General features: G+C 36.7%; 2 protein-coding genes across 2 annotated transcripts; both read left to right on the top strand.

Moving 5' to 3' along the window:
- Positions 1–5,937: 5,937 nt before the first annotated feature.
- On the top strand, positions 5,938–98,053 carry rngtt (RNA guanylyltransferase and 5'-phosphatase). The gene is made up of 16 exons (XM_042777344.1): positions 5,938–6,310; positions 7,201–7,310; positions 7,680–7,783; positions 9,444–9,532; positions 18,852–18,927; positions 27,376–27,628; positions 27,829–27,938; positions 29,079–29,180; positions 40,991–41,126; positions 42,877–42,948; positions 56,145–56,309; positions 63,438–63,506; positions 76,754–76,854; positions 86,485–86,551; positions 95,837–95,960; positions 97,239–98,053. The coding sequence occupies exons 1-16, from the start codon at positions 6,247–6,249 to the stop codon at positions 97,391–97,393; spliced, it is 1,797 nt and encodes a 598-aa protein (XP_042633278.1). The 5' UTR covers positions 5,938–6,246; the 3' UTR covers positions 97,394–98,053.
- Positions 98,054–106,234: 8,181 nt separating this feature from the next.
- LOC109100364 (cannabinoid receptor type 1A-like) lies at positions 106,235–109,954 on the top strand. The gene is made up of 2 exons (XM_042777345.1): positions 106,235–106,368; positions 107,178–109,954. Exon 2 carries the CDS (start codon positions 107,202–107,204, stop codon positions 108,633–108,635), a length of 1,434 nt encoding a protein of 477 aa, XP_042633279.1. The 5' UTR covers positions 106,235–106,368; positions 107,178–107,201; the 3' UTR covers positions 108,636–109,954.
- The last annotated feature ends 4,772 nt before the right edge of the window (positions 109,955–114,726 follow it).

Raw genomic sequence — 114,726 nt, forward strand, 5'->3', positions numbered from 1 at the left:
TGTGAATGTAGACATTTGAGAAAGGCTTTGAAGGGGTCATATGATGCAATTTCAAGTTTTCCTTTTTTTTTTGTGTGTTTAGACATTTGAGACATTTTCTCTTTGGAGTGTTATGAGTTCTTGGTGCATAAAGATCTGTAGAGTTGCAATGTATAAGGTGTGTAATCCAAGGAGTTATAAAACGGCTCGTTCTAACACACCCCCACATGTCTACGTCACTATGTGGGAAGATTTGCATAACGCCACCCAAATATTCACACAAAGACAGAAGGCGTAACCTTTGATTCTTGCTGTTGCCGCCGGCTCCATGTCATGGAGATGCTGTGTGTTTCGTGGTGAATGCAAAAATACTTTGTTTGGTCTTCCAAAAGAGGACACTACTAGAAATCAGTGGTTAAGTTGTATTTCAACACTGTTCCAGAACAGTTCAACCCAAATATTCAGATGTATGCAGCGCATTCTATGGAGGACTGTTTCCTGATCCTGAGAGAGGACTACAATGCTGGCTGTTCTGACTCACAGTCTGTAAGTATGTTTACATATGTAAAGGATTTGCCACTGATGATTCAAACACGATGATTCCAGTCCTTGTGCCCCCTGCTCTGCACATTTTGTATATCTCTCTTATTGCTTCAGACGTTTGTTCTATTCGAACATAAGTGCCCGGCGAAGTGGAAATCACAGGATATTCTGCCATGATTCCAGTTTGAAACAAATGTATAGACCCCTTAAAAGTTTGTAAACATTGCAATGTCTCCGGGTGGGCGGGGCTTAGCTCCGGAGGCAAAAAAGAGGCGCGGACGCATTGTTGACAAGCGTAAACTAGCACGTTTTAGGAGGGATTTATTAAACATGGATGCAGAAGAAGGTTCGGAACTGTCCCGAATATGTACAGTCACTGACTCTGCGGGACCGTGACAAAAAAAAAAAAATAATAAAAAAAAAAGTGGGAGTTAGCATACATTTATCAATTAATTCAGTTGATCACTCAGTTCACTGACCTAAACTGGTTATCTGACCAAAATATAATGACGATTGGATAACATTACAGTAGCCTAACTTATTTATTTATTTATTTTAGCTAAGCCTGGTGTAGTTCTTGTATCTTGTTCTCATTGGAAACATTTTACCAGGTTTTGGATATTTCCTAGAGCAACATATGAATTACTTTCGGGTGGTTTGGGGAATTTTGTCAAGGCTTATTGTCTAATGTAACCTATCGCTGTGGGCTAACTATGATTAGCAATGTGGATTATTTCAAGAGACCATTCAAAGGATGGCACACACATCTATCGCTGTATGTTTGTTTAACATTTAAGCTAGCTAGTGCGCTGAAGGTTGGTGACTTTTCACCTATAAAACATAAACTTGCTGATTTGTACTAGATAAAACCCAACACACCAGTACATATGCATAGATATTTTACCTAATATGAAGTGTGCACTGCAAACACGAGCATTATTTATGATCGTCTCTGTATAGTCTGCACGCCGTATTGCATTCAACCACCAAATTGTCTTCTTGATTTCTTTGAAGAAATGTCGGCTGGGATCCGGTGAAACTTTAGTTTTGAACCAAAAAGTGCTGCTCCTTCTATTCTGGCAGCCAAAAACACAACAAGACGACATTTTAAAGTCAAAACCTCAAACTTTCAGCGCGCCTGCTATGAGTTCTTCCTTATGTTTTGCCTCCAGCTAGAGCGGTGACGTCACAGTGACGTAGGCGATTAAGGGGTCTATACGTTCCATTCAAAGTGCATTGAAGTGTGTGAGACATTAATTTAAATTGTATTTATTTACAGAGGTATATGATGTCACACTTGTCCGTGTGTGAAGACGTTGTGCAGCGCAAATCTGTGAATGAATGTTCCGAAGTGAGGTAAACTTCAACAGATTTCCCCTGCTCAGGGAGTAGGGAGTAATGAACACTGTGTAGGGATCATGTCAATGGGAACACAGTTCATGCACAGAGCTCACTTCTAACGAGCTGATTATCTGAATCAGGTGTGTTAACAGAGAGACATGCAGAATATGCAGAACTGGGGGGCACGAGGACTGGAATTGATAACCGCTGGTGTAGAGTAGCGCTTGTTGTTTGTCATTTCTCAGATCACAAATGCAGACATGGTTTTAATGTTTACGCAGCATGATGCAACGCAACGTGTAAAAAAATAGTATAAGTCATTATAATCCGTAATTATGTCCCCACTGGATGCAACAAATGGCTCATTTGTAATGGTTTTTACTGTTTTTGTCTTGTAGCGCTGTTGCTCTGACAGGGACACTCATCACAGTATGGTGAGGGGCATAACATTTCCGTCACATGCTTGAGGCATTCGACCAATCACAATGCACTGGATAGCTGGCCAATCAGAGCACACCTCGCTTTTCAGACCGATGAGCTTTGTTCAAGTAGACGCGTTTCAGAAGGTGGGGCATAGATGAGAAACAATAATGTACAGTATGTTGAAAATAATGTGTTTTTTGAACCTTTACCGCATAAAAATTTAATTACACCAAATACACAAAATAACATTCTTTTAGCAGCATCATATGACCCCTTTAAGAGCAGGCGAAATCCTCTTCCGGTTGCTCCCGCTTCATACGCTATATTATTGCAATAAAATGTGATAAATAAAATGTAAATAAAATTTCGCGTCATTTGTATGCATGTCATTTCACAGTATTTTTGTCTCCTAAATTACTACAGTACTTGTGCTGTCACAATTCTATAATGGTAGTCTACAATTTACTCGGGCCAATTACATTTTTGGTATGACATTATTTTTTTTATTTATTGTACATAAATAGGTTAAATAAAACAAATTATTATTTCTGAGAACTTTTTAACTGCAGGCAGACATACATTATGGTACAAATTGCTCTAGAAAAATCCAATGATGATTCCAAGACTGTGGAGAACAGTGCACTATTGCACTTATATACTGAGGTTTTAATTACATTATTGTAATATAGTCAGTAGTGAACTACAGGTGCTGGTCATATAATTAGAATATCATCAAAAAGTTGATTTCACTAATTCCATTCAAAAAGTGAAACGTGTATATTATATTCATTCATTACACACAGACGGATATATTTCAAATCTTTATTTCTTTTAATTTTGATGATTATAACTGACAACTAAGGAAAATTCCCAAATTCAGTATCTCAGAAAATAAGAATATTGTGAAAAGGTTCAATATTGAAGACACCTGGTGCCACACTCTAATCAGCTAATTAACGCAAAACACCTGCAAAGGCCTTTAAATGGTCTCTTAGTCTAGTTTTGTAGGCTACACAATCATGGAGAAGACTGCTGACTTGACAGTTGTCCAAAAGACGATCATTGACACCTTGCACAAGGAGGGCAAGACACAAAAGGTCATTGCAAAAGAGGCTGGCTGTTCAAGGAGCTCTGTGTCCAAGCACATTAATAGAGAGGCGAAGGGAAGGAAAAGATGTGGTAGAAAAAAAGTGTACATGCAATAGGGATAACCACACCCTGGAGAGGATTGTGAAACAAAACCCATTCAAAAATGTGGGGGGAGATTCACAAAGAGTGGACTGCAGCTAGAGTCAGTTCTTCAAGAACCACTACACAAAGACGTATGCAAGACATGGGTTTCAGCTGTCGCATTCCTTGTGTCAAGCCACTCTTGAACAACAGACGGCGTCAGAAGCGTCTCACTTCAAAAAGTACTGGACTGCTGCTGAGTGGTCCAAAGTTATGTTCTCTGATGAAAGTAAATTTTGCATTTCCTTTGGAAATCAGGGTCCCAGCGTCTGGAGGAAGAGAGGAGAGACACACAATCCACATTTCTTGAGGTCCAGTGTAAAGTTTCCACAGTCAGTGATGGTTTGGGGTGCCATGTTATCTGCTGGTGTTGGTCCACTGTGTTTTCTGAGGTCCAAGGTCAACACAGCCGTATACCAGGAAGTTTTAGAGCACTTCATGCTTCCTGCTACTGACCAACTTTATGGAGATGCAGATTTCAATTTCCAACAGGACTTGGCACCTGCACGCAGTGCCAAAGCTTCCAGTACCTGGTTTAAGGACCATGGTATCCCTGTTCTTAATTGGCCAGCAAACTCGCCTGACCTTAACCACATAGAAAATCTGTGGGTATTGTGAAGAGGAAGATGCGATACGCCAGACCCAAGAATGCAGAAGAGCTGAAGGCCACTATCAGAGCAACCTGGGCTCTCATAACACCTGAGCAGTGCCACAGACTGATCGACTCCATGCCACGCCGCATTGCTGCAGTAATTCAGGCAAAAGGAGCCCAAACTAAGTATTGAGTGCTGTACATGCTCATACTTTCATACTTTTCAGTTGGCCAAGATTTCTAAAAATCCTTTCTTTGTATTGGTCTTTAAGTAATATTCTAATTTTCTGAGATACAGAATTTGGGATTTTCCTTAGTTGTCAGTTATAATCATCAAAATTAAAAGAAATAAAGATTTGAAATATATCCGTCTGTGTGTAATGAATGAATATAATATACAAGTTTCACTTTTTGAATGTAATTAGTGAAATAAATAAACTTTTTGATGATATTCTATTTATATGACCAGCACCTGTAAAGTGGGCAATCTGTCTATCTTTCTATATAGTGGCAAAAACATGCAAAAACGGGGCCTCTAAATGCAAAAGGTTAATCTGGGCTCCAATGCTCCTTACTGTTGTCTTTTCTGAGATAAATCACATAACATGAATTCACAACCTGTTTTATTGACGGTATGAATGCCTGGAAATATTATTTAACGTTTTCAAGTGTATTTATTATTTGTATCGCAATAAACATTTTGTTATTTTAATAGGCGATAACACAAATAGTAGCCTTTAAATTCTTTATCACAAAATAAAAACAATAAATGTATTTATCTGCTCTTTAACGTGGCGTGAGATCACTGTATTCACCTCAGTTCAAGAGGCATGTGAATCAATCTTCCTCTTACAGCACGAAATAAACATGAATGAATATCAGATGTGTTGAAAAAAATCAGAACAACTTAATAAAACGAATGTAATCGATCAATCAGTGTTTCTAAAATTGTCAATAAAACAGCTTGTAAATAGTTATAACAGTCATAACCTCAGAAACGCCAACAATATAACTTTCCCAACATTGTTTTATTATTTTCATAAATCAGTCAGTTAACCGCACAGCCGGCAACATTTTTGGAATACATGGAATTTTCACATTAATTAACATTATTCATGCAATATAACAACTTTAACGTCGTAATTTTGACTTTATTCTAAAAATATTATGACAAACGCTGCCATATTTACTAAATTACTTAATGCAAACACACTCTTGGCACAATGGTACAAAATGCAAAAAGACAGAAAGAAAGAAAAAAAAATCACATTTTAGTTGTAATTTACTTTAATTCTCTGGACTTCCTTTTTGCAAATTCATCCACAATGTCCTTGATGTTTAATTTAAGGCTTTGTGTATTCTCAATAGAAAGAATGGTTTTTCGATATACGCTATATACACCCCTCTATCTATCTATCTATGTTTTTAGTTTCCTTGATGTTTTAGCTGCTGTCTATCTATCTATCTATCCATATAGCTGTCTATCTATCTATCTATCCATATAGCTGTCTATCTATCTATCTAGCTGTCTATCTATCTGTCTATCTATCCATATAGCTGTCTATCTATCTATCTAGCTGTCTATCTATCTATCTATATAGCTGTCTATCTATCTATCTATCTATCTATCTATCTATCCATATAGCTGTCTGTCTATCTATCTATCTATCTATCTATCTATCTATCTGTCTATCTGTCTGTCGATCTATCTATCTATCTATCTATCTATCTATCTATCTATCTATCTATCTATCTGTCTGTCTGTCTGTCTGTCTATCTAGCTGTCTATCTATCTATCTATCTATCTATCTGTTTGGGTGTTTAGCGCCCCCTGCTGGCCGCCTGTAGTGACTGCTATCGGTTTCGGTGGGTAACGCACAGAGCTGCGGGATAACGTGGAGAATTTCTGTTCACTTGTGAGCCGGGTTTGAGAAGCGGACGCCTCATGGAGCTCATCTCATGACTGCTGACCCGAGGAAGGCCCTCTGTACAGCGAGGCTGTTGGTAAAGTTACAGTGAAACGCTGCTAGAGCCGGGGTTTGTGTGCAGGGCCCTTCAGCCGATCCCCGGAGATCCTCAGCCCGCGACAGACAGGCTCGAGCTCCGGAGCAGCGCTCGTGTCGTGCAGCAGCGGGAGCATGTCTCAGACCGGAGCGCCTCCGCGGTGGAAGAACTGTCCCAGAAGAGGACAACCTGTGGCTGGTGAGCATCTGTCAGATACTTGTAAACAAAGCTGCTGTACTAATCCACACTCACTCTCCATGAGAAGACTATTTAGCCTCTTAGGGTTAGGCTATTATGGGTTGGGCTAGTGTAGTGAGAGCAAGTGTATTTGTGAACAGAGCTGTGTTAAAACAGGTTTAGTACTCTGTGCTCTCAGTCTAACAGATAGCTACCATTAGCCTCTGCTTGAGCATAGCACTGATTTACAGCGCTACTGCGTCAAAATAAACGCACAAATGTGCCAAAATAAACCAATGGTAACTTAATCACGTGTGTTTTTAATTAGGAACATGTACGACGTCAAAATAGATATAAGGGCCTCTCTAAACTGTTTTGTTTTGACTGGTTTCAAACTGAGTGGCTAGCCAGATTAGCTCGCTGCACGCAGCACAACACAAGTACGTCACTGGATACGAGGCGGGAGGCGTGTGTTCATGAATATTAATCGCGTAATGCTACGTCCGGCCTGCTGATTTGCTGAGAGGCAGACGTCCGTGAGGAGCTGACGAATCCTACTGTGACGAAGGCGTAGTTTAGGAATATTAATTAGAAGAGTCGTTACGTAATTAATATTCATGAGATTAGACTTCGCCTTAGTACTACTCATAGACAGTAACTAGGGTACTAGTACTGCTATTCTGTCAGCTGAAAACCTCAAAAATATTTAAATGAGTGTATTCCCTTATATTTCAAGCATTTCATATAAATATAGTACATTTAACAACTAAGATCAGAGTAAAATATTAAAATGAATATCATTAATTGAATACCTTGGTATTTCCATATTGTACTGTGGTAGTCTTTGTAAGGGTTTGCTGTACTAATCCATCGTTGTGAGTTTTTATTAAAGGTATGATTTCTCTCCGCAGGTAAATTTCTGCCCATGAAAACCATGCTTGGACCACGCTATGATGATAAAGTCCCGGAGGAGAACAGGTTTCATCCGAGCATGCTGTCCAACTATCTCAGAAGCTTAAAGGTATACGGACGTTCCTCTTAAAGGGACAGTTCACCCACAAAAAAAAAAAAAAAAAAATTCTGTCATCATTTACTCACCCTCAAGTTGTTGCAAACCTCTGTTTCTTTCTTCTGTTGAGCACAAAGGATATTTTAAAGAATGTTGGTAATCAAACAGTTGGTGGTAGCCATTGATTTTCATAGCATTGGGACTGTTTGATTATTAACATTCTTTAAAATATCTTCTTTAGTTTTTAATAAAAGAAAGACATGTTGGAACAACTGTAGGGTGAGAAAATGATGATAGAATTAATTTTTGTGTGTAAACGATCTCTTTAAACGGATGTGTCGGCTGATGAGCTGTGTTAACGTGATGCTGACCGGTCCGCAGGTGAAGATGGGTCTGCTGCTGGACCTGACGAACACCAGCCGCTTCTATGATCGAGCAGAGATAGAAAAAGAGGGAATCAAATACGTCAAACTTTCCTGCAAAGGGTATGTGAGCTATAGAATCTAAATGCTGTGCTGTTTTTCTTGCGTTTGAAATGTAATCCACCGCTGTTTCTGAGTCCAAGCCTCGACTCGTTTCAATCATGAATACTGCCTCAAAAGGTGTTACAGGCGATTTTGGATAAATGTTGGTTTTGGGACTAGTTTTTGGGTAGTGTTTTTAGTACTTTTGCTATGACTTTTGCCTCAACAAACTCTTAATATGCTGTTTATTAATAGTTAATCAGGTAGTTGTATGGGGGAGGATTGAGGAATCATTTTGAAAATATTGTGAAAATAAATAAATAAATAGATATATATACAGTACAGGTCAAAAGTTTGGAAACATTACTATTTTTAATGTTTTTGAAAGAAGTCTCTTCTGCTTCATCAAGCCTGCATTTATTTGATCAAAAATACAGGAAAAAAACAGTAATATTGTGAAATATTATTACAACTTAAAATAATAGTTTTCTAATTTGAATATACTTTAAAAAATAATTTATTCCTGTGATGCGAAGCTGAATTTTCAGCACATCATTACTCCAGCCTTCAGTGTCACATGTAACATCCAGTCTATCACATGACATTCTTTAGAAATCATTCTAATTATTCTGATTTATTATGAGTGTTGGAAACAGTTCTGCTGTCTAATATATTTGATGAATAAAAGGTTTAAAAAGAACTGCATTTTATTCAAATAAAAAACAAAATTTCTAATAATATATAGTCTAATAATATATTTTCTTTACTATCACTTTTTATCAATTTAACACATCCTTGCTGAATAAAAGTATTGATTTTATTTAAAAAAAAGAAAGAAAAAAAATTACTGACCCCAAATTACTGACCAGTAGTGTATATTATTACAAAATATCTTTTTTTTATTGTTTATTTTTTATTTTTTTTACTTTTTATTCATCAAAGTATCCTAAAAAAGTATCACATGTTCTGAAAAAATATTAAGCAGCAGAACTGTTCCCAACTTTGATAATGAATCATCATATTAGAATGATTTTCTAAAGGCATCATGTGATAATGATCCTAAAAAATTCAGCTTGTGCATCACAGAAATAAATGATAATTTAAAGTAATAATAAATTTAAAAAAAAAATTATTTTAAAATTGCAATAATATATCAATATATTACTTTTTTTTCTGTATTTTTGATCAAATAAATGCAGGCTTGATGAGCAGAAGAAACTTCTTTCAAAAACATTAAAAATAGTAATGTTTCCAAACTTTTGACCTGTACTGTATATATATATGAGATTAAAATACAAATCCTATATTTTACAAACAAAAACAACATTAGAGACTTTTGTGCCAACAGCAGGTAATTTCCCACGACAGCCAAACATTTTACTTACACAAATTCTGTTTCGTTTCGTTGTCTTTCTTCAGTGTAGCTGCGGTAATAATGCTCACTGATAATTTAAAGATGTTGCAGGTCCAGTGTGAATAAAGGACACAAATATAATGATGCAACATATAATTAATCAGACAATACAGATGTTTTTTCACTTGCTTAAACAATAAACACAACCGATCTGATAGCGTGCTCTGAAAAAAATGAATTGGGTCAGTGCTGTATGAATTTAGGTCCCCGATATGCTTCCAGTGAATTGTAGTGATGATATTTATTTTGTGTTTGTGTCTCGTTCAGTCACGGTGAATGCCCCACAGTAGAGACGACAGAGATGTTCATCCGGCTGTGCGAGCACTTCATCGAGAAGACACCCACAGAGCTCATCGGTAAGACCAGCCAGCTCACTTCTGACAGTTTTGCTGGATTTTGTTGTTGTGTAGCACCCTTAAACCCTGATTCCAACATCAGGCCTGATGCACACATCATTTGTCAGGCTGAAAGCACCGTAAAAGTCATCCATATGACCGGTGTGCTGTGTTCCACAAGCAGCAGACTGCAGGTTTAAGTGTTACACGCTGGAAACATTCCCCTCAAATATAAAAATATAGTTGTGCATGTCCATATATTTTGAGGAATGGTTTGACGCCAAACACCTCTGTGTTGTTTTTAAGCCAATTAGATTTTGTTTTGTTTGTAATGAATTTTTTTGTGTTTCTCATGGTGATGAGATTTTAGAGCTTCTCACAGTGAAAAGCAACATGACTACAGTCAGCTGGAAAATATTTCATATTTAAATGTAGTACAATACAAAAAAAAAGATAGAAGTGGATTTACTTCTTAGTTATTGTAAATAAATTAAAATCATCAGCATATAAATAAAACCATCTTCTTCCCAAGTTAAGTGAATACAGTTTTAATAAAAGGCCTGATATGTATCTGGATATCACAGCATTGAAATACACTCAGATGCTCAGTTAGATGTTGATATCACAGCATTGAAATACACTCAGATGCTCAGTTAGATGTTTAATCAAGATAAGAGTGGATGTAAGAGAACGAACGTAGATTATATTTCATGCAATGTCATATTAAATATGAACAGGAATGTGGCTAAACCATCCAGTCCTGACGATCACTCATCATGTCCTGATAAATGAGGCATCATGGGAGCTAAGTGACAGACTTTATCGAGTGATTGACATGCAGCAGTGAACTCTATGAATAATTCTTATCGTTTCTAATTTGCAGTATTATACTGTATAGATGTATGACACACAGAGGCAGCGGAGTATGACATCTGCAGACATTCATGTTTGACTCAAATCAAAGTGACTGCCAATAACAAGTGCAAGTCAACAACTTCGTTGCGTAAATGAGATGAAGTTACTCAGATGCTTTATATCACAGCACTGAAATACACTCAGATGCTCAGGTAGATGTTTAATGCTTTTGACATCTCATCTGCTCACCGAGGCTGCATTTAATTGGTCGGAAATACAGTAAAACAGTGATATTGTGAAATATTATTACAATATAATATAACTATAATATTAAGTTAAAATGTGATCAAAGCTGAATTTTCAGTCTTCAGTGTCACATGATCCTTCAGAAATCAGTATAATATGCTGTTTGAGAAACATTTCTGATTATTATCAGTGTTGAAAACAGATGTGCTGTTTTCTGGAAACAGATACGTTTTTTAAGATTATTTTAATGAATTGAAATTGTAACATCATGAATGTCTTTCCTGTCACCTTCTGCATCAATTGAATGTGTCCTTATGGAATAACAGTATTAATTTCTTTAAAAAAAAAAAATTATTCTCTATTTTGTAAGTTAAACTTTGGCTTTTGTTTTGTGCTGAGGTTCTGATCACCTTATGTAGATTATTTTAGACACATTGTTCCAGCGCGTGTGAGTTTGTCCTGTTGGAGGCGCTCTCGAGTCACACTAATGCACAGAACCTGCTAAATGAGATGAGCATGTGAATGTCATTGTTATCACCACGGCAACGGTGTGATTGACACCGCAGGGAACTTGAGCACCAGGGACATCTGGAAAGGCAAGACACACGGAGAGAGCTGGAGCTCGGGGCACTGAGAGGAATTACTGTTATTACTGTCATACTCTCCTTTACACAAAATAGATCTCAGATAGAGTTAGAGAATGGGACCAGGATGCATTTTAGAAATTAAAAGAAATTAATTAGCGTTTGCAGGCACTATGATTACTCGTTGAGGGAAATTATACGTAATAAAACGAAAGATTTTCACTTGGCAGACAAAACAAAACAGGCTAAAAAAACTTGAAGGATGAACCCAAACTATTTAGAGAACAGCCTATTTAATTAATTTTTTTTTATTAATAACTCTATTTAGCAAGGATACATTAAATTGACCAAAAGTCACATTTAAAATGTTACAAAAAAAATTCTGTTTCAAATAAATGTTGTTCTTTTGAACTTTCTCTTCAGCAGAGAATCCGGCGTAAAAACAATATGTTTTCTGCACTGATGATAAGAAATCTGGATATTAGACTGATTTCTGAAGATCATGTGACACTGAAGACTGAAGCAATGATGCTGAAAATACAGCTGCGCATCACAGAAATACATTACAGTTTAAAATATATTCACTTAGAAAACTGTTCTTTTAAGTTGTAATACTATCTCACAGTATTTAACAGAATTTTTGATCAAATAAATGCTGCTTTTTGTAGCTTTGGTGAGTTGTTTAGAATTCTTTAGAAAACATTAGAGAATCTTAAATTCAGTGAAGTTTAGATCTGTTTTTATCTATTTTTCCTTACATATTTACGACAAACATCATATGGTAGTGAGTCTCTGCATGTGTCATAAAAACACATTGCAATTTCTTTCTCATATTTTTATTTTATTTTTATTTTTATGTGGGTCGCCACATGGAAAAAACTCACTTTTGGGATCCTAAATTCAGCTTCTGATGGATATTGTAGTTTTATTGTTGTTAATTTGCAGCTTTTGTTAGTTTATTTTCACCAATGTTTTTGTTTTCCAAATAGTAGAATAATAGTGAAGTCTTCAAAACAATGAAAAAAAAAAAAACCCAAATGGAATTATGAGATTTCTGGAGTGACCAAGAAATATGAAGCAGTGTCTTATACATGGGCTTCTGCTACGCTTTGTCTAGATTCCAGCTTCATGAGGTGCATCCTCGGTCTTTTCTTCCCTGTTGTGCATCAGGCATCAGTTGTGTCATAGTTTGATGTGTGTAGGTGCAGTTACACAAGCAAAATTTTGTATGCAAAAACTACTGTGTTTTGTATGCAAAAAAAGTCAATAGTGATAGTGTATGTATGAAACAGAAGTCACTGTCAAACCAAGCAGGTTTCTTCTGGTAAAAGAGCCGAAAATACACCACCAACTTAAACCAATGCAAAATATGAGAATGGAAATTAGGCGAAATTCACAGATGTGCAGATTTCTATTAGATAGCTTGATTTCGACTGAAAATTCACTGGAAATGTTTTTGATTTATTATTATTTTTAATGATGTGCAAAAATAAGCCTTTTAAAATATACACTTCAGTATTCAGTGAAAAATAAGAATTGTAAATTTAGATTTTGCAGTGATTTAAAACCGTAATGGAAGGATTCCACTTCACCTTTTTTACATTCAAATTTTCATTTAGTAAAGAAATGAACACATGAATGAAATGTATCTTCGTCTGCAAAACTAATTGAAGGCATGTAAGCAAAAAACGTTATATCTGAAGGTTTTTAGGATCGACATGTGTTGAGTTGTGTTTGTAGAGTTGAGTGAGTGACACCCAGGATCTTACGCCTGTAATGAATGAATTTCAGGATTTCTTTATTCTCAGGAAACTGAATGGTTGTTATTGTTTTATTTTTATGTTCGGTATGGTTTCATCAGTTGTAGGACAGTGTAGGTATTTAAAATTGTCACGAGACTTGTGAAGCGCTGTGGGAGTGTGAAAGAGTAGAGTACGCTTTAATTAGCCAAAAAACTATTTACAACACTAAACAGCTGCCATGACAACTGTTGCTAGGGTTGCTGTTAGATAACCAATATATGTGATAAAAATACTAATTGACTAATATGATACTTCTGTTCAAAGAGCCTTCTGACCCACTTATACACTCTTGTGCATTAATCCATGTGTAGGATATTGTAATGTGTCTGACACTAATGTTAACATTTCATGTTTATATATATTTTTAAACAAATCAGTGGAAGCATCTTATTTCATGAAACATTGTCACGATGAACACTTTACAAAGACTAATAATTGATGCTCCAGTGGCTGTAATCTCATGCTTGAGAGAGTATGGATTATTCAGATGAGCTGAGGTGAGTGTGTGTGGATTTGTCGGCACTACAATTAAAAAAATGAAGAAAAAAAGACAAGATGAAAAAAAAAACACCTTGAATTTCAGTACGACTATTAAATTTCTGTGTCAGATTTTAGAAGGTTTTTTTGTATTATTTGGCTGAATTAATCTTCACATATATCACAGTTGATGAAAAAAACTTAATAATTTGGTTCACTTACTTAACCATATACGGTAATTGCAAATGATGTAACATTTCATTATATGTAGTTTTATAGTATAATATTGTCATATTTATGGTTTTTGGATGTAAAAACTCCCAGAAGTGCATGACACATCACAGTTTAGTTTGCTTTCTTCATATTTTTTTAAAGAGTGCTTGTTACATTTTTCATTCATTTTTTAATTAATGTATAATTTATTATTTTAGCATCTTGTGTGTTCACCTGCTAGTTGCTCTTGTGCGAGAGCATTTACCATTTTTTATGGTCACGCCACTTAAGCTGAGCTATGAATTATCATGTGGCTTTCCATCGCCTGTATCATTATAATGGTTATTAGTACATTACAAGGTTTGATCGTTTAAGTAGACTGTATTACTAAATGAAATGTACAGTTAGAAGTTGTAAAATATACAAACACCAAAAAATATGCCACCCAGTAATACTCAAAACAGTGTTTTTGGTAACTACAGCTGCCTGTTTTTAATCTTAAAATGATGTACAGTACAGGTCAAGAGTTTGGAAACATTACTATTTTTAATGTTTTTGAAAGAAGTCTCTTCTGCTCATCAAGCCTGCATTTATTTGATCAAAAATACAGAAAAAAACAGCAATATTGTGAAATATTATTACAACTTAAAATAATAGTTTTCTATATAATATACTTTAAAAAATAATTTATTCCTGTGATGCAAAGCTGAATTTTCAGCATCATTACTCCAGCCTTCAGTGTCACATGTGACATCCAGTCTATCACATGATTATTTAGAAATCATTTTAATATTCTGATTTATTATGAGTGTTGGAAACAGTTCTGCTGTCTAATATATTTGATGAATAAAAGGTTTTAAAAAGAACTGCATTTATTCAAAATAAAAAATAAAAATCTAATAATATATATTCTAATAATATATTTTCTTTTCTTTACTTTTTTTTTTTTTTAATTTATCATTTCTTTGTTGAATTATTGTTTTTATTTAAAAAAAGAAAGAAAAAATAAATTACTGTACTGAAATTAATTTACAGTAGTGTATATTGTTATTACTAAATATTTATATTTTTTAAACAAAAAAACATAGCTTTTTTTTTTTTTTTTTTTTTTTATTCATCAAAAGTATCCTAAAAAAAAAGTATCACCATGTTCTGAAAAAAATATTAAGCAGCAGAACTGTTTCCAACTTTTTGATAATGAATCATCATATTAGAATGATTTCTAAAGGATCATGTGATAATGATCCTAAAAATTCAGCTTTGCAATCACAGACAATAAATGATAATTTTAAAGTATAATAAATTTAAAAACAATTATTTTAAATTGTAATAATATATCACAATATTACATTTGTTTCTGTGTTTTTGATCAAATAAATGCAGGCTTGATGAGCAGAAGAAACTCCTTTCAAAAACATTAAAAATACTAATGTTTCCAAACTTTTGACCTCTACTGTATATTTGTACAGTGCAGGTTCTGTGGTGCTGAATATGACGGTTTCCAGATCACAACCCATAATCCTCAGGTAGTTTTATCATGCCACACCATGATGCTGCAAGCCGAGCCCCCTCAGAGGTGCTTAGGTAGATCTTCCGATGTATAAATAACACTTCAAAACTGAAAAAGGCCCTCAGAGCTCAGACATCAATGGAGTCGAGCGTCTGTGGAGTGGCTGTTTGCAGCAGTGCGGTATGAAAGTTTTTGTTCAGTCACTATCCAGCGACTAGGACAGCTGTGGGCTGTGATATAAGATCACTCTGATGAATGTGTGTGGCATTTGCCATGATTGCCTCTGATGAAATTTTATTTTTGTATTGCCGGAAGCCACAATACAGCTGCATCCATGTGAGGACACTTTGATAAGAAAGCTCATTTGCTGATACTTTTGCCGCGTCATTGCGAGTGTAAATATGATGTTTATGTGAAGGCAGGCTGATCAAGAACTGACAGACTTTTCGCTCGGTTGAGTTTTGCCATCGTTTGAGATTTGGCTTATGTCCACTTTTGAAAAAAAAAATAACTCCTGTTGGCTATGATTCACTAATAAAGACACTTTATCAGGGTATGAAGAAAATGTATGGAATTCATTTCTTCTAGATGAAAGAACTGTTTCACTCCTGGGGAAATGTATAGAGAAAATATATTGAATATATGATGTATGTTTCTGGAACATTTCATCAGTGCACGTTATTGCAATGACAGAATTGTTTGTCTGTCATAATTTTTCATCAACCTCCGAAATGACTGTCCTTTTAATCTAACCTTTCCTAGACTGTGTTGGCTATTGGTTAATGTCAACCAATAGATACTTACAGTTGCAGGAAATTATGTAAGAATGATGTAAACCCTTTCTGTGGATTTCGCTGCTGATGGGTCAGATCACTGCTGTTACAAATCAAGAGCAGCTTACTGTCTGCATTCATTTCCTCAATCAGGTATATTGGCTGCTCTTATGTGGATGAAGTGAAGATTGTTCATTAGGATGAAAACAACAGGACTGCATACATGAGAAACTCTGTTCTGTGAATCAGTCTAACAGCGGCCGATGCTGCCTTTCTATTTTTCCTGTTATTGGAGTTTGTTTCACATCCGGAGCAGATAGCATCACTGATCGGAACGGCTTCTGTTTGTTTTTGGCGTGACGCCGGTGTAGACGGGGTAAAAGTCTTTTCCATTGGCTTTCTTTGTAAACATGCGCTAGACAGAAGTAACTGACCGTTGCTCGCTCTCGTCTCACATCTTTTGCGGCGACTCGTGTTGTGAAAACATTGTTCAACTTTTAAAACATGCAGTTTTTAAAAATTCCACTGCTCAGGTTTTACATACAAAAACATGTTTTGTGTGAATGGACCATTACAGTGTAACTTTCAGTCAATGTAGTGAAATAACTGCAACTGGTCATAAAATGTTACAGCCAATGCTGTGTCAGATTGTTTCATAACTCAACTCATTTGGCTGCCAAGCCTGTAAATCCACAGACTGGCAACTTAAACATCTTACTTTAGGAATAAAGACGGGGTCTGTTTCGAGAGTAACCACTGAAAACCCCAGAGGAAGAAATATCTGTCTGTGTACTAGGACTGTCAAAATATACAATTTTCACTGCACAGTTATCATTGGCAAAACAATTTACAGTACAGTTTTGAAAAAGAAAAAAAAAATGTTTTAGTCAAATTTATCTTTAACTTTATTTTGTGCTTTCTTTTTTTTTTGGCCAAAGAATCAAAAGGAAAAATACGAGCATAAGGAGGTGGAATGAGAGTTCGTAAGCATAACTGTACAGTAGCATGCGAACATTTTTACTATTGATTGGCACTTCCTGTATACTGGGCTATTTTAAAGAATCTAAAAACTTCACGTGCAGATTTTGTGTAGCTGCACACTGCTGCGTCGTCTTGTGATGAGTGGCATTGCTTTGTTGGACTGTGAACTGGCCCTGGGTTATTTACAATATTAGTGTATGTATAGTAGGGCTGGGCGATATGATGATATTATCGAAGTATCTCAATGTCGATGTCAACAGTAAGGTAACAGATGATTATCAACATTATCGGGGAAAAAAAGACAAATGATAAACCTAGTAAGTTGCACAAAAATATTTTACATAGCACCACGGTCACCATACAGGTCTTTTTGCATGCAAGAATGAAATAATTTACGGTAGTAGGAGGGTTGGGAATCGAAAAGCTTTTCCAATTTCGGAAATCAGATCAGATGCATAAGGAATCAAATTACAGTACTTGTTATAAAATAAAATTTTGATTCTTCTTCTCGATTGCTGTATGCAAATTTGTTGTGATTTCAAAAGATGTAAATAAACTCGAAATAGAACTCAATTCTGCACTCACGCGCTGTTTTCTCATTCAGAGCAGATACAAAATTACGCAAAAGGGTGGATTGCTTTATGGAAGCAACAAATACATGTGTGAGCGTTCCAGTGGTCAGGTCAGCCTTCAGTGATACTTTGGCCGATATTTGGCATTTCTTATATATTGGCATCGGCTGATAGGTTTTTCTGTTTGGCCGATGTGTCAGAAGCAGGACTATAGAAACCCGTTTCCACCAAGGCAATTGTGACGTTTATCTACATTTACGAAAGAGTATTATAGTGCTTTCTTTTGTATTATTAGTTATAGAAAGGCAAGTGGCATAATATTTGATACATTCTATGTCTAATGTGAAAGTTTACTTTTCTCAATCAGTATTCAGCAAATTCGCATTTATATAACATATTAGATGTCTTTGAACATCTAATAAACATTTAATTTTACTAACCTTGCAAACTTTCAATTACTTCCTTTTTATCAATTTCTTTATTTGTGAAAAATATTATAATAGTATTACAGAATGAAAGAATTAGTTTTTTTTTTCAGATTATTTTTTTTTAATCAAGTTCAAATTGTTTAACACTTATTCATTTTCAAATTATTATATGAATATATAAATATTATGTAACAGATATAAAATGTACGCATGTGTTTTTATTATCTTTAAATTAAATAGTGGTACCATATATATTGGTTTTACATTGACTGTTGTCCACCCTGCTCTCTCTGAGTTATTGGCATCGGTCATCAGAAAATCAATATCGGTCGACCACTAAATATATATTGAACAGTGAAATCCACTCACTTAACTGTAGGAGGCTCACAGAAATACACCAAACTATATTGAGTTGCTTTAATTTTTTAAACATCACATTTATCATCAGTTCTAGTATACTGCAACTGTTTTTCATTACTCTTTGATTATTACCCTGATGCAAAAGTGGCAAACTCAAAACAAAAGGCCAGCTCTATGAAAGAAACGCTCCCAAAGCACATCTCACTGCACTTCCTTCTGATGACTGTAATTATCTTAATAAGTTCACACAGCTATGTGCAAGCTGCGGCTGGCTTGAGCAGAGTTCAGCACTCAGCGCTGCACATTTAATATGTGTATCAGTGAGCGGGAGAGTTCCCACTGCATCACTCCAAAGGCCAGCCGTCTGGTCCTGCTGATACACACAGACTGCATAAATAACCAAAAATGATGATATTGATTTCAGTGAAGGATGAAGATCGTTCATGTGTCCAGAATGATTGGTTTGGTGGGTGGGTGGGCTGTGAATAATGTGTGATTCAGTTGTGTTGAAGTCACTGTTGTTGTTTTGTCTCCCGCAGGCGTTCACTGCACGCATGGCTTCAACCGCACCGGCTTTTTAATATGTGCCTACCTGGTGGAGAAAATGGACTGGAGGTTAGATAACACACATGAGCACTCACCCAATCAGCACATGTAGACGGGTACAGAATCAACTTTCTTTTTTTTTTTTGCCCACCAGCCATGGAAAATGGCAAATCAAGGAACCAGATAAGGCCCCCTTTGCACAGACAAATATCACTTAAAAAATAACTAAAGTATCCAACAGGCTAATTTATACTGGTAACGTTATTAAAAAAACAGGTTCATGAGTCATTTGTTTGTGATGTTTTTCTGTGCATTCCACAAAGACTACATGATAGAAGGGTGCTTTCTTGGCATTGTTATTTATAGGTGCTAAGCACCTATTGTATCTGTTAGTTTTAGTCTACTTCTTCCACTCGGGAAGCCCATAGAACCATTGTGGGAAAGTTATATAATTTGGCACACAGATAGAGGACATTCTCAATGTTAACCATAGCAAACTTGGAGTCTCTATCGCAAACTCTGGCATGTTAACAAATTTGATGAAATTCGCTCAAAAATGGACATGAGGCTATCTCTTCGCAACGCTTTAGCAGATTCTGACCAAACTTGGTTCACGTTATACAAAGCATGACCTGATGGCACAAGAGGAGCTTCACCACTGCAGCACCTTCTGGTCAAAAGATGTAGTCATACCTGTCAACATTTGGGTCCCAAAATAAGGGAGACGGGGGTGGGGCAAAAGTATCAATTATTATATTATATTATTATTATTATATTAATTTATTGTATTAATTTAAACAATTATTATCAAACAATTATTTAAACTGCGTGTTTTCTGCTTATAAATAAGGGTCGTTTTTGTCTTTGGACTAAAATAAAAAATAGAAGGGCTTATTGAAAAATGCTAATTCATTCTCTCTTCATTCTTTCGCTTTTCTTCAGGAATATAGCCATTTCCTCCATAACCGCAGTAAACAAAGCAGCAGCACCTGATTTAGCAACTTGCAGCGTTTATATTTAATCAATTAAACCATAGCCTTTTGATGTGTAAGCTATATCTCAATTTTCTTGTATATTTGTTTTTTGTTTTTTCACTGGAGCACCACTCCTGTGAGTCTTCTCCTCCTGTCCCGTTTCTATCCTTTCCTTCCCGCGGTACTCGTCACTGTTGTAGGTTGCCAAGTTGAGGAAACAAATGGTTTGAAACTTTTATGTGTCAATTGTGTGAGAAGGATGCGTTTCATACAAGATCTGGCAACTGGGATTTGTTGTCGTGATTATTCATGTAGCCTAATGAGGTTTGGGGCATACAAATTATGGGAGTTTTACCGGATGCGAATATAGCAAACATATAAAATACGCCCAGTAGTATTTTTTTATAGAAATATTAAAAATACGGGAGAAATACGGGAAAATATTTAAACGGGATGATAGCGGGATACAATGGTAAAATACGGGAGAATCCCGGGAAAAAAGGGAGGGTTGACAAGTATGTATTAAGTGAAGATCATGTTCCATGAAGATATTTTGTAAATTTCCTACTTAAATATATCAAAACTTATTTTTGATTACTAATATGCATTGCTAAGAATTCATATGGACAACTTTAAAGATGATTTTCTCAGTATTTTGAATTTTTCACTCTCAGATTCCAGATTTTCAAATAGTTGATCTTGGCCAAATATTGTCCGATCCTAACAAACTATACATAAATGGAAAGATTATTTATTCAGCTTTCAGAAGATGTATAAATCTCAATTTGTGACCAGGGCCACAAATATCTTTAATATTAATATTTAACTAAGACCTAGTCCTGACTAAAGCTAAGCCTGTTTGTGAAACCGGGCCATAATGTCCTTGTGTTTAAGCAACTAAATGTAAGGGAAGATGAGCAAAATAATCTGTCACTGCTTAAAAATACCCACATTTAACATGCATTAAATTGATCAAAATGACAGTAAAGATCTCTATAATCTTACAAAATATTTCTGTTTTAAGTAAAGGCTGTTCTTTTGACGTTTTCTTTTTTATTTATCAAAGAATCCTAAAAACAATGTGTCATGTTTTCTGCATTGATAATAATCAGAAATGTTTCTTGAGCAGTAAATCAGCATATTAGACTGATTTTCTGAAGGATCATGTGACACTGAAGACTGGAGTAATGATGCAGAAAATTCAGCTTTACATCACAGCAATAATTTACTATATTAATTTAACCTATATTCACATAGAAAACAGTTAATATAAATTGTAATAATATTTCACAATGTTACAATTTTTAATCAAATAAATGCAACCTTAGTAAGCAGAAGAGTCTTCTTTCAAAAACATATAAAAATCAATAATCATTTAAAATTCACAAATTAAAGGGGCTTCATCTCATTAGATTTTCTGTTTTTGTTTGGAATCTGATGGACACAAATTGAAAATTATTCTTAACAAATGATTGCATCTGACATCAGTGCAACAACAGCTCCACTCTTTTGTTTCCTAAATACCTGGGGTTATGTCTGTTTTCTTCTAAAAGAGACGAAAAGTAATCAGATCTAGCAGTTTTTAATGCTTTTCTGTAGGACAGGGTACTTTCCCGCCAAGCAATACGAAATACCTCTAGTTTTGTTTTCCTCCAGCTGCGCTCCATTTTCTGCTCGGAAAAGTTGTTCTGAACTATTGGATATGCTGAGGAACTGAGATAAATCAGGAAGATTACTTACAAAGCAGTCTTTTGTGGTAGAAGTGATGGTAGAATGCACAAGACTAGATAATGATCTGAGATATTATCACTTGGCTGCATAATTTCATCAACATCAATTTCATGTGACAGTATTAAATCTAGAGTATGATTTCGACAATTAGTAGGTCCTGAGACGTGTTGTGTCTATGAATGCTGATCCCAATGCATCTTTTTCATTATCAACATGTATATTATAATCATCAACAATTAAAATTTTATCTGTAGCCAGCACTAACTCAGATAGAAAATAAGCAAATTATTTAATAAAGTCTGTATGGTGCCCTGGTGGCCTGTATACTAGTCAACATTTGAAGTGGATCAAAACATTTAATCAAAGTTGTCCTAAAACCTAAAACCAAAATGCTTTCTTGTCTTAGATTATAAGTTAACAGCTTACAATTTTATGTTAACAGTTATATGAAGCACCATTACTTCAAACGAGTTATACCTGAAGCCTGCCCTCTGGGAAATACTGAAAATATTGTTATAAACTGTAGCAACACCTCCCCATTTACATTTTGGACGTGGCTCATGTTTATAAAAGTAATCTTGGGGGGTAAACTCAATTAAAATTATGCAATAAAACGTGTCAAAACAATAAAACTAATATTATAAAACAGATTGTTCCCACTTTGAATTTGAATTAGATGAGCCAGTGGAAGCTGCTGCTGCTCATATCAGTAACTACTCATCAGCTGAATTACTTTAATGCAGCAAGTTGTGATATCACTGTCAACCATAAACAACCTACATATCTACACTGATTATGGTTCATTGCAACATGAAAAAAAAAACCCTCCAAAGAATCCAATCAATGAAGCTGTCTGCACTGAAAGCACCTGTCTGTGGCACAGGAGACAGAGTAGGCTGTATTTTTCAGCTGTTATAATACCAAAGGTTCGTTATTGGCATCTTAACACTCATGAAACATTTCCACTGTTCTTTATAGTGGAAAAAAGGTCCTTTAGATTATTGAAATGTTCATCACCTTTTAATATTTTTTGCTGAAAGTTTCTTTGAGGAGCCCAAATCGGTTCTTCTATAGCATTGCTATGATATCCCCCTTTTGGAACTATTTTTAAGAGTGATTCTGTGGAACAGCAGAATCCCTACTCACATATTTCTACTGTTGAACAGTACACTCACACGCTAATAACAACAGTGAGCTTTTACCCAAACCCACACCTACAGTGTCAAAAGAAAAAAAAGTGCAGTTTTCTTTTGTTACACACTCTTGACTACAGATGAAATTGTATGGAAATGTCATATGATGATTATAGTGATACATGATCACAGTTATCACTTTTATTACACTATTATAAAAATGTGCTGGAAACGTTCAAAAAGTACTGAAGTCACTTCACAAAGTTTTATGTCAAAAACCAACAAACAAACGATAAAAGCACTGTTTACTAAAATGTACTACGTGTTCAAATAAAGTTTTGACTAACATAAAATGATACATCACACATTTCAGCCTTTAAGTCATTTTTAAGAAAAGAATGAGTCAAAATGAAAAATTAAAGGCATTTTATCTGCTCCATAAACAATTCTACATAGGCTACCTTATTAGTGTTGTGATTTTAGATCTAATGGATAGATCATCTACCGTTTAAGATTTACAACAAATGTTTGGTCCTGTTTTCACATTGGTCTGAACAAAAATGGCAGACAGGCTGAATGAAAATGTAACATTGCACAGAGGCAAGATCAAAAGCAAATGTCATTTCAGCTTTTCTGAAGATAGTCGGTTCCCTCTTATGCATTCATAGAATTCATTTATTCATAGATTTGTTTCATATGATTTATCTCTCAGCAATCATGTTGTCACACAAAACAAAACATTCGCCTGTGTGAGATGTTTACTAACTTTGCTTAATGCTGAGCATTAGTTTTTCAAATCGTGATAGTCAAATATGATTTTAATGATCATTTAAACATGAAATGGTTAAACTAACCGTCTGGATGTTTAATGTCAAACCGGTAACCATTTGCTATGACGCTTTTTTGTCGTAATTACAGCGGGAAGCTTGTCATTTAAAGAATCATGGTGGAAGATATGAAAATATACTTCTCTTTTAGTCAGGTTATATGTGACAAACTTACCCATCATTCTCTGTAGCAACACGATAATGACAGAAAGCACTAATAAAAACGTAAAACATCATGTTGTTCTGGTGATCAGACGTCTTCTGTCTTTGTCTATAACTGAAGAAAGAAATGTGACAATCAGAGTCACTCTTACAGCATAAAAAGTGTTCCTTTTTTCAGAAGAGATTAGAAGAACCCTGCTGACGTCTTTCACTTTGGAAGAAGTTAAAAGTCATTTCTGAGTCTCTGAGTCTCCAGCAAACTTCACGTTGTAATCTATAAATGGAAAAGCTTGGAACAGTAGTAGGTCTTCCTCTGAGCCATCTGCTGAAATTTCAATGAGAGCGCATTAAAAAAACATGCTTAGAAGTGAAGGCTTTACGTCTATCACCTACGGTCAGTGTTCATGATTGTACAGTCAGAGGGACATGGGGAACATCCTGAGAGGACCGCAAAGCAGAATACAAAACAGTGCTAGCCAATACAGACTTAACCACTGTAATATTTTCAACTGACCGAAATCCAAATTGGACTCTTGTTTTTTTTCTTCTAATTTTAACTGGAGAAGTCAATGAAACTGAAAAAAAAGATGAGATGGCATCGTTAGTATAGAATGGGTTCGGTATGTGGGTGTGAGTTCATGAACGGCTTGGCTCATGAATATTAATTAGGTTACACTGTCTTTGCTCTGTAGGCCTGATTAGCTGACAGGCAGGATTTGGAAAGAAGGATTGCCCCATGAATATTAATTTCTTGTGACTGGACTGGATGCTCTGGGAAGCTTGCTAACTGATCAACATGACCTAATTAATATTCATGAACTAGGAAGCAGTCTGCCAGTCAAATAGCAAAGTACTTGAAGACTTCATGCCTTCATTTAAAGTTATATAAATTAGGAATATTTACATTTAACTAACATAAAAGGCGAATTAATGTAAATTGTGTAGCTTTTTTATCATAATACAAAATAATAAAGCCAAGGCATTTAATGCAGTACTCTTACTTTTAGTGAGTCATATTGTTGCTAGCCAAAGAATAAAGTCAGAATTAGGTCATTCTGTACACTGTACACAAAGTATTTGTGAATGGTCATTAATATAGTCTGCCCCAGTAGTTGTGTGCTTGTAAAATGATTAAATATACAAGATATGAACTAACTAGGTCACTCACAGTAGTCCAGTGAATAATGTCATGTATGACAAACTGCCTTTGCTTGCAAAAATATTTGTGGAAAAATCTACATTGCATTATTACCATAGTGTTTAATCCTGACAATCTCTGGCATTTGTATCTGTCATTAGATGCTGTTGGACAAATATACATTCAAGCTTGCTTAGAGGGAACAACAAAAGCTCACAAATCTCACTGTTCCAGTTTCACTATATTTCAATTCCAAATACACTACCGTTCAAACGATTAGGGTCAGTAAGTTTTTTCTTTCTTTCTAGGAAACGAATAACTTTATTCAGCAAGGATTCATTAAATTGATCAAAAGTGACAGTTTATATATGTGCAAAAAAATATATCTGAAATTGAAATAGAAGTATAAAGCATGTTTCTGTTTCAAATAAATGCTGTTCTTTTGAACCTTCTATTTATCAAAGAATTGTGGCAAAAAAAACCCCCCAAAAAATCACAGTTTCCAGAAAAATATGAAGCGACACAACTGTTTTCAACATTGATAATAATCAGAAATGTTTCTTGAGCAGCAAATCAGCATATTAGAATGATTTCTGAAGATCATGTGACACTGAAGACTGGAGTAATGATGCTGAAAATACAGCTGCGCATCACAGGAATAATTTTCAGTTTCTTTTTTTTTTTTTTTTAGTTGTTTTTTAACATATTACAAGAGACTTTTAAAAAAATATATACGGTTTTTTTAAATTGTGTATTTATTGTATGGAATAGTGCACAACATTACAGTATTATCATAAATGTTATGAGTCTGAATTATTTCACAGATATAAGTTCCTTTTTTTTTTTTTTTTGTACTGATTAGTCTGAGTTTTATACTGTATCTTTGATCAAAATAAATGAGGCTGCCTTGGCAAACAGAAGCTTGGAAGTAAACGACTTTTGGATACAGTTTAGTTTTGCACAAAAAATCTTATGACAACCCAAAACTAACAGGTAGTGTACACGAAGCAGCATTATATAATCCATCCTGTGTTACATATTGCTTATTTTTGCATTTATGTGCTTTTAATTGAAGTAAAACAACAAGTTTCATCATGTGTGTGAAGGCCAGTATGTTGAGATCAGTCTGAAGACTGATTTAGAGGAGTTCCTCTAGAGTTTGTAAATCTAACCTCTTCCACACCTGCTTTGGCTAATCCATACTTCATTACTTTCAGCCAAGCATGTCAGAAAAGGCTGGGTTGTATTGAGGAGAGGTTTTAATTGTTTTATTGTAAATCTTTCACTATACTTTAGTTTTTATTTTAAGTTCATTCAGCAATTGATCTGTCATTTTTAGGGTGACTTGTCTAGGACATATCGTATCATAAGATCGAGGCATAGTTGTTGAGTTTTTTTTTTTGATTTTGTCATGTGTTTCCATGAATTTATATATGGTTTCTGGGTTGTATGTTTATTTTTTTTTTATCATAATCACATTATTAATGTTTATTCAGTAGACTTTGAGCTATATTATAAGGGGTGATTCTATACTAACTTGAGGTCCTATTGAGATTTGAGCGCAATTCAGTGGTACTTTTTTATTTTGCTATTGTTCTTCAATACATTTCAGAGCTCAGTGATATTTATCACTGTTAAAAAAAATGCATATTTTTTTTAAATGGTCTTTTTAAAATTGTTTAAATATTTGAATCTTTGTGCAAAATGTAAATACATGTTGTAATTTATATTTAATTATGTATAATTCCCAATATACACTACACAACAAAATTTAAGATGTTTAAATATGTTATTCAAATAATTTATTTAATCAAAACTAAAAAAATAGTAATATTGAGAAATATATTACAATTTAAAATAAGCTAAAAACGGTAAACTGTAATTTATTTCTGTGATGCGCAGCTGTATTTTCAGCATCATTACTCCAGTCTTCAGTGTCACATGATCTTCAGAAATCATTCTTATATGCTGTTCAAGAAACATTTCTGATTATTATCAATGTTGAAAACAGTTGTGCTGCTTAATATTTCCATGAAAACCACGATACATTTTTTTTAGGATTCTTAAACCAAATTGGAAATCTTTTGTAACATTATTAAAGTCTTTGTAACTTGATCGATTTAATGCATGCTTACTGAATAAAAGTATTAATTTATTTAAAAAATGTACTGAGCCCAAAATGAGTCATTACAAAACAGGTACACATGAAACATAAAATAAAATGACAAAATAGTTTTACAAATAAACACAAATGTTTAAATTATTTTAAAATATTTGTAAATATCAGACATTAAAAAAGATAATAGTTTTAATTTCTTTAAAATTTAATAAATATTTTTTTTCTTTTTATTGAATTAATAAAAAAAAATAGGTACACTGAATTTTAATAATTTTATATTTAAATTTTTCCTTTTTTCATCTTTAATATTGCACTCATTCTGGTCAGTAAACCCAGTGTTGGAGTTGTATTAACAAATAGCTCTTTCTGACAGCTGAAGAGTGCATGTGTCCTGAATCCACAGCATGAGTGATTGTGTGTTTTGTGTTGTCAGTATCGAGGCCGCTGTGGCAGCGTTCGCTCAGGCTCGGCCCCCGGGAATCTATAAAGCTGACTATCTGAAGGAGCTCTTCCGCCGCTTCGGGGATGTGGAGGACGCACCACCCGCCCCTGCTCTCCCCGAATGGTGCTTCGATGATGAGGAGGATGAAGATGTGGATGATGATGGGAATGCCATCGCTCAGGGCTCCGAGCCCAGCTCTTCTCACTCCAGTCAGGGAAAGAAGAAGAAAGAACGACTAAAACCGGTGATTAGAACTCATTTCAGTACATTCTTTCATAGTCTGGTTTAATACAGCACAGCTCGTGAAGAAGGCTCATAACTGACTGTGTATCAGCTCGATGTAACCTGGACTGTTCTGTTTAGTGTTCTGAATATCAACTTCCTTTCCATTTGAAATGTTAGTGTGCAGATGTGATGGGTGTTGTTTGCTTGTTTGTGTCTCAGAACGCTATGTTCCTGGAGGGAGTGTCTGTCAGAGGAGTCACTCAAGTCATGGTACAGCCCAAGCTCAGCATGATCCAGAGGAAATGTCAGGAGTTCTCTGAGTGGGACAAGTGAGTCTCTCTCTGTGTGTGTGTGTGTGTGTGTGTGTGTGTGTGTGTGTGTGTTTTACCACCCACAGACTCTTTCCAGCTCTGAGCCCATGTGACTGAATGTCAAGTAATCGAAAATGTTGAGATTGTGAGGACTGTAAATGTGTGTGTAATAACAAATAAGACTTACCTTCTGGTGTATTTATTTATTTATTTAAAAAATGGCATAGTGTGATATCATGCTTAACTTTCAGGCAGGAAATGCCGCTTGTCAGCCTCAGGATGTAAAACGAAATATTATATGAGCTATTTTATAAGAGGTTTGTAGTTTTTGCAACCCTGTTACCAAATTGGAATATTTTCTAGGAATAAGCATTAAATCAACATATACTCTAAATAAAATAACATTCAGAAGTTAAAAAGAATAAAGTAAATATGAATACAAATAAATATAGTAAACAAATAAGTAAATAGAAATCCTATGAAAATACTACGTAATGGGTAACAGGGTTGCATATTTTAGCCTAAAGTAAGATTTTGCAAGTTTTTGTAATTACTGATTATTTTCCATAAATTAGTTTGATTATATTCAATTACTTTGGCAACAGAGTTGAATGATTGAGCTTAAATCACAGACAAAGATTTATGTATGCTACCTTCAATGCATTAATACAGTGTAAAACTAATTAATAATAATAAAAACATTAGTTTGGGGCTTTGTTCTCTCCTGTGAGCTTGCAGTTGGTTGTAAGAAACTGACAGGTTGAAGTGGACTAAATGATCATCAGACAGAAAAAAATTGGGTTTTTTTTCGATGAGTGATATTTTTTTAATTAAAGAAAAAAGAAAAGAAACACATGCATGGATGAATTGTAAATCAATAATATGCTTTTAGAAAATAGATGTCTTTTCATTTCATGCTGAATGAACATGATCCAAAGAACATGGTATTTGTGCCCTGAAGTGCCTAGTAAGTAAAGGAAAACATTTTGTGCTCTATTAATGGAAAGTGCTGAATTCTGTCGTGAGTTATTATCCTGATGAAACAGCAGCCGTGATTACTTTCATCGATGAGTGGAGAGCAATTAAAAAAAACACAGCAATGTGTCCAGTAATCACGTTTGTTTTTTTTAATGTGCTTGTCTTGACGTGTCTCGTCAGATCGGGGTTTCCTGGTGCTCAGCCCGTATCGATGGACCGCAGGAACATTCGTCTGTTGGAGCAGAACGTTTATAAAGTCAGCTGGAAAGCAGACGGCACGCGGTGAGTCCAGCGACTGAAGCTCAGGGAACTGAAGTAGTGTGCCGTTCACATGCTACGTTAACACACCAATACAAAGGCTTAAAGCTAGTAGCTAGCTAAACATGCTTGATTTCATTGTTGTGTTCTAAAATGTGTCAAACCAACTCACTATAAAACAAAGATAGCTTAAAAAGGGATAATAAATTATAACTTTTTTCTAAATATTTTTATATTCATATTGTAGTGATTTATTTCCAGAGGCCTGGAGTATTTTTCTAAAGTAAAATGTACTATTTTACTATAGTTTAATATTTTTGACTCTTCTAATTAAACAGACTACTTTTGCTGTTGTACTTTTCTACATGCAAATGAAGTGCATGAATAGATGGTATGTAAATGTGAGAGGTCATATGTTAATGAGATCATGGTGGTGTTGTCAAGTCTCAATTTAAACTTTAAATTGTTTTTGCAGCTTGGATTTCATCTGGAGATTAAGTTTTAAGTTACGATATTTACAAAGTTTGAGATCAAGATTTTTTTCAAGAGAAATTAATACTTTTATTCAACAAGGAAGTATTAAATTGATCAAAAGTAATAATGAAGTTTAGAATGTTGCGAAAGATTCTTATTTCAAATAAATGCTGTTCTTTTGAACTTTTTATACATCCTGGAAAAATGTATCACGGTTGCCACTAAACTATTCTATTTTTAAAGAAATTAATACTTTTATTCAGTAACCATGCATTAAATCGATCAAGTAACAAAGACGTTAATAAAAATTTCCAATTTAGTTTTAGAATCCTAAAAAATTTTTATCAATGTTTTCACAGAAATATGAAGCAGTCAAACTGTTTTCAACATTGATAATAATCTGAAATGTTTCTTGAGCAGCAAATCAGCATATTACAATGATTTCTGAAGATCATGTGACACTGAAGACTGAAGAAATGATGCAGAAAATTCAGCTGAGCATTACAGAAATAAATTACATTTTACTATATATTCACTTAGAAAAGTTATTTATTGTAAACATTTCACAATATTTCAGTTTTTACTGTATTTTTGATCAAATAAATGCAGCCTTGGTAAACATAAGACTTAAGACTTGTTCAAAAACAAAAAAATCTTACCCACTCCAAACTTTGGACCTAGTGTTTTTATTATTAATATCTATTATTATTTTAAGGTTTTTGTTTGGACCAACTAAAGAACGGTTCATGTAGATGGCTGCACTTTTATATGCTGTAAGCCTGGAGAGCTACCATCCTGCAGAGTTCAGCTTCAACCCCAGTCAAACACACCTGGAGCAGCTAATCAAGGTGTTTAAGGTTACTCGATAATTACAGGCAGGTGTGTTGCAACAGGGTTGGAACTGAAGTTTGCAGGATGGTAGCTCTCCAGGAGCAGGGTTGGAGATCCCTGCTTTAAAAACTTTACATGCATTTCATTTACATGCCTTAATGGCACATACAAACACGTCTGAATGTGCCGTACAAGTTGCTTACAGTGCCTTTTTAGGAAGTCCAAACCCAGATGTGTAGATCATAGTGAATGGTGATAGGTTATTGTGTTTTTTCTCCTGTCTAATGCGCTGAAAGCAGAAGTCAGGCTTAGACGAGATGACTTAAATCTGACTGTCTAGAACTGATTTAGGTTCTTTTTGGCTCCTTTTTTTATCTTTTAATTAACAAGAGTTTAGTTTTAGTTGACACTATTAACATTAATGCTTGCATAATATATCAAAGTTTTTTTTTTTTTTGATGATCTTCAAATGATCTTCAGTGTAATTTTGTACTGTTTCTATAATGTTGGAGTCTAGTGCTCATAGAGGGCCATTTAATGATGGTCCAGGTAATTTTAGGGCAGCTCTGCATGAGTTTGTCTGCTGTAATGATCTCTCTGGCTCATGTACTCAAACCAGAATCAAACGTCTGTATGAAAAGCATTAGACACTCATCCATAAGACAGATCTGTTCAGAAGCACCACAGTTGGCACGTTGCAGGATGTTTTAGGCCTTGGCAGAAGCAAATGAGCTGGTTTGGTGTGTCATAGTGATCCAAACTTAGTTGAAAGTCGAGCAGAACAGCCATGGCGCTCTGACAGAAGAATGCTCAGCTCCATCACTGAGACGTTTAAAAACACGTCGCTGATCTCTTTAACTGGAGATCTATTCTAACAAGCCCATTATCCTGTGCTTTGGCCACTCAGGGCTTACAGAGAATCACTGTGTGATGCGTTTGCTCGGGGGACGTCCAGCAGAGCGCTCTGTAGTAATGACCAAACGGGAGGGAATTAAAGTCAAGTCAAGTCACCTTTATTTATATAGCGTTTTATTCAATACAGATTGTGTCAAAGCAGATTTACAGTGGCATACAGGAAAATAGTTTGTCAAAAATGCAAGAGGACAATAATAAAACAGTCCATTTTTCAGGTAAAGTCAGTTAATTGATGATTCAGTGATGTCATCATCCAGTTCAGCTCTCTTCCAATAGTGTCTGTGCAATCAACGGACAATACTGCCAGAAATTAAGCATCCCCAACTAAGCAAGCCAAAGGCGACATTAGCAAGGAACCAAAACTCCATCTGTAACAGAAATGGAGAAAAAAACTTCTCTGGCCAGACGAAATAAGCATGGCATGGTTTAATTCTAGGCTGCAACACAGGTCAGAATGTGCAGAGGACTTGTCCGGTTCCTGTGGTTTTGTCCTGATGGTCGTCGAGGTGACGAGGTATTCGCAAGAGATCTGTCTCTGTCTCCGTTGACATTCAGGGCTGTAGAGGTCGTCTCTAGGTGCTGATCCACCATCTGGGCTGGATACGGACTGGATCTGGTGGCTACGGTAACCTCGGAATAAGAGAGAAACAGACTAATTTTAGCATAGATGCCATTCTTCTTACGATGTAACAAGAACATAGTGTGTTATTGGAAGTGTTCCCAGTTCTGGTTGACCTAATAAATGCAGCCTAACTATTCTTTGACGGATCTGAGTGACAGAAATGTGTAAGTGTGTTATGTGTAAGCCAGGTTAAAGAGATGGGTCTTTAATCTAGATTTAAACTGACAGAGTGTGTCTGCCTCCCGAACAACACTAGGTAGATTGTTCCAGGGTTTGGCGCTAAATAGGGAAGTGATCTGCTGCCGCAGTTGATTTTGAAATTCTTGGTTTTATCAAATGGCTAGAGTTTTGAGATAGCAGTGGATGTAAAGCACTGTAATGCAATATGAACTTGCTCAAGTACTGAGGAGCTAAATCGTTCAGGGCTTTACAAGCAATTAGCAAGATTTTAAAATGTATTCTTTGTTCAATAGGGAGCCAGTGCTGTGTTGACAGAACCGGGCTAATATGGTCATACTTCTTGGTTCTAGTGAGAACTATAGCTGCTGCATTTTGGACTAACTGCAGTTTGTTTATTAAGCGTGCAGAACAAGCACCCAATAAAGCATTACAATAATGAATACATGAATGCATGAATTAACATTTCTGCATTTGACATTGAGAGCATAGGTCGTAATTTATATAATTTAATTTATATTTTTTTAATATGGAAAAATGTGGTTTTACAAATGCTAAAAACATGATTTTTTAGAAAATTTGCTATCAAATAGCACACGTTCCTAACTGATGAGGAAGAATTGACAAAGCAGCCATCAAGTGTAAGACAATGTTGTGGTCATGAATGCATGAATCTAACATTTAGGTTATTTATGAATTCTTTTTATTGTTAATTTAGCAGTAGGAAATTATCCAGTTTTTTATATCAGCTATACATTTCATTAGTTTTACGAATTGGTATATATCGTAACATCAGCATAACAGTGAAAGCTAACACCATGTTTCTTGATGATATCTCCCAATGGTAACATGTAAAGTGTGAAAAGCTTCGGTCCTAGTACTGAGCCTTGTGGTGCTCCATACCGTACTTGTTATCAATTCGATATCTCTTTGACTCGATGACGGTCAGATAAGTAAGATTTGAACCATGACAATTCCACTAATGCCAACATCATTTTGTAGTCTACTCAAAAGAATGTTGTGGCCGATAGTGTCAAACACAGCACTAAGATCCATTAGCACTAATAGAGAAATACAACCATGATCGGATGATAGGAGCAAGTAATTTGTAACTCTGATGAGAGCAGTCTCAGTAATATGATATGCTGACTGGAAATCCTCACAGATACCATTTCTCTCTAAGAAGGAATATAGCTGAATGGATACTGCCTTTTCTAGTATAGTAAAGAAGTTCATCAAGTCATTACAGCTGTACTGTTGAGGAATGTCTGCACCTGTTTATGCTTTATTTTTTGTTAATTTAGCCACTGTATTGAATAAATGCCTGGGGTTGTGTTTGTTTTCTTCTAAAAGAGACAAAAAGTAAGTAGATCTAGCGGTTTTTAGAGCATTTCTGTAACTAGAAGTAAAAGTTTCTATAAGGCACAAGTGAGCTCGTAATACCATGACCATGATGTTTTCTTTTTTAAGCGTAATGCAATCATATCTAGTGTTAGAAAAGAGAGAGCCCATAGTTTCTGTTACAAAAGAAGAGGAGAGCTGGACAATTGTGGGTTTTTCAAGGTCTAATATGATACCAGTTTTCAATATGTAGTGAATTGTGAAAATGTAATAACCGTAAACAGACCATGAAACTGCATTTTATTTATTTATTTAAAGGAATAGTTTACCCAAAAATTATAATTCTGTCATCATTTGCTCACCCTCATGTCATTCCAAATCCATAAGACTTGCTTTCATCTTCAGACCAGAAATGAAGATATTTTTAATTAAATCTGAGATATTTCTCTCCCTCCATTGATTTGAGTTGTTTGTCCAAATTTTCTGAAGACACTTGATCGCTTTATATGATGAACAGATTTAATTTAAGCCTTTATTCAGATGTAAACATTAATGTAAATGTGTCACAAGAAATTCTTGAGAGGGAAGAAACCTTCTGATAATTTTCCAAATAACTGTGAGTCATGACAAATATGTGATTTAGTATCTGTGTCATCGAAATGAATTATTCGTGATATTTACGTCAGTGGGCGACAGACTGGCCTTCTTTCAGTTTGATTTAAACCATGTAATGTTAAAGGTTCATATAAAGTTAACAGCCAGATGATGATGTTTTTTCCTTGACAGCAACCTTACTCTGATTTAACACTCACAGTGGGTTTATTTTGCAGCCTGGCTAATGAGTAACAATTTAACTTTCATCGCAAATCAATATTTAATTTTACCATAATTAATTATGTGGTTAAAAACCTTATGTTAAAGCTTTGCCTTTCTGTTGTTAATGGTTGTTCGTTCATCTTGCTCAAAACAGCTTGCTAGGAACCACCTGCTTTCTCTGCGTTTAGTGAGCTAATAGAATATTTCAACTCAAATCAATATTTTGTATCAGATTGTTTACTTTTGTGGCAAGCATCCATGCAATAAGCGATATAGTGTACATCTAGTTGTTTCTATCACAAAATTACAAAGAGTGGTCTGCACACTAAAATCTTTTAATTCAGTTCAAGCAGGTGACACAAGCAGACACTAAAAGGCAGATAGCTAAAACGTCTGTTTTTATCCCCTGCTTTAAATCAAATAAAAGATTTTAGAGTGTGGAGCAATCTTTGTAATCACAAAAGAACCCCCCTTCACTTCACATTGGGGTCCTGATCATCCTGTCGTGTTTATTTCACGATAATAACCGGCCTGATGTACATTATTCCTTTACTTCTGTAACAGATTAGTAGTTCATTTACATCTGAATCCAGTCAAAGCATGTGCTGGCTTTGTGTAAGGAGCAGTAAGAAAATCTTCCTCTCAGCTGGAGCTCTCAGATCTCATTGGCACATATTCACATTTGGTGCGTGAAAACACATTGCACTTTGATGTCAATGACACAGAATGTCACCTGTCTTCATTTGTCCCATGTTTGTTTCATTCATTTGAATTAGAAGTGTTTCGTTATGTTTAGTAATCAAGTTTTTATTTTTTAGTATAATGCTCTAGCTGTTTGGTGTACTTGATACAGTGAAAAAGTGTAATGAGCTCTAAAGCTTCTCCATCTCATTCTGGATTTACTTTAGAAAATTATACTTTATTATAATTAGGGGGGACCCCGAATAGTCAACACTTCGTTAGGAGGAGCCTTATTCGACTACCAATCTCACAGTCAAATAATCACAAAGGTGTTATGATCATGCCGTTTTGGCTGTATGGGGGAGCTCAAATGTCTGATTTCACATAGAACTACCGGTTTTCTCCCAGAGTTAATATATAGCCTATTAAGATAATGCTGTAAATAAGAATCTGAAAAGAAAGAAGCTTTAAATAAATATTTTAACGTGTGTAAATAAATCCAACCAGCCCTATAGATAGAGCGCGAGCAGAACAAACAACAGTGTGTAATATTAATAACTATGACTGGGACTGTCATATACATAACATTATAATGAGAACACTATTACAATAACAGCTTTTTGAATTTTTAGAGTTTAGTTGCCGAGATTCTGCACGTTGTTGCGTGAAGAACACGTCCACAAAAGGAGTTCATTCAGAGCCACGCAGACACGTTCATGCATTAAGGGCATTTTGTGCAGATAGCCTATAACTCGTAATATTAACGTTATGTTGTATAAATAACAAAGCGTATTCTATAGGAGATAAATGATGAGTTAAATCCCATTGATTAAAAACCTACTATCAAATACTTCATTCTACTGGTCATCTTCAGCCCGCGCAGCTCAAAACAAAAATGCAAAACATTAATAACTACTGTCATATACATAATGTTAAAGAGAGCACTATTATAAAAAATGTTGTGAATTCTTAGGGTTTCGCTGATGTTTAATGTTAACTACCTTTTAATCAAAACATTATTTTTGTATCTGTGAGGCGTCCGTTACACATTTTCCCTGTGTGTCAGTACTTATGGCTGTCGAATGTCTGACTTGACTCTTGTTAATGTATTTTGCCCCCCGCCCCCAAACACATGATTCGAGAAATAAAATAGATAAGAAAATTCCAATTCGACTATGAAAATCCTTATTCGGGGACACCCCTAACAAATGTATGACTTGAATTGAGCATTGCAATCCATCATGTTTAGTTGAAGGTTTAATCCAATGTTTAATTATTATTAAATGAATTTGAAATATTTCCAAAATGATTGCAGAATTAGTCCAAAACCACATCTTAAGAGTTTTTTTTTTTTTTTTTTTTTTTTTTTCATTTTGGCATGTGGGCAGACACTGTCAGCGTTTGAGCCAAGCAGTGTTGTTTATTGAAGTCAAATGTGTTCTCATTCAGTCGGTTCAATACGTGACTGGGATATGTCATATTTCACACTCTTGCATTATTCCCTGAAGACACCTTCATTCACATCTAAAAGGCCAATAGCATATAATGACATGGACGACGTGCTGAATATAAATGTGATGGCATGAGATCTTCAGCTCCTCACTGCACTCTGAGAACATCCTGCGCTGTTAATGCTACAGTTAAACAGTTAATGCTAGTTATTGCTAGTAAGTCAAAAACAAGACATTTCTTAGCTTTGTCAAGTCAAGACACCTTTATTTATATAGCGTTATTAACAATACAGATTGTGTTAAAGCATCTGTACAGCATTAAATAGGAAAATAGTGTGTCAATGCAAAATGACAATAATAAACACTCAATTTTCAGTTAAAGGCAGTTCATCATTGAATTCAATGATGTCATCGTCCAGCTCAGTTCAGTTTAAATAGTATCAACAATATCACTGGATATTAAGTGTCCCCAACTAAGCAAGCCAGAGGAACCAAAACTCCATCGGTGACAGAATGGAGAAAAAACCTTGGGAGAAACTAGGCTCAGTTGGGGGTCCAGTTCTCCTCTGACCAGACAAAACCAGCAGTTCAATTCCAGGCTGCAGCAAAGTCAGATTGTGCAGAGGACTCATCTGGTTCCTGTGGTCTTGTCCCGGTGTCTAGATAGTTACTTTTGTGACTGTGATTGCATAGTTGTGCAGAGTTAGAGTAATTTTCTTTTGCTTGTGCTTGTGTTGGTCTGAGCTGCAGAAACAGGGAATCGAGCTGATCATATTGAAATTAAGTTGTAATGATGAACACATTTCTGTAACTGCACAGACTTTGATATGTATGATGACTCTGTCTTTCTGAATGCTGGCGATGACTTCCCAACAATGATTGGGAGAGCCTAACCAGTGCTATTGAGCTTGCAGTGAAGTGAGGGGCTCAGTTGCTTTTTAGACTGCAATATATACAGTAGACCCAAATTTAGGATCTGTGTACTTGAATTGCATAAAAAATTTCCATCCATTTGGATTACGCAGTTTTAACATAAACTAATAAACTTATGCAAATGTTATGTGATGCATATTTGCCACTCATGCATACATGAAACAAGTTGGATTTCTGTAATAATACTAATAAACTGAATGTCTTGTAAATGCACAAAAATGGGTTTATATATTTATCATCAATAGATGCAGTTTGTTTAAACCTCATGCATTTTAACTAGCTTGTCCCACAACTAGCCATAATTTATGTTCATACATTTAACGGAATAAATCACAATTATGCTGATTGTTAAATAATTTAAATAAATTTTAATAAATGAATTTTGAACATATTGTTTAAATGCAAATAGATAATAATAAACTATGCTACGGTTATTTTTATTAATATAGAAATCTAAATCTAGAACCCTATTTCTTACCTTTTTCATTTATGAATGACTGGCAAATTTGCATCACATTAAGTTTATTAGTTTATGTTAAAATTGTGTAAACCAAATTAGTTAACCAAAAATTTTTACATGCAATTCAAATAAATCTTAAATGTTTAATTTTAGTCCTAAGTATTGTATTTGAGTGTAGCTTCTCAACACCGCTGATGTTCACACCCTGTCATCCGTCATGCATTTAGTTTGCTCTGGAAAGTTATTTTACATCCTGATACAGCATATATCCCTTTCTCTTTTCAGCTGCGTGCTTTCTCTGAGCCTCCTTTTACTTATGTCCTTTTTGCATCTTGTTTTAGAGTTGATAGTCTTCAATTTATCATCTATGCTAGAAACATGACCTCTGAAGTGGCTGCTAAATTTCACTTGATTAAACCTCACATGATTTATTTTTTCTTTGTTTAATTATGTCCATTATGAAAAGTATTTATCTTAATTTTTCTGATGGAAGTGAACCACATGAAATGAGGCTTTGCAGCTCATCAGTTCCTGCAGTGTCGATGCCACCGGGATGCATGTTCTTAATCAGTGCTTTTCTTTTCAGCTGCTAATTTCTGCTCATAAACATCCAAGAGCTACTGATTCTGACTAGACTTCTTTCCTTCTTGTTCTTTCTTGTTTTGTAGCCGCAACATTTTCCAGTCACCTCTATTTGACCTTCCATCGTTTACTTGTAACATTGTGTTTCTTATTAGTAAATTCTTCTTTGTATTTGTTGGTCATTATTAGGGTCCTCAAAGGGTCCCCAATGTATTTGGGGCTGTACGTTAACTTTTTTTTCACATAGCACTGGTGCTACAGAGGTTGAAAGTTTTGTAGCACAGGCCAAAAAGTTGTAGCACAAGTATAAAACATCTGTTATCACGTCTGAAAACAAATACAAGTAATGGAGTTCATCACTGAAACAGGCACTGATGTTCCATACAGAGCGCAAAAATACAAACCATCACAAATATTGTTTTAGACAAAGTGTTTTCTTAATTTGCTAAAAATGGAAGAGTGCAGAAACATAACACCTCTTACACCTTAACAAAATATAAAATAAAAAAGAATGGCAGACATTTAGGCCAAAGTGAGCACAGATAAAAATCTCTGTCATTAATCTTTGTTATTAGAGAAAAAAAAAAGAGATATACATAACAAATACACATAATATACAAATAAAACAAACAGTGCTTTATTTTTCAGGTACAATATTTAGCAGTAACATTCAAGAAAATGAATGAACAAATGTTACACTATTTACACTATATACATCAATTACACTTTTTTTTAAGCAACTGACTGATGATAAGTTCATCAGTTGAGAGCAATGATTGATTTTTCTCTGTGTTTTGTTGTTTTATTAACATCATTTACTCAAGTTGTTTTAAACCTGAATTAGTTTATTTTGTTTGTTTAACATAAAAGTTATTTTTGAAGAATGTGGGTAACCAATCAGTTGCTGGTCCCCAGTGACTTCCATATTATTTTTTAAGTCAATGTGGACCAGCTACTGTTTGGTTACCAACATACTTCAAAATATCTTCTTTTGTGTTCAGCACAAGAAAGAAATTAATATAGGTTTGGGACAAAATGTGAGTAAATAATGACGTAAATGTATTTTTTTGGCTGAACTATCCCTTTAATGACAGTCGGCAGCATGTTTAGTAGCTACTGTCCCTTTAAGAGCTGCAAGCGTTTCTCTCTCAACTGTTTACTTTCATTTCATCAAACATAACCAACTCTGTTTATCTGTAAACCTTGTGTGTTTTGACAGTATTAGACGCAAAATCGATAAGACGCGAAAGACAACTTAGTGTGAGCGTGCTTCATGAGTACGCATTTAGAAAAAGTGCATGCAGAACAGCACGTGAATGAAATGTTTAACCGGTATGGCTTTAATAAAGCAGATGCAAATAATGTAGTTTTGTGATTGCACATACTGTAAGTGTAGTGCAGTGCAGTGAGAGTAAAACTACCACTGAGCTAACACTGATGTGAATGTATGTGGCGTTGTGGATTATATTGAGATGGAGGGAGGCACCAGAACTGCAGCTGATACAATGTGCACTGCATATGTATATGCGCCATATATGTCACACTGTAGCCCTGTTTGGTGTTCTTTATACCAACCCTTTTGCGTAATCATCAATCCAAAGTTTGAATCTAACATAGTTCTCTTTGAAACATCACTCAACAGTTTGACCGCCATGTTAAGATGTTGAAATGTTTCTTTTAACCATGCTTCTTGCAAATATTTTTATCAATATCAACTGCTGTGCGGTTGCTAGGGTACCTAGGGTGGTTGCTAAGGTACTCGGGGAGTTGCTAGGGTGTTGCAATGCGGTTGCTAGCGTACCCACGATGGTTGCTAGGGTGTTGCTATGCGGTTGCTAGGGTACCCGGGGTGGTTGCTAAGGTTTTGCCATGCAGTTGCTAGGGTAGCCAGGGGGGTAGTTGCCAGGGTGTTACTTTGCAGTTGCTTGGGTACCCGGGGGGTTGCTAATGTGTTGCTATGCGGTTGCTAGGGTACTGGGGTGGTTGCTAAGGTGTTGCTATGTGTTGCTAAGGTACTTGGGGAGTTGCTAGGTTGTTGCAATGCAGTTGCTGGGGTACATATCAGTTATCATATCAGTTTTATCAAAATTAGTAATAGAAAGTCATGCAGAAGTACTGTGCATACAGAAAGTACTGTGCAAACTTTAGATTTTTTTCACCGTTCCAAATAGACAATTACGCAACCCTAACAAGGAAAACTCTCAGAGTCACTTTGGTCTGTCATAGTGAAACTTGGGCTGGGTTCTGCTTTGTTTTTTATGCCTTGCCCTCCGTCACATTGATATACGTCATTGATTACGTTGGAACCCTTGCAATAGGCTGAACTGGAATGCCTTAAACCCTTGAACACTTGAAATCCACTGTGGAGTTGATTTATTATCTACATTTTTTACCTACTTTTATGAATTTGTTTGATGCAGCATTTTATATGTATATAGATAATGGACTGTTTTAAATATTTTTTTAAACAATTATTTACATATCATAGAGTTGTTTGGGGTAGGGGTAAATGAAACTCGATCTCATCACTCTGTCTCTTGTGTTTTTACAGGTACATGATGTTGATAGATGCAAAAGACGAAGTCCATATGATTGACAGAGACAATTCGGTCTTTCACATAGCCAACCTGGAGTTTCCTTTCCGGAAGGATCTTCGCACCCATCTTTCCAACACGCTTCTGGATGGGGTGAGTTATTGGATGGTTTGAAAGCCTGTTAATCAGGTTAGGCAGAGAGGATGTGCTCTAGTCCTACACTTAGTGGAGGCTCACAGGTTTGGTTTACATGAGATGGTCAAAAATAAGTCAGTATTGTGAGCTAATGTATCTTTCTTTAAATGTTAAAGAGGATCTTGCTCTCAGACAAAGAGCAAACACAGAATTAGGTTCTGTTTCACGCCTTCTTTAGCTTGAATGAACAAATGCACACAGAATTATGTCAAAATGCCCATCTTGGTGAGTATGTCTTCAGTGAAGGTAAACAGTCGAGAAAGCAATCTGTGTATCATATTGCATCCATGTATTGTCTCTTAGGGCCCTATTTTAACGATCTAAGCGCATGGTCTAAAGCGCACGGCACAATTGCACTTGTGGCATGTCCGAATCCACTCTTGCTTGTTTAAGGATGGGAAAAATGGTCAGTGCGCCCGCCACATGGTCTAAAAGGGTTTTCCCTATTCTCTTAATGTAATAGTATTGGGTGTGTTTTAGGCATAACATGCCATAAACCAATCAGAGTCTCATCTCCCATTCACTTTAAAAGCCAGCTGAAAAACGGAACGCTTCTCTAGCAAGGAAACGGATCTGCTTGTGCGCGTAATTCTGATATTTGCAATGACTATCCATTATGATATGTAGGCATTTTTATATTTATGTACACAATAATAATCTTTTACATTTGAATCCTTTAATTTTTAAAAATGGTTGTGTGTTGCTGCGCGTCCCTGTGTGTGTAATAAGCAGAGTGTACTGTACACGCGTTGTTCAGCCGCCTTTTGGCGCATATAACTAACACACACTTTAAATAACAAAAAATATATATTGCGGAAGACTTTAGACCAGGTTTCAGTTGGTCAGTGGCACAGTCTATGTCAGTTGCCTCAATATAGCAACACGCCAGCAATGCGCCTGAACACACCTCATGTTCAGACCAGTAATGGCGCAAATGCATTTGCTATTTAAACAACGTGGTGCAGGACATGAAAATTATAACTGCGTCGGGCTGAAACTAGCAAAAAACACTTGCATCGCACTAGGGGTGCACAATAAATATCAGCCGATAATTAATGCGCATCTCGTCAGTAAAGCTGGTTCTCTAATCAGCGGTAAATTCCATCAGGTGCTTGATTTCACACAGAGCAGGTGTTACTACACAGAGCCGTTGTTAACTGACAAGCTGCGCAAATCCACGTTCATTATCATTAATCGTGCACCCCTACATCGCGCCTAGCGCCGCATTGTGCTGGGTCTATGATAGAGCCCTTAAAGTGTTCTAAAAATAAATGGTCTCTTTTGCTGTGGTATCGAAATTGGAATCAAGAATTGTAAAAATGTAACTGGCATCTAAAATATTGGTGTCGTACAAGCTTATTTATTAGAATACTATATAACGTGTTTTTTTGCCCACTTGGCAGGGCTAGTGAAAATGTTGGCGGGGCAAGTAAAAATTTGAACCACTGTCCCGACCAGGCCAGTCAAAAAAAATCCTTTTATTGTTTTTGTTTTTGAAAGAAGACGTTTTTGATCTTGGACATCTGGACCCCATGTATTAACTTAACATTACTATTCTTTAATTTGTGTCTGTGCTTGAGTTTTAACGCTAAATATCTTATATTGATTTTTTAAACTTTTATTACATTGTTACATCGTATTGATCTTAATAGGCTTGATTTATGGGCAGTATATCTGCATTTCTTATAGTCATCGTCTTTTTTTGCAGGAGATGATTGTCGACAAAGTGAACGGCCAGCCTGTCCCGCGGTATCTCATCTACGACATCATTAAATTTAACGTAAGTGCCTTTCAGTAACAATAACAAAAATACACTCCTGTTTGTTCTTTATTTAATTAAGAATTGCTTTTGGCATTAGCACATGCTGAATTTACTACGAGGTGTTTCAGCCGACATTTAAAATCATGCCATCATTTATTATCTATCATATCTTTCCAAACCTCTGACTATCATTTGTGAATCACAAAAGGAAAGGTTTAGTGTCAGATACTGTCAGCTCTGGAAAGAACAAATGCAGCTCTCAGATTTAAATCAGGAATCTTACATTAAAAAATGTCACCTTTAGACACAGCAGGCTTGAATTCAATAATAATCTTCTACTGTATAATCTTCGTATCAGCTGAATAATAATAATTTTTCTTCAGAATATGTGGACTATAGCACAAAAGTCAGGTGCATATTTTGTCCTTTCTAAAGCTTGTCTATAGAAGTCACCACCCAAGTGCTGCATAAATATTTTACAAAATTTCTATTTGTGTTGCTTAGAAGAAAGTAAGTCACATAGGTCCCGTTTTACGTCTGTAATTTAGCCTATTTCCAATTGAAATGGGATATACATATATATAAACATATACATATATAAACTGCTTGGTGTCATCAGCCAAAATAAAAATGAGGTCTAGTAAATTAGTTTTGTATAGGGCTTTTTGCAATACATTCAAGTAGCTTTAAGTTAAGTTTGATTTATTGAACATGCAGTATTGAATCATAAAGAATGTGTATCAGGACAAAATATGGCCAGCTTTGATTTCATATCGACTGGATGCTAATAAATTATGTTGTTCAGTTTATTTGTTAAGGTTTGGGAGGAAATAAATGTATCGTTGAATTTTCTTGCATCATTTTCTGTTTCTTGAAGTGCAGTATACGTCAAATAAATCCAGGCAATCACATGGTGCACAGTCTGCATTTGAGACGGGACGCTTGGATATGTCTTGCTTGCTTACCATACTGAAAGGAACACTCTGATCCATCATTTTTTTACGATTGATGGCACAGGCATTAATTGAGCCTGTCCAATGATGATTCTGAAGACTAATATTCACTTGAGTTATAGTGTTCGCATAAGCACTATGTACATATCACCAGCTGAATTTATTACATTTTTATTTAAAATGAGTGTATTAGAGACTAATGCAGATATGTTTTGTGGAGCCCAGCTGGAGTTCTCATTGACAAGCAGCATGTGGGAGATTCTTGAGTTTGCTTTGTTTAGCTGCTCTCAGTGTTAGTAATGCGGCCCGTCCTCGTTCTGAGTGTGTTGTGAATCGATTAGTAAACTAGAAGAGGCCCTTTTAAACAGAACTCTTCAGTGACATTATAAATGTCACTTTTGTTCAAGTGAATGCATCCTTGATAAATGTTTATACATTTCACATTTTGGTGTGTTCAATTTTGACACATAATTTTGCTAAACTAGAATTATTATTATAAAACAGATAGTTCCGGTCCTTGATTCTGATTGGTTGAGCCGCGTTTGAAGCTGTTGTAAATTACTCTACAAACATACACCTTTCTTTACTTTTGTGTGTTGCTCGGCAACCACTTTATTGCAAACACAACTGATTGTGAGGAACTACATTGTTTGGTTGAAGAATAGCTACTGTTTTTATTAATATCATTACACTTTATTTGCTCTGTTTGTTCTGTGAAACCTTTACTATGGAATAACCATTTTACATTACACTTTATTTGCTCTGTTTTATTTGCTCTGTTTACAGTCCTACCTAACAACGCCCCTTAGCTGTTATAAATTCACTGTAAACCACAGTTTCTTGGGGCTTACTGCTTTATTAAAATACAACAAAACATTATATTCTGTTTTAGTCGGAGTAAAATCAGCTAAACTGATTGAATATGATGAGATTCATTAAATGTATAGGACATTTTTGTCAAAACACCGAAAACCCTTACTAAAACCAGAAAGTGCAAAGTCTTCACCATAGCGAGTACATAGTGATGTTTTTTAGCCATTCTGAACACTGTAGCATTGTGGCGGCGGGATTGTCACCTCTTAAGTATTCTTGTAAATGTACAGATTTTGTTGGATAACAGAGCTTTTAAAAAGAACTGTTCCTGTAATGTGAAGAAATTCTGAAGAAGCGTGTGTTCTTGGACCTGTGTGGCATATGGTATGAAAAAAAGGATTGTCACTTTACTCTTCCCTTGGCCAAGACTTCCTGGAGGTCCCGTGAAGCCCCCTGCTGTTTTCTGGCCTGTTGAAGGTCTGTCCTGTTGGGCTTGGCAGGCAATACCTCACCACTGCTTTCTCATGAATCAGTGTTTTCAAAAATTATAGTTGTATCTCTCTTTGCTTCTTCTTTATGGATATTGCATTTGTTCTCACTCATCTTCGTGATAGTCTTGTAATGTGGTCACATTGACAGAACTGGCATTCATATGCAGATTTGACTTCTTTTAAATGTCTCTATGACTCTTTTCTGAAACTTAGTGAGCTGCTTCCCTTGACAGCATTTCAAGGCTTCACGATCATGCGACACAAAGCCCGTTCTGAAAGTTAAGCAACCTAATTATGCTGCTTCTGAGTAGGAGTGTTTCTCCAAAGAAGCAGTGGTGCCCCAGGAAAATTCAAATGAGAAAATAATTGACGGATATAAAAAATAAGAGATCAAATAATGTGTGAGGAAGTCATTTTTCAACAGCAGATAAAGTTTCAGTGGGAGGCAGCATCTCATTGCATTCTCACTGAGCTCCTATAACTGACGTGAATGTGATGGCTGTTACTAGAGAGGAAGTGATGCCTACACTCTGCTGGGATTGGCTGATGGCTCATTCTGTCAGTGGAGTAATAGCTGTCAAGATCTTGTTTGCTAATGGTCCGTAAATCAACCTGAATGGGTCAAACCGAACAGATCTGTGGAAATAAATGGAAAACTATTAAAATGTCCTTGTTTTTAAGCCACCCTCCCGTGCCTGTGGCCCTCATGACTCCTGTGTTTCTGAGGGTTTCATGACTAATGCTCCAACAAGAAGTTGACCATTAATAATAACACTCATACAGCCTTAAAGGGATAGCTGACCCAAAATATTAAAATTCTGTTATCATTTACTTGCCTTTAAGTTGTTCTAAATCTATATGAGTTTCATTCTTCTCTTAAGGATTAAATAAGATATTTTGTAGAAATGTTGGTAATCAAACAGTTTCTGGTCCTCATTGACTTCCATGGTGTGGTTACTAAGCATCATGTGTAGCAGCCGTTACTATAGTCTCTTAAGAAAACTCTGTATCGTCTCACCCTTAAAGAATCATTAAAATATGCTAATTTGATACTGCGGTGCTTAATATTAGCACAGTTGAGATTGGTTGTGCAGCACAAGAGGATTTTTATTATAGAACAGAATTTATTTGAAATAGTCACTTATAATCAGTCGCTGATCAGTTTAATGTAGCCTTGAAGAGTTGGGTTCTTTCAAAGATAACTTCATTGTGATTCTAAACATGAACAGTAGAGTAAATAGGAAACATTGGAATAGAGAAAACAGTTTACATGGATAAACAAATGCTGTTTACATGGATAGCAGGCTACATTTTAGAGCTTTTGGAAGCCATTTATTAATCTTGGCGCAAGTAACAATTTGTGCACTTGCTGATGAATTTGATGGATTTTCTGGCTTGGTACAAGCAATTACGGTTGCACTGGGTCACTGCTGGAGATGGTAAAATTCCAGATGAATTAAGCTACTAAAATATCTCTGATTGCTGATTGATGGTGTGTCCCTATCACACAGAGTGTTCCAGATCCCAACATAGTATACAACATTATCACTCTCTGCTGGTACTGCTAATTGTGGAAAAAACACATACTGGACATACACACTTATACACACGGTGTCATGCTGGTTAATTTTATTTATCTGTTAAACTTTGGTGTTACCCTTGAGAGCACATGCATTACACATGCTAGACTGTGTTTAATACAGTCTAGAATAAGCTTTTTGCTTCTTTAATTACTGATATTGGGGTAAGGCAAATAGGAATTTACCAAATTCCTTCAAAACTGGTAATTGGGGAATATTAATCATACTACAACACTGACCATAAAAAGTGAAAACCAGTTACTGCTCTTTAACTCTAAATAGCTGCCTGAAAGCGAAGATTAACACAAGGTTAGGTCTAAAAAAACACGTCCTTTTAATGAAATACCTGAGCTGTCAAATTTAATTTCTAATATTTTTCTTTATACCTGTACATATTGTCATTGCTGTGAGCTACTCACATATACTGTAGAAAAACGAATTGATTCAGATGAAAAGCAAGTATTTGTGCACATGTATGAGTGATTAATGACTATATCTACAATTTAATTATTTTTTCACAAATCACGCTGCAGGCTGAATTCGACTGCTTTAGCAGCCTTGAATACTTGAGACCAGACTCAGCCCTCTTCTGATCTCGGCCTAGACTTTCTTCTGGTCTCTGTCTTGACTTGGACTAGACCCTCTTCTGGTTTTAGTTTTGACTCTGACTCAACCTTCTTGATTTGAACTAGACTCTCTTCTTGTCTCAGACTAGACCCTATATTCTGGACTTTATCTTGAATCGGACTTGACCCTCTTCTGGTCTCGATTAAGACAACCTTCTTATGTTCTCAGTCTTGATTCAGACTCATTTCTCTTCTGGTCTCAGTCTTGATTCAGACTCGTCCCTCTTCTGGTCTCGGTCTTGATTCAGACTCGTCCCTCTTCTGGTCTCAGTCTTGAGTCACACTTGCCCCTCTTCTTGTCTCAGTCTTAATTCAGACCTGTTCCTCTTCTGGTCTCAGTCTTGAGTCACACTTGCCCCTCTTCTTGTCTCAGTCTTAATTCAGACCTGTTCCTCTTCTGGTCTCTGTTTTTTTTGAGTCTTGTTTCTTCTGGTCTCAGTCTTGATTCAGACTCGTCCCTCTTCTGGTCAAACTAGCTCTTCTGTCAATCTTAATTGATTCAGACTCGTTCCTCTTCTGGTCTCAGTCTTGATTCAGACTCGACCCTCTTCTGGTCTCAGTCTTGATTCAGACTCGACACTCTTCTGGTCTCAGTCTTGATTCAGACTCGACCCTCTTCTGGTCTCAGTCTTAATTCAGAGTCGTCCGTCTTCTGGTCTCAGTCTTGATTCAAACTAGTCAGTCTTCTTGTCTCAGTCTTAATTCAGAGTTGTTCGTCTTCTGGTCTCAGTCTTGATTCAGACTCGTTCCTCTTCTGGTCTCAGTCTTGATTCAGACTCGTCCCTCTTCTGGTCTCGGTCTTGATTCAGACTCGTCCCTCTTCTGGTCTCAGTCTTGATTCAGACTCGTTCCTCTTCTGGTCTCAGTCTTAATTCAGAGTCGTCCGTCTTCTGGTCTCAGTCTTGATTCAAACTAGTCACTCTTCTGGTCTCAGTCTTAATTCAGAGTCGTTCCTCTTCTGGTCTCAGTCTTAATTCAGAGTAGTCCGTCTTCTGGTCTCAGTCTTGATTCAAACTAGTCAGTCTTCTGGTCTCAGTCTTAATTCAGAGTCGTCCTTCTTCTGGTCTCAGTCTTGATTCAGAGTCATCCGTCTTCTGGTCTCAGTCTTGATTCAGAGTCATCCGTCTTCTGGTCTCAGTCTTGATTCAGACTCGTCCCTCTTCTGGTGTCAGTCTTGACTCTTCTGGGGCCAGTTCCATAAACACAGCCACTCTGTTGTTAAGACTGTGTCTTCAGAGCTAGTTTGACCAAACTACCTTTTGTAACTGACTTAACCTGTTAACCTGCACCTAGACGACTGTGTTGTTAAGAGAGTGTCTTCATTGTTTGTTTGTGTAAATTTTTTTTTGTAGATAATGAAACGAGACAAATTTAATCTTGCACGATACACCAAAAAAAAAAAGCGGAAGATTGTTTATTTGAATTCTGGCACTCTCTCGTGACAGCTGGTGACGCGCGCTCTGACGCACCTGTCATCTGATGGAGGCGAAACTTAGCGATCGCCTTTTCTTTATTTTTTTTTATTGTTCTACATTTTTTATATATGTGTGAGTGTGTTTTATGTTGAATGTGCCTGTATCTGCATGATTACCATCTGTTTGAGTGCAAATCAGCTCGCTATTACTGTGTAATCACAGCTATCGACGTGAATGCCGTCTATATGAATAGAGTGCGATTTATTGACTTTATGGCACATTTGTATGATTACCATCTCTATAACTGGCCTTCAGCACGTATTTTCATTGTAATTTATTGTAAATGCTGCATTTCTAGCAATCTCAGGATGTTCTGTAATTTGGCATGATTTTTTATGTCTTTTTTATTTTTCTTATTTTTCTTACTCAAATTATTCTTATTGTATCTTTCTAGTGCTCAAATAAATCACTTATATGATGTCTAAGTTTCTGTCTAGTGTTTAATAGTTGAAAAAAAATATGCAGTGGTGGGTTTAATGACTAAAGTAGTTTGTAGAACCCTTCAATACAAGATATTATTAGTACTAGAGATAGTCTCAGAAAAATGGTTGCAGGAATCTAATTTTTCATGGTATCTCCTTCAGATTTGAAATATAAACTCATGAGACATTTGACTTTCAACCCATTACTTTTCTAGATTGCTCCAGGACTGATTTCATGTATTTTTATATCAAATAAAAAAAAAATTCAGTGTGGTAAAAAAATTTCAAGGCACTTCAGTGTCTATAACTTTTAATATTTTTGAGCATTACCAACTCTGGTTGATAAAAAGTACAGCCCAAAGGGTCTTCTTTCCAAAGACACCAAAATTATGTGTGTAACACACTGAAGTAAGGAACTGTTACAATTTTAAGTTAGATAGGGCACTTTCAGCTGTGAGTCCCATAATGGGGGGTGCTGGCTAACAGGTTAAAAAATGTTTGACCAGTCTTGAAGAAAAAAAAAAAGATGATGAGAAGTTTTTAAGACTAGTCTAAGCAGGTCTTCTGGGCTTTGTCTGTCTCGGACTGTCTCTGACTCAGACTGATGAACTGGTCTCAACTACAACAATATGCTTAAGCCAGACCCTTGATTTACAGCATACAATCTATTTTGTAGCTTATTCTGCAGAGAACTGCCTGTGTAGGATGACATTATCTCAGTGAAATATAACACCACCAACCACAGTTTGCTTTTTGACTTAAAGGGGTGATTAAGCTGACATTGATAAAAATGCAATAACACACTGAAGTACGCTGTATACATGTTAATGTCATAAAAACAGATTATTTTACTGACACACCAAACAAACTCTAATGCATAGTTATACAGTGCTTATGGTGCGCTCATTGCATAGGAAGTCAGCATGTGCAAAATGCTCCAAGGCTCCCGTGGGCCCCAAGCGGTCTGTGGGGGCACTTGTGTTCTGCTTCATTTGGCAGTCTTGGGCCATGCAACATGAGGCTTTGGAGGCCCCCAGCAGTACTGAACGAAAAGCACTTATTTTAAAATACTCAAGCACTTTGTGTTGTCTTTGTGATGTAGGCTCAAGGTTTCCTACCAGTTCTTACATTCTCCTCCTGTAGTGATTTGTGGCCTCTGCGATGAAGAAGAAAAGAAAGTTGGTAGTCCTGTCTTTTATTTTTCATGTAACTCTACAGGATGGATTGAGCCTGCTGTTAGCGTTATTTTCACGCACTGTTGGAGTTGTTTTAGCTCCTGGTTCATTGAATGAAATATGCAAATGAAGCACAATTCCTCATCTAGGTTTTGGAGGATGCAGCAGATAACTTGTAAGACAGTTTGATGTTTCTGTGAGGCTTTCAGTTCTGCTATACCTCAGATAGGATGGACTGAAGAAGGTCAGTCAGATCATGTGTGGACAGTCAGTCAGATACTCAGTCAGTGAAATGCTATTAGATGCCCTCTGCGGTGTCAGAACTGTAGTTGTTCATGACAGATGTGTTTGCTGGGTTCTGCAGAGCTATCAACAGATAATGTGACGTCTGAAACCTGCTGTTGTACTGCTGTTTACAACCAGCACTTTCAGTTTATTGATTATTTAACTTTATTGCTCATTTAAATGTTCTTTTATGCATCAAGCATTGCTATAACTATTACTCCAGATTTAGTGACTAGAACAAACCACTAACCATATGTATTAAACACAGGTAACTCACTCTACGTAATTCATCAAAAATAGTACAAGTGTATCAATGTGAAGTAGGAAGATGTTGAATTTTTAATATATAAATTACTTCAGTGTATGAAGTCATAAACAAGGCCGAAGCTAATCAATTGAACATATTATACAGGATTTGACTTTCCTTAAAATACTTTGGGTTTGGGTTTACTGTTTTTTTGGGGTCATTTTTTACGTATATATAAAAGTGACCTTCATTTTTGTCAACATTTTGTCATGTCATATTCTTTCATTTTTGACAATTCAACTCAAAATGCCACAATTTCAGTTCAAGACAATAGTCTTAGTCCATGACAGTGTAATAGATTTCTAACAAAACATTTTCAAAAATGAATGAAGATTTACATATCTTTCATTGTTCGTCAGTAATCTTGTTAAAATTAACCCTGAGAAAGAGCAGTTCAGTGGATTTGTTTTCTTTTCTTCTTTTTTTCTTTAAATGTGGTTATTATAAACTGCCATTCAAAGTTTGGGGTTGGTAAGATTTTCTTTTTAAAGAAATCAAGTATTTTATTCAGCAAGGACACATTAAATTGATCAAAAGGGACTGTAAATACTTTTATAATGTTGCAAAAAAAAAAAAAATTATGCTTTTATTTTGAACTTTCTTTCCGTCAAAGAATCCTTCATCTATCATGGTTTCCACAAAAATATTTTCAACATTGATAATAATCAGAAATGTTTCTTGAGCAGTAAATCAGCATATTAGAATGATTTCTGAAGATCATGTGACACTGAAGACTGGAGTAATGATGCTGAAAATTCAGCTGCACATCACAGATATAAATTACATTTTAACAGATATTCACATAGAAAACAGCTATTTTCAATTGTAATAATATTTTACAATATTGCTGTTTTTACTGTATTTTTGTTCAAAAGAATGCAGCCTTGGTGAGCAGATAAGACTTCATGCAAACACATTAAAATAAATCTTAAGGACCCCAAACTTTTTAATGGTAATGTATGTCAAAGTAATTGTATTCTTTTAAAGAAATGGTTTACCGTTAGCTTCTCAGTGCTGTTTTAGCTCTGCATTATGCTGCTTTATTTATTGCCTCAATCACCCCTGTAGAACTGGCTCAGTGGATCTGAATCACACTTTCAACCGTGCATTTGTAGAGAGATTTGTGCTATTATTTTCCCAAGCAATTTGAAATTTTGGAACATGGGTGAAACACCCTAGATTTCAGACACTGAAGAGCTGGGCCATATCCAGAGACCTGAACACCACTGAGCCAGTAAGTATCCACCCAGAACCGAACCTTAAGGCTGATTTATACTTCTGTGTCGGACCTACGCATAGACGCACACCCTATGCCGTAGTCCGATGTGCACCTCTCCAAAAATCTAATAGCGCGTCAATTCTACGCGGACCGCAGGCGCTGTGATTGTCCTGCTAGAACCCCTTCCTCCATATGTACTTGAGTTTGGTGTGTGTTTATTAGGTGCACTTTAATATATTTTAATGTTGCACCTTCTTATTTAAAATTAAACAAAGCAAAGAACAAGTGTCTTATCGTTTAACATACTAGCATTATACATAAGTAGTTGTCCGGACAAACAATGTAGATCTGCCGTGGTACAAGTCCTTGTGGAGATGGAAAGAATGCCATATCTTCTCCTGTTCTGTTGTTGTCTCCTTTTTGTAGTTTTAAATAATGACTTAATGATTTGATATTTATTTGATGCCGTCACAGCTATAACAACGCTTCTCAGACAAGCCACAGTACTGCGGGTTACACCAGCAACATGCCCGTGGACACTGCAGACTAGTGGTTTGCATGTGTACTGCACATTGACGCGGACAACGATGCCGAAGTATAAATGAAAACTGACGCATAGCCTACGGCGTAAAGGATACGGCGTAAAGGATACGGCGTAGGTCAGACGCAGAAGTATAAATCAGCCTTTAGTAATCGCACAGCAATGCTTTTGTCATGTCATGCACAAGCACCACTGTTTCCTTTACAATATTGTGGAATATTGTTGTAATATAAAATAGCTGTTTTCTATTTGAACATATTTCAAAATGAAATTTATTCCTGTGATGGCAAAGCTGGACCAGGGCTCTGGATAATATTTTAACCGTGTAGTTTTCAAATCATCGAAAATAACCCAGTCAGCAAAAACTGATGTAGAATAAAACAGGATTGCTTAATCCCTTACAACATGCAAATGACAAACCCCTGTTTCTATTTGTCATTCTGCGGAGCTGTTCCTTTCCTCATCTGTATAAAATCAGATCTTTTTTTGCAAATACCACATATTAAGTGATTATTACAATTACATTTTATTCTATGTAGTAATAAAATCCGTTACATTGTGATTGGAGACAGAGCAGACGGGAGTGGAAGTGCAGTCTTTAATGCTGACCCTTTCTGCTTATCTAAAATGATTCACCTTTGAATCTCATTATGTTAAATAATTTTTTCACATTATGTTTCCATTATTCTGCCAGGCCCTGGATTTATAGAAGCTTTCATTACTTTTTGATATGGAGTGTGTAAGTCTGGAGAGTCTCTTAAATATAGATGAGCGGTTTATTCCTCAATTTGCGTTTGGAAGTTGCCCGCAGAGAGTTGGGCTGCCGGTGTGTCTGCTCGTGCGATAGGAAATTGGAAAATTGCAAATAAGATGTCAAATTTATAGAGGTCGGTTTTGGAAGATGTCTGCTGTTAAATTGTATCTCTTTCTTACTCTCATCTCTCCCCAAATAACTCACCTCTGAAAACTCTTTGAACACTTTATGCTTATATTTTTGGATGTTACATACATGTTTTAGCCCTTGTTCTTTAAACCATGGATTTTAAGCGTCAATGACTTCTTAAATATCTTAGAAGTTTCTAAATTATAATAGATATAAAAAGTTTCTAATTTTCACAGGGCGAAATCCAGTCCCTTCAATAGAAATCCTCACATGCACATACATGCATATGAACACATCAGTTGCAGGACTTCATTTGTTTATATGCAGAAATACAGACTGTGTTGCATCAAATACGGTCAAATGAGTCAGAGTCACCCGAGAGGAGCTTTCTAAAGAGATACGAGTGTCTTCTGTCTACACGAGGATACATCGTTTCAGGAACAGGCCCCTTCAGATCGTTAAGGGCCCGTTTTGTCTGTGGAGAGCTGCAGTGGATCCCCCTGGAGATGTTCAGCGAGTCACTGCCTTTCTTGAGGCATTAAGTGAGGAGGTGAAGCATTGATTCAGTCGTAGTGAGGTGGTTCAGCGGTCCCATTGGAGCGCTGCCATACATCCGAGACCAGAGAGCGTGATGTGGAGATGTTACCATGGAGACGCGGCTGTGGTCGTGATGGAGAGAGAGTGAGGTGCACGTATACATACCGCGTCTGTTCCTTCAACACAATCCCTCAGCACACTTAATGGGATCAAATCAAGATGAATCAAATTTTGCCAAACAAATCTTTTCGAATATGTGTTTATTTGTGCAATGTAGACATACTCTAACATTTAAACTCCCCAGTCCACCCAGAGACCCACACAATAGAGACAGCTTGACCTGAGCTTTAATGGAAAGAAATGGGGAAAAATCTGTTATGAAGGTGTGGAAAAATTTAGGCCAATTTAAATCAAGTGGTAATCCTAATTTGGGAAGTTGTCAGCAGATGAGTCGCCTGATGGAACATCACATTGCATTGTATCTCGATTGAAGTCTGTGAATTCATGTCATAAACTCCAGCTTGTAGGTCTTTGTATGCTCCTCCTGACAATGAAAATGCTTTGCAAAATGACACAGTCTCAGCCAATCATTTTGAAAATATGAAAGTAATACAAACGTGTCAGATTTTCATTGCATTGGTAACACAACTGAGCTCAAGTGGAAACATAACTGGAACCGTTCGACCCAACGGTGGAAATGTGGCTTTAGTGAACATCTTTGTGCTGCGACAATTACAAAATTTTAAAAGAAATTACGATTTGACACACTTTTTCTAGAGCTGTTAAAAATATATGTAGCTAGTGTTGTGTTGGGATGATTATTTTCTGAAGCCTATATAAATTCATCAAACATCTTAACATTGGGGATTTTATACAAGTTAGAGGTATCCTAGCGCAAACTCTCTTTTGGCATTAAAATAACTACTGCAGGGTTTACTAAAGGCATGCAATGAAACATTAGCAATGAAAAGGCATGGATGCATGACCTTACTGTATATTGGGTTACACTTTATTTTAAGGTGTCCTTGTTACAGCGTAATTATACATATACTTACTGGGTAATATTAATTCACTACATGTACTTACTATATGGTTAGTGTTAGGATTTTGGCTTGGTTAAGGGCGACTTGCATGTAATTATGCATAATTAATTGTTATTATAATAGTAAGTACATGTAATGTGTAACAAGGAGACCTTAAAATAGAGTGTAGGTAGATTGTGTTGGTCATTATGGAAGTGAGTTGTTGCGTCTGGTTTCTTTAATTTGTGCATTGTCAGTAGATGAGCCGCAGAACTTTCCACTCCCATCGCCCCGTTTATGGGATTGCGCCCTCAAGTTAATTTGCCCCTGTTTAGTAAATCTGGACCCAAGAATTTAAAATGTTTTATCTTAAGAGCAATCGTAAGAAACAAGTCACTTGTTACTTGCCTTACTCGTGGCTGATTAAAACCTCATGCCTGTTTAGAACAAAAAAAAAAAAAAACATTCTGAAATTTTTCATCACAACCACATTTTCACATGAGGACTTAGTATGAAGCAACATGAGAAATAACACACACACAGAGCTTAGCCAGTTATAACAGAGGTCATTTACATGTAGACATTTTAAAAGTGTACTGTAGATATGAAGGGTCATTTGAATTTAGACATTTTAAGAGCTTAGCCAGTTTTTGTATATTTATGGCACAAAAGAGATAAAAGAGAAGTTCAAACATGAAGTCTGAATGACTGACATGCTAATATAAAATCACAAGCAGTTTCCATAGCAGAGTTACAGTACATCTTGTTATCTTCCACTGGAAAAGACAAACTGGAGTGATTATTTTATTGATTTCTTTGAAGTGTGGAACTAGTCGTGTAGAATTGAGTTGTGTGTGAATTGTGGCTGTGTGGTTTGTTTTGCAGGGTCAGCCTGTGGGTCAGTGTGACTTTAATAGACGTCTGCTGTGTATCGAGAAGGAGATCATCTCCCCACGATTTGAGAAAATGAAGCTGGGCCAAATTGATAAATCCAAGGAGCCCTTCAGCGTCAGGAACAAGCCTTTCTTCGACATCCACGCTGCACGCAAGGTATTTATCCATAAACTTCTGTGGCCATGTGTGAAAGAACAGGTAAATGTTGCTGTGTTAGTAACCTCTTTAATCTAGCAACCACTGTAATCCCATCTACACGTCTCCTGCGGTTCTCCACTGCTACAGTCACTTTGTAAAACTGTAATCCGTTTGTGAGGTAAAACGCAGTGTAGAAGTGCAAGTGCAAAGGTGTTGTTCTCTCTGAGGCTCTTTCAAAAGTTATCTGAAACTTTGAAGGTTGCAGCTCACAGAACACAAAAGAAACAAATGAATAGAGCATCTGTAAACGTTGCTTATTCACAGACTCAATGGTTAGGTGCAAGATTCTTCTGATGTTTGTGTTCAGCCTGGGGACAAACAAATAAACATTTCCAACATGCTGAAGATGATAATTAGTCTGGCTGGTGTTTTTACCGCACAGACGTTTTGCAAGCTGCAAATATATTCTGTATATTGACAATTTATTCTACATTGTGCCCATTTCTTGTTCTTGGAGCAACAGCTCTTGGTCTAGTTCTGGATGTAGGCCTTAAAGGGTTAGTTCACCATAAATTACTCACCCTCAAGTCATCCTAGGTGTATATGACTTTCTTCTTTCAGACGAATCCAGACGGAGTTATAATAAAAATTGTCTTTGATCTTTCAGGCTGTTTAATGCCACTCAGCGGGTGCTTCAGTCCAAAAGAAGTGAAATAAAAAGCACCCATCCTTAATAAAAAGCGTCTCACACGGCTCCAGGGGGTGAACAAAGTCCTTCTGTAGCGAATCGATGCATTTTTGTAAGAAAAATATCCATATTCAATAATAATCACTTTAATCTAGCTTGCAGCAACAGTAGACGAATGAGGTCAGTGTTGCACATGCGCCGCTCAGAAGTGACACACGCGGAAACGCAGCGGAGAGATCATAACAAAACAACAGTCAAGAATTAGAAGTACAAAATGAGGATTTGTAAAGAAGAATGTCGGAGGATTTCGATAGAAGCCAAGAGGAGACTGGTCTTCCTTTGCTAAAGTAAGGAAACTTAGCTTCCTTTGATCCTGTAAACAAACGTTGGTTTTCACGACTCACGACTCATGCGCAACGCTGTCCTCGTACGTCATTAGCCCGGAGCTGCTTCCATGTACAACAGTGAGCGCAAGCTAGATTAAAGTGATTATTACGTTTTGAATATGGATATTTTTCTTACAAAAATGCATCGATTCACTACAGGGGGCCTTTGTTCACCCCCCGGAGCCGTGTAAGATACTTTTTTTTAATGGATGGGCGCTTTTTATTTGACTTCTTTTGGACTGAAGCACTGCAACACCCGCTGACTGACATTAAACAGCTTGAAAGATCAAAGAAAATTTGTAATATAACTCCGACTGGATTCGTCTGAAAGTCATATACACCTCGGATGACTTGAGGGTGAGTAATTTATGGCCTAATTTTAATTTTTGTGTGAACTAACTCTTTAAGGAGTCTGGTTCTGTTGATGGTCTTAGGGAGTCTGATATTGATCTGGGGCTGCTCTTGACTTCAGCTCTAATTGGCGTAGCTGTGGCTTCAAAAACTATTGAACATTTCCAGCCTTATTTCCCAGGAGAAAAGACTCAGCTCATTTAACACACACATCTGTACTCTACTCTAGGGCACGTGGCTAATGGGCGATAAATAGTTTTTGATATTTGTTGCAAAAATCAATTTGAAACATCAATAATAAAGCTTTCTGTAATTTTCTGTATTTACATCTAGACGCCCAGGTGTGTGTGGGTGACACAGATTCCTTTACTACACACATTAAAGCACACATGGGGCTCGCGGTGCTCTCTAACTATATGAGGACATGAACACATCAAACTGCTCAGAGAGTCACCATTCAACATTCATTTGAGAAAAACTATCATGGTGTAATATACAAACAGAAACACAAAGCTCCTCACTACAGACCGCCAAAATAAAAGGTTGACATTATGGCAGAAATATAGATTACTAGTGGGGTGATTTTTGATGTAATTTGATTACATTTTAAAATATATATTGCATTGTTAGTTTAATAAACTCATTTCATTAGACTTAATTTTTTATGATGCATTTGTATTAAATTATAAAAAAAACAAAATAATAATAAAATGGAGCTTATTCTGTGGAATTCAGTCATGTTTAAAAACACATTATCATCAAAATGTCATGCATGTCAGGGCCATTTCTGTGAGTGGTTTAATTAGACGTGTAATGCGCAGATATTGTATGAACCCTACAAAAAGACCTTTATCCTGCTCTCATACAAAGACCCTTACAGTTCAATATCAGGAACACCAGCCAATGAGCTGTGCTCTTCTGTTCCGACTCTATGAGTGATAAGTGGGATCATTTTCTGTGAAATTAACACAAATTTCCAGCATGAAGAGGTTCACCCCATGTCTGCAGTAGCCGTTTCCTAACCACATTTCATTCTCTGTTCATTGTTCGCCATGAATAAGTCCGTTTTCCTCTGGTCTGGTGTGTTTGCGTGTGACTCGGCTTTGTCTTGTTCGGGGTCTGATCCGAGGACGAAGTCTTTCAGGATGAAGTCATAATGACAGGCTGTTGAGAACTGAGAGGGTGTCATTGTTGAGGTCTCCAGCCATCTGATGTGCAGACAGGAAGAGGAAAATAGAGGAGTGGAAAAAGATTCCCATCAGTAATCGGTGGAGAGTGACATCTCCGCTGCAGACTACAGTCAGGATCATTCACTCGCTCATGATTCCATCAGATATAAAGCCTTCAGCGGCCTCCTCCGCATCAGGACTGACTCTCAAAACATGAACTGGCCAGTAATATGCAGGACATGTTACATTTACGCTGGTATGTCCTAAATGGCAATAATCCGCTGTGGTCTGTGGTGATATAAATATATGATGAGTGTATGAAATGCACACTGTTTTGAAAGCTCGAGAGGCAAAGCTTGAGCAGAGTTTGGATGCAAATGGCTCTACATTTAGAGAGAACAAAATGAAAAAGAAGGAACTAATGAAAGAAAACAAAATAGGAAATAAAGATCAAAAACGAGGAGGAGTGAAAGATAACAAATAACCAAAAGAAGGAACCAAGTGATTGAAAGTACAAGTAAAAATTGAGCTATAAATGCAAACGACTCTGCGTTTATTTGTGCATTCAGTTACAGATACAAAGTGGCGTATATATTTGTGCATTAGTGAACTGATTTGTGGTATTTGTCATATATTCATGCATCTGACGAGTACAAATGCGTGCCTTTGTGTGGTTTTGACATTTTTCCACCATTGTATATGTGGCATTAAAGCCCAGCAAGCACATTAAAATGCCATTTATCACAACAAAACTCATATATCCAGTCACTAACTGAGTATTGCGTAATTATATGCATCATGGGACCATAAACTGGCCTGTCAATCATCCTGTGAACATTAACATTCTGATACTTCTCAGTTCACTTTCTCTATCCTTCATCAGTTATTATTATTCAGATACTACACCGTTCTTCCTTCTGACGTTATCCACATTAAAAATGAAGTGGTTTTATTCTCAACCTTTGAACTTGTGTGACATTTAAAAACAATTAAAAACTGATGAAGCACTATACACCAGTCTTCCAGCTCTGAAGCACATTATGACTCGAGCACCCGGCTATCTCCGGTTTATTGTTTTCATGCTTCACTGATTTGAGATAGGATGCTTTGAATACAAATTGTGATGCAGGGTATGTTTGTGTCCGAGTGCAGCTCATGAAGAAAGATGGGTTTCAGGCAAAACATTAATACATTTTGATCTGCACATTGTTAAAACATTCATATACATTAAATGTCACAGTAATTATTATTGTTTAATTAGCTCAGATAATATCTTTTAGCATTCTGCTTTGTTGCATATTTGTTATATTGCATACTTGCTATAAAGTGTTACCAAAAATACATTTTTTATCTTATTACATCGCAATAAAAAGTGTAAAATGTGTAACAATGATGTTAATAACATCATGACATATATTTTAGATTGTAGTATAAATATTCTGATTCACTGGCCTTTAAAGCAGTCTCATTAGTTTTTTTTTTTTTTTTTTTTAAATAACATCAGCTTAATGTTGCTTTGAAAAAATAATTTAATACCGAATTGTAATCATCCAATTTTGTGAAAAGCTGAGCTGTTTGTATACCTGCTCAAATCCTTTAGTGGTTTTAAAGGCTTACGGTAACCTGTAGAGTTTTTGTTTTTTAAGGTAGGAAGGAAAATGAAAGCACAACTGAATCTGGTTTATGAAAAAAGACAATGAACAAGAAAAAAAAAATAAAATGAAAAAAGGACAAGAGAACAAAATGAATAAAAGTGATAATACTAATGAAAAAGAAAGAACTAATGAAAGAAATCAAAATGCACAAAAGAGAAAGAACAAAAAAATTAGCAAGAAGTAATAATAAAAGATGGCAAATGACTTAAAGAAAGTCTTAAATTAAATGAAAGGAAGGTAATGAAAAAGAAGAAACGAATGAAAGAACAAAACAGAATAGATCGGATTCAGGAATGAATGAAAAAAGAAATCAAAGAAAACAAGTGAACAAAAACTGAAACAAAATGACAGAATGAAAGAGAATGACGAACGTTGAGTGGATGAAAGAAAAAATCAGAAAAGAAAAAGAAAAAGAAACGAGAGGAAGAGAATGGGCAAGCGGAACAAAGAACGAAAGAGATAACACAATAAAAAGATCAATCTAAGATAAAGAGTGAGTGAACAAACAAACAAAGAAGAACAAAAGAAAGACTGAATTTCAAAGGATTGGATGACATGAACAACCTGTCCCTCAGTTCCACACGTCTCAGTCACCACTCTGAAAGAGTTTGACGGGAGTTAATGATCTCATTAAGCTGTAATGTCCTCGTTAAACGGGGTGGGATATGGAAACCATCCACTTCTCTGAACAGACCGTGAATGGTGCAGGTAGAGGCTCACATGGAGAGCTTTGAGGGTGAGCTGCATTAGGCTTGAAAGATGTTGTTTGCTGCAGACTGCATGACTGACTGGAATTTTAATACACCATCCACGGCTCTTTCAGCAGCAGCACAGACGTGTTTCTGAGAGATTAAAGGAGAAAATAAAGCAGCTAATGTGGAGTGGAGGGTCGTGCTTCATTAGAAGTCATGGAAAGAAAATCTCTGTTAAGACTCTGCTGCTGTAGCCCCGTGTGCTGCACTAATATAACAGAGTCCCTGTGGATTGTGTGCCACGTTCAGCGGAGGACAGATTATCGCTAATGAAAGAAGTCGGGAGTTTTTCTATTGAAAAGTGTTCGGTTCGGCAGGATATCAGGGTGGGAGAGCTTGTCTGAGCCGTGTTGCGAACATTGACGGCAGAGATCCGTTTAAACGCAAACAGGCTCAAGGCCTTGAAACATTTATTAGAAAGGAATTCATTTACAGCAGCTGCTCTATAATGAAAACACAAGAGCCCCGCCGGGGCTTTTTTGTACTTTCTGTTGTTTGAGATATGCATTTTTGATTTCTGTACACTTCACTATTATAATCTGTTGTTTACATATGATATTGGTCGCAATTTCTCAAGGATGTTCCTCATAGTCAACGTGACATAAAAACAGACCCTGTTTACTTTCTTAAGTGTGTTTCTAGTGTCATTGTTGATTCATCAGTACACATTATTTCAAAGATGAAATGATGTGTTTGTCTTTGTGTCTGTAATTAAATGTATAATTACTTGCCCCACCTCTGAAACCACTCACCAGACCCTTTTAATCTACTTGATTCATAGTGGAGCATACATTTTTTGGAAACACTATTTACTATTAACTAGCTGCTTATTAGCATGTTTATTACAAGAATATTGGCTGTTTATTAGTTCTTATAAAGCACATATTAATGTCTTATTCTGCATGACCATATTTTAGAGCCCTAAAATATGCCTACCTTACTAACTATTAATAAGCAGCAAATTGGGAAATTATTGCGTTAAAACTCTTATTTAGTGAATATGTTCCCTAAGATAAAGTGTTACTCCTTTTTCTCATTGAATATCCAGTAAGACTCGGAAGTACATCATTTTGTAGAAGCTAAATGTGTTGCAAATGTTTCATGTAAACATAAATTATTCATGAGCATTTAAAGGGCCATTTCACCCGAAAATTAAAATCGATTACTCACCTTCAAGTTGTTCCAAACACATAAGACTTCTGTTCATCTTCAACGCGTTTTTGATGAAACCTGAAAGTTTTCTGTCTATTTTCTCATTGAGATCATAAATGAACCAATTTAGTTTAGGCTTTTGTGCCCCATATAAACATTCATCAACACACAAACATCAAATATGGTAATCAGAAGCTCAAACGTAGTTGCTTGACTTGCAAGATCAAACCTCATTGGTTCTTGCAGAAGCTCAAAGTGCTTGTGTGACCACAGGAACAAACCTTATTGCTTCCATTGGCCATATTTGATGTGCTCTGTGGTGTGAATAAAGTCTGAATGGAATCTCTTCATCATATGGATTGACTTGGATCAAACCGCTCTATTCATATGGGTTGCTTTTACAATCTCTTAATGAACTTTTTCAGCTGTCAGAGTTTTGGTGTAATCTGGTTTCATTAAAACATCTTAATGTGCATTTCTAAGATGAACGGGAGTCTCACGAGTTAATACGAGTCATTTTTTGGGTGAACTATCCCTTTAAGGCACTGAATTTACGCACTGCCCTGCCATTGGTCGCCACACTCTTCACAGTTTTTATGAGGAATTTAGCCAGACACTAATGTTTGCATGCAAATCTAAATTTTTTTGATATACTTTCACCAAGCCCAGTTTAATATGCAAGCAGTGTGCCGTTCAAATGTTGGTTTCCTCTAAAAGACTAAACTCTGTGGCTCTTTCAGAACATCCGTCTCTGTGTTTGTGAAGCAGTCTGACCTGCCAGCTTCTGGCTCAGTGGTTTGAGATTGGGACTGTGCTACCTTTTCTTCACACATAGGCAGATGGAGAGAGTGGAAATCTGTTTTGGAAGTGATTTATGTTTTTTAAAGTTTAACTGTCTTGTGCTCTCCTGGAGAGTGTCTCTGCCTATAGGCTACATGTTCTTTGTACTGTATACACATTATATATTCTGACTGTCTTTTGCTTTGTTCACAGCTCCTGGAGGGCAGTTTCACCTCGCAGGTCAGCCATGAAGTCGATGGTCTTATCTTCCAGCCTATAGGGGTGAGTCTGACACAAATACAAACCGCTAGAAGAGAAATACACTGTGACTGCAAATTCAGGGTTTGGGGAAATGGAGGCTGGATGTAACGTTGCTGCAAAATAATTACCTGCAGTGAGCTGAAGAGGAAATAAGAGCATTTGTTTTAGGTTCATTCAGGCTTCCTCATAAGCATTTCAGTTTATGGCAGTAATAATCCATGGTTAATGTGGTATTATATGGTGTGTATGCACACGGATGCTATCAAGCTGAAAAATTAACTGTTGATTCTTTATGAGACTACTACTGTAGCTGCTCAAATCTAGACAAAATGCTCAGCCAATAAAGACTTTTTTGGTTTGTGTGAAGTAAATGTGAATTATGCATGCACAAATATCATATACATCTGTCGTATAACTGCTACGCTACAAAAAAAAAAAAAATTTCAGGAATGATTCTAAATCATCATTGTGTTGCATTGCATTATTTGTTTCGCCGCCACAATAAAAATTACAGAGGTTTGATCATCAAAGTAAGCATTTTATATATCATCTTACTAAGATCCAAATTTCATATTTTGCCCCTAATAAAAATTATTCTAAGTGCTGTATGCATGCTAGTTCATTCAGATCTGAATAAGCAGTGATTTGCTATTGTTTTATTTTCTTTTTATAAAGTCTTAAATAAGTTTAACAAAAAGTAGTTTCAAACAGTCACTGAATGTTGAGACTGAGACGTCTATTTGCAAGAAACACAACAGTCAGACAAATGCATAACTCAGACACCTATTGTTCCTCTTTCCATAAACAGGGTTTCTGTGGGTCTTAAAAAGTCTTAATTCATCCTTCTATAAATTAAGGCCTAAAAACAAAGCTGAAAAGTCTTAAATTCTTAAAGTCATGGCATTAAATGTTGCATACACTGCAAAAACAACAAAAACTTCCTTAGTAATTTTATCTTGTTTTCCGGTACAAACATCCTTCCGTTAAGATACATTTACTGGAGATGCTAAATGAACATATGAAGTCTTGTTTTCTGAGAAACTGAACATATGAAGTGAGTTCATGCTTAAAACAAGAACAAATGAAAACTTGCTTTCCCTTTAAATTAAGAAGACTTTTTCTGAGCCCATTGGAAGATATGTGTTCCTGTTTTTTAAAAAGGAAAAAATTCCTCAGACAACAAGACTTCTCATCTTATGTCATTCTGCTTCTCAAGTAAATGTATCTTGATTCGAGGATCTTTAGACATTTGCACTGGAAAACATGGGGCTTTATTTATTTATTTACTTATTTATTGTAAAATTAATTAAAAGGTGATCTATTGGAAGCTGTATTTTCAAACTTTTGAGCGCTTTACGAAGATTAACGATCAGAGAACATGCTGATGAATGTTTACATTCATTTTAATGCCTTACATTTTCTTTGCTTGGTCTTAAAGAGTCTTATGTTACCTTGTTAAACCTGCAGAAACCCTGATAAAATGAGCAGTGTAGCCATTAAAAAAATTCTGTTCCCATATGCCAATATTGTTTTTTACATTGTAACAGAATTTTTTTTCAGATAAATGCTGTATTTTTGAAAATTGTTTTGAAAGGTATGTTACAGCAGCTTAGATCTGAACTCTTAAATGTTTTTTTTTATTAAGATATTAAAATCCAAAATCTGTCTGTCCATATGTATTATTAGTTGGTGCATTTTCAGAGTAGTAATTCTACAGTATATGGGTGACAAAGTATCATCAGGCTTATTAATCTTGCAGCCTGATCTTTTCCTAAATGTGTCAATAAGACTTTGTAAAGCATGATTAGACGTGTCAAGACAGTTTAGATAGAGTAAGACATCAATAGCACAAAGGCTATTTTATGCTCTATAAAAGGTTCAGAGGCAGTTATACAGAGGACAGTTAAACGACTTTGACACCCTGTTGTTGATCAGCCCGGCAGCTATAGGATTTTTATAGAACAAGCAAATAGCATTCCAGCAAATCCAAATCTCCTCAGCATTTCAAAAAGATAGTCCCATTCAAGCCTTTCTAAAGCTCTTATGTGCATCCGCTGATAGCAGAGCCGTGTCAGACTTCCCTCTTTGATGCTGAACAATATCCAGTCCATCTGGTCATCCCCTGTTAGGTAAAGAATTAGAGCTGCTAGAGTCTGTGCACAGTTTTGCAACCTAGTGAGCTTTCTCTTGGTCCAAAGCAAAAGGAAACTTAACTTTGCTGCCTCCTAAGACAGCTTGATTTTGCCAAATTGTAAGGCAGCACTGTATAGCACCTTTGTAGTGAATGCAATCTTAGAATTTGTTGTGATGATCTCCGTGAAAGAAGAAATCCAAGACAAAGGACAAAACAAAATTATGTTAATCTGATGTCACATTAATTGAAACCCAGTGAGCTTTTTGCATATGTATAACCATAGAAATCAGTCACGATCTGTTTGCTCACCTGTTATAGTGCTGATAGAGCATGGCGCTTGCAACATCAAGGTCATGGGTTTGATCCCCAGGGATTACACATAATGGCAAAAATTGCAGTAATGCTTTAGACAAATGCATAAATAAAAAATGCCCATTTCAAATTAGATGCTGCTTATCTAGGCAAGAGACAGAAGCTGGGTTTTCATCCAAAATGTTTCGCATTTAGCCTTTCAGCGAATTCAAAAATATGAAACATCAGGCATTTCCATGTCAGGGGTCCTCAAATAGTGGACAGATTGGTTCCAACCGGGCTGTGAGATGTAATGAACTGACCCATGAGCATATTGGCAGCCAAATTGCTTGCACACTTTCAAAATGCGTCGCTTTCAAAAAGCTGAAGCAGCTCACTTGGATTTGGAACAAAACAAACATAAAAAAGCCATCAGAGTGAATATTCCTACAATTCTGTTGACTTTTCCTGGTTTTGGCAATATTAGGAGGAACACCCTGTTTCTTGTAGATCTCAAAAAAGACTATTTGCCAGTCACAAACAACCCTTCTGCTTTATCCTCATGCTCATAAAAAGTTTATTTTAGTTTCTGTAACTTCTATCAGCTCTACTTGCTGACAGCTTATTATATTGTTCTATAAAAAGCGGCTTATGGGCATCTGCTGCGCAGCCATTTATATGGTGAAGAATGTAATTTTTTCTGTTCGGTTTGCACTACAAACGTGTTGTGGTTTGTCGGGACTGCTCGAATCCCCTCATTTTATATGAAGAAAACTTTCTGTTGTGTTGATCTGAAGGAGTTTTCCTGAACGAGACTGGCTTATCTCAAAGATGATACCGCGAGTGACATAACTGCCTGCACTATTCATCTGAATGTTTAGGAAAGAAAAGAAGCCAAATAATTCCATTGTCATAGTGATTCAAAAATTAATAAAAAATTCCCTAAAAATAATGAAAAATATTGCTGGCAAATTTTCTCAGTTGGCCACACATTTATTCTGGACCTTTCAAAGTGGTATGTTTGCAGTGTGTCAAATCTAAATCGCTCTCATTATAATGAATGAAGCTGTCTACTCTAAAACACGCACAGAGAGACAATAGGAAAGTGACAGCTATGTTTACAGAGAGTTTACAATAACCCCTCCACACACCAACCCATCACACATCTCCTTTGCTATTAATGACATTTTCAGCAAAATGCCAAGGAGTCTCATTTAGGCTGTAGAAACACACTGTTGCACACACACTAAAGAAGCTAAACAAAGTCGGTTTAGATCTTTCTATCTTTGATGTGTGCCAGGTTACTTCAGCACCTGAGCTGCTCTTACACACACACACACACACACACACACACGCTTATGTCGCAGCACAGCCATCAGGTGCTACAATATCTTTGATGTCTGAAGAGGAAACACGCATGTACTGACTAACAGAGTGTAGATCACAACTGCCATTTATTCAGAGGCGACTGAGTTCTTTTATTACCTTGTTTATTAGGAGGCAGACAACTTTCCATTCGGCCAACACCAGCTAGGCTTGAATAATGTTGACTAAAGGCCAAATGAAGATTTAGGCATGGCTTCCACTCACCTCAGTTCCCCATGGACAAATTCAAGTCCTGCCTTGCACTGTTTTGTCATTGAATATCCTGTTATTCGTCACATTAGGGAAGTAACAAGGGTTGCGAATGGCGCCTCGTGTTGACTTTAATACTCACTGAGAGAACAAAGTCACAGGATGTTTTGTTGAATCGGCGTTTCACAAGGGGTCAAGGTTACATTGAGCTTTTAAAATGAAAGCAAAAATACTTTAAAATTAGTGTCACAATGAAAAAATTCATGAACGGGTCCTCATTGTTTGTTTTATGAAAACGGTATATCAGATAAATAACTTAATTACATGATCAGACAACCAGTGTGCATAAGGAAATTGCCCTGTAGTAATTGAATATCTTTGACAGAGATAGATGTGCTTAATATCAACTTTTGCCTGTGGCGTTTGATATCAGTCAGTATGGAGGTAAAGGCTGTGCTGTCTTTGTACTGGCCTGTGACCTGTCACGTATTCACACGCTCTTGTTCTCCAAATGTGTCATTAAGAATGAGGTCAGAAGGGTTGGTCAAACACATTTTTTAATCTTTACAAACAGATATTACTGTATTATTACAGCATTGGGATATGCAAAACTCAGTCGTAGATCTACTTGTCAGTGGGATGTCTGTCTGAATGACTAAAGGAGTGGTTGGTGTTCAGGAAGCCTTGCAAAATAAGGCCAGTTTAGGGCCATGTCTACAAGACGCCAGTCCTATGTGTATAGACATTTGACCGAATATGGATGTTAAGCATATTTCTTCAATAATGAAACTTAAGGCAGGGTACCCACAGGTTCTTAAAAAGTCTTAAAGTCCACCTGAACCAGGAAGTTGCTGCTGACTTTACTTCCGTATTGTGACGTATTTCCGACTGAAGGGGAATATTAAATAGAGGGTGGGGTTGTATTTCAAAAATTATTATTATTTTTTTTTCTGCTGCACCTGGGGAGCCATTGGGGGTTCGATGCCTTGCTCAAGGGCACCTCATTAGTGGGTGTCGAAGGTGGAAGAGAGCGCTGTTCATTCACTCCCCCCACCCACATTTCCTGTAGGTACTGAATTCAATCCACAACTTTCAGGTTACAAGTCCACCTCTAACCATTAGGCCACAACTGCCCCACTATAATGCATAATGAAGTAGTCTTTATAAGGGCAGTGCAGCTTTGTATACCAGGGGCCCTGCTATATTTCTGCCATTCCATAAACACCACCTACCGCAAGGAAATTAATTAGCATTTTCAATCAGCCCATCTGCTGTTTTTGTTAATTTCAACATTTACTAATACATTATTAAAATCAAAAGTTGTATCAGTTGATCCTATTTAATAGACCTGAGCTAACATGAACTTACGATGTACAGTTGTATTGGTAACACTTTAAGGTTCATTAGTTAACTTTAGTTCAATCAAAACAACTCTCAGAAATAATTTTACCAGCATTTATTAATAAGCATGGAATGTGCATAGGCTTGGACTTGGCAGACTAGATCTGCTACGTTATACATCTGCTACATGTTCAGCTAAGGATACATCTGAAATGCATGTGAAATGGTGACTTGAATTCAGACTGCTTCAAGGAAAATAGGGAGAACCCCCGAGCAGATCTAGCCAGGTGGTGCTGGGGAAGTGGGAGGGTTAGCAAAATCCCAGGGCATGCTGCAGTGAATGATTCAGGAATAAATAGGTTGTGTAGATAGGAACGAACAAATGATTGGATGAGCAATTGGCTTTGAGTAAACCAATCAGCTGCTCGGAAGAGTTTCATGACTGAACTATATATTTAACTACTTTAGTTAACTTGAACTAAGAATGAACAATACTTCTACAGCATTTATTAATCTCAGTTAAATCAAAAGTTGTGCTTGTTAACATTAGTTAACAAAGATTAATAAATACTGTAACAAATGTATTGTTCATTGTTTGTTCATGTTAGTTAATACAGTACATTAATGAACATTAACTAATAGAACGTTATTGTAAAGTGTTACCACTGTATTTTTACATTTACGCATTTAGAAGACGTTTTTATCCAAAGCGACTTACAGTGAATTCAGGCTATAATTTTTTTTTTTTTTTTTACCAGTATGTGTGTTCCCTGGGAATTTAACCCATGACCTTTTGCGCTGCTAACACAATGCTCTAGCACCGAGCCACAGGAACCTAGCTGTAGTGGCAGTACTTTAGCGAAATTTTCCCACACTGCCCTTGTTTTCTTCTGAGGCTGTTTTAGCGTGTTAACAGCCAGTCAGCTTAGAGCTTTGTCATTGCTTTCAAAACACGTTAACCCTAGATTATGGACAATTCTATTATTATCATAACAACTAAAACTACATAATGTTAACTGTATCTTAAATGCATCATATTATGTGGAACAATATCGTCAAATGTTATCGTTTAGTTGTTAGTTCATTGAATAATCCCTATATAGTGAATAGCAGTTGTGTGGACTATAATCATAAAGGAGTGAACGAAATAAGTGAATGGATTCGGACGGTGACCTGTTTTTATGACGGTGACGTATACACTGCGCGTGAGACTTGGAGCGGTTGCAAAAACATCGTCACACATGCAATTTTATATTACATGTATATACTATAAATACCAATAACACTCAAAATTACTTTATTGTAATTATACATACCTCCCCCTCAGCTTTGTGTTTTCATTGATGGTATATTATTTATTTGTTTTGTAATGATTTTATGTTCATAATCATATTATTAAAATACTGAGAACAGAAATAAACACACATTAACACGTTCATAATTTTATGTAATTATTTTTTTTAGTATCCTGAAACTCTCCCGAGCAAGCGTTTTGAGCTCAGATAAGAGAATGGTCGAAGAGCGCCCTCAGGCGACCGTTAATTTTACATCAGAATGAATGCGCTACCTACAGGTGATTAACGAACATTTTTAAATTAGCCACCAAATTATCATCCTTTTTGTAAGTTAACAACGATGCCACCTCAGTAAATTAGTAAAATATTAAACTGAGTTATTGCCTACATAATAAATTTTAATATAAATGATTGTATGAAATAAACGTAACAGAAATAATAAAGATGTAAACGTCATCTCATTTAAACTCGCTCGTTCCCGCTCTCTCTTCCAGCGCGACGCTACTCCGCATTGGATTGTGGGAAATAGTGCTTCAGCGAGTGTACATCGGTTGTACACTCGAAATCAGAATGAATTGTGGGTAAAAAGTAGTGAACGAATGTAGGGAATGAAGTCGTTCACTCAGAATTCGGACAGCACTACAAAATGGCTGACACCCGATATAGTGCACTATATAGTGGATAGGGAGCGGTTTCGGACACAGCAACAGTTTTCCTTGAGCTTTGGAAATGAGAGTTCATCGTGCTGTGCAAAACATATTCAGAACTTCCTCACCAGTTCATTTTATTGAAATGACTTCTCCTTAGCTTTTATGTAAAATACATCAGAACGAATCAACACAAGTCTGTCCACATTTCCATGTCAGTGATGCCTATTCGGTGATTATAAACTTGCCAGATGTAATAAAGAAGAAGAGTAGATGCCATTATTCTACCAGAAGATTAAATGCGCTAAAGCTTGTCAAAGTTTGTGTTTTTCCTAGACTTTCGGAAATCCTTCTGAAGATTCCCAGTGTTAGAAAGTCAGTACTTATCACATTTATTTTGAACATGAACCCTGGTAATTTTACTCCAATCTTAACAGTTGGAGTGCCATTTCACTGGAAATTGTTTTGTGAGTGTTTGATATATGGGCCTTTTCAGTATCTAGATCAGAGGTGCTTATACATTTTAATAAAAAGGGCAGAAAAACTGAAGTGTCAGCTGTCCTGGAATCCATTTTCTGATGGAGTAAATCGTTGAAAACACTGGCACCAATGCACCAAGACTCTGTCCTGTGCCCTTTACAGGCCTGATAATAGTGCTGAATATCCTACAAGGCTGCTAGAAGTTGTGTTTTAGGACGATCATTCTTACACCATGCCATGTCAGAGCGTGTCCTAACCAGGTTCCAAGCAATAATTCGACAAGTGATAGAAGCTCTCTCATGTTAAATCAGAGTTTTTGTCCTAACCAGCTGAGATGAGCAACATGATATTTTGTTTAGGCACTTGGTTTGTATTTCTGCGGCCCGCCAGGAAATTTCATTCATCCAAAATGAGACTCTGCAGAGCTGTAATTTACACATCAGCTGTGTTCCTATTGGCTGTGATTGAGTCGTGTCATGCCACATTTCCGTTTTCAGTAAAGACAAGCAAATTACTTGACACTGGAAACTAAGAAAGGGCACGGTTTCAGAAATGTTCATCTCCGAGACAGATGGTGGGATTATTCTAGACAGTCTCCCACACTCCTTCATATTTGTCCATGGCCGTCTTCTAATTATCAAATGCAAATGAAAAGTAAGAGTTTGCTGGGCTTGAAAGCTTGTGGATGCTAACAGACAAAGCATACAGCAACATCATGCATTAGAGCGAAGTGAAAAGTTCCAGGTAAACAGAATAGTCTGGCATGAAGGAATGTTAACAGTTGTTTCCATGGTGATGCTTTGGGTTTGTGTTGCGCTCTTGATTGATTTTCACCTCTGCATTCATTGTGCCTTGACTCCATCAAGGACTAACGATGCTCTTTGTGTGCCGACCACATGACTGAATAACTGTGCAACTCAATGATTTGATTTGATTAAGGAACACAATCTGACTTTCAAAATGTTTTGACAACCCATAAGAAGCTCTGCAGCAGCGATAGTCTGACCTTGGTGTGTCGTGCTTTAATACAATACAGTGTTCAAATGCTAAACCTTCAGGCATGTGAGCTGCAGCAGTAACTCAATCCTCATAAAAAGCATTATTGTTCCAGATGCCTTTCACTTTCAGCAAAAATGAGTTACATTTTCAAGGCTCTTCTGCATAACTCAAGTGCTTGCAAAATAATGCTTTTGATTTACTTTCCACTGAGCATGTCTTCATCCTTGACTGATTGTACTGTAAAAGTTTTGGAACGTTTTAGAGGATAACCTCAGTTTGACCCGTCACTGAGCCCCGCCTTTATTCACCAAACTTATTCCCATCGCTTCCTGTCTCTCATCAAAAACCGTCTTGTCAATGTAAAGGCAAAAATGACTAAAACTATCATTTTTTTTTTTTAAATCGGGGCTGAGGCAGGGAAAAGTCACTTTTGAAAGTAAAATCCTGGGTATCTTTTACTTTCCGTGTTTGTTTAGTCTTGTGCACAGCTGCATCTGCACACACAGGGCCCAAGCCTTCGTGGGGCCCTAAGCAAATTTTATTTGGTGTCCGCCAATATGACTGATTATTGTCAATGCTTGATTACTCGCACACTATAAACCTAACACACCCATTATCAATGTTATTTGTTGTAGCGGTGTTGCTCACATCACACCAGTGTCTCCTGGCATGTTTTTACCCTTCTGTGATTTTTAATTGTAACAGTAGCAAACCAACAAAAGTGTTCAGGAGTTAATTTGCACTTTAACATTCAAAGTCTTAGGCTGATGATGATACACGGGGCAGCTTTTTGAGCAATGTTGCCACCAACGGGCAACTAGATGAGACACAGGGCTCACGACTGATCTAAAGTATCCAGATAGACATTTGTTATCAGTCCTCAATGTGAAAGTGCAATTGAACATTGCTCAAAAAGTTGAACAGTGTATCATCAGCCTTAATGTAGTGTACGGAAAAGTAGCTAAATAAACCAGCACACAATGCATTTATGAAACAGAATGTTATTTTAACTGCAAAAAAACTACTGCAGCTAATTGAGGCAGAATGATATTGGAATATAGCAAAGACCCTTTGGAAAGCGGCAATACTAATCCTTTCAATTGAAATTTCACACTGTGCTTTATTCCTATCAAATACACATCATGTAGGTAACTGTAAAGTTTATTCTGTTTTTAAAGATAAACTTTTTTAATCTATTAAATAATAGCTGACAGTACATTTCTGTATTCCTGCAGCTTGTTAGATACTGACTTTTCTGTGTGGGCTCTATGCTTCCAGCTATTGACAGCATTACTGCTCTTTTCTAGGTGAGCACTTCTTTTTTTTTTTTCTCAAAGCACCCAGTGCAGACCTGAAAATGTATGCATGTAAACAGATGAGAAATAAAAACTGAAACTGCTGTGGTACAAACCCAGTGCGCGTCTCCCCTGGAACATGAAACACTCATGGGATCAGATGTTAATTTTGACAATCTGCTAACCATTGACAATACCACCAGAAGATCACCGTTGCCCAACCTTCTTCCCAAAACTGAAGATGAACCTTGTTTATAGCAGTAATGGGCAAAATGCCAAAGTGGTTTTGGTGAGGATGCAGCCTGTCAAATACAGTGACAGTGAGGAGGTGGCTGCACTTTCTGCTGTTAAAGCTTCTATAGAAGAGCGCTGTTGATGGAGGATCTGAAGACTCAACTGTCTGTAGATGTGGAAGAGAAAATCAATGGTTGTAAAAGGAGTCCTATTATGCCGTTGTACAAAGTCTTGGTTTGGATTTTGGAGTGAACAAGAATAGGTTTTCATGCTTGATTGTTATAAAAACACATTATTGTTATTTTTTTTTTACATATTTTACATTATTGCAGCACCTCTCTTCCCAGTCTGTTTCAAATGCCCGGTTTAGTTCAGAAACACTAAATGTGCTCTGATTGGTTAGCTGGCTGTGTTCCAGATAGGACACCCCTTCACCATAACCACAAGTTTCATCTGCTCAGCTGTAAATATTAACGATGGTGTCAGTTTTGCCCAATACAGCCCCTGAGAATGTTTACGAACAAGAGGATCATGCAGAATCTTTGCAAGCACAAATAAAGTGGTTTTGGAACCGGGGTAGAAGAAACAACACTCTTCCAAAGCAGCTCTTCTTCTTCATCTTCTCTAGCGCAGCTCAACCAGGCCTCACCAGTGGGCGGGGATTATTTAAATTGGTGACATTATGACTTCACAATAACCAGAAGAAGCACGCTGTAGTCTGAACAAGCTGTGTTTGTAATTCTTGAAAAGTTTTTTCTATTATAGACAGTGTCTCCTTTTAGAGTGGAATTTGAGCTTTTTTTAATGCTCATAAAGTAACTTTACGCACTAACTGAAGGACATTTGGTCCTGGTGCCACGTCAGTATTTCACAAGGTGACAACTTTGATAGGTTGTCAGCCAGAATAAAGCCATGGAGACATTTCCACTCAGCTGTGCCTTCTGGCGGTCTTCCAGCAGTCACAAAATCACAGTTACATGCAGAACCTGTGTTATCAAGTGAGGCTGTTTCATTGAACTGTGATACGCTTTTGCTTCAATTTGGATTTGCAGTCTCTGCAGTTTTTAATGAAATTACTGCAAACAAGCAACAGCAGATAAAATATGAATTGCAGTGTTTATTCCAGCCCACTTTTTGTGCACACTTTGTAAGCTTTTCTAATTGAACACCTCTTTAAGCCAGTTTTTCATAGTCCAAGCATGTGGTTTTGCTGACGCTGAGGTGTATTTGAAGCAATAAGGTGAGAGAGGTCATTCTTTTTTGTGAATATGTTCACTATTGACGGGGATTGTTATGCGGCAGAATTAAACTTCAGTCACTCAAAGAAGTAGTTCAGCCAAAAGAGAAAATCTGATGAAAAATGGCTCACCCTCAGCTCGTTCCAGATGTAGATGAATTTGTTTCTTCATTGGAACAGATTTACAGAAATAACTACATCTCTTGCTCAGCAATGGATGCTCTGCAGTGAATGGGTGCCGTCAGAATAAGAGTCCAAACAGCTGATAAAACACCACAATAACCCACACCACTCCAGTCCATCAGTTAACATCTGGAGAAGAGAAAAGCTTCCTCCCAAAAGTCCACCCCATCCCAAATCAAAAACTGTTGTGGACTGTTGTAAACAGTGCTTGATCTGTGTATATTTCTACCCTGATTCGGGCCAGATGACTTTTTCACTGAAGAAAGCAATTTTTCATTTTTGGGTGAATCATTCCTTTAATTTACTCTATTGTACATTATAATGTCTGGAATTCTGTACTGACTAATCAGCTTTCAGTAATGTAATTCTCCGTTTTATAAAGTTGTTTTCAGGCCGTTTGTAAATGTAATAATATCCACATGTTGCTGTTATTGTGAGAGAGGATGCTCTTACAGTTACTAGGCACTAGTGTTTGTATCCTGTCCTCATCATTAGTGTTGCCGCTGGTAAACAGCTTTGATTATTGCAGAGACCAGTACGGTGGAAAGTGAGAGGGTTGTAACATCTGTTACTGTGCCTCATTTTTGTCTTCCCTCCAGATTTGATTCAGTACGTCCAGAATGTCGACATGAATGTAGTCACATGCCATATATTATTATTATTCTTTTTTTAAACCTGTTAAGGACAATTTTTTGTTTTTTTATTGAACTTGTTTTTTCCTTTTTTATTTTTTATTTATTTTTATTTTTTTTTACATACAGTTCTAGTTATAATCTTACTGTACTGACTCAATAATGTATTCCCTCATTTTCTGAATTCTCACTCTGGCCAAACTAAAATCATTCAGGACGCACAAAATGTATTGTTATTATTATTTTTATTAAGTATATTAACATTTAAGTATTTTATTAAGCCACCTTACACACTGAAAGACAGCACATATATGTTGGGTGTGGATTGGCACAGATAACAAGACGTGCTCATGACAGAACTGCTGCTTTACTGTGATCAGAGCGCCATTCTTTAACTGCTTTACATCTCATCTACTGTACATCACAGACAAATGTTTACTGATTGGTCTAGATGCACTCACCCCTCTGTACGGTTGTGGTAGCCCACCAGGTCTACACCAAATGACTAAAATCTAGAAAGATTAACAAAACAAAATTGTAGAGGAGAGTGAAAATGCAAAACACAATGAAATGCAATACAATCATGATTGAGAGATGAACAAATGTGGTGCAAGGATAATCAAGTCAACATAAGTTCCACTAAGTGTTGATTATTAACAATATTAAAGGTATGCTTACTTTTTAAAAATCATTTAAGATTTCACAGCAAAAAGACTGAAGGGTGACGTTTTTATGCCAAGATATAAACGCTGATGCATGAGGTCTAGTTTTGGGTCTCGTTGTTTTCACGGGGCCCCAAAAATTGGTGACGTGTTACTGTTGATTGTTTTTTTTTATGGCTAATAAAGGAGTGTTGTTTTTCCCCTGCATTGTTTTCTTTATGTCATAAAGTGAGTTGGTCTCTGTGTTTGTGTCGTCCCTGTAGAAATATAAGCCGGGCAGATGTGATGACATTCTGAAGTGGAAGCCGCCCAGCCACAACTCGGTCGATTTCAGACTCAAGATCACCAAAGTCGGCGGGGAGGGGTGAGTCATCGTCGCCATGGCAACTGCATCCACTACGCTCAAATCAATGCTAAACATCAGTACACATCCGTACAAACGTCCCACAACTCGCGCGGAGACAGAGACATCCAGGAGGATTTCTCCTGTGTGTCTGTCTTTATCTCAGTGTATGTGTGAGCGATTATAAAACATTCAGCTCTGAGTCACGCGCAGGTGGTTGCAGCGTTAGCAACTTTTCGGCTCATAATACGCACCAAAATGTGATTTGTGAGGCCCGTTGCTGAACAGACTGGTGGCTTTGATTATGTGCGGCTTGACATTTCTCTCAGAAGAAATGTAGCGAAGCATAAAGTGTGAGTTCTCTAGCGTTCCTCATTTACGCCTCTCTCAACCCATCTGTCCACTCTGTCCAGACTCGAGATTTTACTGTCCTCAGATGAGTCAGGCTTATCTTTGAAATGCAGGCGGTCCAGAGGGAGAGTGCTGACCCTTCTGCAAGGTCTTTTGTGTACAAAGCAATTGCTTTTGTTTCCACGTGTGTAAATCCCGTCAAGAACCCAAATTCAAAAGAAAAAAATAAATAAACATGTATTTATCTCAACCGAGATGAGGAACCTTTATTTTGTTTAATGTCAGGGACTTCGACAGAACAACTTTTTTTGAAGCTTATTTATAAAATTTTGTGTTACACTTTATTTTAAGGTGTCCTTGTTACAGTGTAATTATACATTTTAGAACCGAGAAATATTAATTAACTACATGTACTGACTTACTATAGGGTTAGGATTAGGGTTACTTGCATGTAATTATGCATAATTAATTGTTATTATAATAGTAAGTACATGTAACGTGTAACAAGGACACCTTAAAATAAAGTGTTACCGAAATTTGGCTGTTGTGTAACATAATTTTACTTTAAGCTTAGCGGTTATAGAGAAAATATTTAATACTGTCTGTGGATAGGTGAATGAATCAGGGATCTTAACGGCAAATGCAAGTTTTTACACTAAGCAGCATTAAACTGTATATTAATAATTTGATTCCTTAACTTCTTAACTGTCATCTCCCACCCCCTCCCCCTTTGAACATGGTCATGAAAATGCACTAGCCGAAGGAAAATGGTTTTAATTCATGCACGCTTTGGAATACAGACCTAAGGTTGGTCTCTTTTTAAAGACGACAATCAGCAGATTATTGTCGTAAAGCATTAAAAAAAAGTGTAAAAAAGTTGTAGAATTTTAAGTTTACTGTAATAAAAAGAAGAAATATTTTTATATAAAATAAATATTTTACAGAATATTTTGAAATCTAAATTTTCTATGAAACCAAAGCCATATGTGTAGCTATGTTCCAAATTTGAAGTTGTTATCACAAATATTTAGGCTCCTGTGAGATTTTGTTTATGCGCCATACCAAAAAAAGAAATAAAATGGTATACTCACAAATGGATTTTTTAATGGATTTTCCTGTCAAAAGATTATACATTTTTGTCACAATATTACTTCTATCACAAAAATGTCCTCAGACTCGACCATTCCAATAATATGTGTTTTGTCACGATTAGAAGTTTGATTGGAAAATATTGTTAATAAATGTTGTAATTTGACACTTTTGAGCACGCTAAAAGGATTTAAAGTATAATTTCCATGTCTGATGTCACAGGATGAATTTTGAGTGTTTAAGCTTTCGAATGCTATCTGAATTGGGATGATAACTAAGTTGTGTGATTGGGAAAAAAGACAACAAGAAAGGATTTTATAGGTTGCGTAAAAATAAAATCTTATGGTTCTCCATTTTATTAACTTTTTGTTTGAAAGAACTTGGTCATTTTTTGAGTACATTAAGAAACCAATTTCACAGAACTCATTCTTGCATTTCAAAATATGAGACACACCACAGCGGAATGAAAATGAACAACAAGATGCATCTCAGATGGCAAAGGTGTCTTTTTGCCACATTTTAATAGAAAAACAATTAAAAATCAATGCATTGGAATCCAGAAACACATTCTGTTTGCTTTCCGTCATGCACTTACATTATGAGGGAAAGAGTTCTCCTGTGCAGTGGCAGATTCTGCACCAGGAAGATCTGTCAATGAGACGCATAAAGATCTACATCCATGTGCTTAATGATGCAGCTGATCCTAGCGCAGTGTACTTCCATTTCAAAAGAATGTTATTAAGCATTCTTTTATTTCACTAGTGAAACATCACTTGAAAGGGAGGATGGGACTTAAAATGCTGTTTCTACTTTGAACACAAAGAAATGTAGTTTCTGCACCCTGAGGCGAATGCACAGTTGCTAGTGTATACTCTCAGTACACTTGTGTGTCCCGCCCCCACACTCTTCTGATGGGTCCATTGGTGTAAATCTGACATTGATGCCCTGTGCAGCAAAAGTCGAACTATTTTTAACATGACAAGCCATTTTCTAAACTAAGAAAGGAAAACGACAAGACATGATGTTCATCTGACGCATGTATACGTAGAGCAGAAATTAAAAATAGCGCAGACAGAATGCATGAACGGAGGGTAAAGATGGATTCACAAGGCGGCTTAAAAACACATTTCAAGCACACAAACTGAAAATGCACTAAAACTATTATTTATGCTATTATAAAAATGTAAATGATAATAATAACAAGAGTCATGTAAACTGAATGTCCACTGGTATGAATTGATTCTAATGAGCTGTGCATGTAATCGTTTTGCTATAAACTTTGATTAACAGGTTTCAATATTCTCAAGCTTTTTTTATTCCAAACTGATGAGGCAAAAAATGTCCAGCAAGTAATGTTAAATATATATTCTTTGGAAGCCAATGGGGCAGTGCGTGTCATCGAAGCATCATAGAGGCCTGGCTTTTCTACAGCAGATGTGTCAGCGAGCGGCTGAGGTTATTAGTGGGGTTACTTCCCTGCCAGGAAACAGAGAAAGATGACATCTCCACTCTCCTCCCACACAGCTCTCTCTCTCTCTCTCTCTCTCTCTCTCTCTCTCTCTCTCTCTCTCTCTCTCTCTCTCTCTTTATCCGTGAGTGTTTCTCCCTCTCACCATGCGCTCTTTATTTGTCGAAAGCTTTGAAATGAGATGGATAAAATAATAAAAGAACCCCTGACTCTTTGCGTAGACGACACTGAATGTTGGAGAGTGGTAATGAGAAGACCATGGGTTCATTTTGGGCAAAGGAAATGAATTTGTACTTCACATTTGTGCAGTTTAAAAACAGATGAACATTTCATTAGTCTGGCTGCTCCGCACACACGCTCCACGTGTTAAAAGCAGCAAGAATAGATTGTTTCAGAACATGTCTCAATAGTCTAGTAACATTTTTGTAAAAAGCCTTTGTCGCCTTGAAACCTAAAAGGGTGAAGCAAAATCAAATCTTCTCCTGTTGAATGTACAGAGTCTGTAGTGTTAAACGCTAAAGCTCAGAAATTGTGTATTAAAGCTTCCTGAATTCATACTATACCTGCATATGATCTTCAGGCACGAGTCTATTTGGATGCAATTCCCAGTTCAGTTTCAATGAAGAGAGTGAGATAGGCACCACTGCTTGTGAAGAGAAAACGGCTGAACCACAAAACATGGATATTATCTTTTCCATGTGTCATTAGCTGGGTTTCCATCCAGTGTTGTGAATTTAACTTGAGCGCAAAATTGGAATATCGCATAAAACTTTTGCGAATCAGCACTGTTTCCATCAACAAGTAAAAGAGAACAAAATAGTCACTTCCTGATAAACTGGCACTAAATATCACTAAGAGAAGCCACTGAATATATTCATTTTCATATAAAATAAATTATATACGCCTCAGAGCGAGCAGATGAAACATAATGAATGCAGTCATTGCTTTTGGAGGTGGATGTTGTGTAAGTCAGGTCTGGGAGGAAATTATACAGAAATACTTGATGGCAGACTTTGCTCAGGCGTTTCAGAATGACAATAACAACATTTCATGTGTAACGAGTTCAGTCCGCTGGGTTAGTTAGGTTACACGTCCCATAGTGCAAAGTCACATGACTTTTTTGATGCACACGGAGGAATTTATTCAGGAAAAAGCGTTTCCATCTCCCATTATACGCATTAACCCTCTTTCGCACAAGTCAAAAAACACCTCAATCGAGCGTAAAAACTTTTTTGCAAATTAATGGGGGGTTTTTTCTCAAAATTTGCCGTTTCCATCACACATTTCTGATGCAGTACTTCACAATGCACATTAAAACAGGGTGATGGAAACAGCTTTTGACCAGAGGTGCTTTTATTCACATTTGATGATCGGAGATGATTTTATTCACAGTCATTCAAACTTTTAGTACAGAGTGATTTTCAGCTGCCCACTTCCAAAGGTTTTCTATGACAAGACATTAGAGCCATATTTTAACGAACTAAGCACATTGTTTAAAGCGTACAGCGCATTTGTACTTATGGTGTGTCCGAATCCATTTAACATGCCATAAACCAATCAGAGTCTCATCTCTCATTCACTTTAAGAGCCAGTTGTGCTCACGCCATGGCGGATTCGCTATTTACACGGCGGAAGAGCAAAGACTTAACGCTTCTCCTGAGAGAAATGAGAAAGAATGGGGCAAAATAATTATATTTTACATTGTAATAATCTTTAACATTGTAATCCTTTCATTTTTAATATCTGGCATGTTTGTGTGCTGCTGCACATCCCTGTGTGTGCAATAAGCAGAGTGTAGATGCATTGTTCACCTGACTATAGTGGCATATTACTAATGCGCTCTTTAATTAAAAAAAAAATAAAATTATATATATATAGCGCCATTCAATTTAGACCAGGTTTTTGTTGGTCTTCATTTCTGGCCTCAAAAGAGCAACGTGCCAGCAATGTGCCTGAACACACCTTGTTTTCAGACCAGCATGCCCATGGGCGCACAAATGGGCGCAAATGCATTTGGTATTTAAACAACGTGGCGCAGGACATGAAAATAATAACTGTGTTGGCCTGAAACTAGCACAAAACACTTGCGTCGCGCCTTGTGCCGGGTGTATGATTGGGCCCCAGGACTTCTCTGTCAGATGGCCAGCGCTATAACACTTTCCTTTGGAGTCCAGGATTTGTTAAAAGGAGAACTATCTTCCCATTTTCAGCTTGACCACCTCCATTTTCCCTTTCTCAGACAAGTGTCCCACTCCTAAACGCAAGACAAACAATCAGATGCGTTGAAGTCCCTATTTGAATGAGTTTTTTGGCTGACCTGGCCAGTATAGTACCCATTTTGCATTCTGCTTGGCAATTTGGGCTGCTTTTGTTTTGTCCAGATCCAATAATTTATTAAAAAATACAAAAAAATGCAATTCATACATTTAGTGACTCTAAATAGCCTCATTACAAAAATGTAACTCTTGAAAAGAAAACCTTAGGTAGCTTTCCTTATTCTTCTAGTATTATTTCTTAGAAAAATATGTAATAATATATAATATTATAAATATATATAAATTGTGGTGTGACCAACATCTAGAGACGTGTAGACAAAAAGGACCACATAGATCCTCATGAACGTGTGTCAAGGTCAAATATTTCAGATAATTTGATATTTTTATGACAAGGTTAGTTCAGGTTGTGTAATGTCCTTTAGTGACATACCAAAAATGTAATGAAATATAATTCATTGTATATGGCTGAGGTTCCCAACCACCGGGTCGCACCCCACTACCGGGCCGTGGAAGAATTGCTATCGGGTCACAAAAACGTTCTGGGAAAAACACTCGCAATTATTGCGTGTTAATGATTGTTCTTCTTATTCAGTATTTTCGTTGTATGCGATTGATATGGAGTAGTAATTTGACGATTTCATGTTAAATAAGTTAATGAAAGATCTTTTCTGCTCTGATCTGTCACATATTTGTGTTTAAATGGATCGCAGTTTTTCCGTGATACGTACGGACAAGACCCTATACTGTTCAGCACAAATGTGATTGGTATATTAATTTTCCTTGCACGTGATTCGCAAATTAACTTGACAATTTAATAGTTAATGAAAGAGAGCTCAATTCGATACTCACGATACTCACAGCATTGTCATTGTGCTTTAAATGTTTTTTTTTTCTTGCTTGTGTGAAAAAATAATCAGATCTGTGACTCAAAAAAAAAGAGAAAAAAAAAGAATATATATATATATATATATTGACTCAAAAAAAGAAAAAAAAAAGATGCGTTGAACCATTATAATACTATATAATAGTCTAATATATTATATATTGCTATATCTTAATGGTCTGAGATATTTCCACCCCAGGTGTCCACATGATAGTTTAGTCATTACTTTTAAACATTTCTTAATTGTATTTTTTTATTTATTTTTTGTTTAATACAGAATACATTTCTAAGAATGTGGCTTTTTTTTTTTTTTTTTTTTTTCTTTATCAAGGACACACTTATTTGTCCTTGACCCTTATGCAAATGAGCAATGACACAGCGACTACCAATAACAATGAAGAGAGTGATCTGCCTGCAGATACAGGTGGATACCGTAATAACCATTTAATTACTGTCATTGTGAATGCGAATTTACATTTCTGATTCGCCAATTTCACAGTTTGCGGTTGACCTGTAGCCATCCAATTTCATCCCGTCTGTGTTCAACGAGAATAAATTTCACAGAATCTCTGCTGAAACATTGTGATCAAATGAATAAAGAGGTCCTGATACTTCTAAACGAATTTTTGAGCAGTCAACAGATGGTTGAGCTTGATGGGCTTAATTACACTAGAAAGAGAGAAATGCACGTTTCAGCAGTTCACACATTGCTATACTAATTATAGAAACAGTAATGACACAACCTGCTGCTAAAGAGATGCCTCAATGCTAGTCCAGACCATCAAAACACACCAGCTTTTGTGGATGCTGTGTTTCATCCCAGGACAACTGACGCTGAGGTCTGGTCCACACTGAAATAGATCACAAATGGCTGTGTAAACAATTACATTGGTTTCATTATTTGACAAAAATATCTGCATTCAAAGTGATAAAACAAGCTCACAGGAGCAGAGGCTGAATACAGTCATCGTGTTTTGGGAGGCTCCAAATATACAGCACCATTAGCTTGACTGGCAGGGTGTTCTTTAGCCCTCAGTGTCAGGGTTCGGATCCGGTCTCCTCCCCCGTGATTTACTACTATTTTGGATGGTGACACATTTTACTGGGCGTGTACGTGTAAACAGCTGGCACCGCTGATGAGAGGAGAGGGCTACAGCATCCTACTCTGGGTTTATAAGCAAATGCAAGACAAAGGAAACATTTAAAGGTGATCACTGATTCTCATTCTGAATCCATTTCCAGTCTTCATTTATTTATTTTTCTTTCAGTTGAGATTAATATAATTGGATTTCAAGTGTGATGTGGTCATTGCATATTTCAAGTCAGGTTGATTTTTATTATGTTCAAGTTAAAGTTTTAATGGAATTTATAGCAATATTAATTAAGATGTTAATGTTAATATTCTCATCTACTACCATTCATACTTTTTTTTTTAAGAAATTAATGCATTTATTCAGAAATGACATTAAATTAATCAAAAGTGACACTAAAGACATTTATAATGTTACAAACGATTTCTGTTTCAAATAAATGCTGTTCTTTTGAACTTTCTATTCAACAAATCCTATTTTGATAATAGATAATTTCTGTGTCAAATCTACCAAATTTCAAAAACTTCCCCGGCTCCAATTTTTGAATTTGTTAATATTTTTTTCTGAGGAAAGACAAATATAAATAGTGACGAAACTCAAAATATTACATGTAATGGAAGTATATTTACTGAGTAATCCACTATTTTGCAGAGGAGGGTTAAAATGACCTTTTTTATCTGAGATTTGGAGCCAAATTACAGGGACGTAAATATGACTTTAGAAAGATGACAGATACAGAAACAAGATATATTTCTAGGTTCAACCTTATCTGTTCTTCAGACATTCCTCTTAAAAAGAAAAGTATCAGCTGTATGCAAAGTGACCCACATTTAGTTTTTGGCCACTGAAAAGGTGTACAGTGTACCAGTTTACTCTTAGAGCTATATTTAGATCCTAATGCCCAATTTTTTAACTGCACATAATGCAACACAGATTGCTAAAGTAAACAGATTTTACTAATATGCATACCAGTCTCTGTGTAAAAGTAGCATAATGATACTGCCGTCTTTCTAAAGTCATTTTTAACCTCCTGAAATTTGGCTCAAAATCTCAGGTGAAAATTGTCATTTTGACCTCATCTACTAAACAGTGGATTACTCAGTAAATATACATTGGTGACATTTAATATTGTGGCTTTCTTCTTTGTGTATGTATTTCTTTCACCAGAAAAAAAAAGAGAAATGTGAACAAAATAAAAAATCTGATCCGGGGACCTCTGGACTGGTTGAGTTGACATGGAATGACCCTGAAATAAGATAATAATCAGAAATGTTTCTTGAGCAGCAAATCAGCATGTTAAAGTGATTTCTGAAGGATCGAGTAACACTGAAGACTGGAGTAATGATGCTGAAAATACAGCTTTGATCACAGGAATAAATTACATTTTAACTAGTGCTGTCAATCGATGAAAATAATTTTTACTAATTAATCACATTTTTTTTCCCTGAAATTAATTACGATTAATCCCACCTAACAATGTTTTTAAAAATACTTTTACATTGCTATAATTTCATATTCAATCTTCAAATTAATGACATAAAGACAGTATATTTTTTATATTTGTATAATGGCATCTCTTTTTATGACTAAAGGTGAGTATGTGTCACTGATACTAATACTACTGATATCTCTATAAAATAGTTTTTCCCCATAATATTTAACTGTAGCCATTCAACATTACATTGTAAATGAAAGCTATCAGTTTGAAAGTGACAAAAAAGTGATGTGACATACATGACCCATACTCAGAATTCGTGCTCTGCATTTAACCCATCCAAAGTGCACACACACAGCAGTGAACACACACACAACATGAACACACACCCGGGGGAGTGGGCAGTCATTTATGCCGCAGCGCCCGGGGAGCAGTTGGGGGTTCTGTGTCTTGCTCAAGGGCACCTCAGTCATGGTACTGCCGGCCCGAGACTCGAACCCACAACCTTAGGGTTAGGAGTCAAACTCTCTAACCATTAGGCCACGACTTCCCTGGCTTGCCCAATTTGAACATTTATTAGACTACTTAAAATAACTTCTAATTTATGTGAACTTAAAACAATCTTCACATAAACCCATTATAATAAATGTCATAATTTGCTGTTTTAGCACATTTATTTCAGTGACCCAGTCAGGCCAGTGCTTCATTTTACCAGCTCATTCAAAATTAATTTCAATATTGATTTTAAAATCCTTGTCCTTACCCCCTAAAAAAGCAGATATGTATATATATATATGTATATATATATATACCCCTTTATATCTAAGCCTCTGTATAAACCCCTTGGTGTCTTTGTATTTGGGAACCTCATCCTGACTGTGAAAGTCTTACAGGCACTTATTATAAAGCCCAGATAATTACATGGCAGTATCGGAAGACATCCTCCATAGCAGAGCTGCTATTATTTCCCTGAGTTCCGCTGTCTTGGGGAATATCACAATGCTTGCTTGTCCGGATGTGAAATTTAATTTAAATCTTTATTTTTGCTCTTTCTACAGACTGATCCCGCAGACGGTGGGTCTCCTGTACGTGGGGAGCTATGACATGCCCTTTGCACAAATGAAGGTGAGAAAAAAACATTGGTTCACATCTCTGATGATTCCTTCTGTCAGCGTTTGCTCTGTCTGATTCACTGCAAATACAGACGCTGCTAAACTTAGTCGTGTCATTGTCTCTTTACATGATGTGCTTTTTATTAATTGAGTCAGACAGATGAGCGTTGTGTCACACAAGAGCTCTGTTCTGAAACCCAGTGACCGGTCTGCCTAGACAGCAGTTTGAAGAATCGTACAGCAGGTGTGCACTCGATGTGCAGGTTCCTAAAAATGGGCCAGAACAATAAAACATATTGTAAGATGGAACATATTGTATGACTATTTAGACACAAACAACTGTAAAGGCCTGTTGACAAAAATGATGATAACTATAATAATAACATTAAAGATTGTTATAGTTTTAAAAATCGTTCTGTGTAAAAGAAAAGCAGAAACCACACCATAGCTATAACAAAAGCAGCACAGAGGATTGATATAGTTGGAATCACTTTCAAAATTATTTTTTTCCAACTGATGAACTATAAAAACATTGACAGCTAATCAGAATCTATTCTAGCCAAGCATTTAAAGCATCAAGCCACATAACGGATTGCACACACTTATAATAAACAGAACGTTTATTATTTCCTCTGGTGATGACACTGGGAACACTTAAAGGTAGGGTAGGTGATTTCGGAGAGTCTAGAAAAGGCAAGCTAGCTTTGAAAGCATAAGATCCCACCCTCCCTGCATAATTAGTTTCCAAAGCCACGCCTCCTCCAAAACACATGAACACACGCAGGCAGACCAGATTAACCAGCGACATGATGAGAAACAGCTTTGATGGAGGGTTGAATGCAATGCTGTCAGATCATAGGAGGTGGGTAGTAATGAAGTACATTTTCTCAATTACATTTTCCGTTCATACTTTTAAGAGTAGATTTAAAGGTGGGTACTTTTACTTTAACTCGAGTACATTTCTAATGAAAAAAAAAACTGAACTTTTACTTCACTACACTGGGTGAAAGTCCTACGTTATTAAATTTTAATGCAGTAACTTTAATGCAATAACTCAAGAAACTCAATCATGTCCAGAAACATGTCAAGTACTGTAGTTTATTTTAACCACGCTGTCTCTTTTTTTCTGGGGCATGAGCAATACTACATTTGCGACTATTTTGAGTTGATTCTGTTCAAGGCCTAGATCAAACCAAATCTCCAAATTCTACTGTTTGCCTGCGATGAAGATTTTTATTCATTGAACAGTAGAAGTAATCAGACCAACAAGAGAGCAACGGTATACAAGTGATGTGACAAGTCACAGTTAGCAGTTGGCAAGTGCTAGTATTAATTGGTTAGGTGCTGGCTAAAAAGATGTCTTTAGATGTTTTTTGAAAATAGCTAAAGACTCGAATTGAGATAGAGAGGTCATTCCACAGTCCAGGAAATCATCTATGAGAGTGAATTTGTGCCTCTTTGGGATGGCACCACTTGCAGAACGCAGGCTTCTGGAGGGTGCATAAGTCTGAACTAGCTAGTTTAGGTATATTGGTGCAGTGCCACTGCCAGTGGTTGTCTTGTAGGCAAACCAGGGTTTCCACAGGTCCTTGAAATCCTTGAAAGTTTGTGAATCTGAAAAAAAAAAATAATAAAATTTCAAGGCCCTGGAAAGTTTTTGAAAATAAACACATTTACACAGGTCCAATTTATTTTGTGCAAAAAGTTTTCTGGAAAAAAATTCCATATTATTCCCTCTGGTCCACTAATGTGTTATGTTCGTTAGTTACACGCATTTATTCGTTACGTTATGTGTTTCCCACGTGAGGTACTTTGTGTTGTACGTTGCCATGACGTTAGAGTGACCGTTTTTCCTCTTTTTCCTGGACATGTGCTCTTTTTGGACTTAAAAAATGCCTCCGGCCGGGATTTTTAAATCGCCCAAAATGGCGGGGATTCAGCTTTTACCACATCTACAGATGTGTGCGTTTTTGTATTAGAGCGCTGCAAAGGACTGTTTTCTTAATCCCGCTCCCACTGAACTTCTGACCATTATGGCCCGCTCCTGTGATTTTTGTGTCCAGTCACAGCAAACATTCTAATATTGCATAATTTCCCGCATCAGGGAGCATCTGTCAATATGCAGAGTATTTAAATCTCTTTTGAATGAGCTCTCGCTGTTCACTTTCACTTCTGTTTACGTGATCATGCACGCTCTGTGTAAAGTAAGATCAGATATTTGTCAATAAGCTCAGGATCTGTTGAGCAGCAAATCCTCCAGCATGGTCTATCAGCCATCTTTCTGTCCTCAACCCTTAAAGGTTAAAGGTTTCAAATGTTGCTTAAATTACATGTGACTGAAATGCTTGTATTGAAACATTTTGCATTCTGCCTATGATAAAACGGTGCTAGATGTTAAGTTTTGTGGAGGAGGGCCACTGGTAGGAAACTTTTTAGCTGTGTTTATGATCAATATGCATAACAGTAACTGTAAAATATGTATTTTAGGCATGGAAATTATATTTTCAGTTTTAATATTTGGGATATGGTCATTGCACTACTTTAACCACCAACCAACCACACCCCAGCCCCCCGCCCTGCCCCCGCCCCGCCCCGCCCCGCCCGCACCCACCCACTGTCCTCTTTTTAGAAAACTAAAATATGGTCACCCTACATGACGTTCATGTGTGCACGAAACTACTACTGTACGATGGTACCTCAGCGTTTCACAGACACACCGTGAAATTAATGTTGAATTGCTTTGCTTGTTAAGATAATGTAAACCCATGAGGTAAGAAAAGCTTAAAAGCATATTCATATATCTTAAAACTTCTGGTTACATGAGCCTAAGCGCGTAAGCACGTAAAGTTGAGTGTCATCAGCATAGAAGTGATAGGAAAAGCCATGCTTCTGAATGACAGATCCTAATGATGGCATGTAGATGGAGAAGAGAAGTGGTCCAAGCACTGAGCCCTGAGGAACCCCAGTAGCAATAAGTTATGACTTGGAAGCCTCACCCCTCCAAGACACCCTGAAGGACCTACGGGAGAGGTAATACTTGAACCACTGGAGTGCGGTTCCTGAGATGCCCATCTTCATGATGGTGGACAAGAGGATCTGGTGGTTAACTGTGTCAAAAGCAGCAGACAGATCCAGCAAGATGAGTACTGAGGATTTGAAGCTGCTCTTGCCAGTCTCAGGGATTCAGTAACTAAGCAGGGCAGTCTCAGTTGAGTGGCCGCTTTTGAAGCCAGATTGGTTGTTGTCCTGGAGGTTGTTCTGTTCGAGAAACATAGCGAGTTGGTTGAACACAATTCGCTCAAGTAAGTGCAATGCATGAATGAAGGGATTTGTCTGTAGTTTTCTAAAAGTGCTGGATTTAGAGAGGGTTTCTTAAGCAGTGGGGTTACCTGAGCCTGTTTAAATTCTGTGGGAAATGTACCAGTGTGAAGAGAGGTGATGATAATGTAAGTGAGCGCAGGTATAACTGAAGAAAAAATGGCCTGAAGGAGGTGAGTGGGGTTTTTCTAGATGGATGTTGAAGTCACCAAGTAGTACCAGAGGAGTACCGCACTCGGGGAAGTTTGAGAGTAACACGTCTAGCTGCCGCAGTGTACTGACCAATTATATACACGCCTGACACCTCGTTATTGAATTCAGCTGGCCATGGCTTACTACTTAGCAAACCGAAACTGAAAAGTCACACGATACGCACAAGAACAAATGCGACTTGAGCACGCATTTACTACGGTAAACACAGTACGCAAAAAAAAAAAAAAAATCCTAGCAACGACAACGGTGTTAAAATGAGAACATAAACAAAACACTTGCAAACTGGCGTCCTTTTCTGTTGCTCGCCTGCTTCAATATCAAGAGCAATAATCAGCAATAATGATTTCTTGCAGCTTCACCCTCTGAGTTCCTGTATTTTTTTATTATAGGCTATTTACATTATGCAATTTTTTTGTACATGAGCAGATTTTACAGTCTGTGTATATAAACAAATGCAATGTCAGGTGTAGCTACTGTTACACCTTTGCAGTGTAAAGATGGCTTTTGGGGATGTTAAAAAAATGAGATTGGTAACTGTCTATAGGTATTGTAAGTAACTGGTTAAATTTGACAACAAAAAAAAACAGATACATTTAATAAGGTAGTTATACAGTTGCTTGTAAGAAAAAAAAATAACTCTGGATTTCTGACACTGATAATATATACATATTTATATATAGATATATAGAGATAGAGATAGAGATATATATGCCTATGAGCAAAAGTATCAAACTCACTACTTGAGTGGTAAAAATGTTTTTGAGCCAAATCACCTACCTGCCTTTAAATCACACATGGGACTTTAATGAATGGAATATTTAAGTTGAAAATCTTTATATACATTGTGTAATTCATTGAGAACAAAATGATGTGACAGTGGTCAATGAAAGCCAAAATCATCAACCCACTGGGCTAGATTCAAAATCATACAGAAAATAAAATAACAAATGTAAATTACAGGCTGATCGAACTTGCATGAATTTCATAAAACCTACTCATTAAGTACAATAAGTTATCATTCTTGGTGTCAGCGGGCCTTAAGTCTATTCCTTAAGCCTGTTGGAAACGGCTCTTAGGGTATTAGACACAAAGCCAAATAGTTTCCTTGAGGGTTTTTTTTTTTTGCACTAGAAACACTTTCAATTTGCTGTTTTAGTGTACTTAACAGTTTTGTTCCACCCACATAAATCAAATAACAGGAAGTTATCATTCACCTTCAGATGCTCCCTGACAGAACCGAAACAGTCATTGTGGTTTCTCTAGAAATGAAAACATTTGGTTGTCAAATCAAAATTGAAAATGAATATTTATAGGGATTTTAGTGTAATAATTTTGCATTTATATATTGGAAACTTTTTACTTTTTACATAGACTACAAATTACCTTGGTTAATTATACTGGCTAAATCTGGCACTTTTTACATTCATTCTGTATTGTATGTATATTGTCCCTGAATAAAATAAAAATAATAATAATAAATTAATTAACAAAAAGATAGAAGATGGAGTGAGAGAAACACTGATTATAAATACATAAGTTCAGAAATGTTGTGGATTATTTTTATTTTTAATACAGAGTTATTATCTTAGCAGCATGTTAATGCAAGCTCTATTGGAATCAATTGTGCGTTAAGTCTCCCATAACCTTCACATGAAGAGCACTATTCTGTTGGGCTAACATGCATAATGGAGTTGCTGTCTGTGTATACAAATCTTCTTTGTCATGAATCCAAGTCTGATTTCTTTATTGGAAATGTTTTTTTTTTTTTTTTGGTTTGTTTGTTTGTTTTTTGTTATTTGGCAAGAAACCCACTAAACAACATTAGGGTAGTTTTCTGAAATGCACACTCAAGTAGTAAATTAATGGGTAGCTATGGTAACTGGTTATCAAAACCACTTATGATATGCTACTGAATATATCTCTGCCTTAATTTAATGTTTATTAAATGATTCTGTTTATTTAGCAAATTAATGTGGTGAAATTACCACAGACAGACAAGGAGGTTTTATTGATGAGGACAGGAAGGCAGTTGTTGGCATTGTGCTGCAGTGGACTGACGAGATACTGCTCCACTCAATCAATCAAGATGCAGGAATGTACTAATGGCTGGAAATTAAACACAACTGCAGAATAATCATAGCTCACATAATGTGCATGCATGCGATTTTATTTGATTTCATTTTAATTTCACGCATGTAAACATGACCACATTTTCCATTAGTTGTGGCTTGCTGGGTTGTCCGTTGCTCTTAACAGATAATTGTACCATAATGAGTGGTCTTGTCTCTCTTTTAGAGTGACTATTTCTCTCACAGTAACACTGTAAAATATGATAAATTGATATCTCAGTGGGAAAGTTGAGGGTTCATCAGTCATACATTCTGTTTTTTATTCATGGAATATTTATCCTAATGAGCTCTGGGTAAAGGATTCTCTGCAGAACGAATGGTGACACACACACACACACACACACACACATCTGAATGATGATAAGCGAAGCCTGTGATTTTACTCAAAATCTTGGAAATGTCTTGTCATTGTAGGTCTAGCTGTATGATATATCATAAACAGAAGAATGTTCCTTACCACATGCTATACATGTCATCTATCTCCATTTAATCATTCCTTTTGTTGAAGCTCTTCTGATGGTTTTCAGCAAATTGTATAGTTGTATCGTATATAGTGATATGACCCAGCACCCAAAACACTATCAAAACACTCCAACACAGCTTCCATTCATCATGAAAGATGGATACAAAGGTGCACAGGAAACAAAAAAAACCTTGAAAAAGTTATATACAGTACGACCCTGCCATGACATACGACCCTGGCCAAATACATATTATAAACAAGAAATAATGACAGAAAATTCTAGCCCCGAAAACATTTCTTTCCAAGAAACAGCACAACGTTTCAACCTGTCAGGTGCCTGATGAAGACATGAAGCAAAATGTTTGCACTGTTTCTAGGAAAAAGAAATGTTTTTGTATGTATAATTTTTTGTTAAACATCATCGAAAGAGGCAACAAACACAACACCGGTGTAAATAACACAGTTAACAGTAAAACACTGTAAAGCAGTTGGTAGGATTTATTCATGCCACAGTGCAGGCTGGGAAAAACTTAACTCCAGCACTGCACTGTTACATATTAAAAGTTATTTGTACCGTACATTGTGCTGTATAATACAAGCAAATGTTGTTTCTAAATGCTAAAGAAATCGTCATTATTTGAAGTCAGTAATGAAATTTGAGAATGGTCCACTCCATTTCGTTAAGGTCCACCCTCTTGGGGATTTTTGGCCTCGCCACTGAATCACACAAGAGAAAAAAAAGTGCACAAAAGACTCCTTATCTACATTGTGGAACAGAATTTCAAGAAAACAGCCATTTCTCCTTGTTGTACATAGAGACTTTAGTCATGTCTGATAGAGAGCTTCCCAAATCATTCCATTTCACCAAGACAGAGCGCTTTAATATGAGTGGGACAGAAAAACTAGTTGACGTCACTAATTGACGTGGTATATAGAGATCATTTTATAATATTCTTGTTGCAGTTGTTGATTTTGTTTAAATGGTGTATAAATCATCTCAAAATGCTTGACTCGTGAATATATTTAGTTCATTTTGTTATTTTCTTGTTAGTCACACCTGATAGGCAGTAGCCGTAGTAGGGCTGTCACTTGATGGTTGTGTGTTATCAGTACAACAATTTTGTGTTTGCTTACAGTCTTAAAATACAATGATTATTTGCCAAAATTTGTTTGGAGGGACCGCTATGCCCCTGACTGTTACTTTCATTAAATTGATTGACTTTTCTTATTGTCGACTGCCGTATTATCATCATTTGGCAGGCTTTAGCTGTAATGGAGTGGATTTGGCTGTTTAAGGCATCGTGTGGTGTTTGTAAATGGCTGCCAGGACTTCCAGAGGGTGACCGGAGTGTCATGATGGTCCGATCCAAAACTAACAGGAGCATCATGTACCGTGCCAGACAAAGCCGAACAACATCCCTGGATCTCTGCCACGGTCGTGCGTATGTGGTTGTGTGGGATGTGAAAAGCGTGTGCGCAGAATCTCTGTTATATTTGGCTGTGTTCTAATCTGCCGGAGTCTGTTAAGTGGTCAGCGTTTGCGCTCTCTCAGCTACAGCCATACTGTATTGGCGCTTTTCCACTGCGTGGTTCGACACAGCACGGTTTACGTTTCCACTTTAGTTTAGTATCGCTTTAGAGTGGGCGGGATTATTCACATGTCGTTATAGTTTTTCATTCACTTTTTCATTCTGCGTCGCCCCATCAAGATCTCGCTGGATCCGCTCCTCTGCTGTCAACGAGAGGAACGTCTGTACTTCCGCAACAAACAACGAAACTTTTTGGTTGTTAAAAAAAGGTGTGCTCGTTCAAAACAGTTCAATCCTTCACTAGCTGTGCTGATTTAAATCTAGTGGTTCTTTTGTGTTTTTGTCACAAGTTCAGTGACGCAGGTAGTGATGATTCTCTCCGGCCAATCCGTGATCAGCAGAGTTTACACGTCAGGTTTTGGTAACGGTACGGTTCACTTGGAACCTCAACCGAGGTGGTACTAAAAAAGGTACCAGGTACTGTACCCACTGGGAAACCCCCCAGAAGTGAACCGTACAGTGCAGTACCATGCAGTGGAAAAGCGCCATATGTGTACAGATGCTCTGGTGTGGATGGTTGTATTTTTTGCGAGGAAAGGTACCGTCCTACCAAAGGTTTGATAATCCTTGGAATATTGCTGTGTGTTTATGTCAGTGTTGATTTGTTTTTGTTATATTGTGTTCTCACAGATGCCCTTCACTGTTGGATGGTGAGGGTATTTACTCATCCCATCATGCCAATAGGCCCAGAAGGGGGCGGCTTTACTGCCAGCTCACTTCCTCCCCCACACATCAACCTGCCATGGTTTACTGAGGATCCAGTCTCTTTATCTTTGAGATATTTCTTTCTCTCGCTTACTTGGGCCAAACACGCTCCTGTTTTCTTAAGGCCTTTGTGAAACTGTCATGTATTGAGACATCTGTGTTGTGGCTGTAATTACACATTACGCACTGGCAGTCACTTTACAACCTACAAAAAGTACCAACAATTTGTCTGAACCACACGAGCTCCAGGCACATTTAACGGAGAGATTTTGGTTCGGATCCATGCCCCGAAACTGATATCCTGTTGTGGTCAAAAAAAAAGTTTTTTAAATACCAAATACAATTTAATAATGACAAAAGAAGCATACACAAACGTTTAACTCAAAATTTGCTAAAAATTCTTAAAACCAAGCTGAGGTTTTGTAATGATACAAGAAGGAATGAACTCTTCTGTTAAACCTGCTCATGGAGGACCAATGTCTTGCAGAGTTCAGCTCTTACTTAACCCAACACACCTGCCTGAAAGATTCTAGTAACCCTGAAGACCTTGATTGGCTGATTCATTTGTGTTTAACTAGGGTTGGAGCTAAACTCTGCAGGAGCAGGATTGGACACCCTTGTTAATTGATGGTTTTTGGACTACGCAATCTTAATCAGCTTTGCTGATATATTGATCTGTTTTCTTCATTTGACTACATTCATTATAAATAAAATTGACATGAAAAATCCCAAAAATACTAATACAATTTAAAAAAAAAAAACTAAACAAAATGGTTTGTACACGTTTGCAAGAACGCTGTTTGGTTTGAATGATGCAACTGTGATTTCTCTCTTTAAATTCATGCTAGTGCTTGATGTCCTTTTATTCTTTTTCTCTCCAGATAACAAAGGACCTGAAGCAGTATGATAATAAAATAATTGAGTGCACGTTCGTCAATAACACCTGGGTGTTCATGCGACAGAGGACGGACAAGAGCTTCCCCAACTCCTATGACACAGCCATGGGTAAGGATTCACATGTGTTATAAAAAATCATACACAAACAAAAAAAAATCATACACAAACAAAACCCAATTAAACCCTGCAGCTCGTGATGATACATTGATGTGTAAAGACAAGATACGATCGGTCTGTGCAAGAAACTGAACAGTATTTATATTGTTTTTTACTTCTGATTCAAAGTCTGAACTGTCCTGACTTGTTCTCGTTCTCAGCAGCAGGTGGCCAGTTGTTCTCGTTCTCAGCAGCATAAGTGCATTACCACCACCTATCTCTCAAATGGACCATTGACACTCCTGATTGAGATTGTAGATAGAGTGTCAATGGTCCATTTGAGAGATAGGCGGTGGTAATGCACTTATAAGTCTGTGATCCGCCATAAAGCAAGAAGAAGAAGAAGAAGAAGACACCTCACGCACCGGCTGTTGAGAACGAGCTCAGGACAGTTCAGACATTGCGGTGAATCAGAAGTAAAAAAACAACATAAATACTGTTCAGTTTCTTGTTATACTAAAGCCAGGGTCAGTATTAGTTTCTGTTTAGTTGTCTAGATGAAATCCACACTCCTAAGGCTAGAGGCATTTTTGCACGTGTTTTCATTGTGTGTAACATGCTATTAATAGAGTTACCTTAAAAAAGGGCTGTGCAACTCTGTCCCTTGAGATCCTATCTTAGGGGTTTATCCTCAGGGTGTTTATGCAACTCCATTTCCAACTAAAACCAAAACTTGTCAACTAAAACTAAAAATGTGTTTTGGCGGTTCATTTACACAGAGACGGTGTTTAGGGGGCTGGAAAATGCAAACTTTTGAAAACAGGTTTCAAAGTGCAAGTTTTTGAAAATGAAACCATTATCATTACATGTAGATGACAGAAAGGCGAATTTGTGTAAATGGTGATGCCATTTGCATGCATATTACATGTTCAGTCTGCAATAATATATATGTATGTACTTGTAGTTTTTCTTTGCAAAGTGACATGTGCCATAGTAAAGTACTTTTTTGTCGTTTTAATGGGTTTTTGTTAGTTTTGATAGTTTTGTGAGTGTTGTGATTTTTTTGAAAATGTTGTCATTTGTACACTTAGTTTAATAGTTGTGTTTATGTACCCTCAACGGCCAGATTAAAAATGTTTTCACTATTAATCTGGATGTTATTATTTAAATAGTTAGCTATAAACAAGTCGACAACTTCATCTGTTAAGAATTTCCGAGCTTGCAGCTCAACTCTGCTGAAAATCCAGCATCGATTTGTTGTCCTCACTTTGTCTCGTGTCATCCTGACAGCTGTGTGCAACAGTATCAAGCATCCCGTCACAAAGGAAATTCTCTTTGAGTTTTTGGACCGGTGCGCCAAGATGCAGTCCCGCAAACACTCGGCCGACTCTGAGCTCATGCCACCGCCTCCACCAAAGAGAGCGAACCTCACCGTCCCGCAGTAGCGCAGTGCCGCCGGAGCAGAATGTTGTTTTTTTATTCGCAAGATGTTCAGCAGCTCTGCCGGTGCACACCGCAAGAGAAGAGACTTCTGGAGAACATTTTGCTTTTTGGCCTCACTTTGGCTTCTGTTCTTGAAGTTGTTGATCTATTTAAAGACACTTGGAGAGAGCTTGTTTGAACATTGAGTGCTGAGGCACATTCTTATTTAAAAGAATAAAAATAAAAATGAATTGCATCGTTTTCTTTTTTATGTTTTGTATTTGTTACAGTCGCTTCTCCTCTCTCCATTGTTTGTTTTTCAGTTACTTTTTTTCTTACTAAACAGAACAGTAAAGTGTGCTAGATTTAGACTTAACCTTGAATCACTGAAACAAGTCCTGTGGAGTTTCACCGGATCTGGACTGATCTTAGTACTGATCAGTAATGCATACGCGGCTCATGTCGTATGATTGTGTTTGTTACTGTAGATGAGAGTATTTTGTATGTCATTATGCTTATTTAAAAAAAAAAAAAAAATGTTTTTTTTTTTCTTCTCAGGTTTTGTTTCCTTAAAACAATGCCAGGTGTTTTTGAGTTTTCCTGGATCTTTTGGCTCATTGTTTTGGGGGAAAAAATACATTAAAGCAATAAATCCATAATAAAGATTGCCAGCTATGCCTATACCTTCACATACAATACATGATCATTTTAACTGAGGAACTTTGGATTTGTCTAAATTAGGATAAGCCTAAATAATTGTTTTTATTTTGCCAGTTGTCACTCGTAATCACAGCTGAAGTTAATGGCGTTCTTTATCGCCCTCACATTTCTCATCTAGTGTTTGCAATATTGAAACCTGGTGTGCAAATAGCAGATCCATAAGTCTGAGAAGAGATGACATTATCACTGTCTCCTGAGGAGTGAGTCGTGTCCTCCTCTCATCTGGAATTGTTTCCTCACAAGACGAAGGCAAAAGTCCCTGAAATGTGACATTATGAGGCTGTGCCGAGCTCATCTGCATGCTGAAGTGATTAGACCTTGATTGCATCCCATATTGCAGAACGCTCATACAGTTGATTGAGAGACATACAGAGATGAAAACAACGGACAGAAGGAGACAAGCTTCATGTAGCATTTGAATAATACAGAATAATGCAGAGTGTAGACATTCATGAAATGGACCCTATTAATAAATGTCTCTGGTCTTATTCATACATGCTATTCAAAGGGGAAGTGTATTCAAATGTGTCCTTGTTATATTGTAATCACACAATAAGTAATATTATACTACGGGGCTGTTGAATGCTTGAATCTGATTGGCTGCTGAACATTCTAAGGTGTGCCATTATTTTCAGGGAAATGCACAGCTAAAGTAGTTCCAGGCAGGTCTTGACTGCGTTAAATGTCCATATCACTTCGCCAAATGATTTCAGTGATTTCAAAAGTCCAAGAACCAAAACCCACAACCCACTGACCAAGCTGAAAATGCCAAGTTATGTCCATGTTTTTGCCACAAAACTACGTTTTATCCTGTATGGAAAACACATACTCTATTTCTATTACTAGAGCAAGTACACGTGATGACACTGTGAATGATTTCTTTATCGTTTATATTTGCTTATAGTCTTATATTTATTTAGAATTCGTTTTAGGTTGCTGTTGTAGGTTATACAGATTTTCTAAAATCTTTACAATAATTAATAACCAGTCATTTGAAGCTGGTTAATAAAAGTGACTGTAATAATAGCAAATAACAAGAGGTTTGAAAAAGCATCATCAGCACCGATGATTTGGAGAAGCCCTTCTGATTAAACTGATTAAATCTTGGCTTTGAAAAATTAAAAACTTCAACCAAATGCTACTTTCAGACAGATTAGTGATAATGCAAACCTTTTTCTCATTGAATCCTCAAATTAAAAACAAATATTCCAAAGTCGTCAATGAATTCTAATTATATTTCACAAAATAATTTTGGAATACAAAAAACTACTAACAAAGTGGTTCAACAAGGGATTAAAGAAAAAGAAGAAAAGATTTTAAGACATATTTCTATTGAGGAAGAAATACCAAAATCATGCCTTTGTGTGTGCTTATTTCATTCAGTGTGAGTGCAAATAAATGTTCAGTAACCTGAGGATGCAACTTTCAAAGACTTACAGCAAACTCCCACACCAGCACAACAACTGAACAAATATCTGCCGTCACTGATTTCACACAGAAGCACCTGTGCTCGCAGGCAAGCATCTCAAAGAGGAGTTTGCAGTGTGACTTTATCTTGTTTATTTATTTTTCAGAAGCATGAGTGGGAATAATTTAAATGTAATGCAAGTGTTGAAAAATATTAAATAATACTGGCCTACTGCCAAACATTTGCTCTTCAATAATATAGTTTGTTAAAAGTGCATGGGCCCAGACCATATACACAGACAGTGATTGTCACATATTAGGCTCAGTTAAGACGTGGATACATGTGAATCTCAGGTTAGGATTTTAAGTTCTCTTCCAAATAGAATCAGGGAACTTAAAGCGATAGTTCACCCAAAAATGAAAATGTGATGTTCATCTGCTTACCCCCAGGGCATCCAAGATGTAGGTGACTTTGTTTCTTCAGTAGAACACAAACGGAGATTTTTAACTAAAACCGTTGCAGTCTGTCAGTCATATGAATGGAAGTAAATGGGAATCATGGCTAAAACATACAATAAAAAAAAAAAAAAAAAATCATACACAAACAAAACCAAATTGAACCCTGCGGCTCGTGATGAAACACTGATGTGTAAAGACACAAAATAATCGGTCTGTGCAAAAAACTGAACAGTATTTATATTGTTTTTTACTGATTCAAAGTCTGACCTGTCCTGAGCGCGTGAGGCGTCTTCTTCTTCTTCTTCTTGCTTTACGGTGGATCGCAGACCGCTACCTATCTTTCAAATAGACCATTGACACTCCTTATTGAGATTGTAGATAGAGTGTCAATGGTCCATTTGAGAGATAGGTGGCAGTAATGCACTTATAAGTCTGCGATCCACCGTAAAGCAAGAAGAAGAAGAAGATGGCTCCTGCACCGGCTGTTGAGAACGTGCTCAGGACAGTTCAGACATTGTGGACTTTCAGAAGTAAAAAAAACAATATAAATACTGTTCAGTTTCTTGCACAGAATGATTGTTTTGTGTCTTTACACATCAATGTATCTTCACGAGCCGCAGGGTTTCATTTGGTTTTTTTTGTGTGTGTTTTTTGACTCTCAAAGCCGTGATTCCCATCCACTTCCATTATAGGACTGACCGACTGCAACGGTTTGAGTTAAAAATCTCTGTTTGTGTTCTACTGAAGAAACAAAGTCACCTACATCTTGGATGCCCTGGGGGTAAGCAGATGAACATCAAATGTTCATTTTTGGATGAACTATCCCTTTAAAGGGATGGTTCACCCCAAAATTAAAATTCACTTATTATTTGCACACCCCCAGATCCTTTTTTCACAGTCAAATAATTAGTCAGAGAGATTAGTGATCCAATTCTGCTTTCATATTTTCATATTTAATGCAGCAAAAAAGAAGAGATGAGAACGGCTGGAAAGCAGCTGTCTTGAGCTCTCCAAAAAAAACAAAAAAAAAACATCACGTAACATGTCTGCAGCTCAAGGTCAGTCGTTTCTGTCCTCACAGCTTTTATAGACACAAAGGACACACGCTGATGTTAGTGATGCTTCAGCCACTTGTTTGATGTTGTCAGTGTCAAGTCAAATCTTTGAGATGTCCTTAAAGAGTTATGAAACTGCAAATCTTCAAACACATTTGTGACTCATATGTTCTATGTGTGTGTGTGTGTGTGTGTGTGTACTGGTATATATGGTTTATGAGGACACGCCCTGTGTCCCCGTCAAACAAAAGGCTTAAAAAACATACAAAATGGTGTTTTATGAAATTCAAAAATTGCCAGTAGTTTTCTGTAAGGGGTAGGTTTTTACACAATAATTAATTCTAATGTTTCATTAGATTGTAAAAGGTTTTTGGAGGCTCATCAAAATGTAAAATGGGCTGGTTTGAGCTCTCTTTGATGTTTCTGCATATTTTACATCTTTCAAATAAACAGCTGAGGACACTTGAGTATTTATGTCACTTGGATCAGTTTTGGATAAAACTACCGATGTGACAGCGAGACGGTTTTTGTGAGTTGTGCGCGAGCCCTGACTCTGACTGGTCCAGCGTTACACGGATGCTGGGGACGGCGTGGGATGGAAGGAGGGCATCTACTGCTGCCTGAATGGAGGAAAGTGCTTCTAGCAGCAGATCTTTTCAACATACAGCATGATCCCAGGCTACATGGAGATGAGATTCCAGTGACTCAAGAAACAGATGCACTGTGGTCACTGTGAACTTTAATAAACCGTGTTTTCAAAACTGTGCTGAAGGACAAACACATTCTTGCTGCTGTGAGAGGTGAGAAAGAGTCCACATGGAAAAATGAGGGAAGCTGTGAAGCTTTGCACCTTGAAATATTTATATACGGTCGCAGTTCACTAGCATTATAATTTGTCTCGGTAGAAGATAAATTGATATATGTGGGACGCTGCAGTGCATTCCGTTCATTTATTTCTATAAAAGATGCAGTAATGTCCAAGAATGTACATATAAGCTGTGTGTGTGATTATGTATTAATGGTAAAAGTTTGCTGTTTTTTCAGTATGAACTCATGATCTCATGAACTTTAAAATAGCACCTTTTCTCTGAGACGTGCTGAAAATGAAGGCGTCCCATGCTGAAGTGTCAAAGCTACCCAGAGCTTTTGTGTTTAAAATGAAAAATAATGAAACACCAAACAGTGCTTACAGCACCTTTAATTTAATGAATAAAAGAATGACCCTAGCCTTATAGTTTTGATTTAGCATTTGAAGTGAATATCAGAGTTTATAATATACCAAACAGATCATATTTCTATCCGTCTCATTAATATATTTTCTTTGAATATACAAGATTTCCAATTCATTGGTCGCCAAATAACTAGAAGAATATGTAAATCTATTTGCATTGCAAACCACCATGTTCATGATTATGATAATAAACTAAAATAATATGACAGCAGATGCCAGTTTGCAATATCAAGCAGCATAAATGACTGTTTTTGCACAGCTAAAGTATAACCGGATGACACTGGAAGCCTTGAACACTGCATCCACTCTTATGGTGAGATAATTTAGTCCTCGATTAGCTTCTCCATATCATCTGCTTTCAGTGGAGGAGAGTCCAGAGCCCCCAGAGGAGCGCGTGCGAGACGGGTACACAGCAGCTACTGAACACATCCGTGTGAAAGTGCCAATCTCAAGTTCTCACTCGTCTTTCCTCCATTCACTTTATTTCATGGAGTATGAGAATAGACATTTTTGTCTGGATGTCTTAGCGGGGCTCCTCGCGCAGATTTACATTCTGCAGGCGGGTCTGATATATAAAACATTTCAAACAGAAATGTTCTCACAGTAAGGAGAGAGTGAATATCTCAACAGGTTTGTAATGTCTGTGTGTGATTAAGGGATTTGTAAAGCATCGCCAGTATCATTAGGAGATCGAGACGGCCAATTTCACTGCATCACAGAACAGTTCCCGTCTCATTCCCAGCCATTTGGAAACAAAGTCTCATTAATAACAGCCTGGTTGCCATGACAGCAAGTACGTGATGATTATTGTCATGCCGTTTATGTATAGAGAGAGAAATGCATGGTCTGAAGAGTCATATGCAGAGAGTTGGACAGAATCACATCACAGTAGGTGAGAACGTTGTCTTCTGGGAGGCAGATGGGCTCAAGCTAGGACTTCACAGAGTCGTCTCCATACACAACTAATCACACTCCTCGTCTGTGCACATATTGTATCAGCTCTGGTAATCACCGGCTGTTTAGACGATTCCTGCCGCAGGTTTTCTTTTCTTTTGCATAGACAAAAGTAGTCTAAGGTAAGGTAGGTACGGATGAACAAAAGACACAATATGTGTATCTGCTTGAATGCAAGGAAGATAGCCTCACACAAAGGTAAAAATGATCAGAGAAAAATGTTCTTACGTGAGGGAACGTTTTTCTCAAAAAGCGAAACCCCTGCAATTTGTGCACGCTCTTTAAGTCTTTTATAATGCCGGATGAGATGGGACATTTAAAAGCATTTCAGGACTCCACAGTCTTCACTAGTCGAATGCACTTTCAGCAGTCGAGTCAATCGATTCAGGTGTGTCTGTATTGCAGTGATGAAGCAATGCAGTACAGTTCCAGAAAAGCAAGCCTGATCATAGTAATCTGTTGCATGATGCTCCGACCACCTTTACTCCAACCTGCCCTACAAGACAAGGAGTGTGTTGGTATTCAGAATCAGAACTGTATTTCATCTGCTTGTGCGGCAAAATATATGATTAGGATCGATAAAGTTCTATAAAGAGAAATGCTGGAGCATTACTCACAACAAGTAATCCCCCTCCACACTCTCAAAAAGATTGTACCTTTCAGTTCAGTAAAGCTCTGTGTTCACGAAAACAAATGAACGAAGCACTGTGAGAAGGATCCTCCATAAAACAGGATGTGCGTCCAGAGAGGCCCAGACAGCAGGGAGCTGGTGAGTCAGCGTTTGATTCATTAAAGCTGTTACCCTCTCATAGACGTCTCTGGCTGTGCCTGTCGGGTTGGTGAGGGGGCAGGACTTTTTGTTCAAAGTTGGAGACCTTTCCAGTGAGCTTCTAATTTTATTTATACCTGTGGTTTTGTTATCCCTCTTTCTTTTGGTCCCAACCCACGTCAACACTGGAGAGTCGTACTGTAAGTGACATTCAATAAATCATGCTACATTTTGTGTGTGTGGTATTTCAGTAAAAAAAAAAACTAAAAATAAATCCTGGTCTTATTGACTAACCACCTCTAGTCTATTTTAACCAAACACATAATATAATGATTAAATGATGGAAAGGAGTGCTATAACAGTACACTAAGAAGTCAAGTGCACTTACAGTCGATTCAGGTGTCTTAATCACAGTAGTGAAGTGACGGAGTCTATTAATTATTAACAGCTGATGAAGAGAAAGAAAGTCAAATGTCAGATTTGTTTTATTATGCACTACCCTAGGTAACAAATTTAGGTTTTAATAATGTTGTGGAAGCATTGTTTTGAAATTGTTCTAACCCTAACCTTTTGAAACACCATTATTTTTAAGAGTGTGGGGAATCAAGCCACGCAGAATTGATGCAGCACCTTTCAGAGTCACACTAAATGGTGTAACAGGTTCGAGCTGATTTTTAGAATCACTCCCATTATACTCTGAAAGGTTAAGGCATGCTTTGTAAATGGTGCTGTGAACCCTTTAAAATAACCTTGAGTTAAGACAAAAGTGGTTGGTTCATGAGTAAAGCCCATCTGTAGCATCCTAGTCTCGGTAGGCATCTAGTGCTCATAGGGTCACTGTCACATGATACCTTGGGGGTGAGGATTTTGAGTTCTATAGTGGTAGCCCAACCTGATTTGTTTGTGGGGACGTCATTGTATTGGCTAATCTGGCGATACCCAAAGGACAGCATAAAAGAAAGGTAGTAAGCTGGATTGGATGGGTCTCTGTTTCTTCAGGCAGATGATGACTCAACAGCCCTGACGAGATCCCAAAACCTTGCAGATTTACATTCAGATATCTGGAAAAACACTTACAGTAGTCATCAAGGTGAAATACACATGCTGTGGTATACTGATGTACCCTCAATCAGGTGATCTTGCATTATCAGACTGTCCATGTCTGGCTAAAGCTAGACCCCCTGGGGTCACCAGATACAGTGTGTCATTTAAAGAAGGGAGCAGTTGTGGTTCTCCCTGGATGAGACTCTCATGTCTCCTGCAGTGTTTCAGGTGATCCGCTTCCTTCTGTTCACAAGCAAAACACCTTCCTCCAATGCTGACACAATTAAGAAAATACTGAGGTTAGGGGTTTTTTTTTGTTTGTTTTGACTGACCATCTCTGTGAACACTAGTGGAGGCTGGGAAAAGAAGTTTCCTCTGGTGGGTTGGAACTTTGACTCATTTATTTGCTTCAAATGTTGTGACAAACAACAATTACACTTTGTGCCTTAGTCTTGACAAGTGAGATTGGTGTTATTGTTCATGTCTTGTTTCCAGCGCTGGATCTGTGTGGAGGCTGAAGAAAGGAATTTAGGGCTGAGGATGGGTGCTCATCACCACCGCACTACTGGATGAAGACATAAAACTTTATTTCCCGCCCATTCCCATGAAGCAGACTCTTAAATATCTGTGCATAATATTGAAATAGAAGTCAAATATATTGTTTGTATGTATATAATCAACATTTTTATAATTTTCAAACGTTTTACATTTTATCATATCATTCTCAATGTATTGTAGTTCTTTCCCTCGAATGACTAACACAGTCTCGTAACACCTTTTTCTTCAGTTAATAATGTTGTGACATTATAGATATAGATAGGCCTGTAAATCAGCCTAGTGCAAGGTTTAAAAACAATAAGCTTTTGGTATTCTATCCATGTATCTCTAAATTATGGGGTGTATTCATTGGAATAGATTAAAAGACAGCTAATGTTTGTAATGTCATGGAATGTACGACTCCCCACTTTTTATTCAAAATTATTTAATATAGCAATTTTGCATTTTCCAATTCTGTCTAAACATGTCCTAACTTTTGCCTGTCCAATTAATAAAACAATAATTCGTGAAATAAAATTCTAGACAAACAGGAGATATGCCAACCAAGCCTAACCACCTCCCAAAACATTGCACTTTTGAGTTATTTTCATTTTTGACATTAAAGATGCTCGTGTACGTGGGTGGTCATGTGACGCGGGATGCGTCATATATGATGCGCAGTGAGGAGAAGAGCGTCTCATTCCCTACAAACCTGCGGACTCTCTCTCTCTCACTCACTCACTCACTGCTCGGGCTGCGGTGGAGCTGGAGAGCATCTCATCTGTTCTCTCAGAGAGGAACACCTGCGCGAACTATGTGAAGGTAAAACTCTTGCAACCTGATGCATTTCGTCTTTTATTAAATTCAATTGCAGAGGTATTATTTATAACGCTTTAGGTGAACTCATCGCCTATTTCAGCACAAACAGAAAAGTTAGCAGTTTTAATCTACAGTGCGTCTCGCAGTGCAGTGGTATTAAATATTAAATACCAAATGAATAGCTGTGAAGTTCTCTGACACACATTTTGCGGTATTAAATATAAAAACGGAATTGAACCTAAATTGAACGTATTTTGCCGAATAATGATTAAAAACACACTGATGCGAGCACACGGCTGATTGTGCATCACAGTTAAATATTTGCACTCTATACAGACACATAGCCTACTAGACTATCCGATGATGTTATCAGTCATTATTATATTCTGAGTTTATAATATATTTGAATTTCTAACTATAAATCATATATATTTTATACTTTTAATTGATATTTATTTCAGTTGAGTCTATATGAGTTTTAAAAAATAAGGTTATTATAAGGTTGTGTCTAAGTTGCCCGCTGCTTTATAAGTGTAGTATGGTGTTTTAGGTTGAGTCTGCTGGCATCAATTATTCAAAGCCTGTCTCTTAGAGTAATAATCCCTAGGTGCCCATCCATGCAAGAAAAACAACAAGCGTAAAATACAAGAGCCGTATGATGGCTCGTCTGAGAGGGCATTTATTTCTGTGCTCAGTGGAGCATCGATCGAGCTTCTGAGAGCACTGTATTCTCTGTAATCTTGAAATGATGAGGATCCATGTGCCTCAGTCAGTCTTATTTGAACATGCATTCTCTCAATTTCATCCAACAGGTTTCCTTTAGCACATCTGTGACCATGCTGTTCCCTGCCTCCAAGTCCGATGTTAAATCCGTTCTGGATGGGGTGGCAGAAACCACGTTCAGGACCATCACTTCTGGACTGCAGTACATTGGTTCTAACGACGTCGGCTACGATGACCACATCAAAAGTGCCAAAAGCGGATACCCACTGCCGAAGCCATTTGCAGCGTACCGCAGAAGCTCCTTCACAGATAAAGTGGGACCGGATGAGGAACTCATCGTGAAGGGTTTTCCCTTTTACCCCACGAACAGCTCTGATGTGTTTGGGAACTTCAGCCTCGGAGATGAAGGGAGCAGTCTGCAGTGCGGGGAGAACTTTATGGACATGGAATGCTTCATGATACTGACTCCTAGCCAGCAGCTCGCCATAGCCTTGCTGTCTCTCACGCTGGGGACTTTTACAGTATTGGAGAACCTGGTGGTCCTGTGCGTGATACTGCAGTCACGTACCCTGCGCTGCAGGCCATCTTACCATTTCATTGGTAGCCTGGCCATCGCAGACCTGCTTGGCAGCGTCATCTTTGTCTACAGCTTCTTGGACTTTCACATCTTTCACCGCAAAGACAGTCCCAATGTGTTTCTGTTCAAGTTAGGGGGCGTGACGGCCTCGTTCACCGCGTCTGTGGGAAGCCTGTTCCTCACCGCCATCGATCGATACATTTCCATCCACCGTCCGCTGGCGTACAGGCGCATTGTGACGCGCACCAAAGCCGTGATCGCCTTCTGCATGATGTGGGCGATCTCTATTATCATCGCCGTGCTGCCGCTGCTGGGCTGGAACTGCAAGCAGCTCAACTCGGTCTGCTCCGACATCTTTCCGCTCATCGACGAGAACTACCTGATGTTCTGGATCGGTGTGACCAGCGTTCTGGTCATCTTCATTATTTACGCTTACATGTACATCCTCTGGAAGGCCCACCACCACGCGGTGAGGATGCTGCGGCGCACGTCTCAGAAGAGCCTGGTGGTCCACTCCTCCGACGGCACCAAGGTCCAGACCGCCAGACCGGATCAGGTTCGCATGGACATCCGCTTGGCCAAAACGCTGGTTCTGATCCTGGCGGTGTTGGTGATCTGCTGGGGGCCTCTGCTGGCCATCATGGTGTACGATCTGTTCTGGCGGATGGACGACAACATTAAGACAGTGTTTGCGTTCTGCACTATGCTCTGTCTGCTCAACTCCACCATTAACCCAATAATCTACGCTCTCAGGAGTAAAGACCTGCGGAGGGCCTTCCTCGCCACCTGCCAGGGCTGCAGGAGCACCTCCAGCACGTCCCTGCAGCTGGACAACAGCCTGGAGTCAGATTGTCAGAGGAATCAGCACATCGCCGCCCACCGTGCAGCCGAGAGCTGCGTCAAGACCACTGTGAAAATAGCCAAATTGACAATGTCTGTCTCAGCGGAGACATCGGCAGAAGCTGTCTGATTGTACCGCGGGGCAGAACGGGTGTTGCTCAGATGCACCTCGTCTTAAAAGAATGTCTGTTTACTTGCTGGTCATGGAAAGGTACATGCATAAAGTTCACAACACAAAGCTGCTTGAGTTACCACTGGTTTGATGAAGTGTTCACTATGACATTTCATTGCTTAAGTGCCAAATTTCATCTTTTTGTTTTCTCTCAGAAGAGGTAACTCTCACCCAGTAAATTCATTTGTTGGGTTTTTTTAATTGATGTTGTTGTTGTTGTTGTTGTTTGCCCTTATACTTAATTGTAACGTGTGGATGTTGGGCGTGCGTTATGAAAGTTTACTATATTTTTATACTTTGAATTTTTGTTTTTTTGAACGATGATATCTTCTCACATGGGAATAAGGGGCTAATGATCTTTTTAATAAAACCATGTAAGTATGAATATATATATATATATACACATTGGTATCTATGTAAATATGTGTAAAGCTCGGCAGTGATTTAGTGTATCCAACATCAATGTGATAAATGACAAAAGATAAGAGTCTCTCTGTTTTTGAGATGTCTTGTCTTGCCAATGAAAGAGATGTTATGAAAATGAAAGTATTATAAGAGGAGCAAGTTCTGTCGCTCCTCAAATACATGAATAATCAAAGTAAGAAAAGTGAGGACATTTGTTTGTTTAACAAATGAACTTAATCTCGTTTACTAAGATATATCTGGTCCGTTACATGATGCTTTAGTGTTATTGTTGTGAGTGTCATGAAAAAAGACAGGACTATTTTCAACTATTTTTTTTTACAAGATGGCCTGTAAATGTGGTTTATCGTCACATATAATACAGTGACTGAAATAAGTGTGTTGGATTTAAATCTGATTATTTTGTCATTCTTATGATGTATTTTAAGATGTAAAGTAAAATTCATTTTACACAATATGCACAAAGCCCAGAGAAAAATTTAAATTCTAAAAATAAATATTTGTTAATACAAATGTATATTTAATCTTGTAGTTAATTAACAAACAGTTGAAATGTACATATCATGATTGTTTAGTAATATTCTTTAAACCGTGAAATGGTGTGGTGGTGCTTTTTATTTGCACTGTGCAAAAGTATAGAACTACCTTTACCTGAAATGTATCTACTTAAGTATTGAAGCTTAGAAATCATAAAACATCACAGTGGCTTTTGTCCCAAAGTAGTTCTTGAAAGTCTGTCTTGAAGTGATGTCTTAAAATACAGAAGCTGCTTGCACACTTATGTATTACAATTTAGTTCATTTCAAGGTTTTTTTTTTTTTTTTTAAATAAAGTCAGTACTGACCTAAACTGTGTATTGGGATACTTTTATTTAAAACCACAAATCACTGTCAAATCATTATGGAATCATGTTGCACACATTGGTAATGTCTCTGGGTCCCTCTAGTGGATAGTCACAGTTCTTACTTACAGAGTCATTTTCTAGAACAGAAAGCAATGATTGAAGGGATACTCCACCCCAAAATGAAATTTAGTCATTATTCACTTACCCCCATGTCGTTCCAAACCCGTAAAAGCTTCGTTCATCTTTGGAACACAATTTAAGATAGTTTGGATGAAACCAGAGAGCCTTGAGACTGTCCCATAGACTGCCAAATAAATAACACTGTCAAGGTCCAGGAAAGTATGAAAAGCATCGTCAGAATACTCCATCTGTCATCAGTGATTCAACCGTAACATTATGAAGCGACGAGAATACTTTTTGTACACAAAGAAAACAAAAATAATGACTATATTCAACAATTAATCTCCATCTCCAAAAAGGTGCTATGGTGAAAAGGAGAGACACAGAGGAGAGGAATTGTTGAATAAAGTTATTTTTGTTTTCTTTGTGTACAAAAAGTATTCTCGTTGCTTCATAACGTTACGGTTGAATCACTGATGACAGATGGAGTATTCTGACGATGCTTTTCATACTTTTCTGGATCTTGACACTGTTATTTACCTGGCAGTCTATGAGACAGTCTCAAGCCTCCCGGTTTTCGTCCAAAATATCTTAAATTGTGTTCCAAAGACGAACAAAGCTTTTACTGGTTTGGAACGACATGGGGGTAAGTGATTAATGACAAAATTTTCATTTTGGGATGGAGTATCCCTTTAACTCAGAGGCAATGCAGGTTTTTTTTTTTTCAGTTCTTTTATCCCTTTTTATGTAAAGGATAATGTAGAGTTATCATGACAAAATGATCCCTGATGACTTGATCTGGATCTGACATGAAACAGACTGCACATCATCCCACTGTGACAGCATTAACAAAGAAATGTAACAAATAAACATTTTAAACTTTACCATAATTTTAATCCATCTTCAGTGAAATAGTAAACATGTCATATTCATCTCATGAAATGTGTGTGTCCATGTAACAGCAGGGTGTTGTTGGCTCCTTCCGGGAGATATGCTACACACTTCATTTGAAAAACTTGTAGTTTGATGTTTAATGTACTAAAACAACCACATTTCTCTCACTCTTGTCATAAACGCAATCCACTGCCACTATCTGCTAAGGAATGACACCATAACCCAAGGTGAGACACAATACTTTTACATTAAGCACTTTTTCTCTTACTTTCTCACTCTCATTTTTTTTTTTTTTTCAGAAATCCATTATTAGTAAACAGCTCAGATCAACAATCTTGGAACACAGAATTTCTGTCAAACCTTAAACTACATCTACAGGCATTATAAGAAAAGCACTTGACGTGGTTTTAATGTGCTGAGACCAAGTCATAAATAATGTTTACGTATAAAAAAGTGAGCTGAGAAGTTTTACAATAAGCTTTTTACCACAGAGAAATACCTCGGTAAACATAACAATATTGTCTATATTGTGCTGTTGTTGCTTTGACCATAGATCTACTTTTAGTGTTCATGACAAGTGAAGTGTGAGAGAAAGCTGGTTGTTTATTTAATACATTAAGCTCTTTCATTGTCCGTGCATCTTGGATGTCAATTGTTAAAATTTCTAACCAATAATATTCCTAAAAAATATTCCTAAAAAATAGAACAGACATTAGACAAGACATGCCCTTTTATTTTGTTAGATTTGAATCGAACTGCAGTCCCAGAGGTTTGCTGAGGCCCCCTTGTGTGGTTCTTGAGAATCACGTGTAGGCGAAACAAAACCTTTTAAAACAAGTCTGAAATCCCATGTTCTTTGGTGAAAAAGAGAAAAAAAAGAAAGAACGAACTATTAATAGCCTATGTAAGAAAAAAATATAATTTCATATGGCAATGTAACCAAAGTTAGTATGATAACTTTATAAGTTATTATATTAATTTTGTTTACAGTGATAAATGATATATAAGTAAATATATGCATGCGTTTAACATAAACCAACATTTTGTATAAGACTACCTAGCCTGTGCTAATAGGCTAAATCTTCAACCCTGTTACTGAACCATGTTCCCATTTTGGCGTATTTCTATTTATTTACTTATTTTTAAGGATTTCATTAAAATGTATATATATTACATATTATAATAATATTTTTCATTACACATATCAGGGTTTTAATCTAATCGAACATGTCTCAAATTTTGGCAACAGCTAATTCTAATTCTGACAGCAAATTCATCGAGATGGACAAATCCCATTTTCTGAAGCCAGCACTTCCAGAGCCCAACTAGTGAAAAGTGGGGTTTATTTTTTTCAGATATGTAAGAGATATCATGACTTTTAAATGATGATAGTTACATATTTTTATATATATTATTATAAAGCATTCGATACTGTAAACCACAAATTTTTATTTGAAGTTCTTGATTTCTTTGGTTTTGGCAACAACTTTATCCGCGCAGTTGGAACATTAAATAATGATTGTAATAGCTCTGTTAAATACCCTTCGGGACCACTCCCAGATTTAATACAGGTAGAGGAGTTTTGTTCTTGTGTTATTTTTATTGCTCATGCAAGTATTGTATCTTTATATTAAAATCAGTCCGTTTCAAGGTATCCAGTTGGCCAATAATGTGATTAAATGTTCCCAGTTAGCAGATGATACCGCAATTTTTCTAAAAGACATAAAAGAATTAAAAGTCAGTGTCTACATGAGTGTCTCCATGAATTCTATTTAGTATCAGGGTTAGCTATAAATATAAAAAAATGTGAATTGTTTGCTTTAGAAAGAAAGACCCAGAAACTTGTCTGGGATTTGTGGCATTCCAATAAAAGACTATATTACTTATTTAGGAATTACGATATGCAAAGATCAAAAAGAAAGAATAAATCTTAATTATACCCCAATAATGAACAAAATTCTATATTTGGCTGATGAGAGACCTTTCTTTAAATGGGAGAGTTTTATTATCAAAATCTGAAGGTTTATCCAGACTAGTTTACACCACAATGGCTATAGATATTCCAAAAAGTATAATTAATGAGATTAATAAATGTATGAATAATTTTATTTGGAAAAATAAACATCATTATTTGAATAAAAAATACTTTCTAATCCACTTAATCAAGGTGGGATAAATGTACTTGATTTTGAAATATCTAACACTATTTTTAAAATTAAGTGGATACAAAATTATATCCGTTCAAAAGATAAGCCATGGTATTACATCCCTAATATTATTTTTGAATAAAAGTAGGTGGAATTGAATTTCTTCTGAACTGTAATTTTAATATTAGCAAGCTTCCCATAAAACTTTCCAATTTTCACAAACAGGTGTTTTTATCGTGGATGATTATATACAAACACAAGTTTTTCTCCTCACAAATGCTTAATTTGGATTAATAAATACATTACACACCAAAATAAATCTCTTTTTTAGTTAATTGGTTTAGTTAATTCTCAACTTTTGAATAGTAGTAGTGTGCTTACATATTTAGAGTTTTTAGAAACATTTTCACTTTATATAGCTGTTAAGGAGTATATGATGGTTATTAATGCCATTCCTTCAGAACTTAGGAAATTATTAGGAAATGATATAGTCGAAAAACTAAATTCAGATTTCAATCTTAAACTGGAAGGTATAAATATAAAAGAATAAAAATGTAATAATAATTATCTTAGAACGATTTGCCAAATTTCCAGTGTTCCTTTAGCTACTGTTTTTGTATCACAAATAAAATAAGAGAAGTATGATACAAGATTGTTCATCGTATTTATCCTAATTGCAAAGTTTTGTAAAGATATTGACTTGAAGTGTGTTTTCTGTAAAGAGGAAAATTAGAGTATTGTTCATTTATTTTATGATTGTATTTATACAAAATTATTTTGGTGTGATTTTTTTTTTTTTTTTGTCAAATTATTTTTTTTTTTTAACATGGTATTTATATTGAATTGTGTTTTTTTGTGAGTGTTGTGTTGACTTCACAATTTGGTATATTGTGAATTTACTCATCATATATGGAAAATTCTTTATTCACAAATGTAAATGGGCAGTGAAAAAAACTAATTTTGCTCATATTTCAAAATAGAAATAGGTCACTACCTGTATACCTTAAAAGAAACAAGAAACGACAAAGCCAAAAAACTGTAAGTTACTTTAAAGCCTTAAATCTATTCTTTGAATAATTTGTAATTATTTTTATTTGTTTACAGATGTGTGTTTTTTTATTGCTTTTCTTCTTCTTTTTTTTTTTATTATTTTTTTTAAGAATTTGTTTTAATTCGGTTAATACCAGAATCAACAATTACATATACATTACGTTATGATTATGTTAGTGAATTATAATATCTGATCGCGTGAGAGAATCGCTATTTGTTCAGTCAGAGGACTTTTATTCTGAAAACGGCGGCAGCCTTCACGTTAAACCCGGAAGTGCAGCTCGCGTAACGATCAGTCTGATCACGTGAAACACAGCTGAATGATCAAAACATTAGTGTCAGGATGTGTTGACATGTTTCTAGAGTTTATATCAGCCCCGCGCTTCGTCTGTCAGGTCAGAGAACTATCATTTAACTGTCATTAAGAGCACATATTTCAGTGTTATTTACTCTGTTTACACATCTGCAGGTTAAGATTATCAGACTTTCATCAACCCACTGCTGTTTACTTAAAGGATCATGTAAATACCATGTGAATATGATCATATTTGATCTTTTCTACGTGTTAGTG

Source organism: Cyprinus carpio, chromosome A20 (assembly GCF_018340385.1).
Source record: "Cyprinus carpio isolate SPL01 chromosome A20, ASM1834038v1, whole genome shotgun sequence".
NCBI classification, from domain to species: Eukaryota; Metazoa; Chordata; class Actinopteri; order Cypriniformes; family Cyprinidae; genus Cyprinus; species Cyprinus carpio.

Coding starts and splice junctions, on each gene's coding strand:
- LOC109100364 (XM_042777345.1), top strand. CDS start 107,202: ATGCTGTTCCCTGCCTCCAAGTCCGATGTTAAATCCGTTCTGGATGGG.
- rngtt (XM_042777344.1), top strand. CDS start 6,247: ATGTCTCAGACCGGAGCGCCTCCGCGGTGGAAGAACTGTCCCAGAAGA. Junction 27,629..27,828: donor AGAAAGAACGACTAAAACCG/GTGATTAGAACT, acceptor TTTGTGTCTCAG/AACGCTATGTTCCTGGAGGG. Junction 76,855..86,484: donor ACCAAAGTCGGCGGGGAGGG/GTGAGTCATCGT, acceptor CTCTTTCTACAG/ACTGATCCCGCAGACGGTGG.